At 42.4% G+C, this 108,846-nt stretch overlaps 3 protein-coding genes and 2 long non-coding RNA genes across 7 annotated transcripts; 3 read left to right on the plus strand and 2 right to left on the minus strand.

The window, feature by feature from the left end:
• Positions 1-39,215: 39,215 nt before the first annotated feature.
• Positions 39,216-57,914, minus strand: LOC139530585 (zinc finger protein Rlf-like). Its single transcript, XM_071327122.1, has 8 exons — positions 57,673-57,914; positions 45,908-46,062; positions 45,585-45,666; positions 45,228-45,363; positions 44,889-45,091; positions 44,494-44,630; positions 44,161-44,302; positions 39,216-44,012 (listed from the first exon to the last, which is right to left on the minus strand). Exons 1-8 carry the CDS (start codon positions 57,850-57,852, stop codon positions 39,387-39,389), a joined length of 5,661 nt encoding a protein of 1,886 aa, XP_071183223.1. The 5' UTR covers positions 57,853-57,914; the 3' UTR covers positions 39,216-39,386.
• A 718-nt stretch (positions 57,915-58,632) lies between these two features.
• LOC139530587 (uncharacterized) lies at positions 58,633-60,552 on the plus strand. 3 transcript variants are annotated; one of them, XR_011666072.1, is made up of 3 exons: positions 58,633-58,774; positions 59,082-59,255; positions 59,932-60,552. It is a non-coding gene; the product is annotated as an uncharacterized lncRNA (long non-coding RNA). The 3 variants fall into 3 exon arrangements; XR_011666073.1 differs by having other exon boundaries at positions 58,649-58,774; positions 59,991-60,261; XR_011666071.1 differs by having other exon boundaries at positions 58,649-58,774; positions 59,823-59,933.
• A 3,384-nt stretch (positions 60,553-63,936) lies between these two features.
• On the plus strand, positions 63,937-72,476 carry LOC139530588 (uncharacterized). Its single transcript, XR_011666074.1, has 3 exons — positions 63,937-64,055; positions 71,333-71,395; positions 71,893-72,476. It is a non-coding gene; the product is annotated as an uncharacterized lncRNA (long non-coding RNA).
• An 8,338-nt stretch (positions 72,477-80,814) lies between these two features.
• On the minus strand, positions 80,815-103,750 carry LOC139530586 (oxidation resistance protein 1-like). The gene is made up of 16 exons (XM_071327124.1): positions 103,478-103,750; positions 95,113-95,329; positions 94,364-94,554; positions 93,552-93,631; positions 90,902-91,018; positions 87,606-87,785; positions 87,096-87,227; positions 86,800-86,984; positions 86,011-86,417; positions 85,636-85,792; positions 85,222-85,393; positions 84,869-84,985; positions 83,228-83,380; positions 82,785-82,880; positions 82,040-82,113; positions 80,815-81,867 (listed from the first exon to the last, which is right to left on the minus strand). Exons 2-16 carry the CDS (start codon positions 95,175-95,177, stop codon positions 81,732-81,734), a joined length of 2,262 nt encoding a protein of 753 aa, XP_071183225.1. The 5' UTR covers positions 95,178-95,329; positions 103,478-103,750; the 3' UTR covers positions 80,815-81,731.
• A 1,451-nt stretch (positions 103,751-105,201) lies between these two features.
• On the plus strand, positions 105,202-107,137 carry LOC139530589 (mitochondrial fission regulator 1-like). Its single transcript, XM_071327125.1, has 3 exons — positions 105,202-105,333; positions 106,684-106,791; positions 106,929-107,137. Exons 1-3 carry the CDS (start codon positions 105,319-105,321, stop codon positions 107,043-107,045), a joined length of 240 nt encoding a protein of 79 aa, XP_071183226.1. The 5' UTR covers positions 105,202-105,318; the 3' UTR covers positions 107,046-107,137.
• The last annotated feature ends 1,709 nt before the right edge of the window (positions 107,138-108,846 follow it).

The following is a 108,846-nucleotide window of genomic DNA, read 5'->3' on the forward strand; positions in this document are numbered from 1 at the left end:
CCCATATTGTTATTTTCTATTTTTTGCTCCTTTGCACATTCATCTTCTGCACATCTATCACTCCAGTGTTTAATTGCTAAATTGTAATTACTTCGCCACTACAGCCTATATATTGCCTTACCTCCCTAATCTTACCTCATTTGCACACATTGTATATAGATTTTTGCTATTGTGTTATTGACTGCATGTTTGTTTATTCCATGTGTAACTCTGTGTTGTTGTATGTGTCGAACTGCTTTGCTTTATTTGGCCAGGTCGCAGTTGTAAATGAGAACTTGTTCTCAACTGGCCTACCTGGTTAAATAAAGGTGAAATAAAAATTGTAAAAATGAAAATGAGTCATAGTAGGCAGAGTCAAGCACAAGCTAGCAGATCCTATTGGCTCATTCTAGAATATATTTGCAAATTTCCGTTAGGGAACGCCTACTCTGTAAAGTGCGCGTGTGCAATAACTAAATTTAGCCTTGCACTCCTTCTAAACAACGCAATTTAAAAAAAACTTTGGCAAAGTGTAAAATCTACAAAACTTAGTCCACTCTGTTCCACTCATTCTAGTTTTGGGAACGGAAAACTGAATTGAGATCAAATTTCATTGATGACATTTGCATAATGTTGGCCAAAATCCATCTCACTCCACCTCCTCCCACTGTCGGACACTGGGCTTCCTCTCATCGCCATATTTGGTAGTGAGTGGAATAGCTAAACGGATGCTTCACACTTATATACATGAAATATCTGGCACATTGTTCTATCTGTGCTACAAGTATAGATAGATGTGTACCGGACCAAGAATGTCTTGGAGTAGTGGGTGTGTCGAAAGGAGCGGGTGTGTCAAAAGCACTCTGCTATAGGTTAGACGCTCTTGATTGAACAATGTTGTCTATGCAATTAAAAGTGTTCCCATTTGTCAATTCCTGACCGTTCTCTACCTTACGTTGCAGAGACTTCTGACAAGAAGGGTAGTTGCAGCTCAATATGGCTGCTAGAGTGCAGTATATGGGTGAGTAGGTGTGTCGAAAGAAAAGGAATGGGCGTGTGGAAAGGAGTGGGTGTGTCGAAAGCACTCTGCTATAGGTTAGGTGGTTTTGATTGAGCTGTTTTTTTCCTTCCATTTCTTACCAGGCAACTACCCTACCACAAGCGTTAGGATTTCTGTTTTGAAGACAGAGGATGAGCCTGAGTCATATTTCATTGTTAGTTTTACACAAATAATTGTAAATTTTCAGTTATAAAACTGACAATTGTTTATTATTATTTTTTTTAATTATTATTATTTTACAAATTTATCCCATTTTCTCCCCAATTTTCGTGGTATCCAATCGCTAGTAATTACTATCTTGTCTCATCGCTACAACTCCCGTACGGGCTCGGGAGAGACGAAGGTCGAAAGCCATGCGTCCTCCGAAGCACAACCCAACCAAGCCGCACTGCTTCTTTTAACACAGCGCGCCTCCAACCCGGAAGCCAGCCGCACCAATGTGTCGGAGGAAACACCGTGTACCTGGCCCCCTTGGTTAGCGCGCACTGCGCCCGGCCCGCCACAGGAGTCGCTGGAGCGCGATGAGACAAGGATATCCCTACCGGCCAAACCCTCCCTAACCCGGACGACGCTATGCTAATTGTGCGTCGCCCCACGGACCTCCCGGTCGCGGCCGGCTGCGACAGAGCCTGGGCGCGAACCCAGAGACTCTGGTGGCGCAGCTAGCACTGCGATGCAGTGCCCTAGACCACTGCGCCACCCGGGAGGCCCAATTGTTTATTTTTTGACTAAAAAGTAATCATGATGGGTGGGTGTTGCATCCGTGTGCTTATTGTGACTGTCACCCTGACACCAGGGAGCTACTTCCCACACTGTTTCTGGACATTAGTACTTGTCAAGTGGGAGCGAAGGGCACTGTGTCCCGGTGTTGTTTGCATTCATACCATATCCTTTGAGTAAACTGTTTCAAATCAAATCAAATTGTATTTGTCACATGCACCAAATACAACAGGTGTAGGTAGACCTTACAGTGACATGCTTACTTACAAGCCCTTAACCAACAATGCAGTTTAAAGAAAATTCACCCCAAAAAAAGATAAGAATAACAAATAGTTAAAGTGCAGCAGTAAATAACATACAGGGGTACCAGTACAGAGTCAATGTGGGGGGCCACCGGTGTCGAGGTAATTGACACCGGTGGGGGGGGCAATGCAAATAGTCTGGGTAGCCATTTGATTAGATGTTCAGGAGTCTTATGGCTTGTGGGTAGAAGCTGTTAAGAAGCCTCTTGGACCTAGCTCCGGTATCGCTTGCCGTCTGGTAGCAGAGAGAACAGTCTATGACTAGGGCGGCTGGAGTTTTTGACAATTTTTAGGGCCTTCCTCTGATACCGCCTGGTATAGAGGTCCTGGATGGAAGGAAGCTTGGCCCCGGTGATGTACCGGGCCGTTCGCACTACCCTCTGTATTGCCTTGCGGTCGGAGGCCGAGCAGTTGCCATACCAGGCAGTGTTGCAACCCGTCAGGATCCTCGATGGTGCAGCTGTAAAACCTTTTGAGGATCTGAGGACCCATGCCAAATATTTTCAGCCTCCTGAGGGGGAATAGGTTTTGTCGTGCCCTCTTCACAACTGTCATGGTGTGATTGGACCATGTTAGTTTGTTGGTGATGTGGACACAAGGAACTTGTAGATCTCAACCTGCTCCACTACAGCCCCGTCAATGAGAATGGTCGTGCTCGGTCCTTCTTTTCATGTGGTCCGTGATCATCTCCTTTGAATGACCACATTGAGGGAGAGGTTGTTATCCTTAAACCACACTGTCAGGTCTTTGACATCCTCCCTATAGGCTCATCATTGTCAGTGATCAGGCCTACCACTGTTGTGTCATCAGCAAACTTAATGATGGTATTGGAGTCGTGCCTGGCCGTGCAGTCATGAGTGAACAGGGAGTACAGGAGGGGACTGAGCACGCACTCCTGAGGGGCCCCCGTGTTGAGGATCAGCGTGGCTTATGTATTGTTACCAACCCTTAGCACCTGGGGGCGGCCCGTCAGAAAGTCCAGGATCCAGTTGCAGAGGGAGGTGTTTAGTCCCAGGGTCCTTAGCTTAGTGATGAGCTTTTAGGGCGCTATGGTGTTGAACGCTGAGCTGTAGTTAATGAATCCATCTGGCCCAGCGGCCTTGTGAATGTTGACCTGTTTAAAGGTCTTACTCACATCGGCTGCGGAGAGCGTGATCACACTGTCGTCCGGAACAGCTGATGCTCTCATGCACATTTCAGTGTTACTTGCCTTGAAGTGAGCATAGAAGTTATTTAGCTTGTCTGATAGGTTCGTGTCACTGGGCAGCTCTCGGCTGTGCTTCCCTTTGTAGTCTGTAATAGTTTGCAAACCCTGCCACATCCGACGAGTATCGGTACCGGTGTAGTACGATTCGATCTTAGTTCTGTATTGACGCTTTGCCTGTTTGATGATTCGTTGGAGGGCATAGAGGGATTTCTTATAAGCTTCTGGGTTAGAGTCCTGCTCCTTGATATGGCTGGTCTACCCTTTAGCTCAGTGTGAATGCTGCCTGTAATCCATGGCTTCTGGTTGGGGTATGTACGCACAGTCACTGTGGGGACAACATCCTCGATGCACTTATTGATAAAGCCACTGACTGATGTGGTGTACTCCTCAATGCCATCACAAGAGTCCCGGAACATATTCCAGTCTGTGCTAGCAAAACAGTCCTGTAGTTTAGCATCTACTTTATCTGACCACTTTTTTATACACTGAGTCACTGGTGCTTCCTGCTTTAATTTTTGCTTGTGCGCAGGAATCAGGAAGATAGAGTTATGATCAGATTTGCCAAATGGAGGGTGAGGGTGAGCTTTGTACAGGGCTCTGTGTTTGGAGTAAAGATGGTCTAGAATTTTCCCTCTGGTTGCACATTTAACATGCTGATAGAAATGAGGTAAAAGTGATTTAAGTTTCCTCGCATTAATGTTGCTGGCCACTAGGAGCACCGCCTCTGGATGAGAGTTTTCCTGTTTGCTTATGGTGGAGTACAGCTCATTGAGTGCGGTTTTAGTGCCAGCCTCGGTCTGTGGTGGTATGTAGACAGCTACGAAAAATACAGATGAAAACTCTCTAGGTAGATAGTGCGGTCTACAGCATATCATGAGATACTCTACCTCAGGAGAGCAAAACTCTGAGACTTCCTTAGATATCGTGCACCAGCTATTGTTTACAAATATGCATAGGCCCCCGCCCGTGTCTTACCAGAGGCTGCTGTTCTGTTCTGCCGATGGAGTGTTTAACCCGCCAGCTGTATATTCTTAATGTCGTCGTTCAGCCACGACTCGGTGAAACATAAGATATTACAGTTTTTAATGTCCCGTTGCTAGGATATACGTGCTTTCAGTTCGTCCCATTTTTTTCCAGTGATTGAATGTTAGTTAGCAGAATGGAAGGCAAGGGCAGATTAGCCACTCATCGCCTGATCCTCACAAGGCATCCTGATCTCTTTTCGCGAAACCTACGTTTCCTTTCCAATCACGGGGATCTGGGCCTGGTCGGGTGTCCGTAGTATATCCCTCGCGTCCGACTCGTTGAAGAAGAACTCCTCGTGCAATTTGTGAGTAATCCCAGTTTTTGGTCATAAGAGACGGTAGCAGCAACATTATGTACAAAACAAGTTACGAACAACGCGAAAAAACAAACAAAATAGCATGTTTGGTTAAGAGCCGATAAGACGGCAGCCCTACCCTCCGGCGCCATCTTTCCATGACTGGAAGTGAGTTTGTGTTTATACTGGACCTCCCACCGCCACCTACCGTCAACCAATCATGTCACTTCAGAGTTATACATAGCCCTCCGCATTGTTACAAAATTTGAGAAGCGCACGGCAATGCAGTATGGAGCATGATTTGGCCTCTGCATGTCTCTGGGGGCTCCGTAAATGCGTCACACCCTCCATAAGAAGCTTCCGACCACATTTTCGGATCAAGCATAGATTGGCTTTTATCGACTCGTCATGCAGGCCAATCAGCCACGCAAAACGGTCTTGAGGGGCAACAAATATCCCCAATTAGCTGATTCTCTTTCCATACGCCCACTCCTTTCGACACAAGCACTCGCCCATACTCTGGTCGCCATATTAGGCTGCAGCTACCCATACTTGCTTCTGACATTCTGCGTTGTTTTGTTGCTAACATGTCCTTTGTCTGCTTTTGCCTATTTCAAAGTCACTTACTATCCAGATAAACTGCATCACCAGATTAGTGTAAACAGTAGGTCGCACTGTAATGATAGCTTTTTCCATGTACTATCCAATGTACCGGTAGTTATAGCAAATAAAATAAAATTTTATCGGTCACATACACATGGTTAGCAGATGTTAATGCGAGTGTGGCAAAATGCTTGTGCTTCTAGTTCCGACAGTGCAGTAATATCTAACGATTCCCCAACAACTACCTAATAAACACAAATTTAAAAGGATGGAATAAGAATATGTACATATAAATATATGGATGAGCGATGGCCGAGCGGAGTAGGCAAGATGCAATAGATGGTATAAGATACAGTATATACATATGAGATGAGTAATGTAAGATATGTAAACATTATTAAAGTGGCATTGTTTAAAGTGACTAGTGAGTCTCTATGTAGGCAGCAGCCTCTCTGAGTTAGTGATTGCTGTTTAGCAGTCTGATGGCCTTGAGATAGAAGCTGTTTTTCAGTCTCTCGTTCCCAGCTTTGATACACCTGTACTGACCTTGCCTTCTGGATGGTAGCGGGGTGAACAGTGGCTCGGGTGGTTGTTGTCCTTGATGATTTGGCCTTCCTTTGACATCGGGTGCTGTTGGTTTCCTGGAGGGCAGGTAGTTTTCCCCTGGTGATAGGTTGTGCAGACCGCACCACCCTCTGGAGAGCCTTCCGGTTGAGGGCAGTGCAGTTGCCGTACCAGGCGGTGATACAGCCCGACAGGATGCTTTCAATTGTGCATCTGTAAAAGATTGTCACGGTTTTAGGTGACAAGCCAAATTTCTTCAGCCTCCTTAGGTATACTTCTTCTTGTACCATTTCAGTTTGTTTGTGATGTGTATGCCGAGGAGCTTGAAGCTTTCCATCTTCTCCACTACTGTCCCTTCAATTTGGTTTGTGGTGTGCTCCCTTTGCTGTTTCCTGAAGTCCACGATCATCTCCTTTGTTTTGTTGACGTTGAGTGAAAGGTTGTTTTCCTGACACCACAGTCCAAGTGCCCTCACCTACTCCCTGTAGGCTGTCTTGTCGTTGTTGGTAATCAAGCCCACTACTGTTGTGTCATCTTGATGACAACTTGATGATTGAATTGGAGGCGTGCATTGCCAGTCATGGGTGAACAGGGAATAAAGGAGGGGCTGAGTACGCACCCTTGTTGAGCCCCAGTGTTGAGGGTCAGTGAAATGGAGATGTTGTTTTCTACCTTCACCACCTGGGGTCGACCCGTCAGAAAGTCCAGGACCCAATTGGACAGGGTGGGGTTGAGACCCAGGGCCTCCAGCTTAATGATGAGCTTGGATGGTACTATATTGTTGAATGCTGAGCTGTAGTCAATGAACAGCATTCTTACATAGGTATTCTTCTTGTCCAGATGGGATAGGGCAGTGTGCAGTGTGATGGCGATTGCATCGTCTGTGGACCTGTTGGGGCGGTATGCAAACTGAAGTGGGTCTAGGGTGGCAGGTATGGTGGAGGTAATATGATCCTTGACTAGTCTCTCAAAGCACTTCATGATGACAGAAGTGAGTGCTACGGGGCGATATTACACTGTTTATATTCGGCCATATTCCCAGTCTTCTTTCCATGGTTAATGCCGCCATCCATCCATGGTTTTTGGTTAGGGTAGGTTTTAATAGTCACAGTGGGTACAACATCTCCAATGCACTTCCTTATAAACTCACTCACTGAGTCAGCGTATAGATCAATGTTGTTCTCTGAGGCTGCCCGGAACATTTCCCAGTACGCGTGATCAAAATAATCTTGAAGCGTGGATTCCGATTGGTCAGACCAGCATTAAATTATTCTAGTTACGGGTACATCCAGTTTGAGTTAATAATGCAAAAACAAAGTGTTGGAGAAGAACGTAAAAGTGCAATATGTGCCATGTAAGAAAACTAACGTTTAAGTTCCTTGCTCAGAACATGAGAACATATGAAAGCTGGTGGTTCCTTTTAACATGAGTCTTCAATATTCCCAGGTAAGAAGTTTTAGGTTGTCGTTATTATAGGAATTATAGGAGTATTTCTCTCTATACGATTTGTATTTCATATACCTTTGACTATTGGATGTTCTTATAGGCACTTTAGTATTGCCAGTGTAACAGTATAGCTTCCATCCCTCTCTTCGCCGCTACCTGGGCTCGAACCAGGAACACATCGACAACAGCCACCCTCGAAGCAGCGTTACTGTCACGCCCTGACCTTAGTGTTCTTTTTTTATGTCTCTATTTTGGTTTGGTCAGGGCGTGAGTTGGGGTGGGCATTCTATGTTTTGTGTTCTATGTTTTCTATTTCTGTGTGTTTGGCCGGGTGTGGTTCTCAATCAGAGGCAGCTGTCTATCGTTGTCTCTGATTGAGAACCATACTTAGGTAGCCTTTTCCCACCTGTGTTTTGTGGGTAGTTATTTTCTGTTTAGCTGTTTTGTTTGCCTGACAGAACTGTTCGCTTTCGTTCTCCTGTTTGTTGTTTTTGTTAGATTGGGTTTTTGGATTAAATCATGAACACTTTAAACGCTGCACCTTGGTCCACTCTTCCTTCAGCCTACGACGAACGTTACAGTTACACATGCAGAGCAAGGGGAACAACTACTCCAAGTCTCAGAGCGAGTGACGTTTGAAATGCTATTAGCGCGCACCCCGCTAACCAGCTACCCATTTAACATCGGTTACACCAGCCTAATCTCGGGAGTTGATAGGCTTGAAGTCATAAACAGTGCAATGCTTGAAGCATTGCGAAGAGCTGCTGGCAAAACGCACGAAAGTGCAGTTTGAATAAATTCTTACGAGCCTGCTGGTGCCTACCATCGCTCAGTCAGACTGCTCTATCAAATCATAGACTTAATTATAACATAATAATACACAGAAATACGAGCCTTAGGTCATTAATATGGTCGAATCCGGAAACTATCATCTCGAAAACAAAATGTTTCTTCTTTCAGTGAAATACGGAACCGTTCCGTATTTTATCTAACGGGTGGCATCCATAAGTCTAAATACTCCTGTTACATTTCACAACCTTCAATGTTATGTCATAATTACGTACAATTCTGGCAAATTAGTTCGCAATGAGCCAGGCGGCCCAAACTGTTGCATATACCCTGACTCTGCGTGCAATGAACGCAAGAGAAGTGACACAATTTCACCTGGTTAATATTGCCTGCTAACCTGGATTTCTTTTAGCTAAATATGCAGGTTTAAAAATATATACTTCTGTGTATTGATTTTAAGAAAGGCATTGATGTTTATGGTTAGGTACACGTTGGAGCAACGACAGTCCTTTTTCGCGAATGCGCACCTCATCGATTATATGCAACGCAGGACCTGCTAGATAAACGAGTAATATCATCAACCATGTGTAGTTAACTAGTGATTATGATTGATTGATTGATTGTTTTTTATAAGATAAGTTTAATGCTAGCTAGCAACTTACCTTGGCTTCTTACTGCATTCGCGTAACAGGCATGCTCCTCGTGAGGCAGGTGGTTAGAGCGTTGGACTAGTTAACCGTAAGGTTGCAAGATTGAATCCCTGAGCTGACAAGGTAAAAATCTGTCGTTCTGCCCCTGAACAAGGCAGTTAACCCACCGTTCCTAGGCCGTCATTGAAAATAAGAATGTGTTCTTAACTGACTTGCATAGTTAAATAAAGGTGTAAAAAAAAAAATATATATAATAATAATAATAATCGGCAAAATCGGCGTCCAAAAATACCGATTTCCGATTGTTATGAAAACCTGAAATCGGCCCTAATTAATCGGCCATTACGATTAATCGGTCGACCTCTAACCTCAACTAACCGCACATTGACTCTGTACTGGCACACCCCTGTATATATTGTTATTTTTTACTGCTGCTCTTTAATTACTTGTTACTTTTATCTCTTATTCTTATTTTTTTTAACTGCACTGTTGGTTAGGGGCTCGTAAGTAAGCACTTCACTGTAAGGTCCACATCAAATAAAATTTGATTTCCTAAGGTCTCAAAGCGAGACGACCATCTCTGTCGGCACCATCTTGCTGATAGCACACTAATATTGTAGTTATAACTAGTGATTATGATTGATTGATTTATTGTTTTTTATAAGATAAGTTTAATGCTAGCTAGCAACTTACCTTGGCTTCTTACTGCATTCGCGTAACAGGCATGCTATGTAACAGATTCAGAAATATATCTTGTTTTATTTGTGAATTTCGCCAAAATGTGTTTTATAATCATTGAATTAATGCTCTAAAGTTCTGTGCTCTATTGCCAGGTTTCATTCATGGATACTTGACTGACATTGTGTGGTTGGTTGACAGTATTGCACCCTAGCTGCTGTATTATTTTTGCGCACCATTTTCCCTCAGACTGTTTCATGCCGATGGAATTAATGGCAGAAGGAAATGCTTCTCCGCTCCTTTTCCAGTTAAAGGTACTTTCATTTGATATAATTGCATCCAAATGGTCACAGAATATGTGAACTAATGTACAATGTAATGACATGTAGTATGTCATAATGTGAAGTGTATTTTGGTTGTTTTTACCAAGTTTCCATGCTAACATGTTAGCTATGCTAGCTCTTTTCCTGTTAGCCATGTACCGTAACTCGTACATCGCCTTGGTCCGTACAATTGCCCTTATTTTAGCGCCCCCAAAAACGTAATACTTCCAGATCAACTGTAATGTCAATACCATTGTAAAGCACAATTTCTCCCCTTTCCAACAGAATCAATTACATGACCTAAACACTGCCCGTTTCTGCATAATTCAAGTAGGCAATGAGCCCCGTCGGGTCTTTTTAAAAATGGCGGGTGGGGAAGCGAAACTAATGCGTGATAGTGAGGTCCAACTTATCACCTTATCACCTCTAAAATGTAAATGAAACACTATAAAGAGTTTATATAATGTGTGATTACATACCTATTTGAAGGTTTGTGTCGAATTTGAATCGGGTTTTTAGGGCGGTGCTAAAGTGATCTTAGAAGTAAACAGCGGCTTTGAGAATGATGATGGCATGCAATGATGAGCAAAAAATGACTAGGTATCCCCCTTTACCCCCGTCACTGTCCATTTCTTGTTTTTAAACGATGAGAGAAGTGCTACACCTGGTGGAGAGAGATTGTAAGACAGAAATAGTTGCTTTATGTGTGCTGTACGTTACAACATGACACGCCACGATGTAACGGAGGGTCCGTTTTTTCAACTTTTCTCCAATACTATAGAGCCATTACCATGTCGATCAACGCTTGAATAGAAACCTAGTTCACACCCCCGATTTTGAAGTCAACACAGTCGCTACAGTCCCATTCGTTTTCTTTGTAGCCTCGTTTGAATGTTGCGGTTTAGCACATTTGTATGGTAAGGGGTGAGTTTACGTTACTAGCTTGTTTTCAAAATGTGCGCCCGTCCAAACCTAGGTAGAAGGTTCAAACTTTTGTTGAGTTTAAAAAAATCCTTTTATGTTGTAGGAGTGTGAGAGGAGCCATAAGTCAACGAACACTGTGGTGTATGTTATTGTCTGTCTCAGGTATGTGAATGAATTTGCTGTCTGGGTATTTGATCTATGTAATTGTTATTCTACATTTTTATATGGAGCTCATATGCATTAAGAAAAAAAGTTAAAATACTATAGATCAAAACAAGAATAATATGACTGTTTCATGCTGATGGAATTAATGGAGTGTGACAGAAGCCATAAGTAAACTAACACTGCATTGTTTGTTATTGTCTGTCCCAGAAATAGCAAATAAAGATTGCATGAGCTCCAGTACCATTGTGTCCGTGCCTGCTGATTTGTTGCCTCAGAAAGGAGTTAGAACCGGAAGGTTACACCTACAGCTGATGATGCAAACACACCTTACAGATAGTTTTGTTATAAGAGACACACAAAGAGTATGAATAGATAGACAGAATAACATAATTATATATAGGTAATACTGAACACAGAAATTCTAAGATGGTAAAGGTAGCGAACATATGAGTCTGAAATTGCTTTGTCTGCTGTAAAGTGATGAAGTCCATTGGTATCATCAGAAAGATTAGTGGTTTGGTTCACCAGGCTTGCTTTGTAATTATATACGACAGTTTCATTTACCTATCTCATTTACTGCAATATTATGTGGGCCAGTACATATGCTTCCTACCTACACAAATTAACAAGAAAGCCGCCTCTAACTACTTGGCTCGATCTGCTCTTCTGTTTCAGAAACTCAATATCATGTCAATCTACACCATGAATATACTCCAATTATGCACCATCATCTACAAGTACACACACTGTACCTCCCAGACATCCTGCACAAACCCTTCAATGGATTATTCCAGGTTAATTCCCAAATCCATGCATACAACACAAAACACTGTGATACACTTTTACACTCACCACTGCTGCACCTCACTATCATCTTCAATTGTAATTTGTATGCTTTGTTTAATTGCTTGAACAAACTGTTTTGTATGTATATATTGTTTAGTGGGGGGTTGATGAAAATAATTGGCATGGTGGGTAGTGAGGAAAGAGAGAGCAGGGTTATTGTCTGTGCTATCCGGGATCCTTGTGAGGTCATTACCCTAACCCTTACCTAACCTTAACCATTTGAAATTTCAACTTCAATGGGGTAGGGACGTCCCAAGGTACGTAATAGCATGTACGATCCCCCTGCTCTTTCCTTCCCCAGGACCCACCATGCCCCTTCTTCTCTTCAAGGATGATCAATGGAAACAGGATGCACCTGAGCTCAGTCTAGTCTCATAGCAAAGGGTCTGAATACTTATGTAAATGTTATATTTCAGTTTTTATTTTCGATAAATTTGCCAAAATTGAAAGAAAAAAAAGTTTTTTGCTTTGTCATTATGGGTATTGTGTTTAAATTGATGAGGGTAAAAAACAATTTCAATACAATTTTTGAATAAGGTTGTAATGTAACAAAATGTGGAAAAAGTCAAGAGGTCTGAATACTTTCCGAATGCACTGTATAACCAGAGACTTTGATACAGATGTAACCCCCTCAACCTTCCTACCCCATCCACCCTCAGTTCACCCACTTGGAGTCTTATAGTGCAACAGATACAGTATATTGATTTATTTATTTGCACACACTTTATTTATTGATTGATAGTGTAACATACAGAACCCCACCTCTCTCTTTCAATAGTACCCACCCTGCCTCTCCCCCTAAGTACCCACCGTGCCCCATGACCTATATGTAACAGATACACTATATATACAAAAGTATGTGGACACCCCTTCAAATTTGTGGATTTGGCTATTTCAGCCACACCCGTTACTGACAGGTATATAACATCGAGTACACAGCCATGCAATCTCATTAGACAAACATTGGCAGTAGAATGACCTTACTGAAGAGCTCAGTGACTTTCAACGTGGCACCATCATAGGATGCCACCTTTCCAACAAGACAGTTTTCCCTGCTAGAGCTTCCCCGGTCAACTGTAAGTGATGTTATTGTGAAGTGGAAATGTCTAGGAGCAACAACAGCTCATCCGTGAAGTGGTAGGCCACACAAGCTTACAGAACGGGACCGCCAAGTGTTAAAGCACGTACCACGTAGAAATTGTCTGTCCCCGGTTGCAACACTCACTACCGAGTTCCAAACTATCTCTGGAAGCAATGTCAGCACAACAACTGTTCGTCAGGAGCTTCATGAAATGGGTTTCCATGGCCGAGCAGCCACATACAAGCCTAAGATCACCATGTGCAATGCCAAGCATCGGCTGGAGTGGTGTAAAGCTCGCCGCCATTGGACTCTGGAGCAGTGGAAATGCGTTCTCTGGAGTGATGAATTACCCATCACCATCTGGCAGTCCGATGGACGAATCTTGGTTTGGTGGATGCCAGGAGAATGCTACCTGGCTGAATGCCAAGTTTGGTGGAAGAGGAATAATGTTCTGGGGCTGTTTTTCATGGGCTAGGCCCCTTAGTTCCAGTGAAGGGAAATCTTAACGCTACAGCATACAATGACATTCTAGACGATTCTGTGCTCCAACTTTGTGGCAACAGTTTGGGGAAGGCCTTTTCCTGTTTCAGCATGACAATGCCCCCATGCACAAAGCAAGATCCATAGAGAAATGGTTTGTCAAGATCAGTGTGGAAGAACTTGATGAATTGGTGAATTGGAACGCCGACTGCGAGCCAGGCCTAATCGGCCAACATCAGTGCTCAACCTCACTAAAGGGGTAACCAATTCCATATTAATGGACATGGTTTTGGAATGAGATGTATGACGAGCAAGTGTCCACATACTTTTGGTCATGTAGTGTATATCCCCCTCTCCTCTTCCAACCCTCTGTCACAGATATGACAGACCCCCATCCCCATGCTCTCACCTTCCTCTCCATGATCACCACGCCCGTATCAAGAAACAGAGGGAGAATCAGGGAGAACATAACATTATTAAAATGAATATGCTTATAATTAGAATACTGCTAAAGTCGACATGATATATGAAACGGGTGAAACACTAAGAGTTGATGATATATTCAATTCTTGAATCGATCAATTGTGCTGTAACATTTTCATGCCACTGTTGCTCTGCTGCCAGAGACACAAGTAAAGGTTTCATAAAAACAGACCTTGTTTCTGTTCTCAATTTTCTTACTATGTCTAAAACATTGAATAATACTTACTTAACAATATTGCAAGAGATATGTTGGTTGGTACCTATATATGTCTGGTGGCTTTTGGGAGAGATACAAATTATTTAAAAAATAATGTTCAATGGCCTACATACAGTACATTTACAGTATTAGTGCATGCACAGGGTTGTGTAGGTTGCTTTCTAAATGCAATCCATTACAGTTACAAGTTACCTGTCCAAAATTGTAATTAGTAACATCACTTTTGGATTACCCAAACCCAGTAATGTACATCTGATTCCCCTTAAGAGGCATTAGAAGAAGACAAAAATGTATCTTACCAATTGAACGACATCTATTGCAGGATAAAACAATGTTAAAGTTTACATAGTTGGTCATACATGGATGTTAAATGTTACTTTATGGGTTGGTTATATAGGCTTCTTCTAACCCATCGCTTTCTACTACACATAAAAATATGATTCAATTATATATTTACATTAATATAGAATTTATAAGTCTAAAAATGGATGTAGCAACTACAGATTGTCCTTTAAATATATCAAAAGTGTGCTCGTTTGAGCATGTGTCCATTAGACCTATGGATGTATTGTTTTTATCAGCATGAATTAGGTTGAGTAATAAAAGCCCTACTTGTATTCCATAGGCTGGGATCCGCACTATGCATCTGTTGCAAGAGCTCATTTTTCATTGGCTGTTCACTGGTTTCAAAAACAATGATTAGGCAACTTAAACTTCTTGAATTCAACCATTATTGGGTTCAAATATACATTTAGATTTGTGAACAGCCATCCACAACAACCACAATCCGTAAGACGCAAATAGCTAAATGAGAGAGCAGCAGTGTGATTCACTTCACATCAATGTGCTATGTAGATATCAATAATACGTGATATCCGTATCGCCATAGACTACACCACTGCTGTCATCCTTACCTCCAAGCGTTTATTCAAGTTGGATCATCTTTGGATGCCGACAGCAAACGCACCATTGGAAGACATAGCTTGGACTGTAGCCTACAAAAGCCCATTCCTGCTCTTTTCCCGCGATCCATCAAACACAATTGGTGTGTCATCATAGTGGTCTCTGACTTGTGGTCAGACTCGCTCAGGTGGAACAAACTTACTCCCCAACCCTGGGCATGCATACACAGCTACTCTGTAGTGGCCAGTGAGAATATGAGAGAGAGAGCGAGAGAGAGAGAGAGTGTCTGTCGTGTATGCTCCTACATGTGGTGACTTTGTGAAGATTTACCATGGACACTAAACCAACACCCTCTGGGCTCTTCTTGGCATATGCATGGTCCTCAGATATATTTGATGCTGTCTGTAAAAATCAGACCACCATTTAACTCATAGTTATAACATACTCTAGTCTAAAACCTTTAACAAGTACATTTGGGACCATGACATAATGTCATATTTTCATTATAATAAATGACCAACTTGCTTCCTCATGTCTCCTTTTCCGTGAAATTCATAATTCAAGTTGGAGAGCCCCCCCCTCACCATAGCCTTGCCTTGGTCTGTCCAGTGGGAAAACTTTCTGCCATGCCTGCACATTTTCAGAAAAAACGTTCCAACACTTCAAAATGTAATATCACTCTTTATAATCTTAGTTACATTGTCTTTTATTCAAATAACAGATTGTACCCTTCCAGGACCAGGTTCTCCAGAAGGACCACACACCACCATCTCCTCAGACCAGGCACGTCGAGCTGAAGGAAGTGCACAGTCAGAACGTATTTTCAATTGCTAATTTTGAGCATCTGTAAATACAAAACAAATACCTATTCTGCATTTGAAATAATACCACTTATGATCGAAAAATAAAAACGGAGTGTCCATAACAAAATACCATGGGTACTGGAAAGTAATACAATGCTATTGTTTGAGGAGAGTGCACTGTTATGTACGTGAACATGTATTCATAAACCAATTAGGCACATTTGGGCAGACTTGATACAACATTCTGAACAGTAATGTAATGGTTCATTGGGTCAGTCTAAAACTCTGCACATACACTGCGGCCATCTGGTGGACAAAATCTAAATTGCACCTGAACTGCAATAATACATTGTGGCCTTTCTCTTGCATTTTCAAAGATGATGAAAAAAACACATGTTCTTTTCTTTGTATTATCTTTTACCAGATCTAATGTGTTATATTCTCCTACATTAATTTCACCTTTCTACAACCTTCAAAGTGTTTCCTTTCAAATACTATCAAGAATATTTATATCCTTGCCTCAGGTCCTCAGCTACAGGCAGTTAAGATTTGGGAATGTCATTTTAGGTGAAAATTGAAAAAATGGGTCCAATCCTTAAGAGGTTTTAAACTTTATATGCCGGTCATGGGAACGTGACCGCCAAAGAACATGTAAACCTCAGGTGATCTTAAAACACTCAGAGAGCCTTCATGTCCAAACCCTTGTGCTCTCTCTATATACTTGGAGTCCAGAAAAATATTTATTTCTGTTGTGGCCTCATAACCTTTTAGGGAACATGCAGTCAGGATGATAAGCAAACAGCAATGCCACAGAACGAGACAGCAGAGTAACAGCTGTAATAGACAGGACCGTAACAGAAGAACAAAAAAATGACATTATTCATAACTTCCGTGAACACACACATCAATTGCCCATCCCATGCTGTTATTGGATCTACAACTGGGCTTTAATCAATCCAAATCCATCCAAATAATGATGGCTAGTAATAAACATTGGCACAAAAGGTCTCAATTTACACAGAGCAGAAAGTGCACATGGTTCCACAGTGGGATGATCAAGGTGTCTTCCATGTGAGCGTTCTCGTAATACAAGGGAGGTAATGCACAATAAACTGACTGTCATGTTTTAAAAGGTGGCCATTTATGTGTTTCACCAGAAAGTTTAGCTTACCGTGAAGGTGCTAATTGGTGGGTGCTAGTCATGTCGGAGGGACATAGAGATCTGCAATGAAGGTGTATTTTCCTTACAGGATGGGGTATAACACTTTTTTGGTTACTACATGATTCCATATGTGTTATTTCATAGTTTTGAAGTCTTCACTGTTATTCTACAATGTAGAAATTAGTAAAAATAAAGGAAAAACCCTTGACTGAGTAGGTGTGTCCAAACTTTTGACTGGTACTGTACATTGGGAGATACAGTTTATAAATGTTCAATATAAATATATTTCATAAATGGTTTCAACAAGGATCTAACTATGATTACATTAGTCACTTGCACTTGTAGTTATTTTCAGTCAATCTAGGAACCTTTGCTTTAGCAGTGGTGGTTAACCAAGTGGCACATACCCAAGCATTCTCTGCAAAAGATCTCTGGCACTAGTTCTTTGGGGACTTCTATTTCCCTAAGATGGTCAAAAGTGTCTTCTGACAGCACAGATGGATGGTAATTTCTTATGTTCATAAATATAGTGTACCATCCTTGTCAGACCTTCATTCCTGGGTGTGTATTCAGTGCTTGTTTGTTCAAGATTGTCTTCGCAAATGTTTTCTGGACATACATCACATGGCAAGTGCTGTTTAACATTCTCAATGCTGGTCACTGTGTGAAAGAGGCCTCTATTAATTTGGAATAGATACCATTTTCCAATGCATTTATAGACACAGGAAACTCTGGCCTTGGAGCAAGGGCAGTGCCACGTGTTTTCCTTTGAATTAAACCACCATTACTTTGCCTAATCAGCTCTTATAAGACACTTTTCCTTCAGAGATGTGCAGTAATCAATTGAGCATGTATGGGAAAATTGATTTAACTTAAACCCACTTCTTCAACATCAATTCACAGGCAATCTTTTGTGTTTGACCCCAATGTTCTTTTCATCACATGTATTGGGACACATGTCCCCTGTAAAGATTTTGAAACTGCAGAAATCCCTTTTTGCTGGTCTATGCATTGGCTCTTCAGATTGGATTGTGCTGTGATGTCCTTCACAACAGGTGAATGCTTTCTAAAGTTATGTCTATTTAGATCATTTTTGTTTAGCCATGAACTGCATTTAGGACATTTGGTCTTTGGCTTGCCTAGAGGTGCCGCTGTTGAATGAGCTAGTCCCGGGGGTTCCGTGGCGGGACGGGCCGGTCCAAGTGATTCTGTGGCAGGAAGGGCTGGTGCCATGGCGGGAAGGGCTGGTTCCAAGGTCCCATGACGGGAAGAGCTGGTTCCGGGGTTCCGGTGGCGGGAAGGGCTGGTTCTAGGGGTCCCGGTGGGGAGGGCTGGTTCTGGGAGTTCCATGGTGGTAAGGGCTGGTTCTGGGAGTTCCATGGTGGGAAGACCTGGTCCCAAAGGTCCCTTGACATTAATGGCTGGTCCCGTGGTATGAAGGGCTGGTCCCGTGGCGTGAAGGACTGGTCCCGTGGCAGGAAGAGCTGGTCCCGTGGTGTGAAGGGCTGGTCACGGGGTCCTGTGGGGGGGGCAGGCTGGTCCCGGGGGTCTCGTGGAGGGAAGGACTGGTCCCAAATGTCTCGCGGCAGGTGCATTGTAAAGGCAGTAGTTCGTTCGACATGGTGGGATCTTTTTGTGTCTGTTTGATTGTGCAGTGATGAATGAACATATAACTCTTAGAAAAGGGATTCAGTAGCCTGTACTTCAGTAGCCTACACTACTTCGGACAGAGTATCATCTCTGAGTCTGAGCTTGCAGAGAGGGTTAGGCAGAAGGAGTAATATCTGACCAATTACCTGCTTGCTTTCGAAATGCCCACTCCTTTTCACACTCCCATACTCCGGCAGCTACCGGGCATTCGGTGTCAGAGGAGTAGCGTTTTGAGTGTTTTTCACAACGTTTTGTTCTATAAAATAATCTTCATCAGCTAAAGTCACTTTTTGTGAATTTTGAAGCATTTAAGTCATCAAAACAAGCACATAAAGGCTTCATAATTAATAAAGGCCATGTTAACTGACTGATATTATCTCTTAGAACAAAAAGTATAAGATCTCCTAAACCTGTGTTAATCCCAGACCTTATTTTCGGCGTTTATCCCAAAACCCCTATTCTTTCCCCATTCATCATTTCGCCCATAGGAGTGGATGAACGAACCAGAGATAACTAATTTAAAAATTTTAGGACTACAAGCTGGCAAGCTCTGTTTTTCCCTGATATTGGCCCTGAAGCTAGATATACGTATGCGTTGTCATTCATAAAAATACCATGAATGTGAGTGTAAATTGCTTTAAAAGTAGTCTCCTTTTTAAAACAATTTATAAAGATCCTCCTGATATGTACCCTAAAGGTCAAAGGTCAGAGTTATGTTGACCTGAACATACCCAAAAATGTGTCGGATGGATAGCTGTGAATCTAAACTTTCCAATCATACATGATTAAAGGGTATATGTGAGCAATCCGTATGTGAAAAATGAATTGGAATGGAGGGATGAAAATAAGTGACAACACAGAGAAACATACCATTGCTGCACTGCTATCATACATTTTCCAACTCTAGGGACATAGACCTAAAAGAAAATCGCAATGAATCATCATCACCCCAGGTGAGCCTGACCGATCCTCCTGTCTCATAGACTATGTGGGGAAGGCATTGTGAGATTTAGCAGATGTATTACGTATGGCTGTGTGACTGTTTACTTAACCTTTTTAAGTGGTTCCTATCATTGTGTTATTCCAATAATTAAAGACAGACACCAGAGATATTATTGAAAGAAAATATATATTTAGACAACAAGTGTTTTCTCATGCCAATGAAATTCAGTATCAACATAGGTGATCTACAGTCTAAACAACAGGGTCAATAAATAAATAATTTAAATGTCTCCATTGGAGTGCAGTCCATTTGATTTTCTAAGACTATGGCCTATGCAGCACTCTCCCAGTCTTGAGTAGCTGCTGCCCTTGGTCTGGAGAACGTGCTGAGAGCAGTGTGGGGAGGAACAAGATGGGGAGGTTCGATGTGAACCATGATTCTCCAAGGCTCTCTTTATAGCAGTCAGTTTCAATTCCAGCCGCTTGACTTTGATCAGCCGAGGGCTTAGTCGCCTTTTTCTGGACCTTCGCCGCTCCACTTTCTCCGTTAAGTTTTTCCAACTGGCTGGACATTTTGTCACCCAACTCCAGGCAGCCTTAATGAAAAAGAGAGATTGTATATAAAATGCTAATTACTACATTTTTAATTAACACAATCAATGGTCAAAACAGGGACATGCAATTATGGAGGCTGAAGCAAAGATATTTGGTTATAGAAAATGGGTTTATGGCCTCTTTATGATCATTTGAAAGCTATCATTCACTAATGGTATTATTTTAAATTAAACGTGGCAGGCAACAAGCTGCCTAGTCTACTGCCACTCTGATTGTGATTGTGGGGATGATAGAAAAGACAGGAATCAGGACCAAACTTACTTGTGAAGCAAGCTCTATTCTGTCCCAGTAGATGTAGCACAGGTAAGCGAGAGCAGCCATAAATAAAGCTGTGAAGCATTTCCATCCTTCAAAGACAGTCTGGGGCGAAGGGACAACTGTATTGAAAGTTGCATGTCTGACTCTGTTGCTGCCAGTAAAGCCGCTGTTGCTGCCTTTAAAACCAGTCAATAATGCAGAACGCATTCTTGCCCATTCGGATTGGGGTTCAGCTCCTGGAATCAAATCCATTTCAATCAATGTTTTCGTATATTTTAATTGGTTATATGGATGTAATGTGCTGCTAAAATGTGTCTGCCACAATTTCCCACAAATTGGTCAACATTCTAGAATCTAAATTTGGATTTAGATTCTAATCGTTCTACATGGATGTCACAAACAATGCAGATAGTTATGACAAGGCCTAAAATAGGTGGCTTTTCCGACAACATTCCAACTATCCCACCGCATTTTCGAACGCTTTTAAAACACAGAAGCCAAACGCAGAAACTATGGATACAACTTCGTCGGCGCAATATCATGATTAATAATTCACATGAATTATTCAAAGGACATATACACTGCAGTTTACAGCATAGGCTAAAGTGGCCTGCTAATTTAGTACCTTTCTGGACCTAAACTTTGGAGAATAGACCCAAACTGATCCAAATGGTTGCATAATCATACCTAGGCTGTAGGCCAGTTATTTTGTCAGGAAACAAAACAGGATGCCTACATCACTGCAGTTTACAGCCTATGGACAATAATTGTGCACTCATTTAATAACAATAATACATTCCTAATTGCACTGTGTTGTTGTTGCCCAGGTATAATCATTTTCGTGTCCAAAAACTTAGCCCTAGGCCCAGCAGCGGTGCGTGGGTAAAATCACTGGGGAAGCCAGAAAGATAAGCCATATTACAACCTATGTGTTGTGATAATTGCGTTGTTTCCTCTATAACCTGTTAGTTCATATGTCTTACGACGGTGATATATAGGCCTAAAGGCAAAGACAATAAGAAGACACAGTGGCAGAATAGAGTCAACCAAACCTTTGTTTCATCACAAAACCGGAGAGCAACCTCTGTCCGGTGAAGTCCACAAAACATATTGCATGTAACAAACAGTTACATGACCTACAGCAGTGGTTCCCAAACTTTTATAGTTCCGTACCCCTTCAAACATTCAACCTCCAGCTGCGTACCCCCTCTAGCACTAGGGTCAGCGCACTCTCAAATTTAGTTTTTTGCCATCATTGTAAGCCTGCCACACACACACTATACAATACATTTGATAAACATAAGAATGAGTGTGCGCTTTTGTCACAACCAGGCTCGTGGGAAGTGACAAAGGGCTCTTATAGAATCAAGGCACAAATAATAATGTAATCATAATCAATAATATAGCTCTTTATTTAGCCATCTTACATATAAAACCTTATTTGTTTATCAAAAATGGTGAATAACTCACCACAGGTTAATGAGATGGGTGTGCTTGAAAGGATGCACATAACTCTGCAATGTTGGGTTGTATTGGAGAGAGTCTCAGTCTTATATCATTTTCCACACACAGTCTGTGCCTGTATTTAGTTTTTATGCTAGTAAGTACCGAGAATCCACTCTCACATAGGTACGTGGTTGCAAAGGGCATCAGTGTCTTAACAGCGCGATTTGCCAAGGCAAGAAACTGAGCGCAGCCCTATCACAGAACCGCTTGTTGCAATTTCGATGAGGCTCTCTTGTTCAGATATCGGTAAGTGGACTGGAGGCAGGGCATTAAAGGGATAACAAATCCAGATAGGCCTGTCATGTGAGAAACTCGTCATCATGCAAGCGGTCAGACAAGTGAAAATTATGGTCAGTAAAGAAAACTTGTCTCTCAATTCAAAAAAACGTGTCAATACTTTGCCCCTTGATAACCAGCGCACCTCTGTATGTTGTAAAAGCGTTACATGGTCGCTGCCCATATCATTGAATAATGCAGAAAATACACGAGAGTTCAGGGGCCTTGCTTTAACAAAGTTAACCATTTTTACTGTAGTGTCCAAAACGTCAGCTGCACGTAATGATGATTGCCAGGTGTGCGTAATGATGAATCCCAGGACCGGTGGTTAGAACTCTGGCGATGTCGTATGCCATAGGGGAGGAGCAGGAGCAGACGTGACAGCCCCGTTGGAAAATATAAATGTACTGTTTGAAAATGTGAAGAATTTAAAAAAATTGATATAGACATACAGTTGAAGTCAGAAGTTTACATACACTTAGGTTGGAGTCATTGAAACTCATTTGTCAACCACTCCACAAATTTCTTGTTAACAAACTATAGTTTTGGAAAGTCGGTTAGGACATCTACTTTGTGCGTGACACATTTTTGCAACAATTGTTAACAGACAGATTATTTCACTTATAATTCACTGTATCACAATTCCAGTGGGTCAGAAGTTTACATACACTAAGTTGACTGTGCCTTTAAACAGCTTGGAAAATTCCAGAAAATGATGTCATGGCTTTTTTCAAACAATTTCCAAACGCCTGAAGGTACCACGTTCATTGGTACAAACAATAGTACTCAAGTATAAACACCATGGGACCACGTAGCCATCATACCGCTCAGGAAGGAGACGCGTATGCCCCAAATATTCAACATTTTGTTGGTGGCAAGAATTCTGTACAATAATTTTAGCTGAAAAGCAAGAAGTCTTGAATCTTGCGTCGTTTTATATATCAATATATTACATTGGGCAAACATACCAGATCCCTACCTCCTCCCGCTGCCACCTGCCTCCTCCCTTTTTGGGGTAATGCTGTAATCAATTGGTTGTAATCTTGGATTGAGCAGACCTTCCCATACAATTCTGATAACTCCATGAAAGACATAACTCTACCATTCCAATTTACAATATCATTTAAAAACAAAATACCCTTTTCAAACATATTTTCCATAAATGTAGCCAGCTCTGCAATGCTTGTTTGAAAAAGAGAGATACTTCAATTCATCGAAAATGAGACATGGCAATGTGCACAAAGGCTATTTTTAAACAATGGATGAGCTTTTCTTAGTAATCTACTTGAGAACCATTTAGGTTTCAAGTAAAACTTTTGTATAAGTGAAGCTTTTAGAGAGAGGTTTAGTGCTTTTATATTTAATAATCTCAACCCACCCAGTTGATATTCATTATAGACAGTACCAGTCAAAACACCTACTCATTCAAGGAATTTTCTTTATTTTACTATTTTCTACATTGTAGAATAATAGTAAAGACATCAATACTATGAAATAACACATATGGAATCATGTAGTAAGCAATTTTTTTTTTTAAACAAATCAAAATATACAGTGCTCAAAAAAATAAAGGGAACACTTAAACAACACAATGTAACTCCAAGTCAATCGCACTTCTGTGAAATCAAACTGTCCACTTAGGAAGCAACACTGATTGACAATAAATTTCACATGCTGTTGTGCAAATGGAATAGACAAAAGGTGGAAATTATAGGCAATTAGCAAGACACCCCCAATAAAGGAATGGTTCTGCAGGTGGTGACCACAGACCACTTCTCAGTTCCTATGCTTCCTGGCTGATGTTTTGGTCACTTTTGAATGCTGGCGGTGCTTTCACTCTAGTGGTAGCATGAGACGGAGTCTACAAACCACACAAGTGGCTCAGGTAGTGCAGTTCATCCAGGATTGCACATCAATGCGAGCTGTGGCAAAAGCGCTGTGTCTGTCAGCGTAGTGTCCAGAGCATGGAGGCGCTACTAGGAGACAGGCCAGTACATCAGGAGACGTGGAGGAGGCCGTAGGAGGGCAACAACCCAGCAGCAGGACCGCTACCTCCGCCTTTGTGCAAGGAGGAGCACTACCAGAGCCCAGCAAAATGACCTCCAGCAGGCCACAAATGTGCATTTTGTGGCCAATCAGTTGTGTTGTGACAAGGTATGGGTGGAAGATAGCCCTATCTGGTAAAAGACCAAGTCCATATTATGTCAAGAACAGCTCAAATAAGCAAAGAGAAACAACAGTCCATCATTACTTTAAGACATGAAGGTCAGTCAATACGGAAAATTCAAGAACTTTTAAAGTTTCTTCAAGTGCTGTTGCAAAAACCATCAAGCGCTATGATGACACTGGCTCTCATGAGGACCGCCACAGGAAAGGAAGACACAGAGTTACCTCTGCTGCAGAGGATACGTTCATTAGAGTTAACAGCCTCAGAAATTGCAGCCCAAATAAAAGCTTTACAGAGTTCAAGTAACAGACACATCTCAACATCAACTGTTCAGCGGAGACTGCGTGAATCAGGCCTTCATGGTCGAATTGCTGCAAAGAAACCACTACTAAGGGACACCAATAATAAGAAGAGACAAACTTGGGCCAAGAAACACGAGCAAATAACATTAGACCAGTGGAAATCTGTCCTTTGGTCTGAGGAGTCCAAATGTTACATTTTTGGTTCCAACTGACATGTTTTTGTGAGACGCATAGTAGGTGAACGGATGATCTCCGCATGTATGGTTCCCACCATGAAGCATGGAGGAGGAGGTGTGATGGTGCTTTGCTGGTGACACTGTCAGTGATTTATTTAGAATACAAGGCACACTTAACTAGCATGGCTACCACAGCATCCTGCAGCGATACGCCATCCCATCTGGTTTGCGCTTAGTATCATGTTTTTCAACAGGACAATAACCCAAAACACACCTCCAGGCTGTGTAAGGGCTATTTGATCAAGGAGAGTGATGGAGTGCTGCATCAGATGACCCAACCTCAACCCAATTGAGATGGTTTGGGATGAGTTGGACCGCAGAGTGAAGGAAAAGCAGCCAACAAGTGCTCAGCTTATGTGGGAACTCCTTCAAGACTGTTAGAAAAGCATTCCAGGTGAAGCTGGTTGAGAAAATGTCAAGAGTGTGCAAAGCTGTCATCAAGGCAAAGGGTGGCTACTGTTGTGGAAATTCTTACACAGGGACACTCGAAGTCAATTTGAAATGAATCATTGTTTATTGTCAGCGCGCTGGAGAGGTTCCCAACCAACTTGTGTGCTATGGTGCATTATGTAAATCAGGAGCTCTCCCTGGGCAGTCCCAGCAGTTGTCTTATATACGGCTATACACAGACAAGTTATATTTGCATTATTCATTAATATCATCCATGTGACAGACCAATACTGGTTCATAACATGTGACAGACCAATACCTCACAATGCTTCTTCCTCTCTAAGCTGAGTTATTTTGTTCGTTGTCAAAACAAGGTCTGGGTGTACTGCCAAATTGCAGCTACTGATAAGTGAGGATTTGTACAGTCAGCCACTTGCATGAACACAGACATTGGTTATTAGAACAGCACATGAATAGAAGACAGAAATGAGTTAAAAGAAAAGCGCATACATAGAAATTCCCTTACACTAATTTGAAGAATCCCAAATATACAATATATTTAGATTTGTTAAACACTTTTTTGGTTACTACATGATTCCATATGTGTTATTTCATAGTTGATGTCTTCACTATTATTCTACAATGTAGAAAATAGTAAAAATAAAGAAACTCCCTTGAATGAGTAGGTGTGTCCAATCTTTTGACTGGTACTGTAGATAGGAACAATTTATCTTGTCTGATTTAGCATCCCAGATAAAGCGAGTAGGAGTCAGGAGTAGGCAGCACCATAAGTAAGTGAGTAAACTGAGATATGACTAAGGAGTTAATCAGTGTAATATTTCCAGAAATAGACAGGCATTTACCTCTCCATTTACCTCTCCATTTACCTCTCCATTTACCTCTCCATTTACCTCTCCATTTGCAGGATCTTGTCTATTTTTACTAGTTGTCTATTGAAATTCATTGTGGAAAGCTCATTTATATATTTTGTGATATAAACACCAAGTATGTCTACTTCACAGTCAGCCCATGTTATAGGTAAACTGCAGGGTATTTAATTTTTTTTAAACTAATTTTACATGGCCAAGATAAAGCAAAGCAGTTTGACACATACAACAACACAGAGTTCTACATGGAATAAACAAACATACAGTCAATAATACAGTAGAAAAAGTCTATATACAGTGTGTGCAAATGAGGTAGGATAAGGGAGGTAAGGCAATAAATAGGCCATGGTAGCGAAGTAATTATAATATACTAATTAAACACTGGAGTGATAGATGTGCAGAAGATGAATGTGCAAGTAGAGATACTGGGGTGCAAAGGAGCAAGATAAATAAATACAGTATGGGGATGAGGTAGTTGGATGGGCTATTTACAGATGAGCTATGTACAGGTGCAGTGATCTGTGATCTGCTCTGACAGCTGGTGCTGAAAGCTAGTGAGGGAGATATGAGTCTCCAGCTTCAGTGATTTTTGCAGTTCGTTCCAGTCATTGGCAGCAAAGAACTGGAAGGAAAGGCGGCCAATGGAGGAATTGGCTTTGGGGGTGACCAGTGAGATATACCTGCTGGAGCGCGTGCTAAGGGTGGGTGCTGCTATGGTGACCAGTGAGCTGAGATAAGGCGGGGCTTTAACATTTAACATTTTAACATTTAAGTCATTTAGCAGACGCTCTTATCCAGAGCGACTTACAAATTGGTGCATTCACCTTATGACATCCAGTGGAACGGCCACTTTACAATAGTGCATCTAAATCTTTTAAGGGGGGGGGGAGTGAGAAGGATTACTTTATCCTATCCTAGGTATTCCTTAAAGAGGTGGGGTTTCAGGCCAAGTCTTTACCTAGCAAAGACTTGTAGATGACCTGGAGCCAGTGGGTTTGGCAACGAGTATGAAGCGAGGGCCAGCCAACGAGAGCGTACAGGTCGCAGTGGTGGGTAGTATATGGGGCTTTGGTGACAAAACGGATGGCACTGTGATAGACTGCATCCAATTTGTTGAGTAGAGTGTTGGAGGCTATTTTGTAAATGACATCGCCGAAGTTGAGGATTGGTAGGATGGTCAGTTTTACGAGGGTATGTTTGGCAGCATGAGTGAAGGACGCGTTGTTGCAAAATAGGAAGCCAATTTTAGATTTAATTTTGGATTGGAGATGCTTAATGTGAGTCTGGAAGGAGAGTTTACAGTCTAGCCAGACACCTAGATATTTGTAGTTGTCCACATATTCTAAGTCTAACCGTCCAGGTTAGTTATGCTGTACGGGCAGGCAGGTGCGTGGCAGCGATCGGTTGAAGAGCATGCATTTAGTTTTACTTGCATTTAAGAGCAGTTGGAGGCCACGGAAGGAGAGTTGTATGGCATTGAAGCTCATCTGGAGGTTAGTTAACACAGTGTCCAAAGAAGGGCCAGAGGTATACAGAATGGTGTCGTCTGCGTAGAGGAGAATCACCAGCAGCAAGAGCGACATCATTGATGTATACAGAGAAGAGAGTCGGCCCGAGAATTGAACCCTGTGGCACCCCCATAGAGACTGCCAGAGGTCCGGACAACAGGCCCTCCGATTTGACACACTGAACTCTATCAGAGAAGTAGTTGGTGAACCAGGCGAGGCAGTCATTTGAGAAACCAAGGCTGTTGAGTCTGCCGATAAGAATGTGGTGATTGACAGAGTCGAAAGCCTTGGCCAGGTCGATGAATACAGCTGCACAGTAATGTCTCTTATCGATGGCGGTTATGATATCGTTTAGGACCTTGAGCGTGGCTGAGGTGCACCCATGACCAGCTCTGAAACCAGATTGCATAGCAGTGGGATTCGAAATGGTCGGTAATCTGTTTGTTAACTTGGCTTTCGAAGACCTTAGAAAGGCAGGGTAGGATAGATATAGGTCTGTAGCAGTTTGGGTATAGAGTGTCTCCCCCTTTGAAGAGGGGGATGATCGCGATTTAACAGGCTAGTAATAGGGGTTGCAACAATTTCGGCAGATAATTTTAGAAAGAGAGGGTCCAGATTGTCTAGCCCGGCTGATTTGTAGGGTCCAGATTTTGCAGCTCTTTCAGAACATCAGCTATCTGGATTTGGGTGAAGGAGAAATGGGGAGGCTTGGGCGAGTTGCTGTGGGGGGTGCAGGGCAGTTGAGCGGGGTACGGGTAGCCAGGTGGAAAGCATGGCCAGCCGTAGAAAAATGCTTATTGAAATTCTCAATTATAGTGGATTTATCAGTGGTGACAGTGTTTCCTAGCCTCAGTGCAGTGGGCAGCTGGGAGAAGGTGCTCTTATTCTCCATGGACTTTACAGTGTCCCAGAACTTTTTTGAGTTTGTGCTACAGGATGCAAATTTCTGCTTGAAAAAGCTACCCTTAGCTTTCCTAACTGCCTGTGTATATTGGTTCCTAACTTCCCTGAAAAGTTGCATATCGTGGGGGTTATTCGATGCTAATGCAGTAGGCCACATGATGTTTTTGTGCTGGTCAAGGGCAGTCAGGTCTGGAGTGAACCAAGGGCTATATCTGTTCCTGGTTCTACATTTTTTGAATGGAGTATGCTTATTTAAAATGGTGAGGAAGGCACTTTTAAAGAATAACCAGGCATCCTCTACTGACGGGATGAGGTCAATATCCTTCCAGGATACCCGGGCCAGGTCGATTAGAAAGGCCTGCTCGCTGAAGTGTTTTAGGGAGCGTTTGATCGCAGACCCATTACGGATGCAGGCAATGAGGCAGTGATCGCTGAGATCTTGGTTGAAAACAGCAGAGGTGTATTTGGAGGGCAAGTTGGTTAGGATGATATCTATGAGGGTGCCCGTGTTTACGGATATGGGGTTGTACCTGGTAGGTTCATTGATAATTTGTGTGAGATTGAGGGCATCAAGCTTAGATTGTAGGATGGCTGGAGTGTTAAGCATGTCCCAGTTGAGGTCACCTAGCAGCACGAGCTCTGGGTAATGTAAAAGTTGTATTTTTTTCAGAGCCAATATGTAATAGTGTACACTTAACATAATTAGGTTTTAGTGCAGAGTCCAGAAAAGTTATCTAGATCTTCAATGAGACATTGCAGGGATCTAGCTTGCAGTCTTAATATAAAACTTACATGGATACATGGACACTGTTTTTAAGCCTTGGATTTCTAATAATCTAATCTTGTTATTTCATCTGATTTTAATATCTAGCATTTCGATGGCCATAACAAATAGATATGGTGACAGCGGACACGCTTGATTAACTCCTCTTGGTAATTCAAAAATCTCTGAGAAGTAGCCGCTATTTACTATTTTACACCTGGTGTTGATATACATTATTTTTACCCATTTTCTAAGACTCCCCGAAATAGAAAAACTCCAGGCATTTAGAAATAAAATCCAGTCTTACTTTATCAAATGCCTTTTCAAAATCCGCTATAAATACCAGGCCTGGCTTCTTAGATGTTTCATGTCGTTCTATTATTTCTAGAAGTTGTCGTATATTATCTCCAATGTATCGTCCATGTAAAAAACCTGTCTGATCAGGATGAACAATACCTGGTAAAACCTTTTTAATTCTGAGTGCTATGCATTTCGGTAGTATTTTTGCATCCCAACATTGAAGTGTACGAGGCCTCCAGTTTTTTAGATGGACTGGATCTTTATATTTTCCATCTGGGTCTTGTTTCAATAATAGTTAAATCAGACCTTCCTGCTGAGTAGCTGACAGAATACAATTTTTATAGGAGTAGTTAAAACAAGCTAATAATGGAGCTTTGAGTATATAAAAAAAGGATATACCTCTACCGGTATGCCATCAAGCCCTGGGGTTTTTCCAGACTGAAAGGATTTAATAGCCTCAAAAAGTTTCCTCTGTAATTTGGCCATCACACTGATCTTGTTGTACATTTTGTTAACAAAAAAAAAAATATATATATTTGGAGAGAATTCCTCACAGTAATCGTCATTCAGAGGATGAGACGGAAAAGAAAACATCTGCTTAAAATATTTAGCTTCCTCTTTTAAAATATAATTTGGAGAATCATAAGATGACTCCATCTTTAGTTAACAGTTTCTCAAATTATTTTTGGTAGCGTTCCTGTGTTTGAGATTCAGGAAGAATTTGGTGCATTTTTCTCCATATTCCACCCAGTTTGCTTTCTTTTTGTAATATATTGCATTGGATTGTTCTTGAATAAGTTCCTCTAGTTCTTTTTGTTTTTCCTCTAACTTATTTTGTATCTCTTTAGTACTGTTTTTATTGCTATATACCAGTACTATTAGTTCATGCATTTCCCCTGTTAGTCTTGTCTCTCACCGAAATTGTCTTTATTTCATCGGCTAGAAGGCACCTGGGAAAATCTTTTTAAAGAATTCTAAGACTGTTCATCCAAGAACTAGAACACACCTGCACATCGTCACTAAGTGAGTATGTTCAAAATGGAGTTATCCCATGCGGACTACGTTGGCAAAAAGAGCCTTCACTTGGACAACGCACTGAACAGTTTTGCTATACTTAACAAATGTTCACTGGACCTGATGACTTTGATCATTGAACAACTCAAAAAAGATATTACAGACATACACACACACGTTAACATACACGTGCACATGGATTTAGTATTATAGATATGTGGTAGTGGTGGAGTAGGGGCCTGAGGGCAGACAATGTGATGTGAAATCTGTGAATGTATTGTAATGTTTTTAAAATTGTATAGCTGCCTTAATTTAGCTGGATCCCAGGAAGAGTAGCTGCTGCCTAGGGGATCCATAATAAATACAAATACAGAGATTGAAACCTTCATTGGCAATTCACAGCAAGCTCTGCGATACGAGCTTAATGATCCTATCAAACTGGATGATCTCATTAAGAGTAACACTGACCTTCAGACCAAGATTACGACTGAACTGAGGGAGAGGAAAATTAAGTATAAACACAATTTGGAAGAAAAGAACAACAAACTAATATATCTCTGGCGAGATCCTGAGCACAAGAAACCACAAAACAGGAAGAGACAAGCCGTTGTCGTGTCTTTGCAATGCCGGATTAAGTGATATGACATGCTTTTCTATAAAATAGTTTCTCTGCAATTAGTATTACCTGATTAAGCTAATCAGGTAAATGTAATTAACTAGAAAGTCGGGGGAAGACTGAGTAACAAAGGGAGAAGCTATGCTATCGTAAATACAGAATCTTCTGCATTCTAAATAACCGCCCACTTGGAAAAAGGAAAATGCAATACATATTTACTCTGAGCTGCGCTTCAATAGGTTGGTCATAGATGAAAGGCCGAGTTGCCCAGCAGGGATCTCTTGTCCTCTGAAGAATGTCTCTGGTGGTAAACTGGATACGTTGTAGTATCGTTGTGTGTGTTAGACTGGGTACGTCGTCCGTCCTTTCCTAGCCCACGTTTACAGCGGCTGCTGCTAACTCAACGGCTAGGAGGTATCACTTCTGGAGTGAATAAGAGTTCAAAGTTCATACCAAGTTGCCATACTTTTAAGCTCGTGCTATATTCTGGCTGGTATAGTCGAAATTCATCCTTTCGCTGTGTCGATAGTCACCTTCACATTGAACACAATGCTAATTTCGTTAGGTTATTATCTGAGCCCTTTTAATATAGGACCGTCGTCCTCACGTCCTCAGAACAGGAAGTTGAATTTTCGTCAACGGGTTTATATATAGTGGTGAAAGAAGGGCGTGTTTCATAGTTTACAACCAGTGTCTGTTCACTTGGGCGGGGCCTCTGAGTGAGCAGAGTTTCTCTATGACAAACCGTTCTTTCATTTAAAAAGCTAAAATTACATTAATCTTTTCACAAATAGTTTCATATTTAAAAATGTAAATTTCACAACAATTCCATGTGAGAATCTGAATGTGAATGTGTAGACTTTCCAAGATACAGTTTATATGTCGTCCTATCATCAGTAATAATGTCTCAGACGCCAACTGATCTGACATCATATTCATTAAGTACCAACGCAAATTTTCAACTGGTGTATTCCCGAAATATGGTTCAGTTTCCCACCTTTTGATGTTACCAGACTCTCTATGTTAACAAAGGGATTTTCAATAGTCACATCGGTAGAGTAGAGAGAGGAAAAAGGGGAAAGGTATTTATGGGGGTCATAAACCTCCCCCAAAAGGCCAACGTCATGACACCGTTGACAGACGCAGAGTCCCTCTGTCAGACCAACTATCCACAGAGAGCGATACCTCTGGCTCCTCTACCAACAGTGAGCGTTTTTTTTACAAAAAAGGGTGGGGAACACCGGGGACAAGGTCAAGGACAACACCACCAGTACGTATGAGCATTTGTGTTCATTGTCCGTAGCTTATGCCTGCCAATACCATAACCTCACTGCCACCATGGGGCACTCTGTTCACACCAGCAAACCGCTCGACCACACGATGCCATCTGCCCGGTACAGTTGAAACTGGGATCATCTGAGACCAGTCACACGGACAGTTGATGAAACTGTGGGTTTGCACAATCGAAGAATTTCTACACAAACTGTCAGAAACCGTCTCAGAGATGCTCATCTGCGTGCTCGTCGTCCTCACCAGGGTCTTGACCTGACTGCAGTTCGGCATCGTAACCGACTTCAGTGGGCAAATGCTCACCTTCGATGGCCACTGACACGCTGGAGAAGTGTGCTCTTCATAGATGAATCCCGGTTTGAACTGTACTGGGCAGATGGCAGACAGCGTGTACGGCGTCATGTGGTCGAGTGGTTTGCTGATGTCAATGTTGTGAACAGAGTGTCCCATGGTGGCGGTGGGGTTATGGTATTGGCAGGCATAAGCTACGGACATCGAACACAATTGCATTTTATTGTTGATAATTTAAATGCACAGACATACCGTGAAGCGATTCTGAGGCCGATTGTCATGTCATTCATCCGCCGCCTCAGGCCCCATGTCGCAAGAATCTGTACACAATTCCTGGAAGCTGAAAATGTCCCAGTTCTTCCATGGCCTGCATACCCACCAGACATGTTACCCATTGAGCATGTTCGGGATGCTCTGGATCGATGTGCACAACAGCATGTTCCAGTTCTCGCCAAAAACCAGCAACTTCGCACAGCCATTGAAGAGTGGGACAACATTCCACAGGCCACAATCAACAGCCTGATCAACTCTAGGCAAATAGTGGTCACACCAGATACTGACTGGTTTTCTGATCCACGCCCCTACATTTTTTAAGGTATCTGTGACCAACAGTCATGTGAAATCTAGCCCGAACCATGAAAAACAGCCCTAGACCATTATTCCTCCTCCACCAAACTTTACAGTTGGCACTACAGCCTGCATTCGGGCAGGTATTGTTCTACTGGCATTCGCCAAATCCAGATTCGTCCATCGGACTGCCAGATGGTGAAGCGCGTTTCATCACTCCAGAGAACGTGTTTCCACTGCTCCAGAGTCCAATGGCGGCGAGCTTTACACCACTCCAGGCAACGCTTGGCGTTGTGCATGGTGATCTTAGGCTTGTGTGCGGCTGCTCGGCCAATGAAACCCATTTCATGAAGCTCCCGACGAACAGTTCTTGTGCTGACGTTGCTTTCAGAGGCAGTTTGGAACTCGGTAGTGAGTGTTGCACCCGAGGACAGACAATTTTTACGCGCTACACGCTTCAGCGGTCCAGTTTTGTGAGCTTGTGTGACCTACCACTTCGCAGCTGAGCTGTTGTTGCTCCTATATGTTTCCACTTCACAATAACAGCACTTACAGTTGACCAGGGAAGCTCTAGCAAAGCAGACATTTTATGAAGTGACTTGTTGGAAAGTTGGCATCCTATGACGGTGTAACTTTTAATGTACAGTGCCTTCGGAAAGTATTCGGACCCCTTGACTTTTCCCACATTTTGTTACGTTACAGCCTTATTCTGAAATGAATAAAACAAATCCTGGGTTCGATCCCAGGCTGTGTCACAGCCGGCCGTGACCGGGAAACCCATGAGGCAGTGCACAGTTGGCCCAGAGTCATCCGGGTTAGGGTAGGGTTTGGCCGGCCGTGATTTCCTTGTCCCATCGGGCACTAGCAACTCCTTGTGGCGGGCCGGGCGCCTGCAAGCTGACTTTGGTCGCCAGCTGTTTCAAGAAGCAATGCGGCTTGTCAGGGTCGTGTTTCGGAGGATGCATGGCTCTCGACCTTCGCCTCTCCCAGGTCTGTAGGGGAGTTGCAACAATGGGACAAGACTAACTACCAATTGGATATCAGAGCAAAAACCAAGCCATGAGTTTGAAGGAGTTGTTAGTAGAGCTCCGAGACAGGATTGTTTTGAGGCACAGGTATGGGGAAGTGTACCAAAAAAAATCTGCAGGATTGAAGGTCCCCAAGAACACAGTTGCCTCCATCATTCTTAAATGGAAGATATTTGGAACCACCAAGACTCTTCCTTGAGCTGGCCGCCCAGCCAAACTGAGCAATCGGGGGAGAAGGGCCTTGGTCAGGGAGATGACAAGGAACCTGATGGTCACTCTGACAGAGCTCTAGAGTTCCTCTGTGGATATGGGAGAACCTTCTAGAAGGACAACCATCTCTGCAGCACTCCACCAATCAGGCCTTTATGGTAGAGTGGACAGACTCTACCGTCTGTCCACTCTACCATAAAGGCCTGATTGGTGGAGTGCTGCAGAGATGGTTGTCCTTCTAGAAGGTTCTCCCATATCCACAGAGGAACTCTAGAGCTCCTTAGTAAAAGGCACATGACAGCCCTCTTGGAGTTTGCCAAAAGGCTCAGACCATGAGGAACAAGATTATCTAGTCTTTTGAAACCAAGACTCTTTGCCCTGAATGCCAAGCGTCACGTCTGGAGGAAACCTGGCACCAACCCTACGGTGAAGCATGGTGGTGGCAGCATCATGCTGTGGGGATGTTTTTCAGCCGCAGGGAGACTAGTCAGGATTGAGGCAAAGATGAACGGAGCAAAGTACAGAGAGATCCTTGATGAAAACCTGCTCCAGAGCGCTCAGGACCTCAGACTGGGGCAAAGGTTCACCTTCCAACAGGACACCGACCCTAAGCACACAGCCAAGACAACACAGGAGTGGCTTTGGGACAAGTCTCTGAATGTCCTTGAGGAGCCCAGCTAGAACCCGGACTTGAACCAGATCGAACATCTCGGGAGACACCTGAAAATAGCTGTGCAGCAATGCTCTCCATCCAACCTGACAGAGTTTGAGAGGATCTGCAGAGAAGAATGGGAGAAACTCCCCAAATACAGGTGTGCCAAGCTTGTAGCGTCATACCCAAGAAGACTTGATGCTGTAATCACTGCCAAAGGTTCTTCAACAGAGTACTGAGTAAAGGGTCTGAATATTTATATAAATGTGATTATTATTTATTTATTTCGCAAAAAATGATTTATTTAAAAAAATACATTTTAGAATAGAGCTGTAACGTAACAAAATGTGGGAAAAGTAAATGGGTCTGAATACTTTCCGAAGGCACTGTATGTAGCCGTCAAACATTGGACTTTGCTAGCTACCTTTAGTTTAGTTATATTGCTGGCTGTCGTGAGAGAAACTAATCTATCTAGCTAGTGTTGATGATTCGTTACTAGAGAAATGAGACCAAGTTGAGACGCTGGACGAGGTGGATAAGGTATAATAAGACAGTTTATTCGGATGTAAAGATATCTGAGCAAAGCGTGCACGGACTCGTTCATTTAGCTCAGAAGGAACTAGCAGAAGCGAGTCCCGTAACATATTGTGCAGTACATTTTATACAGTGAATGACGTAGGTAGATTCTGGTAGTTCGTGCTCCTGATTGGTCGTTGTAAGTGGAGGCCCGTTCCCTCCATGCTGGTGTCAATGCCTCATTGGTTCTTGGCACTGTTCTTTGTTCTTGGAAACCCAGCCTGAAACAAGGGTGTGTGTGTGTGTGTGAGTGTGCATGTGCGTGTGCGTGCTCGTATAGTAACATGCCTGTCTTATCAGTGGTCATAAAAGGTCTGAGTCAGCCATCCTCCCCTGCGTGTGGGAGTGAGGTTAGTATCTGTTACGGGCAGAACATGTTTAACTGTGGGGTGTAGCCAGATATTTGCAACAAAGTCTGCTTTAATAAGGAAGGCATTATAACAGTACTTTAGCTATGTGTTAAGGTCAAATAAAAACAGCATTCATTACACTAGTAACAAGGTAAACTGATCTTTCTCTAACAGTATGGACGAATTTCAATCTCTGAGGAGGTAGGTTAAAATAATAAATCCTACATCAAATTATCTTGTGGAAACAATCATGCTTTTTCTCCATCAGCTGCATGGTGAATGCATCAGTCAATTGTTACACGCTACATTAGCTACAATGTTGCTGTGACGTTACTAATGTCTGTTATTTGAGCGGGTCAAGATCCGCTGTCCTCAATAGATGGAATTAATAAAACCAGGCATAAACATGCCACAATGTCATTTTGGTCGGTCACTTCACCCCCTTCTCTCTTTTTTCAGACTGCATTTTGTCATTGATGATATTACTACACTCATAAAATATGTTAGTATTTGGGCAACTGGTGATATCACTACAATCAATGACAAAATATATTTGTAATTGGTGGTGATTGACATGTCGGTGTTAACTCAAATAATACTTAGACTGTGACAACAACTATTGGAAGCAGTGCCTATTAACAAAATCCAATTAATTAATGGACATCCAGTGTGGAGTAGACAAGTCAGAACCAACTACCCAAACTGGAAAAACCCTTTAAATATATAGGTAACCCCTCGTTATGTTGTGTACAGTATATATTTAAAAAAACATGGCAATGAAAGCGCTTTCTTCTGGGACACTATGGACGGTAAGCAATATAATCACGTTTTACAGAGACCGTGTCACTATCTACAATGCCAACAGCAGAGGCTGGCAACGGTTTTTCAGAAGTTGTAGAATGTGAACTATTACCATCTGTGTTTCTGTTTTTCTACCAGGAAGCTGTACGGTGAGATTGGAAAACAAAACCATGTACTGTATTGTCAGTGTCTTTGGGTTGACTGTCTGACTAGTACAACAACCACCATGTTCCATCTTCCCCATTTTGCAAATCAGACATTTTCCCAACCCTAGTGAAACCAGTCTATGACTTTCCGTATAATCAACTAATAAATGTATCCATCGCTTTTGAAGAATGTAACTTATCAATATTTTTATACACCGGTCTTACTCCTTATATTAAGCAATTTATAAGTTTCAAATGTATAAATCTGAAATAAACAGTTAGACATTGTTGGAAAATGTGATATAATTTGGCAAGAAAGTATGACTGCACTAACGTTATTGCCTTTGCATAAAGCACAACAAACTATTAGAATAATTAACAGTTTATATAGTATTTATGCCTCTATAAAACATTTTTTATATACTTTCAATGTAAAGTGTTAGCAGGCTAAATAAATAGGTCATACTTTTTAAATAAGAATCATCCATTGATATTTGACTGGTATCTTCCTGTATACAATGGCAATACTGTGTTACTGTAGTGCACACTACAACTAATTCTGAATGTGAGGTTTTATGGACATTTAGAAAATGGGAACATGACATTCTGACATCCTGGGGGGTGGAGCAAACAAGAGCTAAAGTAAAATGGCTATATTTTCACCATCTATGTCACTTTCATAAGAAATACAGATTAGTTTCCTGAAGAGATTACAGGCTAATCAATGTAAGGAATAATAAGGTAAAGATACACAATTCAATTTCATATTTTTGAAAGGGCCTATTCAAACATTTTTTATTCTTAGAAAGCATTACATGTCTGCCTACTGTATTGAAGAAATGGTGTCTTGATACTCAGAGGGAACAAAAATGGCAAATAAGATGATTCTGTCCCATGAAAGCTATATTCAGACAAATTCATAGCATTAGAATATGGGCAAATGAGCTACATTGTTCTTCTGAATATTTGAAAGTGTTTTATAAAAGTTAATAATGTAGTGAGAAGATACATACAGTGGCAAGAAAAAGTATGTGAACCCTTTGGAAATACCTGGACTTCTGCATAAATTGGTCATAAAATTTGATCTGATCTTCAGCTAGGTCACAACAATAGACAAAGTCTGCTTAAACTAATAACACACTAACAATTATACGTTTTCATGTCTTTATTGAACACACCGTGTAAACATTCACAGTGCAGGGTGGGAAAAGTATGTGAACCCTTAGATTTAATAACTGGTTGACCATCCTTTGGCAGCAATAACCTCAACCAAACGGTCTTTGTAGTTGCGGATCAGACCTACAAAACAGTCAGGAGGAATTTTGGACCATCCCATTCGTGGGATGTCTGGTGTGAACTGCTCTCTTGAGGTCATGCCACAGAATCTCAATCGGGTTGAGGTCAGGACTCTGACGTTGATGTTGGTGTTCTGTGCCTTTTTTTCTCCACACAGTGTTGTGTGTTCCTTCCAAACAACTCAACTGTAGTTTCATCCGTCCAAGGAATATTTTGCCAGTAGAGATGTGGAACATCCAGGTGCACTTTTGCGAACTTCAGACGTGCAGCAACATTTTTTTTGGACAGCAGTGGCTCCTTCTGTGGTGTCCTCCCATGAACACCATTCTTGTTTAGTGTTTAACATATCTTAGACTCATCAACAGAGATGTTAGCATGTTCCAGAGATTTCTGTAAGTCTTTAGCTGACACTCTAGGATTCTTCTTAACCTAGGGAGAGTAGCAACAGTGCTGAACTTTTTCCATTTATAGACAATTTGTCTTACCATGGACTGATGAACATCAAGGCTTTAAGAGATACTTTGGTAACCCTTTCAAGCTTTATGCAAGTCAACAATTCTTAATCTTGGGTCTTCTGAGATCTCTTCTGTTAGAGGCATGGTTTACATCAGGCAATGCTTCTTGTGAATAGCAAACTCAAATTTTGTGAGTGTTTTTTATAGGGCAAGGCAGCTCTAACCAAAATCCATAATCTCGTCTCATTGATTGAACTCCAGGTTAGCTGACTCCTGACTCCAATTAGCTTTTGGATAAGTCATTAGCCTAGGGGTTCACATACTTTTTCCAACCTACGCTGTGAATGTTTAAATGAAGTATTCAATATAGACAAGAAAAATACAATATTGTGTGTTATTCGTTTAAACAATTTTAAATTCAGGTAATTCCAAAGGGTTCACATACTTTTTCTTGCCACTGTATCTACATTGAAATGTTCATCATCTGACAGAAATGTAATACAAAGACTGAAGAGGGTTTTTTTTAATTCAGGGGGCCATTTTGCACAGGTTGAAACATGTAGGTAAATTAAGAAACTTGAGCTGCTCAGTTTGGCAACTTAAAAGATACTGATAATATCAGAGTAGTAATAACATTAGAAAAAAACACTGAGAGTCTTTATATTGGACACAAAAGTGCTCAGTTCTACAAACCTTCGAGAAGTAGCTTATCATTCGTTTTTGTGGGGAAGAGGTCAAGCAAGGAAGTGAAAAACCTTGGTCTCTCAAGAACCACTACAGGCCTTAGGTGCTGCAGCTGCTTAATGGCTAGGTCACCACAACCTGTAAGAGCCTTTTCTAAGATGACGTGTAAGTTCTGGACTGATGTGTATTCCCCTGTCCTGGGAAGAGGCTTAAGTGGGGAAGAATGAGCCCGCCTGCTACAGGTAGTAGTGATTCCCACCTGGCTGTTCTCCTTCACAGAACAGCTACGTCTGTAGGAATCCCACCACCGAGCTGACACCACAGGTGGATCAGGCCTGGGGTTGTTGCAGTGTGAAGCCCGGGGCCTCTCAGCATCCTTATCCTTGGAGTTCTCCTGTATGAACTTCAGGAAAGATGACTCGAATCCCATAGGTTTGTAAGTAGCCAGGTCAAATGTGCGAGGGGGGGGGCTTTGAGGCAAGGGGTCCTTTGAAATGGGAGGGTGCTCAGGGAGCTCGTTCTTACGTTTAAGTGGCTGGCGGGCTTGAGGGGAGGGCAAGGGCACAGAAATGTTTGTTGGTTTGCCACCATCTTTCCCTGAACTGTCCAAGAAGCTCTCATCAACACTGAATCTGAGGGAGGATGGGGGAGAGAGATCAAGAGCGGGTGGGTTTGAGGATCTTCGCCTTGGCCTCGCCTCTTGGCTGTGGCTGTTCTGAGTAGCAGAGTCCTCCGTGTGCCCACAAGGTTCTCCATAAAGCAAGTCATCTGCACCGACCAAAACATTCCTCTCAGCGGGTGGCTCCTCTTTGAACCCCAGTGGGTCATAGTCATCAAGTGTTTCTGCTTTGATGGAGTGCAGACTCATAGGCACAGATGGACCACCAGGGTTCTCTGGCTCTGCTTGATACTCCATCTTCAGAACTCCGTTAGGTGCCCTCGTCATATCAGGCCACACAGATAATACAGTATTCCTCTGTATCAGCTCCTCCAGTTGCTCTGCACTAAACACAAGCTTATCCTCATTCAATTTAAAAGCCCGATTGGTCAATTTGTGGCAATTCAAATAGTGACGTCGCATACTACGTATCAATTTGACTACAGAATCACAACCCTGCACCATGCATGGATACGCTTCACGTTGACAGCGATCTTGGCACATCTGCAAGGCCTCCTCATGGGAACGGAAGACCATATCTTCAAACTTGTGTTTTGATTTGGACTCTACAATACTTTGGTCAACATTCAACATCTCACCATCATCTTCATCATGCTCTTCACTAGTTTCTTCAGCCTTAACATCTTCGGGAGACTTTGGGCAGCGTCTCAGAGATTGCCTGAGAGGTAGTTTGGTTGCATCTTTTTGTGGCGTAGAGGATGGGAAGATAAACTTTTTTTGGCAACCAGTGACTGAAGTGTCGTGAGTATTCTGGAGACGCAATACAAGTGAATCATAGTAATTGAGGTGGCTAGAGAGTACATGTTTTTTCAGACTACTGCTTTGGGTGAACACTTGTGTACAGCCCTCATACTTGCAGTACATGGTCGCCTGGTAAGGATAACTCTTTCTGTGATGCTTTAGGCTACGGTTCACCTGGTAAGGATGCTCACTCTCCAAGTGACGCACCAAGCTACTGTTCAGGAGGTAAGAGGCATTACAGTTGGCGTAGCTGCACCTAAACTTCTGTAAAGCTGGGTCTTCTGAAAGCATGGAAGGATGTCCCATCACCTGTGAATGATGCTTCTTCTTGTGGCGATAAAGACTGTAGGTGTGACAGAAAAGCATCCCACAGTCCTTGTGCTTGCACATATAAATGCTGCCCCTGCCCCTTTGCATATCTCCATCCTCACTTTCCTCTTCAAAGTGATCCTGCACAGAAGATGGAGCGTGACTCCATTTCTTACTCTTGTCTCCAGACTTAGCAAATTGTACAATGTTTTGTCGCCTCCACATTATTTTCTTTTTTTGGTACTTCTGCTGCCAGTAAGGGTGTTGCCAGGTGAGGGTCTGAGACTTTTGTATGAGGGAGACTGTGGGCTTGGTGGGTTCTGGGGGTTTACCCTGAACCCACTTTTTAGACCAGCTCATTTTCTCCACAACTGCCTCGCTAAGTCTATGAGTCTGAAGATAATGAACCCTCAAGTCTGTCTTCTCTCTATGGCATTTGAAGCAGAGGTGGCACTTAAATGTCAGTGACTTGAGGATCTTCATTCCTTTCACCTTCTCCTCTGAGAAATGATGCTTGTTCATGTAGTGGCGCCTTAGGGTAGTGCTAATCACACATCTAAAATTGCAGCCATTATGCTCACATAAGTATGGTTTAGTAGAAGCTTGCAAAACATAAGGGCTGATCTGGTCTGACTCTAAGTGTTGCTCTGAGGGTAGACTGTGGGCTACTGATGGTTCAACGTTTGATGTCAATTTCCTCCTCTCACCAACAGCGGGTGGATCTCTCTTTTGCAATAACACAACTGGGGACCTGGTGCCAACACCCTGATGGCAGGATATATTTAATGTGGTGGACCCTGACATTGGGTGGAAGGGCTCACTAAATCCATTTGTAGAGTTGGAGGGAGTCAGACTAAGCTGGCTAAGCCCAATCAAAATCTCTCTCAAATGGTCATTATCATTGGCAAGGCATGATGGAGATGTTGTGGTGTTCTTAATAAGGGAAGGGCAAGCATTTCCCTGGCTTGATCCCTTCATTAGCAGACAAGCTGCATGTTCATTCTGGTCATCATTGTCCTGCTCTGTTTTGACCTTTAGACCTTTAGATTTCAAGTCCTTTCCTTTGTCAAGATTGAGTTCCTTATTCTCTGCCTTGAAATGCTCTCGATGAATACACCTCAGGTGCTTGCGAACATCTCTGGCTTTGGAGAAGGTCAATCCACACCTCTCAAAACCACAAGTGAACTTTTTTCCATCAAAGCACACAGCAACCGATGTCATTGTGCCTTTGGGCTCCTTGCAGCTCGACACATGTGACGCACTGCATGTATAGGAAGTAGCATCGTTTCCCCCACTGACTACCTCCTCCAGTACAGCCTTTGTTTCACAATACTTTTTGGGGCTGGCTATGTCCTCAGTTATGGAATCAAGATGTTTTATTTTGGCCTTCCTCTGTGCCTCAAAGTCTTCCTCGGAGAAGGTAATGCCGTGTGTGGCTAAATGCCTGCTGAATTCTTTTTTAGAAAAGTAGAACTTTTTGCATTCAAGGCTTGTGCAGCTGTATGCAGCATCACGAAAGTGCTGTGCTTCATGGTGGTATACCTGCCCCAAGTCAGAGAAAGAAAGACTACAGCCTTTGAGCTCACACTGGTAGCTAAGTTGATTGCCATGGCTATGCTTATGTGCAACAAGCTTATTGGAGGTGCTGAAACGAGCACCACAACCTGTGACCATACAAATGTAAGGCAAGTCACCGTAGTGCAAACGCTGATGTCTTCGGTGGTGATAGGCAGACATGAAGTGGCGCCGGCAGTAAGTGCACTTTTCCCTACGGTCTTTCATTTCAAAATAATGTTTCACGTTCTGGTCCCCGACGTGGTGTTCTGATTTTAAATGCACACCCAAGTACTTGGAATGCTTAAAAGTCTTTGTACAGTGAGTGGCAGGGCATGTATATATGTCATGATTCCGCAATTCAAAATGAAAGTTAATGTAATCAAATGTGACGTTATCTTCATGTCCAGGGTTCCTGGGGGCAGATGAAGCTCGTTCTAAAATGTGCTCCAAAACATCAGGATCACGTGTGGATTGGTAGTACAGCATTAAGGATGGATCAAGAGCAATCTCAACAGTCTCCAAGTCATCCTCCTCCATTTCTTTATCCCAATCAATCCTCTTTTTGTCCTTTTTCTTTTGCCGAGTGCTTCTGGGTAGCATTCGAATGTGTAGTTTAGTATGTGGGATAAAATATTTTCTGCTCTTAAACGTCTTCAGGCAGACAGGGCAGGTGAAAACACCGTTTTTTTCATGCCTCTTAGAGTGAAGAAGGATTCGCGTTTCAGTAACACTTTTCTTACAAATCTTGCAGAAGAACTTGTATTTCTTCTGAAGTGAGCCCTGTTCAGCATCTGGCTTCAAAAGTGGTTTACTGTCCCTCTCATTTCCCTCATCTTTATTATGACCATCAATGCCAACAATTGTCCCATTTAAGTATTCTCTTGGCATATCAACAAACCCCCTCTCCACCTCCTCCTTTACATCCTGCCCAAGACTAATCTCCTGCCCCCCCTCATCCTCATCTTCCTCTGGCTCAAGCCCCAGCAGCCTGATGCACTGATGCTTGAGTGTTTTCCAGTCCCAGAACTCAGGGTCGAAAGGCCAGTGGGCTTTAAGTGCCAGGAGCAGTTCACACCGCAGAGAGTTGGGGATGATGGCATTTTCCTGGTCATACTTCTGATCGGTCCGCAGAGAGAGCTCTTCAAGGGAGCTGAAGGCCACATGAGAGAGGCCTAAAAGAAACTCTGTCAGCTGGCAAGCACGCAACACCTCAAGATCGTCTGGTAGAAGGCAGGCTACAGTCTTGCACACAGAAATCCTTGTCTCTGTGTCCTCTTGGTCTGGGAGCTGTAGTGCTTTAACACATAACTCCACAGACGAAGCTAGACCTAGCACCTCTGCCTGTAGAAGAAATGGGGGAAATCAGTGGCCTACAAATGTAGATTTCTTTTTAAAACGAATATTTCACTAAAATAACTATTCAAAACTGCTTAACAATTTATTGCAATTTATTGCAAAATCAGAGGGAGAAAAAGCGGTATTTTTCTACCTCTGTCCGAATGACGTGCACAAGGAAGAGCAGATGGTAAACGGTCTTAGCAATGGCACCTAGCTGCAGGCAACGCTCCAGCAGTGATTCCAAAGATGGGTCAATCCTTCTCTGCAGCTTACTCCACAACAGTGTGAGCTCCCTAAAAATGAACCGCATAGAGAAATATACATGAGAAAGACCCCAAAACTACATATCAGCCCAGAACTAAAATTGGAATAAAAGATTATTCAGGGTCCCTCTGCAAATAAGATCATTCATGTGCATAACATACATTCACTTCAATTTATCCATATGCTTCCCAAGATTTGACATTGACTACTAAAAACACACCAGGAGCAGTACAGGCTTTGTTGCTGCAGCTGTTGAGTTAGGAAGGTGGTACACAGGATGAAGGCTGTGTTTTCCTCCCCCTCTGTCTCCAAACTGCATGTAATATCCAGCACATCCTTACAGTCCAGTCTGGATATCTGTGGGATAAATAATAAAGGCCAAATCATGCAAAGAACTACAGTTTTGTGGACCATATCACTTACATCTCAAGGGCGAATGAGTTCATACTCTACTTGTGAAGATTGCCCAACACACAACTGTCAGATTCACTATGCCATCACATTTTCTTTCATAACAGCTTTCTCTGAACGCTATTTAAATAGCAGTATAAATAACAGAACTGAGCTGAGCTAAAAGACAAATGATGCTGTTCTCACAACAACACACTGACAGACCTCCATGATGGCCTCCTCCCCGGGCAGCAGGTGGCAGAGGAGAGAGACGTAGGTCTGCCGGAAGGTGGTTTGGTTGGAGACAAGGTGGCATTCGGCACAGGACTTAGCCAGCACAACAGCCTTCGCCACCTCCCCCACTTTCTCCAGGTGTTTGACCCGCATCTCCATGAAGCCCTCCCCCTCCAAGGCGATGTACGCCTCAACTGAAGGAGAAGGACAGAGCAGCAGTAGCTGGATGACTAATACCAATACTTCAAAATCACAAGATTCGCCTTATTAGTCACTGCTGCTTCTTTGTGCATCATTACCATGTCAATGCAGTAAGGTGGTGATACTGACCTTCCTCTATGTTTGTGGGGCGACCGGTGAGAAGGGCGCTTAGGACAGGGTTACTCCACGCTCCCCCCTCTCCTGTGATCTGGAGCAAGGCTTGCAGGTCTGTGCTCCCATACTCCAACAAGGCATCATGGGCCACCTGCAAAACCCGTGAGAACACACACAAAGAAAGGGTTTGGGCCACAAATGTCCCTTAAGGTAAGAGATGGCATGGTAAAGTTGTTAATGAGGGACAGCCCTCATATCAAGAATTGGATTGGATATAAAATCACTTCCTCCACTTCTCTCAATTCCCCTGCTAATGTGCTCTCATGCTTTCTCAACACATTTACTTTTTATCAAACAGACCCCATCCTTTACCTGAACAGAACGGTAAAATTGAACCCAGGCCTCATAAGGGATTTCATTTTCAGGCACAGATAGCAACAGTTCAAAACAGCTCCTGAAAGCAAAATAACAAAGACACAATGAGGGACAAGTGACAACTTGTGAAACTTCATGACACAATGTTATCGATTTCTAACATTCAGCACAAAAAAATTAAGAAGACATGTCTAAAAAAAGGCGATGTATTGCAGCACACAGCAGAAAGTGTGGTGGTACTGCTCAGGTTTTCAAAAAAAAATTATGTTGGTACAACCATAACAGTTTCAAACACATTATTACTCTTTGAGTTGACTCACAATGCTAGTCTCTTTAACACGAGGGCCACATTATCAGAGTCTGCGGTGAGGTGTGGCCTTGCAGCAGCAAAGCAGTTGATGGACAGGCAGTAGACCTCCAGAAGGGGAAGACCATGCTCCACAGAATTCCTGCTCCCAGCATAGTGCATCAGTGCCTGCAAAGACAGTCATGGAGGAAAGAGGTAAAAAATAAATAAAACACTTCCAATGACAAACAGGCAGCTGGGTTAGTTATAAGAAAATCAACATAACGACTTAGCCAACAGCAACAGCTAGCTTTAACACCCAATTACCTTCCAATTAATGGTTCAGCAGCCATACTGAACCCAGTTTATGGTTATCTTTTTTGTTACAATGGTCTCACAATCTTGCCAAAATAGAGGAAACAGCATAGCAAACTCTGATACTACAATTTATGTAGAAAACAAAAAACAGTCTTAATTTCCGAATTATGTCAGAGAGGAAGAGGCGAGGCAAAGAGGATTAACCAAAATCGCGACAATACAGCGATAAGCATTTTGGGTGAACACTTGTGGAAAAACTAACAGGTCTGTGAGAGCCGGAATTCTTACTGGTTGGTAGGTGATCAAATACTTATGTCATGCAATAAAATGCAAATTAATTACTTAAAAATCATATAATGTGATTTTCTGGATTTTTGTTTTAGATTCCTTCTCTCACAGTTGAAGTGTACCTATGACAAAAATGACAGACCTCTACATGCTTTGTAAGTAGGAAAACCTGCAAAATCGGCAGTGTATCAAATACTTGTTCTCCCCACTGTATATCTTTTTTTCACCTTTATTTAACCAGGTAGGCCAGTTGAGAACAAGTTCTCATTTACAACTGCGACCTGGCCAAGATAAAGCAAAGCAGTGCGACACAAACAACACAAGAGTTACACATGGGATAAACAAATGTACAGTCAATAACACAATAGGAAAATCTATATAGTGTGTATAAATGTAGATCTATAACAGATCATCTATATACAGTGTGTGCAAATGTAAATCTATATAATAGATCATCTTTGATTATGTATACTTGCGTATGGCATTTAACACAAATGTACACATCAACTTTGCTTTATTATGTTAGTGTTAAAAAAATGTGGTTGAACCACATCAACTAGCTAGAAGGCATGTTTTTGTAGAGTGTGATAGGGTCAAATTAGCTTGTTACAGCAACTCGATTTTGAAACAAGACCGGCTGTAGCTAGCGAGTTGTAATAAATAACGTTTAGCTAATAAATGCACTAGCTGTGGCCAAGGTAGCTGCTTTTAGCAATGCTAGCATTTACACACTAGCGTTGCTAGGAATTAGGCCTAGCCTGCAAAAAAACAGAATTGTCCACCGGAAGCCATACTTAGATATTTACTCTGCCGATTGTCCATAGGGTTGGTCGTTATGCAGGGAGGAAATTGAGAAAAAGGGTGGGTGTGTTGTAGACCCAGTTCCTCTCCACTTACCTCATGTCAAAATAAAAGTCCAGCATGGGTGCCATTCCTGTACAAAAAAAGCTAGAAATTGTGGGAGACCTCTATTTTCACATGAGGTAAGCAGAGAGGAACTGACCTAGTCTACAGACCGACATTTGGAAATTCTGTTTAATTATACGTTCTGTATTTTTTCTCAAATTCCCCCCTGCATAAGGACTAAGTCTACAGACAATCGACAGAGTAAGTTAAAAATGTACGTTTTTTTTGCAAGCTAATTCCCGGCAAGGCTAGTGTGTAAATACTAGCATTGCGAAAAGCAGCTATGCCTAGGGTGTAGTGATGTGCGGGTTGACTCATAACGCAAATATTGTGTGGATGAAGGGCGGGTGGGTGGCGGGTAGAATAAAGAGAAAACAGTACCTTAAAAAAAGGTATAATTATTGTGCAATTTATATCTAAAGGCTGCAGTTATTATTATTATTTTATTTTTTAAAGCTATGTGGCATTAGTGTGCAAGCCTAAGCTTTAGGGATTAACTGTACGCGTGCCAAATTGCCTACACGGTAATCGGCAATTGCTTTTGGGAGCGGGCATATAAGGTTTGTCATCCATAGAGCCAAAAAGCTGCGAAATGGAGAGATGAAGATAAAGAGAAGGACATAAAAGTAATGTTTGGGAAAGATTTGGTGAAGTGGTAAAAGAGGATAGTACCAGTGTCGGCTATGTTGTGTGTGATGATTGTGAGGTGCTATACATATTAGAGGTCGACCGATTATGATTTTTCAACGCCGATACCGATTATTGAAGGACCAAAAAAAGCCGATACCGATTAATCGGCCGATTTTTGAAATGTGTTTGTAATAATTACAATTACAACAATACTGAATGAACACTTATTTTAACTTAATATAATACATCAATAAAATCAATTTAGCCTCAAATAAATAATGAAACATGTTCAATTTGGTTTAAATAATGCAAAAACAAAGTGTTGGAGAAGAAAGTAAAAGTGCAATATGTGCCATGTAAGAAAGCTAACGTTTAAGTTCCTTGCTTAGAACATGAGAACATATGAAAGCTGGTGGTTCCTTTTAACATGAGTCTTCAATATTCCCAGATAAGAAGTTTTAGGTTGTAGTTATTATAGGAATTACAGGACTATTTCTCTCTATACGATTTGTATTTCATATACCTTTGACTATTGGATGTTCTTATAGGCACTTTAGTATTGCCAGTGTAACAGTATAGCTTCCGTCCCTCTCCTCGCTCCTACCTGGGCTCGAACCAGGAACACATCGACAACAGCCACCCTCGAAGCAGCGTTACCCATGCAGAGCAAGGGGAACAACTACTCCCAAGTCTCAGAGCGAGTGATGTTTGAAACGCTATTAGCGCGCACCCCGCTAACTAGCTAGCCATTTCACATCGGTTACACCAGCCTAATCTCGGGAGTTGATAGGCTTGAAGTCATAAACAGCGCAACGCTTGAAGCATTGCGAAGAGCTGCTGGCAAAACGCACGAAAGTGCTGTTTGAATGAATGCTTACGAGCCTGCTGCTGCCTACCACCGCTCAGTCAGACTGCTCTATCAAATCATAGACTTAATTATAACATAATAACACACAGAAATACGAGCCTTAGGTCATTAATACGGTCGAATCCGGAAACTATCATCTCGAAAAGAAAACATTTATTCTTTCAGTGAAATACGGAACCGTTCCGTATTTTATCTAACGGGTGGCATCCATAAGTCTAAATATTCCTGTTACATTACACAACCTTCAATGTTATGTCATAATTACGTAAAATTCTGGCAAATTAGTTCGCAACGAGCCAGGCGGCCCAAACTGTTGCATATACCCTGACTTTGCGTGCAATGAACGCAAGAGAAGTGACACAATTTCACCTGGTTAATATTGCCTGCTAACCTGGATTTATTTTAGCTAAATATGCAGGTAAAAAAAAATATACTTCTGTGTATTGATTTTAAGAAAGGCATTGATGTTTATGGTTAGGTACAGTTGTGCAACGTTTGTGCTTGTTTCGCAAATGCGCTTTTGTTAAATCATCCCCCGTTTGGCGAAGTTGGCTGTCTTTGTTAGGAAGAAATAGTCTTCACACAGTTCGCAACGAGCCAGGCGGCCCAAACTGCTGCATATACCCTGACTCTGTTGCAAGAGAAGTGACAAAGAAATTCATGTTAGCAGGCAATATTAACGAAATATGCAGGTTTAAAAATATATACTTGTGTATTGATTTTAAGAAAGGCATTGATGTTTATGGTTAGGTACACGTTGGAGCAACTATAGTCCTGTTTCGCGAATGCGCACCGCATCGATTATATGCAACGCAGGACACGTTAGATAAACTAGTAATATCATCAACCATGTGTAGTTAACTAGTGATTATGATTGATTTGATTGATTGTTTTTTATAAGATAAGTTTAATGCTAGCTAGCAACTTACCTTGGCTTCTTACTGCATTCGCATAACAGGCAGGCTCCTCGTGGAGTGCAATGTAAAGCAGGTGGTTAGAGCGTTGTACTAGTTAACCGTAAGGTTGCAAGATTGAATCCCCGAGCTGACAAGGTAAAAATCTGTCTTTCTGCCCCTGAACAAGGCAGTTAACCCACCGTTCCTAGGCCGTCATTGAAAATAAGAATGTGTTCTTAACTGACTTGCCAAGTTAAATAAAGGTGTAAAAAAAAATATATATATAATAATAATAATCGTCTAAATCGGTGTCCAAAAATACCTATTTCCGATTGTTATGAAAACTTGACATCGGCCATTCCGATTAATCGGTCGACCTCTAATACAAATTTGACAGTCACAAGACGGGGACTTAAAATAAGCCTATGGCACGTCAGAGGAACTATTCAGATGGGTTTAATGGAAACTGAACAGTGACTGTAGGTCAATAACCTCTCACATAGCCTTAATATTAACTACTGCAGAATTTAGCATTTCTTGCAGTAAAATGATACACCAAATGTAAGCTGAATTTTGACTTGGGAACAGGAGTGGAGTTATATGACGCATGCGCAGTTAGATACCATCTGTAGAGGTGCTATCTTTATTAGCATCATAAAAATTGATAGTATTTCAACCACATAAAATATGCATCCAAGCTGAACTGAAATCTTATCATAAACGTTGGGTCGTTTTCACAGCTGTCGTGGAAGAATGAGAGAAGGTGATACTCGCGACTGGTGACTTGCAGGCGCCGAGGCCCAGCGTGATGACTCAATCACGATTTATGACATTGTTTGGATGGCTGACCATCTGTGGACTATCACAGGGGTCAAACACACCTTATCCGTGTCTTTCTCCGGGGAGGCACGTTCCCACAAAATCCTGTGAGCGCAAACACCGTTGGAGGAGTGAAATCCTGGCCTCCACAATCCCCCAACCTCAACCAAATTGAGATGGTTTGGGATGAGTCAGACTGCAGAGTGAAGGAAAAGCAGCCAACAAGTGCTCAGCATATGTGGGAACTCCTTCAATACTGTTGGAAAAGCATTCCAGGTGAAGCTGGTTGAGAGAATGCCGAGTGTGCAAAGCTGTCATCAAGGCAAAGGGTGGCTATTTGAAGAATCTCAAATATATTTAGATTTGTTTCACTTTTTGGTTACTACATTATTCCATGTGTTATTTCATAGTTTTGATGTCTTCACTATTATTCTACAATGTAGAAAATAGTAAAAATAAAGAAAAACCCTGGAATGAGTAGGTGTTCTAAAACTTTTGACCGGTAGTGTATGTGCATATCATTGTGTGAGCAGATGATGGAGTGAGTGTTAGTATGCGTGTTGGAGTATCAGAGTTCCACTCCAGCCATTACCACGAGCCCGTCTTCCCCAATTAAGGTACCACCAACCTCCTGTGGTGCATAGTGTGCAATAAGAATAAAATACAGAGGCCAACTCAGTCTGTGTAGGCATTTCGTTAGCTATTTAGCAGTCTTATGACATGGGGATAGAAGCTGTTCAGGAGCCTGTTGGTGTCAGACTTGATGCACCGGTAGCGCTTGCTGTGCGGAAGCAGAAAGAACAGTCTATGGCTTGGGTGGTTAGAGTCTAACAATTTTCCAGGCCTTCCTTTCACACCGCATGATAGGTCCTGGATGGCAGGGAGCTCGGCATCAGTGATGTATTGGGCTGTGCGCTCCACCCTCTGTAGCGCCATAAGATTGAGGGCGGTGCTATTTCCATACCGAGCGGTGACGCAACCAGCCAATATGCTCTCAATGGTACAGCTGTAGAACTGAGGATTTGAGGGCCTATGCCAAACCTTTTCAACCTCCTGAGGGGGAAAAGGTGCTGTCGTGTCTTCTTTATGACTGTGGAGCATTTTAAGTTCTTAGTGATTTGGACACCGAGGAACTTGAAGCTCTCGACCCGCTCCACTGCAGCCCCATTGATGTGGATGGGGGTGTGATCACTCCCCCTTTCCTGTAGTTTACAATCAGCTCCTTGGTCTTACTGACGTTGAGGGAGAGGTTGTTGTTCAGGCCCCACACTCTCAAGTCACTGACCTCCTCCCTGTAGGCTGTCTCATCGTCGCCGGTGATCAAGCCTAGCACCGGCGTGTCGTCTGCAAACTTGATGATGGCGTTTGAGTCGTGCGTGGCCACGGAGTCGTGGGTAAACAGGGAGTCACAGGAGCAGACTAAGCACACACCCCTGTGGGGCCCCGTGTTGAAGTTCAGCGTGTTGGAGGTGATGTTGCCTACCATCACCACCTGGGGTTGGCCCGTCAGGAAGTCTAGGATCCAGTTGCAGATGGAGGTGTTCAGTCCCAGGGTCATAAGCTTGGTGACGAGCTTGGAGGGACAATAGTGTTGAACGCTGAGCTGTAGTCAAAGAACAACATTCTCACATAGGTATTCCTCTTATCTAGGTTGGTGAGGACAGTGTGGAGTGCAATTGAGATTGCGCTATCTATATCTATATCTATATGTGACGATGGAATTCATGTGTGCCATAACCAGCCTCTCAAAGCACTACATGCTACAGGGCGGTAGTCATTGTGGCATGAAGTCAGAGTTCTTGGGAACAGGAATGAATGTGGTTATCTTAACACATGTGGGGATTACAGACTGGGACAAGGAGAGGTTGAAAATTACAATGAATAAATCTGCCAGCATTATTTTGGTGGATTTTGTGGTTTCAAGCTAGTGAGTTGAACATTCTTCATCAAGAACATGGGGCAACATTTTATTATTGACAATGAAAGAGGTGGGAATGTTGTTCCCTTGTCATATACAGTGGCAAGAAAAAGTATGTGAACCCTTTGGAATTACCTGGACTTCTGCATAAATTGGTCATAAAACTTGACCTGATCTTCATCTAAGTCACAACAATAGACAAACACAGTCTGCTTAAATTAATAACACACAAAGAATTATACGTTTTCATGTCTTTATTGAACACACTGTGTAAACATTCACAGTGCAGGGTGGAAAAAGTATGTGAACCCTTGTTTTAATAACTGGTTGACCCTCCTTTGGCAGCAATAACCTCAACCAAACGTTTTCTGTAGTTGCGGATCAGACCTACTCAACAGTCAGGAGTCATTTTGGACCATTCCTCTTTCCAAAACTGTTTCAGTTCAGCAATATTCTTGGGATGCCTGGTGTGAATCGCTCTCTTGTGATCATCGGGTTGAGGTCAGGACTCTGACTGGGCCACTCCAGAAGACATATTTTCTTCTGTTGAAGCCATTCTGTTGTTGATTTACTTCTGTGTTTTGGGTCATTGTCCTGTTGCATCACCCAACTTCTGTTGAGCTTCAATTGGCGGACAGATATCCTTACATTCTCCTGCAAAGTGTCTTGATAAACTTGGGAATTCATTTTTCCATTGATGATAGCAAGCTGTCCAGGCCCTGAGGCAGAAAAGCAGCTCCAAAGCATGATGCTCCCTCCACCATACTTTACAGTTGGGAGGTTTTGATGTTGGTGTGTTGTGCCTTTTTTTCTCCACACAGTGTTGTGTGTTCCTTCCAAACATCTCAACTGTAGTTTCATCTGTCCAAGGAATATTTTGCCAGTAGCGCTGTGGAACATGCAGATGCTCTTTTGCGAACTTTGGACAGCAATGGCTTCTTCCGTGGTGTCCTCCCATGAACACCATTCTTGTTTCGTGTTTTACGTATAGTAGACTAGTCAACAGAGATGTTAGCATGTTCCAGAGATTTCTGTAAGTCTTTAGCTGACACTCTAGGATTATTTTAACCTAGGGAGAGTAGCAACTGTGCTGAACTTTCTCCATGTATAGACAAGTTGTCTTACCATGGACTGATGAACATCAAGGCTTTAAGAGATACTTTTGTAACCCTTTCCAGCTTTATGCAAGTCAACAATTCTTAATCTTGGGTCTTCTGAGATCTCTTCTGTTAGAGGCATGGTTTACATCAGGCAATGCTTCTTGTGAATAGCAAACTCAAGTTTTGTGAGTGTTTTTTATAGGGCAGGGCAGCTCTAACCAACATCTCCAATCTCGTCTCAATGACTGTACTCCAGATTAGCTGACTCCAATTAGCTTTTGGAGAAATCATTAGCCTAGGGGTTCACATACTTTTTCCAACCTACACTGTGAATGTTTAAATTATGTATTCAATATAGACAAGAAAAATACATTAATTTGTGTGTTATTAGTTTAAGCAGACTGGGTTTGTCTGTTGTTGTGACTTAGATGAAGATCAGCTCTAATTATATGACCAATTTATGCAGAAATCCAGATAATTCCAAAGGGTTCACATACTTTTTCTTGCCACTGTAATTGCTACATTTACTATCAATAGATCATTAAAAATAGTTTTCCAGATTGTATTTTGGCAAGTATTTTTTGCGATGTGAATATTGGGTCGCTACTGAGACAACCTGGTTCAGTTTGGGTCCCAAGGCAAAACCAGTTGAGAACAACTGGTCTACGGCACACTTGCATGCAGTGTCTCAATAGGATCGAATCCGACCTACTGCCGGCCCCTTCTTTCTCCACTGTCATCCCCGCTCTCGATCTGTTCAATAAAGTCTGAAAATATATATTTTTTTAAATAACGATAAATGCACTAGCTAGGAAAGCTATTTATTTCCTGGCTACCCGTACACATCGCTCCGGCCAACTGACGTTTCTTCTCCACAATGAGTCTGGATTTGCCTCCCTCCCCAACGTTTTCTAGAATGCGAACACATTCTGACCGTTCTGATTGGTCAGAGAAACTGATGGGTTGGGCCAGAGCCGGCCTACAAGATATCGTTATCAATTTTGATACTCTGATTGGTTAAAGACTAGTCAATTGCTGATTCATATGTTTTGTACAACGCTCCTTATTTTGAAGTCACACAAACAACATCTAGGGTAGTGTTGTCACAATACCAAATTGTTGACTTTGATACCGATACGAGGTTTAGTATCACAATACTCGAAAAAAGGCATATTAGCCAAAGTGACAGAATGGCACTTGATCCAGACAGATCTTTTATTATTATACAACCATACAATCAATTTGACAGATTTTTTTAACCACTAACTACATATCATAATGGTAAATCTCTCATCTACTGATAAACTGGGTAAATCAAGATGTTGCTTAGGCCTATTCCCAATAGGTAAATGCAGTGTGTGCACGGATTGAGTTTTTGAGCTTGTTTAGGCTGATTTCATAGGGCTACAGATTTTAAAAAATTATCCGTTTCCCTTCCATTTTGGGACTTATTTTATTGTACTGATCAACACTATTGCATAGAAGAAGCAATCTCCTCTTTTATAAAAGTGTGCTGTCTCTTTAAGACTAATGATATCACTCACACACACATTCAGTACAGGATGGAGCAAATATGATCTTGACTGGGAGAGATGTGAGGTGGGGGAGACGAAGTCAATTAATAAAGCTTTTGGTGACAATCAGCTCTGAAATCACCAATATCTTGTGTTACGTTTTACATAAACAATGTAATAGGGTAGTGAATTGATGTTAGCTGTAAACTAGCAAGGAAAGTTAACCCACAAAGCAGGAAGCTACTGGTATCTTCTTTGCATTGTACAACGTGTTCTAGTCTGTATAGGACATTGTTTTGCGAACAGTAATGAACAGTTTCAACATTTCTACATGCCGCGTTGCATTATTCAAGTGTGTTAACTGCTGTGCAGCATAAGTGGTGATGCAGCCCAGACTCTCAGTGATTGCAGTGGTTTCTCAGGATAGGCTAGAGCTAGCAATGAGTAAGTGGAGCAGGCACGGTGCTCTTGTGCTATAAGGGGACATCGGCTTCGCTGAGAGAGACTTGATCCTCTCTCAATCAGTAGACGACATGAGACATTTGAAAGTAGTACCAAAAGTAATACATATGAATCAAAAAAGTACCTAAGTTTCAGTATACCATGCAATACTAATGTAGGGTGGCATTTTCAGACAATGTATGTAGCGATCGATAGAGCAGCAGAATTACATTCAGGGTGAGTCGTCAGACAAAGCTAATTGATAAGTAATGAAGAACTCTTGCCCTGAAGGCCGGTCATAATTATGCTAAACCCTGCCTATTTCTACCATTTATATCTTCCTAAAATCTGATTTTAAACCTAACCACACCAATAACCTTAAACTAAGACTAACAATCAAATGGTTGTTTTCATGAATTTTTACAATAGACAATTTTGACTGACTGTTGTAGTAACTAGTGACAACCCTGCAGGCCTATTCACATGCATGCCAGCAAGTGCCTGATTTCCAGCTAGCCCTGATAAACAAAACGTGATGCCATCCAGCCCAGTTCAGCTTTTACTGTAAACATTTAAAATGTTGCAAAGAGCACCAAGATAAACTAGCTACTAGTTTGTATGTACTGGATTTAGCAACTAAAATATTTTTGCAAGCCTTATTGTCATCCTGGAGCACTGACTGTCTCCCTCTCTGACTAGCCCTTGATCATGACTAAGTTCCAATGCATTACACATAATAGGCTGACCACACGTTGCAAAATCATTTTAGAAATCTATGTTATTCAATAATTGCGCCAACGAGCGTCTGCGTTGCCACGGGCTAAAATATAAGTAATTCCTATTTCTGAAGCAGATCGCGCTGCAAGTCCTGCCTCTCCCATTCCTCATTGGTTTATAGAAGCAGGTACCCACGTGCCATCTCCTCATTGGTTATACCCACATGGGTGATTGAAAGACGAACTGTTGCCGTGGTAATACTATGAAAGTGTAGATGCCAATCACCATATAAGTTAAACATAAAAAAGCCTGGAAGGAGGAGAGATGACTAGAAACGATTCGGTTGACCGTTTTTATGTGTGGATTAATTGTCAGAGTAGAGGACCTTGTGCATTTCAGGTAAAATAACAACCTAATGTTTATATACCAGGGCAAATTAGCTAGCAACAGCAAGCTAGCTAAATTGCCATACATGTTTAATACTTTTCGACCTGTCCCCAAATTAATGTCATTGGTTCAGAGTTTGTTTAGATATTTTAACCTGCGTGTTGTGATCACGTTTGGTGTGGGGGGGGGCAAATGTATGCACGATGGCGCACGCGCGTAGCCGGTTTGGGTTCCGTGTAAGTCATTGTTCAGAGCGCAACTCTCTGCCTGAACATTAACACGCATCGCTTGCCGTATGGTTTTGGAAACATTAAGGACCTTATCTTTCATATGTAAACAAAAGGTTAAATTGATACAGACCTTTATCGGGTTAGGGTTCCCAAATGGCCATATTTCAATGTAACAGCGGTTGTTTGTTTCCGAAAACAAATTTAGATAGTTAATTAGCACAGGTATGTAAACGGAAGACAGAAATAACAAACGTGTTCACTGAAAAATACTGTAGGCTGCAACTGTATCAAAACAGTGTACAGTAAGTGTCTTTTGCCTTTGTGAAATACTTTTGATGTGATATGAAAGTAGAGGGATTTATGTTTATAGAACTGTACTGGAATTGATAACCGTTTCACGTTTAGATGGAGCATTTATTTAGTTGTTTTGGCTTCCAGAACATAAGGTCCTTGGACTAAGGTGTAACGTTAGGCTCCTTTAGTCCAACACTGGGCTACTGTACCTCAAGCTTGTAGAACAACCATGTCAACGTGTTAACTAGCTGGCTAGAGTTAGAACCACTGACGATAGCATGTTGTCTTTTGCACATTAGAGGCATGTAATACAGCTGTGTTATACTTTGCGTTGATTGCTTATAGTCGTGCATTAATGTAGATTGTTCGCTTATCCTGGTAAATTGTCTAGCTAGTTAGCAGCTAAAGGCCATATTGGCGCATACAGCCAACATCGTTCCTTTTCCTTTCAGTTTTGCGTGCACTCTAGCTACCTGGCAGAAGTTGTCGCAATATTCGGTGGAAGATATTTCCGAAATGTCTTGTTGCCAGAGCGTTGCTTCCAGCGCTCTCAAGGTAGTCAGCAAGCCTTCCATGGCGACGAAAGCGTCCTCGGCAGTGTTAGACAGCCGATTACTCCAGTCGGGTGCTGGTTCAACATAACTATCCGCCATCCTCACTCCCCGCCACCGCGCGTATGCAGCCTGTCATGTGATCGGCGTGCACTCACCACTGCTCCAGGTAGTGAAATTTGGTTGCGCCAAAGATTATGGTAACTATACCTTTCATCTGTTGTTCCACCATATTTTTTTTGCATAGGAATTTAATTTATTGTAAACGACTATATATTCTAGACAGGTTCAATCACATACTGCTGAAAAAAATAACCCCAAATAGTCCACTCCCAGAGACGCTGCAATTCTACACAATTAGAATATATTCGTGTCAAAGCCTGCTGTACTACAGGTAGATAACATAAATCTATATTTCAACCTTTATTTAACTAGGCAAGTCGGTTAAGAATAAATTCTTATTTTCAATGACGGCCAAACTCGGACGACGCTGGGCCAATTGTGCGCCGCCTTATGGGACTCCCAATCATGGCCGGATGTGATACAGCCTGGATTCGAACTTGGGACTGTAGTAACGCCTCTTGCCCTGAGATGCAGTGCCCTAGACCGCTGCGCCACTCGGGAGCCCAGAAATAAACTATTTATCCTTCAAATCAAATTTTATTGGTCACATACACGTGATTAGCAGATGTTATTACGGGTGTAGCGAAATGCTTGTTCTTTTAGCTCCGGCAGTGCAGTAATACACAAAAATCTAGGTAGGAATGAATTAAGACTATATACATAAAACTATGTACATATGAACTATATACATAATTGTAACTAGTTATTTATTATTCATCAAGGTCCATAATAACTTTTGCACAGATGAACTCATATTATGTTGGTCTGTGCTTTGGCTCCCTCTAGTGGAGTGTTTCTAAATTATTAACCCGGAAATGATTCTGTCAAATGTGTGAAAGAAGCTAGTTCGTTGGCAAGCTAAAAACGAACAACAAGATTTGGAGGGAAAATAAGCGACAGGGTGCGTTTAATTCTGTGTTATGACTTCAGAAATGCCTTGCAATCGTTTTGTAACTAGAAGTGTGTTGTAAAAGGTGTTATTTCTCACATAGATTTGTATGTTTGATCAGAAACTGGTCTTGTCGCAATAACTGCTGTAACGTTAGTTGGCTACTACTGACTAACGTTAACTAGCAACAGTTAGCCAAAGGTGGTGAATACATGGAGTTAGCTAGTTCACTCATGCAGTTTACCATTGAAAAATTAAATTCCGGTCCACTTAACTGGGTGTGTCTCTCATATAATCACTCATTTTATTATTCCAATAGGTAACGTTAATAGAAGGCTCTCTGTACCACCATGGGTACATCCAAACAGATCGGGAACCACAACGGTACCAGGAAGAAGAGTATTAGCAAGACATGGAAGACAAAGCGATATATGACCAAATCCATGCAGACATGAAGACCTTCAACAAAAACCAAGTTGCTCAAAAAAATAAGGTGGACTATGTCACTGGTTGTGCCCAGCATTACTGTCTACAGTCGTGGCCAAAAGTTTTGAGAATGACACAAATATACATTTCCACAAAATTTGCTGCTTCAATGTCTTTAGATATATTTGTCAGATGTTACTATGGAATACTGAAGTATAATTACAAGCATTTCATAAGTGTCAAAGGCTTTTATTGAGTGAGCTCCAGCCTTGTACTCGTCAACACTCATACCTGTGTTAATGAGAGAATCACTGACATGATGTCAGCTGGTCCTTTTGTGGCAGGGCTGAAATGCAGTGTGTAAATGTTTTTGGGGGATTCAGTTCATTTGCATGGCAAAGAGGGACTTTGCAATTCATCTGATCACTCTATATAACATTCTGGAGTATATGCAAATTGCCATCATACAAACTGAGGCAGCAGACTTTGTGAAAATGAATATTTGTGTCATTCTCAACTTTTGGCCACGACTGTACGTTGCGCTTTCTTGCAGCTATTCAAATTGTTAACTGGAAACATTTCGGCAACTGGAAACTAAAAGCCGTAGTTGAATGTGCATTTGTTTTGATTGCAGATTATATTTTGTTGATCTGAAATGGTAAGATCCCGACTATTTTTGTTTGAAGCAGTCCATTGTTCCTGTGACGAGCCTTCCTCCACAGCACCCGAGTATTACAACTTAGATTTTTATTTTGATGACTGAGCATCTGCATTTCTTCCATCTCTCCCACACTCTGTTCAGGATTAAGCTGTTGAAGGAGGAACCTTGCACTCAGGCAGAAGCAGAGAGAGCTGCAGGTATGGGTTCTTACATACCCCACAAAACTGTAGAGGTGGAAGAGAAGGTGGACTGCCTTTCTTTGACCATTACTTTCACCCAGGTTCCAGAACACCTTTTTCGTGGCTCTGAGCTACGGACATTGCTTTGCATTACATATGTATAGATGTTTTTATACATTCAATGTAAATGTCACATGTGGAGCAAACAATTAAAAGGAAATGTGGTGATTGGCTGGATGCCAGTTTCTATTTTAGCCAGATTTATAATTTTGTCATGCTTGCAGCAGGCTGGCATCTCTATCTAATGGCAAATTATGAAATATTGTTAGAATCGGATTTCAATGCCTGTGCAACCAAACAACATTGAATATAGTGCTGAATTCACAATTAAATATATAGGATAGATAGAGCTACTCATATTACTTGAGATTGTAACTTGAGCTGAAATGCAATTGTAAAGCACAGTTTGTGCTCCTACAATTCACTGTTGATCTTAAATGCAATTAAAGTACCAGTCAGCATCGCGTTGGTGTTTGTGAAATATTTTTGTTAAAGCTGCAATATGTAACTTTTTGGGCGGTCTGACCAAATTCGCATAGAAATGTGAGTTATAGATCTGTTATTCTCATTGAAAGGAAGTCTTAAGACGTATGTGCACTATTTCTATGCTTCCCGTTAAGTTTAGTTTTTGCGTCTGTTACTTTCGGTTTTGTACACCGGCTGAAAACAATATTTTGGGTTGTTGAAAAGATATTTCCCAGCATTTTAGATGGTACAATTCTCTACACAAGCGATTGCTTGTTTTGTCACAAACTGAAATTAGGCAACCTATTATCGTTTTAGCAACCAGGAAAAGGCGGAGCCATTTAATTGTTATAAGGTCAAAATCGAAGTAAGCATACACCGATTAAAACACCTAGTTTTCTGAGCAATCTTTCTAGTTATTAGGACATGTAAACACCTTAATCAGCATTCCAGTGGTGTATTTCATCTGCCCATGTGCTAGCACCAGCCAAACAAGCCTCCCTCTTCAGTGTTCGGAAATAAATTAATGCATGCGTCTGTCTTACAAGTATAGTAGTTTTTGATACAGCTGAAGTCGGAAGTTTACATACACCTTAGCCAAATACATTTAAACTCAGTTTTTCACAATTCCTGACATTTAATCCTAGTAAAAATTCCCTGTCTTAGGTCAGTTAGGATCACCACTTTATTTTAAGAATGTGAAATGTCAATGATTTTTCAGCTTTTATTTCTTTCATCACATTCCCAGTGGGTCAGAAGTTTACATGCACTCAATTAGTATTTGGTAGCATTGCCTTTAAATTGTTTAACTTGGGTCAAACGTTTCAGGTAGCCTTTCACAACTTCCCACAATAAGTTGGGTGAATTTTGACCCATTCTTCCTGACAGAGCTGGTGTAACTGAGTCCGGTTTGTAGGCTTCCTTGATCGCACACGCTTTTTCAGTTCTGCCCACATATTTTCTATAGGATTGAGGTTAGGGCTTTGTGATGGCCACTCCAATACCTTCACTTTGTTGTCCTTAAGCCATTTTGCCACAACTTTGGAATTATGCTTGGGGTCGTTGTCCATTTGGAAGACTCATTTGCGACCAAGCTTTAACTTCCTGACTGATGTCTTGAGATGTTGCTTCAATATATGCACATAATTTTCCTGCCTCACGATGCCATCTATTGTGTGAAGTGCACCAGTCCCTCCTGCAGCAAAGCACTCCCACAACATGATGCTGCCACCCCTGTGCTTCACGGTTGGGATGGTGTTCTTCGCCTTGCAAGCATCCCCCTTTTTCCTCCAAACATAACAATGGTCATTATGGCCAAACAGTTATATTTTTGTTTCATCAGACCAGAGGACATTTCTCCAAAAAGTACGATCTTTGTCCCCGTGTGCAGTTGCAAACTATACTCTGGCTTTTTTATGGCGGTTTTGGAGCAGTGGCTTCTTCCTTGCTGAGCAGCCTTTCAGGTTATGTCGATATAGGACTCGTTTTACTGTGGATATAGATACTTTTGTACCTGTTTCCTCCAGCATCTCCACAAGGTCCTTTGCTGCTCTTCTGGGATTGATTTGCACTTTTCGCACCAAAGTACGTTCATCTCTAGGAGACAGAACGCGTCTCTTTCATGAGCGGTATGACGGATGCGTGGTCCCATGGTGTTTATACTTGCATACTATTGTTTGTACAGATGAATGTGGTACCTTCAGGCATTTGGAAATTGCTCCCAAGGATGAAGCAGACTTGTGGTCTACAATTTCTTCTGCGGTCTTGGCTGATTTCTTTTGATTTTCCCATGATGTCAAGCAAGGAGGCACTGAGTTTGAAGGCAGGCCTTGAAATACATCCACAGGTACACCCCCAATAGACTAATTGACATCATTTGAGTCAATCAGAAGCTTCTAAAGCCATGACATCGTTTTCTGGAATTTCCCAAGCTGTTTAAAGGCACAGTCAACTTAGTGTATGTAAACTTCTGACCCACTGGAATTGTGATACCTATCTTGGTTTCATCAGACTAGAGAATCTTGTTTCTTATGGTCAGAGTCCTTTAGGTCCCTTTTGGCTAACTCCAAGCGGGCTGTCATGTACTTTTTATTGAGGAATGGCTTCCGTCTGACCACCCTACAATAAAGGCCTGATTGGTGGAGTGCTGCAGAGATGGTTTTCCTTCTGGAAGGTTCTCCCATCTCCACAGAGGAACTCTGGAGCTCTGTCAGAGTGACCATCAGGTTCTTGGTCACCTCCCTGACAAAGGCCCTTCTCCCGATTGCTCAGTTTGGCCGGGCGGCCAGCTCTAGGAAGAGTCTTGATGGTTCCAAATGGCTTCCATTTAAGAATGATGGAAGCCACTGTGTTCTTGGGGACCTTCAATGCTGCATAAATGTTTTGGTACCCTTCCCCAGATCTGTGCCTCGACACAATCCTGTCTCAGAGCTCTACGGACAATTCCTTAAACCTCATGGCTTGGTTTTTGCTCTGACATGCACTGTCAACTGTGGGACCTTATGTTGACCGGTGTGCCTTTCAAATCATGTCCAATCAATTTAAATTTACCACAGATGGACTCCCAAGTTGTGGAAAGATCTCAAGGATCAATGGAAACAGGATTCACCTCAGCTCAATTTCGAGTTTCATAGCGAAGGGTCTGAATACTTATTTACATACGGTATTTCTGTTTTTTATTTTGAATGCATTTGTTTTTGCTATGTCGTAATTGGGGTATTGTGTGTAGATTTGAGGGGGGGGGGAAACTATTTAATCCATTTTAGAACATGGCTGTAACATAATGTAGAAAAAGTCAAGGGGTCTGAATACTTTCCAAATGCACTGTACATCTCCTTGCATTGTCAACTAAACACAATTCAATATTCATTTTGTAATATAGTAAATAGCCTAAAGGCTATCTTACAAACTAATGTAACATTCAACCTTAAAATGAGTAACACTTCCATGTCCACATTTTGAGGTTACTGTTAATGTCTTATGTAATGATATTAAGCGTGCATGTTCAAGATAGCATGCATAGATCATCGCAGGTCTGTGGAGATTTTCACAGTTGCTCTAATAATCTGTGCAGAATCTCGAACGACAGCGAACGTTCATGGACGTTGAAAAGTAGTTGAAATTTAGACATCTATTTTTACAAGTTTGAACAGTACAGGGCGTGACCCGAAAAAATGGTCCCGAAAAAATTATTCGAACATTTTAGGTAATTTTTTTTGTTGTATTTAAAATGTACTCAAAACTAACGGTTTCATTTTCTTTTCTTGTTTTTGGCAAAAAAGTAAACATCCAGAGAGCCTCTGTATTGCTCAACCTTCCCCCCTCTATTTACATGAAATGGTTCGGTCCTGCCCCCAAACCAGGCACGAACTGTACTTGCTAGCAGTGAATTGCCAGTGAGGAGTGCCGGTGGAGCATCATGTCTCAGTTTCCTAAAGAAAAATCTGGCTTCCAAAAACGAAAAGACAGGAGAAAAAATGGCGACAGCTTGTCACAGAGAAAGGTGGGTGTAGTCCGTGAATGGTGGAAATTAACCTGTTAGCTTAACGTTAGTCCATAGTGAAATAGGCTCTTTTTGCTCCCCCAACATTAACGTTAAGTTCTTAATATATTGACAGAAAATTCGGAGGGTTTACATTTCGCTCCTCCTTTAGCCGACTTTTAATCAATGCAGGCAAACTTTTAGCAAGCTATTTGTTTCAATATGCTTTGTGTTGTAGTCACGACAGACAAAGATATATAGTTAAGCAAACTTTACTAGGCATGTTGTCAACCAGCACATTAATAAAGTAACAACTGGTTTCCGTTTCCTGTGTAACATCAATATTGCTACATGTTCTCTTTTTAATTAAATTTTTTTTTTTTTACAACAAAGGCAGACCACCTAACTTTGGCTTGTAGTCCATGTCTGCAATAAATTGGAATGTGAACTGCATGTTTGTTAACTGTCTGACTGTCCATTTAATTATATATTTTTTACCTTCACACATTCTTTCAGGTGTATAGGTCTTCGGATGTCCCTACCAGACCTTATGTGGGCAGTGTTGATTACATCAGGAGGTGCTTGACCTGAGATGTTTGGATCTTCTTGTTGAGGTGCAGCATTCACCTCTAGGTTGTGTTCAGCACCCTGCTGGGCGTCAGCTGGTGCTCTGTTTACTGGCTCTGTGCCAGGCTTCTCAACATTGGGGAAATCCTCTTTTTCTGCTCTTCCTCAGGTGTCGCCTGTACCTCCTGATGACTTGGCCCTGTTCTGTCTTCACCTCGTAGGACCTTTGCTCCACAGGTCTGACTACTGTGGCCCTCTGCCACCACTGTTTCTGTCCTGTGAGTGGCTGAACTCTCACCCTGTCATCTCGTTGCAGCTCTGAGATCCTGAGCGGAGGTGTCGTAATACTTTGCCTGTTTCTGTTGTCTTTCTTTGAACTTCTCCAGCTGACAGTTTGCCATCCCCAGTCTCAGAAGATTTTCACTCATTGTAAGTACTGTCTTTGTACGTCTTCCCATGAGCACCATTGCAGGGCTGCTGTCTGTTCCTTGTGACGGGGTATTTCTATGATCCAGCATGGCCAGGTATGGGTCAGCACCTGCTCTCTCTGCTTTTGCCATCAGTCTTTTGGCTGTTTTCACTGCCGATTCCACTTTCCCATTTCTTTGCGAGTATCCTGGAGACAATGTTTTGTGTGTAAAGTCCCAAGCCTTGCTGAAACTTCGGAACTCGTCTGAAGAGCACTGGGGTCATTGTCTGAGTAAAGGATGTCAGGTATCCCATGACGTGCAAAGTGTGTCTTCAGTTTTCGAATGACTGTTTTTGACTGTGTGTTCTCCAAATGGTCCACTTCCCAGAAGTTGAAGAGATAATCAACTGTGACCATGCAGTCTCTGTCGTTTAACTAGAACAGGTCAGTCCTTATTTCTTTCCCAGGGACGCTTTGGTGCTTCGTGTGGCCTCAACGTTTCTTTCTGCTGCTTCATACCCCATGCAGTGCAGGTGCTACATTGTGCCATGTATGTTCTCAGCTGTGCATTCATGCCTGGCCAGTAGACACACTCGCGTGCTCTTCTCAGACATCCCTCTGTTCTTATGTGTGAGGAATGGATTCTTTGCATTATCTCTGACCTGAGGGCAGTAGGCACAACGACTCGCTCACCTCTGAAGATAACTCCATTTTGCGCACTCCGCTCATCTCTGTTGTGAAAATACATGGCTACTTGTCCTTTCACTTCAGGCCACCCCTGCAGGATCACATTTTTCAATGTCTGGAGCTCCTGGTTCAGCTCAGTGGCTCTCTGGATGTGCTTTAGTCTCTCGCTTGACACAGGGAGGTAGTGTATCATATTGATTGATTCCACTTCGACCACCATAAGGCCTCTGTTGTCTTGTTCTGTGAGGTACGCCCTGCTCAGGGTGTCGGCCAGCACCACATGTTTTCCCGGGAACATATCGGAGACTGACCTCGTAGTTTTGGAGTCTCATGTACATGCGTTGTAGTCTTTTTGGTGTGCTGTGGAGAGGCTTTGTCATGATGCTCTCTAGAGGCTTGTGATCTGACTGCACTTCCACAGTTCGTCCATATGTGAGCTGATGGAACCTCTCCATGCCAAACACCACTGCAAGCAGCTCCTTCTCTATCTGTGCATACCCTTTTTCAGTCTCTGTCAGGGCTCTGCTAGCTTATGCTATTGGTTGTCCTCCCTGCATCAAGACTGCTCCTAACCCACTCTCTGAAGCATCACACTGTAGTACGAGCTGCTCTGTTGGGTTGTAGTATTTCAGCACAGGGGTCTGTGCAATGGTATCCCTGATTTTATTGAAAGCCTGCTCATGTCTCTGACCACTCCCACAGTGAGTCCTTGTGTGTTAGCTGTCGCAATGGCTTGCAGAGCTCCGCGGCGTGGCTGCTGAACTTGGCTAGGTAGTTTACCATGCCCAGGAAGCGCTGCACCCCCTGCACATCTGTAGGCCTAGGCATCTGTTTGATGGCTGTCACTTTTCCTGGGTCCACTTTCAACCCCTCTGATGTTAGCAGGTGGCCAATGTAGGGCACTTCCTTCAGCCTGAGCTGCAGCTTCTCCGGATTCAGCTTGATATTGAGCTTCCTGCATCTGTCCAGGAGCATTTTCAGGTTTTTGTCATGGTCCAGAGTCGCCGCTTCATCATTGTCTCCTCCTCCCACAATCAGGATGTCATCTGCAATGATTTTGACTCCTGGAAGGCCTTCCATTGCCTGGTTCAACTTCCTCTGAAAGATCTCTGGGGCTGGACTGATTCCCGTTGGCATGCGCTGCCACCTGTAGCGTCCCATGGGAGTAGAGAGCGTGGTGAGATAGCTGGATTCCTCCTCCAGTTCCACATGCCAAAATCTGTTTTTAAATCACAAACAGAACACGCGTGCTCTGTTCAGATCTGGCAGCACGTCTTCAATAGTGGGAAGTGAGTAATGGCTCCTCTTGAGCGTCTTGAGAGGTTTCGGATCAATACACACTCTTAGCTTTTCAGACGGTTTCTTCACTAATCCAATCTGTGCTTTTTTTCAACTGCTTTTATCATCCTTTTCTCTAGACCACTGAGCTCCTCTTTGAGTGGTTTATATAGCGCTACTGGCACTCTTCTCTTTGGCAGCTGGACGGGCTCCACTCGCTCATCCACTTTCAGCTTGCCGGGTAGGCATCCATCTCCCTGGAATACAGCAGAGTACTCCTGTTTAATTTGCTCTTTAGTCCAGGATCCTGTTGTTTTCTCAATGGCCAGGATGTTGTGATGCTGCACAGTAATCAACTCCATTGCCTGGATAGCCTTACTGCCTAGAATGGGCCTGTGCACATTCAACTCGGTAGGTTTTCTTATTGCGTGGATTGAGCACTTTAAGTGTGCACTTCCCCAGTGGCGTCAGAGTGCTCTTGTTATACATCACCAATACCTGACTGCAGGGCTCTAGGTGACTGGCTTTTATGAGGTTTGCAGGGATAACATTACAACTAGCACCACAATCTAGCTGAAATCTGACTTGACTTTTTGTTGACCAGCATGGTTGCAAAGAGAGCTGCATTGGGGTCTGTGGTTTTCTCCTGCACCACGTTAATGCTCTCTGACTTTGGCCCTAGTGTGATGCACAGAACATCCTCACCGCTCTCTGAGTCAGATGACGCATTTTCCATTGCCAGACCTCTGTTTCTCTTGCTGGTCCCTGCACTTTTGCAAACTGTAGAGAAGTGATTGTTTTTTTCCACAGGATTTACATTTTTGTCCATATGCAGGGCACTTTTCCTTTTCTCTCATGTGTCCGTCCACAGTATCTGCATTGTATTATGCTCTGTGCCTTTGTAGGGTCTCCTCTCCCTCTCGGTTTCTCTTTCGGTGTTACTGCATGCACTGCTACAGGGCCCTGCACATTTATGACTTTAGCTCTTTGGACAGCTCTTCCAATCTATATGCATTTCTCTAAACTGAGATCAGTCTCTCTGAGTAAGCGCTCTCTTAAGTGTGGGTCACACGTGCCACACGCAATCCTGTCTGTGATTACTCCAAAGTTGCAGGTGGCCACGAGTCCTCAATTCAGTGAGATATGTCTAAACTCTCATCTTGGCCCTGACTTCGCATTAAAAAATTCTCTCAATTGTTACATTTTTCTTGGTATCACAAAATGTTCTGTGTGCTGCAAAATGTGTCCAGTGCTGCAATTACTTCAACAGCGAGATTGTCTTTTGTGCCGCCTGGGATGTATTCTTCATTTACATCTATGAGATCCAGGTTATTTTGAGTACCGCTGCCACCATGTTTCAATATGCTTTGTGTTGCAGTCAAGACAGACAAAGATATATAGTTAAGCAAACTTTACTAGACATGTTGTCAACCAGCACATTAATAAAGTAACAACTGGTTTCCATTTCCTGTGTAACAATATTGCTACACTATTCATACTAAATCAGTTGTCCCTGCCTGACCGAGGTAAAGACAGTTTCAGGTAGGATATTTGCGCTTTCAAACCACTTGAGCCACAGACTCCAACTAAGTTTCATGATGTTGGAAAAAATTGCGCACAACATTGCACAGGTCTTATTTTCACGATTTGGACATTAATTCGCTTTGCAAAGCTTATAAACATGTGGAAATGTGAGCATCTTTTTGTATACCTAGTAATGTCTCCTTGATTATGTGACATACTGACCTCAAACAAGGTTCAGAATGTACACTGTGGGCCTACACATTGCACACCATTTAGTTTGTCCCCTTTCATCTCTCACAATTTTACATACATTTTTCCAACTTTCTAATTTCAATAGCGCCTTGGTCATGACTGACCTCAAACTTCCCTTACCTACATTGTTATAACATGCCAGAGGCTGTTCACCTTGGAGACCTGCTGCGGATATGGGTACGGCCCGGCGTGAGATTTACACCCTCTCCCCCGGATTTTCAAGGGCCAGGGAGAGCTCACCGGACGCCGCCGAAACGCAACGCTTTCCAGGGCTTGGGCCCCTCCTGGGGCGAACCCATTCCAGGGCGCCCTGCCCTTCACAAAGAAAAGTGAACTCTCCCTGGGGCTCCCGCCAGCTTCTCCGGGATGGGTCACTTTACCACACTGGATGCCTTGTGGCGCCTGTCTCCGCCAGTCCGTGGAGATATTAAAAGTAGTTTGAGGTCAGTAGGTCTCATTACCAAGGAGCTATTGAAAATAGAAACATTGACAAATATTGAAAATTCATGTAAAATTGCGTGAGATAAATGGACAAACTAAAGGGTGTGCAGTGTGTAGGCCCACTGAGTGTACATTCTGAACATTGTTTAAAGTCCCATGACCAAGGAGCTATTGACATTTGAATGTGTGAGATAAATGGACAAACTAAATGGTGTGCAATATAGAAGGGTAGTCAGTGGACATTCTGAACCTTGTTTGAAGTCTGTAGGTTACATGACCAAGGAGCTATTGAAATTTGGAAAAATTTGTGTGAGAAATTGACAAACTAAAGGGTGTGCAACAAACTCAGCAAAAAAAGATACGTCCTCACTGTCAACTGTGTTTATTCTCAGCAAACGTAACGTGTAAATATTAGTATGAACATAACAAGAGTCAACAACAGACAAACTGAACAAGTTCCACAGACATGTGACTAACAGAAATGTAATGTGTCCCTGAACAAAGGGGGGTCAAAAGTAAGTCAGTATCTGGTGTGGCCACCATGGACTACACCAGATTTGCCAGTTCTTGCTGTGAGATGTTACTCCACTCTTCCACCAAGGCACCTGCAAGTTCCTGGACATTTTCTGGGGGGAATGGCCCTAGCCCTCACCCTCTAATCCAACAGGTCCCAGACGTGCTCAATGGGATTGAGATCCGGGCTCTTCGCTGGCCATTGCAGAACACTGACATTCCTGTCTTGCAAGAAATCACGTACAGAACGAGCAGTATAGCTGGTGGCATTGTCATGCTGGAGGGTGATGTCAGGATGAGCCTACAGGAAGGGTACCACATGAGGGAGGAGGATGTATTCCTTGTAATACACAGCGTTGAGATTGCCTGCAATGACAACAAGCTCAGTCCGATGATGCTGTGACACACCGTCCCAGACCATAACGGACCCTCCACCTCCAAATCGATCCCGCTCCAGAGTACAGGCCTCGGTGTAACGCTCATTCCTTCGACGATAAATGCGAATCTGACCATCACCCCTGGCGAGACAAAACCGCAACTCGTCAGTGAAGAGCACTTTTTGCCAGTCCTGTCTGGTCCAGCGACGGTGGATGTGCCCGTAGGCGACCGCTGTTGCCGGTGATGTCTGGTGAAGCCCTGCCTTACAACAGGCCTACAAGCCCTCAGTCTCTCTCAGCCTTTTGCGGACAGTCTGAGCACTGATGGAGGAATTGTGCGTTCCTGGTGTAACTCGGGCAGTTGTTGCCATCCTGTACCTGTCCCACAGGTGTGATGTACCGATCCTGTGCAGGTGTTGTTACATGTGGTCTGCCACTGCGAGGACGATCAGCTGTCCGTCCTGTCTCCCTGTAGCGCTGTCTTTAGGCGTCTCACAGTACGCACATTGCAATTTATTGCCCTGGCCACATCTGCAGTCGCAAGGCACGTTCACACAGATGAGCAGGGACCCTGGGCATCTTTCTTTTGGTGTTTTTCAGAGTCAGTAGAAAGGCCTCTCTAGTGTCCTAAGTTTTCATAACTGTGACCATAATTGCCTACCGTCTGTCTTAACGACCGTTCCACAGGTGCATGTTCATTAATTGTTTATGGTTCATTGAACAAGCATGGGAAACAGTGTTTAAACCCTTTACGATGAAGATCTGTGAAGTTATTTGTAGTTTAGAAGGGTAGTCAGTGGACATTCTGTGCCTTGAGGTCAGTAGGTCACATGGCAAAGGAGCTATTGAAATTTGAAATATTGAAAATTCACAGAATTGCGTGACATGAAAATGGACAAACAAAAGTGTGTGCATTGTGTAGGCCAACTGAGTGTACATTCTGAACCTTGATTGAAGTCAGTAGGTCACATGACCAGGGACCTATTGAAATTCAAAAATTGTAATAAATAGTGCGAGATGTAAAATCGACAAAAGAAGTATACAATGTGTGTCTGCCATCGGGTTAGCTAGAACCAGTTGAGGAGTAATGATTAAAGAGCTATGATAATTTGAAAGATTTGGTTTGTCACTATGTTGACGGTCCCTAACTGCTGTTGGTGGATGTAAGGAAAACTACAGGCGAATATTCGTTGAATATCCAACCTGAATCTGTCTTTACCTCGGTCCCTGTCTGGTGCCATCCACAACAGATGCAGCTTCAGCAGCCCTGTCTCCCCATCCCCCTGAACCAGCACTACTCCCAACTGAAGGGGGTGAGCAGCATTGTGTTGAATGTCAGTTGGCATAATTGCAGGGGGTCTGTGGGAATTTCTTTTATTATTATGAAAAAAAAGTAAAATGATTAAATCCTTTTCAATGATAAGATTTCAAACTAATTATTTTTCCACATAATTTGATCATTATATGAAACAAAAAAAGCCTATAGTCTGTATTGGATGCTGGACAGTTTGACGCATTGAGTGACTGACTAAAGTTACAGCCAATGTTAAAATAACACCTTCAAGTCATATGACCAAGGTATGTCTCCATGGCTTTGATGCAGACTGAAACATGGTCTAGTGGTGGTGATACGCAACTGCAGGTAGTTTGGGTCAATATTCTGCAGGATTCAGTGCCGTTTAATTTTTTCTGTGGTGCATGCAGCTAATTTAAGTCAACAAAATAGTAGTAACTGAAATGTTGGTGATGTTATTACAAATGGTATTATGTTATAGGATATATTATCATATGCATAATTTACTCTCTACAGAGCCAGGACCCTCTTCAGGTGATAGTTTTGTCAGGGAGGAGTGTGGAAGAAGTGAAAGACAGTGCCGGCAGTACCAATGCAGATGATGAGAAGGTGCACAGAAAGAGACAGACACAGTGAGGATGTTGAAAAACAAGCTGATCAGTGACTTTGCTATCAAGAAGACTCGGCGCTGGGCTCTTGGTGAGTAAGGCTGAGCAAGGGCCAGTGATAACTTAAATGGCATGGCTATGGATATTGGATCACTACACACATGATGCCCACAGGCTGAGAACAAGACTGAAAACAGACAGAACAAGATATAGAATTTGTTGTGCACAATCAAGACCCCCAAGTGGAAGAAACCTATTGATTTGGTGACCACTTGACCTTTCCTCTAGCGCCACCATCAGGCCTTTTCATTTTTCCACTTTTACAGCTGCTTATTTTTTAGTTGGTATGTATACTTATAATAAAATCAGCAGCAGATTTTTTAACTATCATTCTATAGATAATGTTAATTTATTTTAATTGAAGAGGTTAATGTATAAGTTATTTATTAATGTTAAGAGAATTTTCCCATTAAAATTACATTTAGACTGTAAAAGCACATTTCTTATAGAGGGTATCAGTCTTGCATCAAATAGTGAATTCCACTATGCAGAATGTTGCATGCATGTCTCCACAGTGTAATATTTTCACAGCTCACTGTCAGTAAATATTGCACAGTAAATTTTGGATTACAAGAGAGTTGCAAGCATGCAAAGGTAGTTATTTTAAGCTTTGAGTAGGTCAATTAGGTTCTGGAGGTGTGTGGTTACAGCAATTGCGCAGGGTTGGTGTGGCCTGTGGTGGTGGGGCCCAAAATCCCAGGCCGCGCCCCTGAGTACAGTAAAGAAAATTTGATTTCTGTGTAGTACAGATCAGGAACCCATGATTTAATTATGTTACCGTCATTCTGTTAGGTATTAATCCCCTTCACTTACTGTAGTTCAATAATCAAAATAGATTTTTTTCAAACTCAAGGGGCTATATTGTCAGCTGCCATTAAGCAAGTGCAATTGTCAAACGCACTCTCGTTTGCAATTTCGACCTGTGAAGGCCGGCGCTCTTCTGTTTTCAAACTCTAGCGCCAGGATTGGTAAATTACCTGTTTTATATGAGCTTGCTTGCGCTGAAGTGAGAGGGGTGCAAAATATCTGAGGTGTGTCCTTTAAAATGTGTGCTAAATTCAGGCAGCTCTGTTGCGGTTATTTAAGACCAACCAAAAGCTGGTCTTGGTGGTAAAGCAGTTGGTTATGGCATGGATTTTGACAGTGGAAGCACAGCCTATCCAGCCGTGACACACAGTGCCCATATGCACATGGAACAAGACAGCAGCACCTAGATCTTCTGCATAGATTCTGCCAGACCTGGGCCCTGACAGTAAATCTCAGTAAGACAAAAAATAATGGTGTTCCAAAAAATGTCCAGTTGCCAGGACCACAAATACAAATTCCATCTAGACACTGTTGCCGTTGAGCACACAAAGAACTATACATACCTCGGCCTAAACATCAGCGCCACAGGTAACTTCGACAAAGCTGTGAACGAGCTGAGAGACAAGGCAAGAAGGGCCTTCTATGCCATCAAAAGGAACATAAAATTCAACATACCAATTAGGATCTGGCAAAAAATACTTGAATCAGTTAGAACCCATTGACCGTTATGGATGTGAGGTCTGGGGTCCGCTCACCAACCAAGAATTCACAAAATGGGACAAACACCAAATAATGCATGCAGAGCAGAATTAGGCCGATACCCGCTAATAATCAAAATCCAGAAAAGAGCAGTTAAATTCTACAACCACCTAAAAGGAAGCGATTCCCAAACCTTCCATAACAAAGCCATCACCTACAGAGAGATGAACCTGGAGAAGAGTCCCCTAAGCAAGCTGGTCCTGGGGCACTGTTCACAAACAGACCCCACAGAGCCCCAGGACAGCAACACAATTATACCCAAGAAGTCATGAGAAAACAAAAAGATAATTACTTGACACTAGAATGCTATTTGGCCCTAAACAGAGAATACACAGTGACAGAATACCTGACCACTGTGACTGACCAAAACTTAAGGAACACTGACTATGTACAGACTCAGTGAGCATAGCCTTGCTATTGAGAAAGGCCGCAGTAGGCAGACTTGGCTCTCAAGAGAAGATAGGATATGTACACACTGCCCACAAAATGAGGTGGAAACTGAGCTGTACTTCCTAACCTCCTGCCAAATGTATGACCATATAAGAGAGACATATTTCCCTCCGATTACACAGATCCACAAAGAATTAGAAAACAAACCCGATTTTGATAAACTCAAAGATATTTTATATATATATATATATATATATTATATATATATATATATATATACACACTGGGTGGAATACCACAGTGTGCCATCTCAGCAGCAAGATTTGTGACCTGTTGCCACAAGAAAAGGGCAACCAGTGAAGAACAATCACCTTCATAAATACAACCCATATTTCTATTTACATATTTATTTTCCTTTTTGTACTTTAACTATTTAATCGTTACATCACTGTATATAGACATATGCCATTTGAAATGTTTTTATTCTTTTGGAACTTCTGTGAGTGTAATGTTTACTGTTCATTTGTATTGTTTATTTCACTTTTGTTTATCTACTTCACTTGCTTTGGCAATGTTAACATATGTTTCCCATGCTAATAAAGCCCTTGAATTTAATTTGTGCTTTTTTTTGCCCGTAAACCTCGTATTTAGAAACAAAATGTCCCATTTCCTTGCAGGCTGTTTTTTTTGGTCCTGCCAAATGCATTCGCCAAGTAGTTAAGACTATCATAAAGGGTTTCGCTCCTTAGACCGCTTTGAAATAAATCTTAAATCACCAAAGCTTTATTAAAAAAATCAAGTTGGGAGCATCACCTTTTTTATCTACGTATGCTATTGTACAGTGTTTTAGATGTGCATAAAAACCCCTCAATGGAGGCTATATGACCATCATGGAACAATGATCTGGTGACTTTTTTTACTTGTTACTGTAGCCTATGCTATTTAATAAACTGTATCAATCTACAACAGACTAGGAAGAGAATATTCCGTGTCCCCAGACGAATTTAAGTTGATGACAAAGCAAAGATAGTCAACCTACAGATTTTGAGACAATTACATGCAGTATTAAGCCATGAAGGTGGCCAAGCTGTTGTCACACCTATAATTCATTTATTCATCAAAATCTAGCCATTTCACGCCACCTCCAGCTCTTGTCCTCATAATTTCCGCAAACATATTTCTGACACACACCCAGATTTTCCAATGTATTATTAGGTTTGTTAAAATAGAGCCCAAGGTGTCATATCATAGCTGACACTTCATTCTTTCTGCAGCCAGTTTTGGAAAACTTTGTCACAAACTGAAGGAGATTTTACTGTCATTCTGTCACAACTTTACATGTGCACTGTTCTTCAATTGCATGCGTTTTTGTAAAATTGTAAGTGGAAATAGTCCTTGGGCATAGAGTTGTGTGATTTGTTTAACATTGCAATCAATGGTTTTTGTTGGCATACATTTTGAGGTGAAAAATCAGAGGCTCAGCATCATTCTGTATTTAACCTGGCAAGTCAGTTAAGAACAAATTCTTATTTACAATGACGGCCTACATAACGCAATTGTGCACCACCTATGGGTCTCCCAATCACAGCCGGTTGTGATACAGCCTGGATTCAAACCAGGGTGTCTGTAGTGACGTCTCTAGCACTGAGATACAGTGCCTTAGACCGCTGCGCCACTCGGGAGCTCAAATCGACAGAAACTAATCCCCTCACTTCCTTGCCATGTTTACTTTCAACTCCCAGTACACTACTTTGGTACATTTTGATAAACTGATACATTGTAGCTGCTTGAGTGCCATATTTATTTATCCAAAACAATGTTTTCATAATTGTAGAGCTCTTAGAAGTTGGGGTTACAAAAATGCACTATGATCTGTCCCAGACATATTGTGTGGGGCATCAAATTCAATGTCACTGGAGTGTGAGAAATGACACGACAAAATAAGGAGCTCTCATTGTGTGTTCCTCCAACAGGAAGTGGCAGAGAAAGCACTGGGCGCAGAGGGCCTCTTTCTCTTCCTTGGACAAAGACCATGACCTTTTCCTCAGTTCAAACCATCGCAGAGAAACTCACTGGTTCACCACCAGCCTTCCCATGCATCCTAACACGTTCAAATTCAATATAATTCATCTTTCTGGTTCTCTGTAGCTCAGCTAGTAGAGCATGGCACTTGCAATGCCAGGATAGTGAGTTCAATTCCTGGTACCGGGAATGGGACCTCTGCGCAATGAGAGCTCCTTATTTTGTCTTGTGTCATTTCTCACGCTCCAGTGACATTGAATTTGATGCCCCACACAATATGTCTGGGACAGATCATAGTGCATTTTTGTAACCCCAACTTCTAAGAGCATTGGCATTTATTATTATTAAACCCAACACACACACAATCATTTGTTGGTGACCTCTTGCGCACCTTCCCGCAGGGATCACACATCCAGTGGATTTCGAGGAGCAAGTGACCGATGACCCTAATGGAGAGACCCTAACCTCTGCAGCTTGACACAATGGCGAAGAGTAGACCCAGCAAAACACTCACATTATAATTACTGGGTGTTGCCTTACCGTGATTTAAGATGAAGTTATTTGTAATCCAGCTCAAGAATAGATTACATCCTACCTTGTAAACTTTTTACTGCTGTGTCTATGAGTGGGTTTTAAAAGTATAAAATTACTTATGGTGATAAATGACAAAAAAGAATAAGGTTTAAATAGGCATTCCAACACTTATTAGGGTCTGACAACAGGCTTTCTCTGCTTTGTTTCACCGGTCTCTGTGATTGTCTCTTCTCCCCCCCTTTTGGACTCTGATCTGGCTTACTGACCTCTGCCTGCCCTTGACCTGTTGTTTTGCCTGCCCCCCGTTCTAGTAATAAACTTTTGTTACTTCGACACTGTCTGCATCTGGGTCTTCCCTATAACGTGATCCAGATTTCACAATTAAGTCTCAGTCTCACCAGGTTACCCATAGTTCCCTGAGTGGGCTGAGATCCTGGCAGAGTGCCAGCCAGTTCAGGGACTTCCTGCCCCCCCCAAAACAAAGGGGAGGTGGGATACACCTGGTTGGTCATTCAGAGTGAGCTCAACATTTTCACTGGGTAACCTGCCAATCGCTACCACGCTCCAGCACAACGAGGAAAAGAGATAGTCTCTGGAAGTGACTGTATCTGATCTTTCATTTTGATAAAAAAAAAAAATCATCTTCACTTATACCCTTGGCAAAGACTAAGTGTTACTTTGACTATGATATGTTTACATTATTATTACCTCAGCATAGTCTGTCTAGTGTTATCAGCAGCAAATTGTATCAAATGTCCTATAACTTGTTTGAATGAAATACATGATCATAGCAGTGACTGTTTGTTTCCCCACAGGTTCTCATTCACTCCCTGCTGAGTATGTTCCACCCACGGCCCTTCAAGTCACGCTTCGCCCCTCCGTGTTCTGCATTTGAGCCGCCAGAGACTTCTATCTGGACGTAGTCTTCAGGCGAGGGAACTCTGGGATTCCTCATCAAGCCTAATCCAGTGAGTTTACAACTCGTTTCAACTTTGTTACCATGTTATTACCCCTATAACAGCTGCAGATCCCAGCCTATGGAATAAAAGTTTGAGTTCCTACCTTCTAAACTCCTCTGTGGTAATGTGCTCCATCCTGTCAAAATGAGTTTCATTTAAGAACACGAGTAGGGCTTTTAATATTAAATCTAATTTGTGCTGACAAAAAAATTATCCATAGGCCTAACGGACACATGCTCAAACTCGAGCAGTTTTGATGGACACAAAGGGGAAATTTGTAGATCCATATTTTTTGTACTTAACATTTTCGTGATATCCAATTGGTAGTTAGTCTTGGCCCATCGCTGCAACTCCCGTACGGACTCGGGAGAGGCGAAGGTCGAGAGACATGCATCCTCCAAAACGTCAAGCCGCACTGCTTCTTGACACACTGCTCGCTTAACCTGGAAGCCAGCCGCACTAATGTGTTGGTGGAAACACCGTACAGCTGGCAACCGAAGTCAGCGTGCATGTGCCCGTCTGTCACAAGGAGTCGCTAGAGCACGATCGGACAAGGTCATCCCAGCCAGCCAAACCTTCCCCAAACTCGGACGACCCTGTGCCAATTGTGCGCTGCCTCATGGGTCTCCCGGTCGCGACACAGCCCTGGATCAAACCTGGATCTGTACTGACACCTCTAGCACTGCGATGCAGTGCCTTAGACCGCTGCGCCACTCGCGAGGACACTAGATCCATTTTTTTAAACTTATAAATTAATGATATATACACCTATTGATTATTGAAGAATATAACCTATAAATAGCTCATGAGCTTAGTTCAACTAAAAAAAACATATATAAGCTTGTTTTTCTCCAATGTTTGTAAACATTGTAAATGTTATAACATGGTTAAAACAATAATTGTGATATCATGGATGGTCAGTCCTTGCATCCATAGCTGTCTTAATCTGAGAGTGGATACATTTCTCCAGGCCCATCCCTCAGCATTTTACCAAAAGACGCAGCTTTGTTATTGTTTCAACTGTGGATTCGCCCTTTAAAACAGCTGCAAATGATCAAGATATCAAAGTGTCACCAACAAAAACAAAATGCAGCTTATGGTATACATTTTTCAGTAGTGCTCAAAGCATTCCATTCCATGAGAGCAGCATTTATTTTTCAACTTGAAGCAATGAGCCCAATCAGTCCTCCATGACAACAAAATCATAAACAACAGAGTAGGGCAGGCTAATAAGTCCATAATTTTTGGGTTATGCTCAGGTGTAACAATTAGGCTAATCTATACTTCCATATTTCCAAGTCATATTCTTGAAGATCAAGGGGTATTAAATTAATTGGAATGACTGGAAATCTGACAGACTTTGGTTATCAATGTAAAGATAATAATACAATTTAGATTATCTGTAGTAGAAAGCAATGGGATAGAAGCCTACAAAACCAACCCAAAGTGCAATGCAACATTCATTTATGACCAGCTATGTAAACTAACATGGATTTATCCTGCAGTAGATGTCATTCAATTTGTAAATAATGTGTCTAATGCCTCAAGGGGAAATTAAACTAAAAGTAACAAAGTAATCAGATTAAATTTGACTAACGGTTTACAATTAGAAAGTAACCTACCCAACCCTGCCTGCAAATCTGTATGTGCGACCAATACAATTTGATTTGGATACTTAACAAATTTAACTGGTTTGGAGGAAACGACAATAGCCTAGGGAAGTTGAAAATAAGCTAAAACTTATAAATAAAACTGAACCATCACTTTAAGGGAATGTAATTGGTGCCTGTGCCAGACCCAAGTAAAATAAAAAACGCCAATGAGGTTGTGTGAAAATGACTTAATTTTTTCCTAATGACTACGTCCACCACGTCGATGCTAATTACTTCCTGGACGAGACGTCCATGAAGCCTGAGGAAAACGCCACATTTAGCTTCTCTGGGGGAGTTCGAGGACCCCTCCACTGCGACGTACATCAATTTTCTCAAAGAGGGGCTGGAGAAAGCCAAGGAATACCTAGCACAGTAAAGGCTGGCAGCGGCAGTCAATTTTGTGTTTGTGTCTGTAAATTAGGGTAATTCCTCTGAAGGATAATGATAAAAGAAAACGCTAAACGTCTAACTTCTGTGTAGGGATCTGATTCCTTCGGCGCTGGCAACATTAGCATCCAACATGATCAGTATTACAAGAACCTCTTCAAATGACATTGGCAGCTATACCAGTTGAGCCCTTCTGAAGACATACGCTTTTAAACATGTTTTTTTTTTTATAACTAAACTCAATAGCTAGACGTTCAAGTAGACATACTTCTCATCAGTCAGAAAAGTAGCCAGCTTTTAAACGTCACTTTGGTCTTCGCTACTATTGACTAATTCATATTTAATTGTTGTAATAGTGAGCTAATTTGTTTTACTCGCTTAAAACGTTTTCACACCAAAACAAGCAGACTGCACCATAATGCATTGTACTAATTATTGTTTTTCTTAATAAGCACTGTTTTGCAATATGTAAAGCACCATAGATTTCTGTAATACTTTGTCATTGATGGAGTGGCAGAGCAGGCCAAGTCGAACGTTCCCTCTGGAGTTTTAGCAGTTTGTGACGGCCTTGCCCGAAAGTCCAAAGTTGGCTGGCCAAGGCCTGATGCCATTGCTAAAACCTCTGCAGGCAAGTTCCCGAGGTCGCCAACAGCTGTCATGGAAACACAAAAAGTTGGATGCTGGCACAATTGTAATGTAATTGCATTTTGTTTGATCTTTCCTATGAAGCCAAACATTGTTGATGTAGATCTCATGTTATGGAACTACAGGTTAATTAACACCTTGCCCATGAGATCAGAATTTAAAGTGACTACACCAAAGATTATCTAACAAAATCAACAGTTAAGAGCAAGACGAAATGGACTTAGTGATATTCTTTGCGGATTCTACCACGTGTACATTGACACTTGAAACAGGTCATATCTTAACAAAATGTTATTTCTCCATCCTCTAAAAGGAAAGATTCACCCATTTTGAATGTTATCGTATGTGCATCACTGCTCTATCAATTCCGAAGTGCATTGCATGTGTATCTGAGCTATTCGCTGTTCAAGCAGGCTGTATTTTTGCCTGCTTGAACAGCGAATAGCTCAGATAAACATGAAAGGACCCTAGGAATTGATAGAACATCGCTCAGAGATGCACAAATACGATACAACATTCAAAATGGTTGAATCTTTCCTTTTAAGCACTGCAATGTAGGCACATGTTAGCATTGCAGAGGTAGTCATCCCCTTGAAATAACCTTTGTTTGTGCAATTTTTTTTTTTTAATAGATTGGGTCTTTGCTAAAAGGAGTCTTGATTGTTATTTTCGTTCCGTAAGCTTGCAATGACCACTGGATGAAATCGATGTTTCTCAAAAAGTATCAGATAAAGACATGTTATAATAACATTAGCCCTATTTTTCACATTTTGTTGATTTTGTCTACTTGTTATATTGTGGGAACATAGATCTAACTTCTGATCAGTGACAGCAACTTTCAGGTATTGTTTGATTGAGTGGGTAACAAACATTTCTAAAGATATTTAGGTTAGACCATGTCCCTCAAGTCCTTTTTTTGTTCACGTTGACTAAATTTGTACATCAGTTCATATAATTTGGTCTATATGCAAAAAGGGGCATAGTGAGCCCCTAGTTCTTTGAATTTCAGTTCCTCCATTTTACAAAAGAGACAGCCACCTTCAGGTTAGCAATTCACAGGCAGCAAAAAGATGGTGCCAGAATAACAGTGCCAATTGTGCTGGGGTGGAAATGCAGGCTTACACATGCAGGTAGGCCTTCAGATGGAGATCCATTGTTAGAAGATGTGAATTCCACCACTGAACTACAGTATCCACAATGCAGAGTCAGTTGAACATGAGGACCATACCAAGCTGCGAAAGGAGTGGGGGGCTGCAACAGGGCAAGTCTTCCAATGCAGTGAGGCTACAACCTCAGTCCCAAACCACCAACACCCCTCCTCCACCTAATGGTTTGGTCCACATTCAGAGATAGGGTTCAGAATAATCACAGTTCAGTTCGCAGCCCAAAACCACAGAATTAAGTCAAAATAGTGAGGTACATCCAACTCATTGTTCTAGAAGAGATGGGTTCTAGAGTCTTGGTTAAAGCAGTCATTGGACAGCCAGACATTGTGAGTGGGTGTTGCTAGGCAAGTTGAAGAGGGCAGGCCTTCACCAGAACGTCCACACCTCCAGCTCTATGACGTGGAAGTCGTCTCTTTCCGAGAGGCAGCAGTTGTTGAAGGTGTAACATGGGCTACTCCTGCCCAGGTACAGCGTCTCATCCAGCCACAGGCCAAAGTGACCACTGCGGAAGAGAGAAAGAAACGCAGTTCATTGTTTTAGAGTAAAGTAATGTGTTCTCCTAAACATATTGGCACATACTGTACCACAAAGCAATGGACAGTAAGTGTCACAGAAATAGAAACAGCATCAAGAAAACCATAATGTAACATTTCTATAGCTGGGAGTGGCTCTACCTTCCTCCTCCGATAGCAAAAGAGTCCAGGTCTCCCTTTATGAAGAAGGAGTTCTCTCTTGTCCATCTGAAACACTGGGAGGTGACAAGGGCAGAGTCAGTCAGGGACACCGACACAAGAGTACCTTAGGGTCCTATCTGATTAATGCTTTACTTCTCTGACAGCCCTTTCCGCATTGCAGACCAGGTGAACTTGGCCTTTATATGCAGAGCATTACACAGTACACTATTTATAGCACAGGAGGCTGCTGAGGGGAGGACGGCTCATAATAATGGCTGGAACGGAGCTAATGGAATGGCATCAACATGGAAACCGTGTGCTTGGTACCATTCCCCCTATTCCTCTCCAGCCATTATCACAAGCACGTCCTCCCCAATTAAGGTGCCACCAACCTCATGTGATTGATAGCAATGAGTTCCTAACTTCTTAAATGTTGTTTGTGCTTAAAAAGACAAAACGTGACCTTTCATAATCCAGTCATGCATTAAATTGATCATGTGACGTTGGTAGAGACCTTGATGTGAATAGTAATTTGGCTGCTATGAAAACTCATGCAATGTTACATTAGCAAGATTAGCAACAAACAGTATTGTCTTCACTTAGGTTGACAAAACAATCCTGCAGCAATACCTTAAGACACATTTCGGATTAGAAAATGTGGGAGAGTATTGTTTGGCAATGGTTGTGTAAGTGTAGTGTATGCATCATAGTGTGTGTGTCAGCATGTGTGTGTGTCTTGTCTGACCTTGAATCGAGGATGCAGCATGAAGAGGAATGTCTCTCCTGTGCCATAGAAGGTCTCGCTCGGCCTCAGTGGGTGAGAGAGAAAGCTCCCAAACACCTGGGGCACAGAAACATACCTACCATTAACAAAAACACAACCCTCTGGTAACCAAACAAGACCGAGCTCATACAATGGGGGTCTTCATAGGTGACCACAAGTCCACAATGAACTCGTGACTCCTGGCAAATCATATGTTATTCAAACCAACCCCACCATAGTTTCTGGAGCAGTTGTGAGTGTCTGAAGTCAATAGTGCAAATGCCATGAAAAGCAAGTGCTCTATGGTACGTGTTTGTGTTGAATCTCTGAAGCGGATAGATATTAAAAATGTTGAGGGTGGTGCATGGAACATTGGAGAGTTTGTGACTATTACATTTCAAATCTGAGTACATAAAAAAGGGCACCTGATTGAGCGAGTCCTTGATGACCATGAGTACAGGCGAGTCGCTGCCGTTCAGCTTCCGGTAGAGGGACTTGAGGCTGGAGCCGTGAAGAGACGTGCTGTAGGCCAGATGCCACATGTGGCCCACTGTCCTGGGAGGCAACTCGGCTGAGAGCTGGAGAGAGGGAAGGATTGAGAAGGAGAAAGAGTTGTGCGAGAGGGTTGGAGAGCAGGGGCACAAGTGGGCTCCCGAGTGGCACAGCGGTCTAAGGCACTGCATCTCAGTGCTTGAGGCGTCACTACAGACACCCTGGTTTGATTCCAGGCTGTATCACAACCCATAGGGCGGCGCACAATTGGCCCAGCGTCGTCCGGGTTTGGCTGGTGTAGGCCGTCATTGTAAATAAGAATTTGTTCTTGACTGACTTGCCTAGTTAAATAAAAAAAACTAAGCGTTTTCCTCTGTTGAGCTAAAGAAAAAGGGAGAAAACGGTAATCATTGATATCCAATTATATTACCCTTTTCTTTAGCTACGCTTTTCCTCTGTTGAGCTAATGATCTATCCAACAAGTGAATGAGCCTGGACATGAGAAGATCTGACCTGCAGGTGCCATAGCTAATGTATTGGTTCAAAGTGCTCACAGCAGCAGGTGGAAAGGAACATGCCAGCAGCATACCACCCTGCATACCACTGCTGGCTTGCTTCTGAAGCTAAGCAGGGTTGGTCCTGGTCAGTCCCTGGATGGGAGACCAGGTGCTGCTGGAAGTGGTGTTGGAGGGCCAGTAGGAGGCACTCTTTCCTCTGGTCTAAACAAAGATCCCAATGCCCCAGGGCAGTGATTGGGGACACTGCTCTGTGTAGGGTGCCGTCTTTCGGATGGGACGTTAAACGGGTGTCCTGACTCTCTGAGGTCATTAAAGATCCCATGGCACTTATCGTAAGAGTAGGGGTGTTAACCCCGGTGTCCTGGCTAAATTCCCAATCTGGCCCTCAACCATCACGGTCACCTAATAATCCCCAGTTTACAATTGGCTCATTCGTCCCCCTCCTCTCCCCTGTAACTATTCCCCAGGTCGTTGCTGCAAATGAGAACGTGTTCTCAGTCAACTTACCTGGTAAAATAACGGTAAAATAAATAAATAAAATAAACAGCACTGCTCTGCTTAAATCTCTCCACAGGAGTTCACTACCAGCATTCTACCTTATGCATAACCCCCTTTGTGAGACATGGCCACAGTAGGGGTTGAGTATTTTCAGTACTCCACTCAGCACGAAGGTTCAGTCATGAATGGCTCTGTGTGTATGACTGAAGGCCAATGCTGCTTGAGGGAGACCGAGGCAGAAAAGTCAGGTTTTGTCTCAGACTCTGGATTTATCTTTAAACCCAGACCAGTCTGGGAATGCTGAACTTGTAATGCATTTGTGGAACTAGAGGCAAGAAGAGGAATGTGTGCAATTTCTTCTATATGTGTGGTGCTGACCAGTGACATGTCATGAGAAGCTTTACATTTAATTTCCCCTTGGGGATTAATGAGGTCATTATCTCTTTCTTATCCAATAATGGATGAGAATAATCTTCCATTGTGAATTTGTGCATTTGTGATTAGATCAGACAGTGTTTTGTGAAGATCCGACATACATGTTTATGGTTGGGTGCTTACCTCTCTGACAAGCTTTGCGTCCAAGATGCGACTCTGCTCCACGATCTCACACAGTCCCTCTGGATCTTTGTCCATGACCAGAGGTAGTCTCCCGCCACCCTCCTCCACTGACACCATCTGCAAGACAAGACACAACCTAGTTATAAACCCATTAACCTCGCACTCAAACGTGACACCTGTCACACTCAAACAACAACTCCGGACCCCACCTAAAACACTGCTCAAACTTCCCCAGGGCAAGATGTGCAAAAGATGCATCGTCACCACTGAAGCTCTAGTCAAAGTTAATGGAAATAGCCATTTTTGTTGAAAGCCACTACAGACTTTAGGACTTTAATAATATACAGACTTACCTCCCAGTCCTCCCCAGTCCGTCCGTGGTTCTTGGACACTTCTTCCTCCTCCTCCTCTCCGTTGTCGACCAGTACAAACTCGTCTTTGTCGCCCTCCCCTTCCTCCGACCCTCCCTCCAGTATGCATAGGTCAGGCCTCCAGTGGCTCAGATAGGCGTAGAGCTCGTCTGAGCTACAGACAACAAGACATGAGAGCAGAAAGATTTAGTGTTAAAGACCTTTGACTTACTTCTAGTGAGAATTGTAAAAGTCTATATATTCCTCAGCAAGGGAGGGCATTAAAATTGCTGAACAAGACATGTAAACATTATGTTAATGTTAGACATGGTCAGTGTGAGGTGCTAATGCTCACAGAATGTAAGTGGAGTGTTAATGCTATACTAAAACAGTCTTTCTGTGGCTACAGACTGTTACCTCTCCTGGGAAAAGGCGAACCAGGCATCCCTCCGGGGTAAGGTTTTTGTTGTCCCCAGCTGCAAGCCTGCAGCCACACCCTTCTTCCCAGCGGAACCCTGGAGCCGCAGCCTGACAAACATGAGACACCCAAAAGTTCCTGAAGGTCTAGAGAGGCCTGGAGAAGGAGAGAAGTAGGGGGAGGGGGGGAAGAGAGCGAGAGAGAAAAAGGGGAGAGGAGAAAGTGAGGGGGTTGCAAAACAAAGAAAAAGAGACTGAGTTCGAACCATTTGTTATGATACCATCTTCCTACAAACTTATCAAGCAGACTTCAACCACACAGTGCTGCTTGGGATAAAACAATGACAAAACTATTGACTTGATTCCTTTCCTTACCTGACGTCCGATTCCTCACAGACTGCTCCTTCTCCGTCCCCCCTCTGTCCACCTGCTCCATTCTCACTAGATTTCCCGTCCCTGCTGCCTCTTGTCCTCCACAACAGAAGGTGGCAGCACTGCTCAGCACAGCCCCGGATGACTGCACAACCTGCTCTTCCAGTGGGCTTCCCTTCCCCTCCAGCTGCTTCTCTGCCTTAGTCATGTCACTGCTACTCTCCTCCTCAGCGAACCCTTGGACCAGGCTGAGAGCCAGGGCAGACCTCAGCTCCGACGTAGCAGCAGAGACCAGCACTGGGACAGTCTCCCCCTTGTGCTGTGCGCTACTGCTGCTTCGCCTCCCACACTGCTGGAGCGTCTTGCCAGTTTTGGAGCCAGTTTTCTGGGTCTTTTTAGTTCCTTTCCACCTAGTAACAGAAAAAACACCTATGTATGTTGCATGTTCTGCAATGTGACCCAGCAAGCGCTCCTTGATACCATAGAAATCCATGGACCAATTTCAGTGGCTATACTCCCATTTGCACTGCTAGATATCACAGAGAACATACAGCATATTAAGGTCACTGTTGCTACCTGTGGATTTGTCAGAGACTCACCCACACTGATCCAGTCAGTGCGTATTTGCAATCTACCGATTTGACAGGTCTGCCCAGAATATAGGATTATTTTAGTGACCTCCTATAGGTTAAAACGCCTTTCCAGGCAATGTGAAGACACAGTATGTTGATCTGTGAAGAGCTGCACCAAATATGTGTGTCTCAATCATGCACATAGTCATTTAATGCTGACCTGTGTGTGGAGGTGTTGAAGTGTACGTGGGAAATGTCCGTGTAGAACGAGACAGAGTCCAGGCTGTCCACTGAGCAAGACAGCAGGTACTCCTCACAGCCGTGCTCCATCACCAACGGGTGGGTCTTACACGGGTCAAAGAAGATCTTATTGGACGTCACTAGCAAGATACCAGAAACCACACCCTGGTGAAAGAGAGAGGTGAGAAAGGTAAGCGGGTGGTGAGAGGGGTGAGCAAGAATTGCGAGAGCGAGGTGCGTGAGAGTTGAGTGAGAATGGCGCTAGTCTCCACTCACCTTGCGGTCAGTGATGTAGCGGCAGAACAATTTGAGATATGGCATGGCGGCTTGCCCTTCCCTTTGGGAGCACTCGGGAGGGAGGGCCAGTAGGCAGAGCTGTCCGTCAGGCATTGGCACCGCCTCCACATCCTGGGAGAATCAAAACAAGCACGGAGCAAAAACACAACCGTAGCCACTCGTTAGACAGTGCTTTATATACACAGAGCTGAATTAGCTGGTTTTAAAAAGAACAGTTCTCACATAAATCAATCATTGCCATGAGCCAGTTAGCCAAGTTTTTCCAGTCCTGCATTGGCTCTTATTCTATTGAACAATTTCAGCTTAATTTAAAAACTGTTAGCCTCTCCTGACAAGAACATTCAATTTTACCATCAGAAAAGCAAGAACACACTCCATTAAAGGCCTGATAGGTGCCAGATAATCAGGGTTAAATAATTTAAAAACATTGTCAAATGTACCTCCTCTTCTGTATGATTTGTGGAATAAATTAATTCACATTATCCTTACCAGTAGTTTGTCATACTCTGCATCTGGTGACGGGGAGTGAGGGCTGGCAGATGGGGCCGGAAAAAGCCCAAGCCCTGGGTTAGTGTCAAACTCTGGCTCCAGCCTGAGGTTGGGGTCAAGGTGCATCACTGCGGGAGATGAGCCTTGGCCAGAGCCTTTACTCTTGGGAACGCGGAGGTTCTTCAGGATGAAAGCACAGTAACATCACAACACACATTCGTGCACTGCTGTAAATACAACTCTGCCCAGACTAAGACCTTCCTCTTTCCATTGTACTGTGAACTTTAAATCTGCTTTACTGTGGTCTTATCTGTAGCCTACTGGAGTGGAGGGGGTGGATGCTTGATTTGGTAACCATGCAAATACAGGTAACTGCCAAAATGAAGGAAATGCAAGTAAATAAGGGATACAAAGTATATTGAAAGCAGGTGCGGTCCCAGAGTTAAGCAAATAACATCATCATGCTTAGGGTCATGTATAAAAATGCAGAGTTGCCCATTATTTTGGCTAACATGGCTAGAGGAGATCTGTGACTTTGAAAGAGTGGTCTCAAAGGAGCATAGGGGGAGAGTGTCAGTCACCAGACAACCCAATTGAACACTTATGGAAGATTTGAGCGGCGCCTGAGACAGCATTTTCCACCACCATTAACTAAACACCAAATTATGGAATTTCTTGTGGAAAAATTGTTACATCCCTCCAATAGTTACAGACAATTGTAGAATATATTCCAAGGTGCATTGAAGCTGTTCTGGCAGTTCATGGTTGCTCAACACCCTATTAAGACATTTTATGTTGGTGTTTATTTTATTTTGCCAGTTACCTGTGGGTTCTCTGAAGGCTATGTGGTGAAGGCTACGTAGTCTTTCCCTCACTTTGCATGTCAAATCATAGTGGAAGGTACAAGTAAAACATACTATATACACACACAAAAAAAAGTATGTGGACACCTTTTCAAATTAGTGGATTCGGCTATTTCAGACAATTTGCTGACAGGTGTAGAAAATTGAGCAGTCATGAAATCGCCATAGACAAATCTTGGCAGTAGAATGGCCTTACTGAAGAGCTCAGTGACTTTCAACTTGGCACCGTCATAGGATGCCACCTTTCCCACAAGTCAACTGTAAGTGCTGTTATTGTGAAGTGGAAATGTCTAGGAGCAACAAAGGCTCAGCCGCGAAGTGGTAGACCACACAAAAATCACAGAACGGGACCGCTGAAGTGCGTAAAAATCAGTTGCAACCGTCACTATGTTCCAAACTGTCTCTGGAAGCAACGTCAGCACAAGAACTGTTCGTCCGGAGCTTCCTGAAATGGTGGAGCTGCACACAAGCCTAAGATCAATATGCGCAATGCCAAGCGTCAGCTGGAGTGGTGTAAAGCTCGCCGCCATTGGACTCTGGAGCAGTGGAAACGCGTTCTCTGGAGTGATGAATCACGCTTCACCATCTGGCAGTCCGACAGACAAATCTGGGTTTGCCGGATCACAGGAGAATGCTACCTACCCAAATGCATAGTGCCAACTGTAAAGTTTGGTGGAGAAGGAATAATGTTCTGGGGCTGTTTTTCATGGTTCGGGCTAGGCCCCTTAGTTCCAGCGAAGGGAAATCTTAATGCTAGAGCATACAATGACATTCTAGAATATTCTGTGTTTCTAACTTTGTGGCAACAGTTTGGGGAAGGCCCTTTCCTGTTTCAGCATGACATTGCCCCCATGCACAAAGCGAGGTCCATACAGAAATCCTTTGTTGAGATCGGTGTGGAAAAACTTGACACAGAGCCCTGACCTCAATCCCAACAAACACCTTTGGGATAAATTGGAATGCTGACTACGAGCCAGGCCTAAATCGCCCATCAGTGCCCGACCTCACTAATGCTCGTGGCTGAACGGAAGCAAGTCCCCGCAGCAATGTTCCAACATCTAGAGGAAAGCCTTCCCAGGAGAGTGGAGGCTGTTATAGCAGCAAAGGGGGAACCAACTCCATATTATTGCCCGTGATTTTGGAATGAGATGGTCAACAAGCAAGTGTTCACATCATTTTGGTCATTTAGTCTATTATGTCACTACCCTGAAACTTCATACTGGGAAAAACATATGCAGATATAAAAGATGATGTACATCTTGTCAGTGTCTGCTCAAATGATGAGGTTGATCATACCCATAGGCCTGTAATTAACGTTTTTTCCCCCCCTGTGACATTTCAAGGTGTCACATGTTGAGTGAGGAGAAGTTACAGAAGATGTCATATATACAGTGGGGAGAATGATGTTTCCACCTCCATGCTTCACGGTTGGGATGGTGTTCTTGGGGTTGTACTCATCCTTCTTCCTCCAAACACGGCGAGTGGAGTTGAGACAAAAATAGAGCCTTTTGGTCTAATCAGACCACATGACCTTCTCCCATTCCTCCTCTGGATCATCCAGATGGTCATTGGCAAACTTCAGACGGGCCTGGACATGCGCTGGCTTGAGCAGGGGGACCTTGCGTGCGCTGCAGGATTTTAATCCATGACGGCGTAGTGTGTTACTAATGGTTTTCTTTGAGACTGTGGTCCCAGCTCTCTTCAGGTCATTGACCAGGTCCTGCCGTGTAGTTCTGGGCTGATCCCTCACCTTCCTCATGATCATTGATGCCCCACGAGGTGAGATCTTGCATGGAGCCCCAGACCGAGGGTGATTGACCATCATCTTGAACTTCTTCCATTTTCGAATAATTGCGCCAACAGTTTTTACCTTCTCACCAAGCTGCTTGCCTATTGTCCTGTAGCCCATCCCAGCCTTGTGCAGGTCTACAATTTTATCCCTGATGTCCTTACACAGCTCTCTGGTCTTGGCCATTGTGGAGAGGTTGGAGTCTGTTTGATTGAGTGTGTGGACAGGTGTCTTTTATACAGGTAGCGAGTTCAAACAGGTGCAGTTAATACAGGTAATGAGTGGAGAACAGGAGGGCTTCTTAAAGAAAAACTAACAGGTCTGTGAGAGCTGGAATTCTTACTGGTTGGTAGGTGATCAAATATTTATGTCACGCATTAAAATGCAAATGAACTACTTAAATATCATACAATGTGATTTTCTGGATTTTTGTTTTAGATTCCGTCTCTCACAGTTGAAGTGTACCTATGACAAATTACAGACCTCTACATGCTTTGTAAGTAGGAAAACCTGCAAAATCGTCAGTGTATCAAATACTTGTTCTCCCCACTGTATATATATATATAAAGTGTAAATGTTGGCTCTGGAAGATACTGTATAGGATGTAGCATTTGATAAAGGGTGGGAACCATGGTGACTCTTACCTGCCGGGAGATGAGGGAGGAAGAGATGGAGGTGGAGAGCTGCCTGTTCAGCTTAGTCTGATCTGCCAAGCTACTGCACTTGGAGATGACACTGAACACCGTGTCTTCATGGTGAGCCTGTGTGTATGCAGTGCAGAAATCCATTTTAGGTAGTACTCCAATATTTTAAGAAATCAGACCAAATAAATGCCAATCTGTTCCCTTAATTTGAGGCCCCACAGTCCTCTGACAAGCCCAATATCATGTGAACCTTCCATCCGCTCCCACACAACACAGGATTTAGCTTTTGACAGATGGTCCATTGACCTAAATTACATTCCCATGGAACTCATTGATATTTTCATAACACAGAAGTTTATAGACCATGTACTAAACTGCAAAGAATACAAAGAGTATAAAATAGGCATACATTCTGACTACTCCATATGTTGCATAAATCAATATACAAACACGTCACCCCTATCCCCCTATACCAGACTCAAAGCAATATTGGTCCTTGAAAGCGTCTTGATATGCTGTAGATCGTTTCAATGTATATTTTCTAGACAGAAATGCATTGCAAAGGGACTTTCTAGACAGAAAAAAACAAAAAGTTATTGAATACATGTTTTTGCCTTGATTAAGTTATGTTTAGGCTACAGTAGGATTTACAGTAGTTCCACATACAGTTGAAGTCGGAAGTTTACATACACCTTAGCCAAATACATTTAAACTCAGTTTCACAATTCCTGACATTTAATCCTGGTAAAATTTCCCTGTTTTAGGTCAGTTAGGATCACCACTTTATTTTAAGAATGTGAAATGTCAGAATAATAGTAGAGAGAATGATTTATTTCAGCTTTTATTTCTTTCATCACATTCCCAGTGGATCAGAAGTTTACATACACTCAATTAGTATTTGGTAACATTGCCTTTAAAATTGTTTAACGTCAGTCAAACGTTTCAGGTAGCCTTCCACAAGCTTCCCACAATAAGTTGGGTGAATTGTGGCCCATTCCTCCTGACAGAGCTGGTGTAACTGAGTCAGGTTTGTAGGCCTCCTTGCGCACACATGCTTTTTCAGTTCTGCCCGCACATTTTCTATAGGATTGAGGTCAGGGCTTTGTGATGGCCACTCCAATACCTTCACTTTGTTGTCCTTAAGCCATTTTGCCACAACTTTGGAAGTATGCTTGGGGTCGCTGTCCATTTAAAAGACCCATTTGTGACTAAGCTTTAACTTCCTGACTGATGTCTTGAGATATTGTGCCTATATTGAAGCAACTTTCCTGCCTCATGATGCCATCTATTTTGTGAAGTGCACCAGGCCCTCCTGCAGCAAAGTACCCCCACAACATGATGCTGCCACCCCCGTGATTCACAGTTGGGATGGTGTTCTTCGGCTTGCAAGCCTCCCCCTTTTTCCTACAAACATAACTATGGTCATTATGGCCAAACAGTTATATTTTTGTTTCATCACACCAGAGGACATTTCTCCAAAAAGTAAGATCTTTGTCCCCATGTGCAGTTGCAAACCGTAGTCTGGCTTTTTTATGGCGGTTTAGGAGCAGTGGCTTCTTCCTTGCTGAGCAGCCTTTCAGGTTATGTCGATATAGGACTCGTTGTACTGTGGATATAGATGCTTTTGTACCTGTTTCCTCCAACATCTTCACAAGGTCCTTTGCTGTTGTTCTGGGATTGATTTGCACTTTTCGCACCAAAGTACGCTCATCTCTAGGAGTCAAAACGTGTCTCCTTCCTGAGCGGTATTATGGCTGTGTGTGGTGTTTATACTTGAGTACTATTGTTTGTACAGATGAACGTGGTACCTTCAGCCGTTTGGAAATTGCTCCCAAGAATGAACCAGAAGTGTGGAGGTCTACCATTTTTTTCTGAGGTCTTGGCTGATTTCTTTTGATTTTCCAATGATGTCATGCAAAGAGGCACTGAGTTTGAAGGTAGGCCTTGAAATACATCCACAGGTACACCTCCAATTGACTCAAATGATATCAATTAGCCTATCAGAAGCTTCTAAAGACATGACATCATTTTCTGGAATTTTCCAAGCTGTTTAAAGGCAGTGTCAACTTTAGTGTATGTAAACTTCTGACCCACTGGAATTGTGATACAGTGAAATTATCTGCCTGTAAACAATTGTTGGAAAAATTACTTGTGTCATGCACAAAGTAGATGTCCTAACCGACTTGCCAAAACTATAGTTTGTTAACAAGAAATTTGTGGAGTGGTTGGAAAATAAATTTTAATGACTCCAACCTAAGTGTATGTAAACTTCCGACTTCAACGGTATCAATTTCCCCTTTACGAAATCTGATAACGTTTGAAAGCTGCAGTGATAGAAGCTTCTTCATCTGCACGTGATATAATTACAAACATTTATTTTCAACACATATCTTGCAATACACTGTCCTTCCATTATAACGGTTGTAGAGCCTCAGAATATACCCTTGCATACCCATTGAAATAAGGAAGATCTGTGACTGATCTGTGACCACTGTTTCACTGAAATACAGCTGGTCTGACCTTTGAACCCTCATTATCAGAATCTATCTATACCATATATTATGCACTGTATTGGTTATCAAATGTGAGGGTGCAGCAGGTCTTTAAGATCATTGACATAGGAGTAGGTCTACATGAGATTGTGACTCACCATAGTGTCTACCTTGTCATCTGACTGTTGATCTCTGCCCATGGACTTGGCCATGGTTCCCTCCGTTCCCCATCTAGGTTCTATGAAGGCAAGATTTAAAAACATGTTGAGAAGCGATAATGCTTTCCACCAGTACTCTTCTTTCTGCTGCTGACTTACAACTTGTTTGTGGTACTGTATATAGTTTAATTCATGCAAAACAACCCCCCACTCTCTCTGGCCCTGTGTGGGCTCCTTTGAAATTATATACATTTGAGGTTTATTAGGGTACTGGGGTTTCTCTTTGAGAACCTCAGGTGTGCAACAAGGCAGCACTGTTGGCCTTGACACACCGACATAGAAATGTCAGATCTCTGGCTCAATGTCATGTGTCAGCAAACTAGATCAAATTGAAAGCCCGCGGGAGGAGTGATCACTTTGATCCAATAAGTCCTTCTATGAAAATGTCAACATTAACAGGGGCAGATCTGTGGTTCTGGGTACAGTGCTTTCAGAAAGTATTCATACCCCTTGACTTACTCCACATTTTGTTGTGTTAGAGTCAACAGGTAATTTATCTGTCAGAAGTTCAAGCCTTCCTTGCTGCAGTGTTGCAATTCCTCAAAAGTTAAATAACGCTACATCTAGAGAGGAGTTCTCCTTAACAACCTCCCTTTGTGTGTGTTCTGTCAGGCTCTAGAATGGTTTGCTACGAAAATACACAACATAAATGCCATACAAATAATTGGCTATGGATCTACTGCAGTTACCAAGCACCTACTAAAGCAAACAAACCAAAGATATCGCTATAACCTTGTTGAGAGATACCTCACCTTGGAGGTAATACTGTCTCAGTCGGGGGTTCCGGATGTGGGGGACGTGGTCAAGGGGACGCCCCACGGCACGGTGGCCCTGACCGCTGGCCCTGGCCTCCTTGGTTGGGCCGGTCTGAGGTCCTGTCTCCAAGGGTCCGGAAATTAACCTGGGGGACTGGGTGTCCCCAACAGGGAGCTTGGACCCCAGTCTGGAGGGGAGAAAGAACAGAGGGATACTGGTGGTAGGGAAAACTACTGGGATGTTTATTAGTTCACCAGTTATTATGGTCATTAAAGCCTTCTGACCCCATCTACAGTATATGAGCATGTAAGGGTAAAAATAGTTGATAACCCATCCGAGGCAATCAGCTATGATTCTTTATAATTTTGTCTTGACATTAAAAAAAGACTGCTCGATATTGGCAATCACATTTGTGATTCATAGGATAGTGGGAGTTAGGGATATGGGTTGTTACTGTTTCTGGCAACACCTGCACTCCTCTTGCCCACGCAATGCCCATGACTGTGTTCCTTTATTCAAATGAGAAGTAAATTCAAAAGAGTGACTATATCAAAGAAGGTGTTGAAGTTCTACTTTGAGCTACTATGCTCCATTCATTGCAACATGTAGGGAGAGCAACACAACACGTAGGGAGAGCAACCCAAAAAAGGATAGGACGCATTCTGGGATTAACTAAACGTGTCACAATTCTAAGCAGTGCGTTTCCTCATTTTTTTGCCAATAATCAGTTAATCGCAGGCCTGACCTGGTCTTGACGTTGCCAAAGTAGCTGGGCCTGTTTTTGTCCCGCTGTTGTATTTTGTGTTCCATGGCTCCAAGGGTTTGCAAGAAGGCCTTCTCAGGGGCCTAGCTGAGAATTCTGGGATATTGACAATAGCGATGGTCTGGTGAGTTGAGGGGCTCAGCTGGCATCCGTCCTCCTATGTTGGGTCCCCATGCTTATTAGGCCCCCATAATCATACCTACAGGAGAGTGTAGGTTAGTGCACATATAGGAGAATGAAAGAGTGCATATACTAAGTAATGGAGTCAGGTCTTTCAGGAGAATCAATGATGCAATCTGAGCATTTTAGCAGGCATATAACCTTGCGCTGGAAATATTGTCACAAAAAAAGGTCAAATAAGCAATAAAAAAAATAACATTTTGTATTGAGAAAATGCTCTCAAAGACTATCTAGACAAGAGAAATGCCAGGGGAGAGAAGAGAGGAAGTAAATGCATGTACACCATATATACAAAAGTATGGACACCCCTTCAAAAGAGTGGATTCGGCTATTTCAGCCACACCCATTGCTGAAAGGTGTATAAAAATCAAGCACACAGCCATGCAATCTCCAAAGACAAACATTGGCAGTAGAATGGCCTTACTTAAGAGCTCGGTGACTTTCAACATGGCTACAGAGTTCCAAACTGCCTCTGGAAGCAATGTCAGCACAAAACGTTCCTTAGTTCCAGTGAAGGGAAATCTTTTTGCTACAGCATACAATGACATTCTAGACAATTCTGTGCTTCCAACTTTGTTGCAACAGTTTGGGGAAGGCCCTTTCCTGTTTCACCATGACAATGCGCCCGTCCACAAAGTGAGGTCCATGGTTTGTCGAGATCGGTGTGGAAGAACTTGACTGGCCTGCACAGAGCCCTAACCTCAACCCCATCGAACAGCTTTGGGATGAACTGGAACGCTGACTGCGAGCCAGGCCTAATCGTCCAACATCAGTGCCCAACCTCACTAATGCTCTTGTGGCTGAATGGAAGCAGCAATGTTCCAACATCTAGTGGAAAGCCTTCCCATAAGAATGGAGGCTGTTATAGCAGAAAGGGGGGGGACCAACTCGATATTACTGCCCGTGATTGTGTAATGAGATGTTCGATGAGCCGGTGTCCACATACTTTTGGTCAGGTAGTGTATATTGAATGGCATTTTGGTGCATTCAATGTCATCTATTTTCCTTTTTCTTTCTAGCACATTGTCAGAAGAGACCGGTTTCTCCACTTAGCTCAAGTTCATAATGAATAGGGGTTCTACGTGCAATACTGTATGAAGCATGCCGACAAATCATTATGCCGTGGAGAAGATTGCATTTACTGTAGTCTTCCTACACATGAATGATCCCACTTCCACATCGAAAATCCGGGGGATGCGGAAATAAAACGTAGTAGTGGGGTACCCTGAATTCAGCAACATATTACAAGCATATGGGGACTGACCTGTCACAAAGACTGCCCGGAATGTTGATGGAGAGCGGGTGATTTCGGCAGACTTCATATTGCGGTGTGACTGTAGACTGTGATAGCACTGCAGAGTATAGCTCAGTACCGCAACGCCAACAGAAACACCTTGAGCATGTATGCTCCGCCTATTTCCCTCATCCTCCATCCTTTTTAAAGGGCCCGTGATTGAGCAGAATCATTACATGGCTGGAATAACGGTTAACTCACTGTAATAATCAATCCAACCCCCATGTTTTTAAATTCCCCATACAAACGCCTTAAAATAGCATAGATTACAATGGTAACTTTTCAAAATGACTTTGGTTTGTTGCACTAATTAATTGCAGATAGAAAAAGCCTATACATAACTTTCGCAGAAAATAACATGGCCTTTCTTAGAATAGAAAACTGGAGTGGCTTATACCTTTGGGAAATATATATAGCTTATAAATAAGTTCCGCAAAAGGCCTCGCACCTGCCTTCTGCCACTCGAAGCGCTTTCATTGCGTCGCTTCGCTTGTTGATGCTCAAATTCTGGAGAAAAATACGGTTCTGACTAGAGTGAGTACAGCTAAAACCAAACGTAACTTTTTCATAGCAGGTTAAAGGCGCTCCGTGGTCAATCTGCCATCAGCATTGGCCGTGCAGCTGATACGGCCTCTGCAGAAGTCAGGGCATTCATACTTCTTCCGCTTCGCCGAGTTGATGTAAAATAAATTGTCAAGGACGTGAGTTTGTTTTACAGGACCTCCCATATAGCTCTGCGAAGCCGAAGTATGAATGCACTCCCTGACTTCTGCAGAGGCAATATCATGTAAATGCTGCAAGGCCAATGCAGACCTCAGATTGAACATGCAGTGCATTTAAGAGACAATTTATGCTTGATCCGAAATGTGGTCGGCGGTGCCATATGGATGGTGTGACTCAGTAGCGGATCCTACAGAGGCATGAGCTCAGTACCGCATCGCCGTGAGCCTCTCAAATGTTGTAACAATATGGACGGCTCCATATAGCTACGCATTGACATGATTGATGACGGTAGGTGAATGCGGGAGGTCCTGTGTAAACACAAACGCACTTCCTTGACAACTCTGCGCAAGAAGTATGAATGCCCTGACTCCTGCTGAGGCTGTATCACGGTAAATGCTGCACGGCCAATGCAGACATCTGATTGCCCATGGAGCGCCTTTAAGGGTGAATTTAGGCAGCAGGTTAGGAAAAGGGTTAGCTAAAATACTCTAACCTGCTAGGAAAAGCAACGCCAATCTGTATTTTGTGTTAAGATACCATGTATTGTAGCTAATGTCGGTTATCATTCGATGTCTAAACTGAGGGTCAATAAACCAGGAAGACCGGTTGAAGGGCTAGTTAACGTTAACTGACAAGCCTCGTCAGCTAACAGTAGAGCGCAACTAACGTTAAACACAACTAAATAGCTAGCGGTGCTTTAGCTTTCTCAAACTCTAGGCGGCATTCTGCATTCTCCATACAGTTCACAGCCATAGCTTCGCCCACGACTTCCTCATGTGAACTCGAATCCCCTACGCTGTGGTTAACGTTTAGAAACGTCAGTAATCATCGCTTTCGAAACATATGGCCCTTATCTTTCATCAGCGAGAAATAATCCTTCAAATAAAAAATGCTTAATGTTGCAGTTTTGATCCATAGCGCTATGGGTGCTTCCATCCAGCGAAGCTAACCAAGGTACAGTTTGTTTTATAGTCACACATTCAGACATTCGACAGACATTCGCCAAAAGCGATTTAAATTTGTAAAAATCAGTAACTAATTCATCGTCACAGAAACATAAAAATAGATTTGGTTTGTTCTATAAATGTCTAGCATACTTTTACAACCTTTGTTTTGAATACAAAATTCAGTTTTAATTTGATGGAAATAGATAAAATCTTTAAAATGCAATTTAAAGCTGTACAAATCAATAACTAATTCACCGTTTGTCACAATCAAACTAGATATGATTTATTCTACAAATGTCAAGCATACTTTTACAGCCTTTGTTTAGATTTTTTTTTAAATCCAGTTGACTTGATAGAAATACACAACATCTATAAAATGCAATTTAAAGCTGTATAAATCAACGTTTTCACTGATTGACAGAATCAAACTAGGTATGATTTATTATATAAATGTGTAGTATACTTTTACAACCTTTACTTTGAGTAGAAATTCCAGTTGATTTGATAGAAATACACATTTGATAGACTGCATGCCCTCTATCAAATCAAAACTGGAATTTTTCCTCAAAACAAAGGTTGTAAAAGTTAGAATTAGAAGGATCTCAATTTAAAAGCCAGTCAATGTGACCATATGATCACCTTCCTTTTTAGGGAGCATTGCATTGGGCTAGCTACCAACTAGTAACCTAACCATAGCTGCAGGAAGTAGGGTTGCTGAGGGTGCTGCAGCAACACTATAAAAAAAGTGGACAAAAGTAGTGCACTGGACCTTTACTAGTACTATATTAGCGGACCGATAGCAGTCTGTAGGGCTGGGCGATATGACGATATATATCATGTGACGATTGAAAAACGTCTATTGTTTCATATTACGCTCTATCGTTTATTTCGTTGTCGCAAATCACACTCTTTTGGGCAATATGTTTTGTAAATTGGACAACGGTTTGCATGTGGAAGGAAATTTGCAACAAACAAACATGGAGCGTGAACGTGACAGAGCAAGGAGACACGGAGCTCGTACCTAAAAACGGGTCTACTTCGGTCGCATGGACGGGGTTTGGGTATAAAAGTCTGACACGGACCAGAAAACCGTCCTCTGCAAAATATGCCGCAGGCCGGACCCAACAACAGGCTCAAACACCACTAACCTCTTACCACCTACGCAAGAATTATGTGAAACAGTACAGAGAGTCTACGGATGAGACCCAAAAAAGTAAAGTTGAGTGCTCAAATCAAACCCCCCGACTCAGACGTTGCAAGAGGCTTTTGCACGCGGCACACCATATAGCAAAGAATCACAAAGATGGAAGGAGATAACAGCTGCCTTTACAATTTACAGTTGAAGTCGGAAGTTTACATACACTTAGGTTGGAGTCATTAAAACTCGTTTTTCAACCACTCCACACATTTCATGTTAACTAACTATAGTTTTGGCAAGTCGGTTAGGACATCTACTTTGTGCATGACAAGTAATTTTTCCAACAATTGTTTACAGACAGATTATTTCACTGTATCACAATTCCAGTGGGTCAGAAGTTTACATACACTAAAGTTGACTGTGCCTTTAAACAGCTTGGAAAATTCCAGAAAATGATGTCATGGCTTTAGAAGCTTCTGATAGGCTAATTGACATAATTTGAGTCAATTGGAGGTGTACCTGTGGATGTATTTCAAGGCCTACCTTCAAACTCAGTGCCTCTTTGCTTGACATCATGGGAAAATCTAAAGAAATCAGCCAAGACCTCAGAAAAAATATTGAAGACCTCCACAAGTCTGGTTCATCCTTAGGAGCAATTTCCAAATGCCTGAAGGTACCACGTTCATCTGTACAAACAATATTACACAAGTATAAACACCATGGGACCACGCAGCCATCATACCGCTCAGGAAGGAGACGCTTTCTGTCTCCTAGAGATGAGCGTACTTTGGTGTGAAAAGTGCAAATAAATCCCAGAACAACAGCAAAGGACCTTGTGAAGATGCTGGAGGAAACAGGTACAAAAGTATCTATAACCACAGTAAAACGAGTTCTATGTCGACATAACCTGAAAGGCCGCTCAGCAAGGAAGACACTGCTTCAAAACCGCCATAAAAAAGCCAGACTACGGTTTGCAACTGCACATGGGGACAAAGATTGTACTTTTTGGAGAAATGTCCTCTGGTCTGATGAAACAAAAATATAACTGTTTGATCATAATGACCATAGTTATGTTTGGAGGAAAAAGGGGGATGCTCGCAAGCCGAAGAACACCATCCCAACTGTGAATCACGGAGATGGTAGCATCATGTTGTGGGGGTTCTTTGCTGCAGGAGGGACTGGTGCACTTCACATAATAGATGGCATCATGAGGCAGGAACATTGTGGCTATATTGAAGCAACATCTCAAGACATCAGTCATGAAGTTAAAGCTTGGTCGCCAAATGGGTCTTCCAAATGGACAGCGACCCCAAGCATACTTCCAAAGTTGTGGCAAAATGGCTTAAGGACAACAAAGTGAAGGTATTGGAGTGGCCATCACAAGGCCCTGACCTCAATCCTATAGAAAATTTGTGGGCAGAACTGAAAAAGCGTGTGCGAGCAAGGAGGCCTACAAACCTGACTCAGTTACACCAGCTCTGTCAGGAGGAATGGGACAATTCACCCAACTTATTGTGGGAAGCTTGTGGAAGGCTACCTGAAACATTTGACCCAAGTTAAACAATTTAAAGGCAATGTTACCAAATACTAATTCAGTGTACGTAAACTTATGACCCACTGGGAATGTGATGAAAGAAATAAAAGCTGAAATAAATCATTCTCTCTACTATTATTCTGACATTTCACATTCTTAAAATAGTGGTTATCCTAACTGACCTAAGACAGGGACTTTTTACTAGGATTAAATATCAGGAAAAACTGAGTTTAAATGTATTTAGCTAAGGTGTATGTAAACTTCCGACTTCAACTGTACATCTGCAAAGACATGGCCCCAATTTACACGGTCGAGAAACGACCCAAGGTACCAAATGCAAATTGATATGTTGCATGTATTAATGTCAAAATAACATGCAAAACAGGCAAGCCCCCAAAATATACAGTGCTCTTATTTTTTTGCACATTTATCACACTTAAATGTTTCAGATCAAACAAATTTTAATATTACACAAAGATAACCCAAGTAAACACAAAATGCAGTTAAGTGATAACTTTTTCCCCCTTAATAAATAAATGTATCTGAATCTTCATGGCCCTATATGACAAAGTAATTGCCCCCCCCCCCTTGTTAAACATGAATTTACTGTGGTTAATCATATTTTTTGGAAAGCTGAGTTCAATTTCACTAGCCACACCCAGGCCTGATTACTGCCAGACCTGTTGAATCAAGAAATCACTTAAATAGAACCTGTGAAAAGTGAAGTAGGCCAAAAGATCTCAAAAAGCAAGACATCATGCCGCGATCCAAAGAAATTCAGGAACAGATGAGAAACAAAGTAATTGACATCTATCAGTCTGGAAAGGGTTACAAAGCCAGTTCTAAAGCTTTGGGACTCCAGCGAACCACGGTGAGAGCCATTATCCACAAATGGAGAAAATTTGGAACAGTGGTGAACCTTCCCAGGAGTGGCCGGCCTACCAAAATTACCCCAAGAGTGCAGCGACGACTCACCCAAAAGGTCACAAAAGAACCCACAACCACATCTAAAGAACTGCAGGCCTCACTTGCCTCAGTTAAGGTCAGTGTTCATGACTCAACCATAAGAAAGAGACTGGGCAAAAATGGCATCCATGGCAGAGTTCCAAGGCGAAAACCACTGCTGACCAAAAACAACAAAAGGCTCGTCTCACTTTTGGCAAAAAACATCTTGATGATCCCCAAGACTTTTGGGGAAATATTCTGTGGATTGACGAGATAAAAGTTGAACTTTTTGGAAGGTGTGCATCCTGTTACATCTGGCATAAAAGTAACAAAGCATTTCAGAAAAAGAACATCATACCAACAGTCAAATATGGTGGTGGTAGTGTGATGGTCTGGGGCTGCTTTAGGACCTGGACGACTTGCTGTGATTGATGAAACCATGAATTCTGCTCTCTACCAAAGAATCCTGAAGGAGAATGTCCGGTCATCAGTTCGTGACCTCAAGCTGAAGTGCACTTGGGTTCTGCAGCAGGACAATGATCCAAAACACAGCAGCAAGTCCACCTCCTGAATTGCTTAAAAAAACCTAAATGAAGGTTTTGGAGTGGCCTAGTCAAAGTCCGGACTTGAATCCGATTGAGATGATGTGGCGTAACCTTAAAAAGGAAGTTCTAGTTCAAATCCTCCAATGTGGCTGAATTAAAACAATTCTGCAAAGAAGAGTGGGCCAAAATTCCTCCACAACGATGTGAAAGACTCATTGCCAGTTATCGCAAACGCTTGATTGCAGTTGTTGCTGCGGAGGGTGGCACAACCAGTTATTAGGTTTAGGGGGCAATTACTTTTTCACGTAGGGCCATGAAGGTTCGGATAGCTTTTTTCCCTTAATAAATAAAATCATCACTTAAAAACCAGAGTAAATAAAATGCAGTTATCTTTGTGTCATAAAATTTGTTTGATCTGAAATGTTTAAGTGTGACAAATGTGCAAAAAAATAAGAAGTCAGGAAGGGGCAAATCATTTCACAGCACTGTATATATTTTAGGCCTATAATTATTTTGTTCGCAACTATAGTTGGTGTTTTCTATTTACCTTTTTAGATTTTATACATTAATATTTTTTTTACATGCTTAATTGAACATTTGCACAAAGGTTCGAAATAAAAGGAGAAATAATCTAATGAGTAAGTACCTCTTTGTTGAGTGTAATTCGAAATGTAAAGGCCTATTTCTTATTATATGTGGTCATTTTATATAAACTATTTATTAATTGAATTTACAGAAAATGTGCTATATATTGATATGTATCGTTATCGGGATATGATATTTTGGCCATATCGCCCAGCCCTAGCAGTCTGTAGTACAGGTCCCCAAAAATGTACAGTGCCGTAATACATCTGTTTATTGCATAAATCGTGCATACATTAGATTGCAATGTTGGTGCAGTAAAATAATCCAAATGTAGCCTATGACACAATGTAAATGGAGAAGGCTAAAACTTGGTCAGCGGCAGATCAAAATAGCGACACGAAGTCTCCGGGTGAAAGGAGTTGTCCATGGTGCTGTCATTAAAGGTATTTTACTTACCCTGTTCGTAATGAGAACGTGACGGTTGCATTTTGGCTTCTGCGCAGATGGATGAAGCCAGCGGGGAACACATGCGGCATACAGACACCACCGGCTACAGGCCTACCACAGATCTTACTTGTAGTGCTTTTTTTTTAGGTAAGGGAGCGGAAAAAATATGTAAATGATGTCACAATTTCCTCAGTCTGTACGTACAGATGTAGCCTATTACTACAGGGTTCTTCAACCCTGTTCCTGGAGCGCTACCATCCTGTAGGGTTTCATTCCAAACCCAGTTGTAACTCACCCGATTCATCTTGTAAAACAGCTAATTATTAGAATCCGGTGTGCTAGATTAGGGTTGGAATGAAAACGATGGTAGCGCTCCAGCAACAGGGTTGGAGAGCCCTGTTATAAAATCTGCATAAAATGCATCCTCCAATTGCAACGTCTGCCTATGCCCACACACAGGCCTATTGTCTCAAGAAAAATTTATATTTTTAATACCCTCAAACACCAAGTTAGGAATACCTCATTTAAAAATAGGCCGTCATCACAGTCAATCGTGAATGATAATTATTTAAGTTTTACCGGTGAAACCGCATCTGCATGCCAATCATTTGATTGATCTCAATCAGTTTCATGGGAATGGCCTATGCATTTCGATCTTCTTGAATTACTGTTTTGTGAGCGTGTTAGAGCAGATGATAAACTATTAGCCTTTCTTGTATCAAATCAATTGACCAAGTAGTGAACATAAATAATTACTACGTAGAATTGCAGGAAATTTGTTTTAAAACAGCCATAAAATCAAGCTTTTGGTGTGGTACATTCATGCACTTCAATAAACCATCACCTAAATGCATCATTACCTCCAACTTGGCCCAAATCACATTTCCAATTTCCCACTCCGACATAGCCTACCAAGCTAGAGCGGGCCTTGATTCTCAACCAATAGCCAATATAGGCTAAATATCCCAAGCAGGCCTACAGCAACTTCCAGAGAGGGTCAGGCTCTTGGGCTTTGCGGTGGCCACACTGGTTTAGGTGTCCTCGGCAGAACGTTGTTGCTGTAACCAAGTGGTCACATATCGTTCTGGGTTCAACTGCGCAAGAGCAGGTCGGTGGAGTTTTATGAATATCAAGGCAGACGTTCTGAAGTTGTCAAGCCTCCAACAGGCCTCTACAGTGAAGACAGGGAAGAAACTACCATTATTTGGTTGTCGTTCTATTGTTTTTCATGGATTTTGTGTGTTTAATTAAATATAATTTATTTATAATTGATAAAAATACATTTTCTGTGTATTCTCACATTGAAAGCACTACACACCTACTGACTTGTGAAGCGAAGACAGACTGCACTATTACATCAATAAAAACAACATTTGGGGGGGGGAAATGTTTTTGTCACAGAAGTAGTGCACTGGGCCTTTAATAGTCCTGTATTAGCATACATATATAGCCTTCTGTAGTGCGAAATAATTGCAGCACCCACACCCCCAAACTACTTCCAGCGGCTATGAAGCAAAAAAATAATTTTATAACTTCCAGATGTTTGTGTGTGGCCTGGGGTGTAATCATTAGTGCACGCTGTAGCATACAGTTGCAAAACGTTTCGCATCGAACAAATTCAGGTAGAATTGTTTGTTTTCGTTTAGTTGCTAGTAAATACCACCATCCATTCTGTTGATAATCTATAGCTCATCAATGCTCACTGTCAACATGTGTGTTTGTCTCCTTTACAGATGTTGGAAGACCTAACTATCAGCATCTGAAGACTGCTTACTAAACACACAAGTAGCCAACTGAGCCCAGCACCGATTTGGTGTCCTCTGCACAGTGTATAAGCAAGATCAATCACCATGGAAACCGAAGCAGTAAGTTAGATAGCTAGATACACTACATGACCAAAAGTATGTGGACACCTGCTCGTCAAACATGTAATTCCAAAATCACAGGCATTAATAATGGAGTTGTTCCCCCCTTTGCTGCTATAGCAGCCTCCACTCTTCTGGGAAGGCTTTTCATAGATGTTGGATCATTGCTGTGCCACAAGAGCATTAGTGAGGTCGGGCACTGATGTTGCGCGATTAGGCATGGCTCGCAGTTGGCGTTCCATTTCATCCCAAAGGTGTTCGATGGGGTTAAGGTCAGGGCTCTATGCAGGCCAGTCAAGTTCTTCCACACCAATCTCGACAAACCATTTCTGTATGGACCTCGACTTTTGCACGGGGGCATTGCCATGCTGAAACAGGAAAGGGCCTTCCACAAACTGTTGCCACAAAGTTGGGAGTACAGAATTGTCTAGAATGTCATTGTATACTATAGTGTTAAGATTTCCCTTCACTGGAACTAAGGGGCCTAGCCCGAACCATGAAAAACAGCCCCAGACCATTATTCCTCCTCCACCAAACTTTACAGTTGGCACTATGCATTGGGGCAGGTAGCATTTTCCTGGCAACCGCCAAACCCAGATTCTTCCATCAGACTTCCATCAGACTGCTTTACACCACTCCAGCCGACACTTCTCATTGCGCATGGGGATCTTAGGCTTGTGTGCCTGCAGCTGCTCGGCCATTTAAACCCATTTAATGAAGCTCCCGACAAACAGTTCTTGTGCTGACGTTTCTTCGAGAGGCAGGTTGTCACTCGGTAGTGAGTGTTGAAACAGAGGAATGACTATTTCTACGCATTTCAGCACTTGACGGTCACGGTGTGTGAGCTTGTGTGGCCTACCACTTTGTGGCTGAGCCGTTGTTGCCCATAGATGTTTCCACTTCACAAATTTGTCAAACTGACTTTTTGGAAAGGTGGCATCCTATGACGGTGCCATGTTGAGTCACTGAGCTCTTCAGTAAGGCCATTCTACTGCCAATGTTTGTCTATGGAGATTGCATGGCTGTGTGCTCGATTTTATACACCTGTCAGCAACAGGTGTGGCTGAAATAGCCGAATCCACATACTTTTGTATATACACTGTAGCTATTATCTAGCTATTTCTAAAGATTAAAAGCATGCATTCTGTAGAGTAAGGTTACTAACAAGAGTTTGTGGTGGCCTGGGCCCTGGGTGCCAGTTGTTTTCTACTCTCCTGCCAACTCCTGACGGAATTGTCTTGTGTGGCTTGACAATAACAACAAAGCTGGCAAGAACACAAACAGATCTGGGACCATGCTAAGTTTGTGGATGTTTGAAAAAGTAACATCACATTTCTTACCACTATTCAGGAGGTTATTCCTATTTGGCAGAACAAGCCTCATGGATCGACTCGCAGTGTGGTGAGGAGAATAGGCTCCCTTGTGCCCATGAAACTCCATCCCAGGGCATGTTTCCAGGTAAATATGGTATTTTCCAAATTCAACACATGCCATAATAGTACACATAGTACAGACATTGACTTTGTCAGAAGGCAGACCTTGTTGCCAAATTCCATTGAAGGTGCTAACCAAGAGCACTTGCATCTGTTTACCAGGAACTTCTAGGCCTCCCTCCGCTGCGGCCCATGGATGGCCCCATGGTGCCCACACTGGCAGACATTGCCTGGATTGCAGCAGATGAGGAGTCTGAGACCTATGCCAGAGTGCGGTAAGAACGTGCTTCTCTCACCCACAGTGCCAAATAACGGTCTGCTAATCTCGAGGATAGTCCTTTAGTGGGGCAGCAAAAATTGTCGGCAGCTATCGTGGGGTCGAAATGATTGGCTTGTAAATGTTTTTTTTAACCTTTATTTAACTAGGCAAGTCAGTTAAGAACAAATTCTTATTTACAATCTCTGGCAAAGTTAGCTATATTAGACCTATTCATGGGTTGCACCTCCATCACTCTGTTGCGTAGTTGCATTTATTATGAACATTCAACAGACGCCGTGGCCATATTGTTGCCCAAACGTCCTGTGAATCACAGTATTCTGAAAGGGGGCTAATGACTGTTTAGTCTAAAATACACGGTAGTGATCTGGAAATACGATGGCATTGCTAAAATAGGCAACTATTTAGTAGGAATCAGCTTTGCCATTATCATGTTGTCAAATTTGCTTTAAACAGATGACAATGCTGTCATTAGCTAGCAAAGTTTGTCCAAAATAGCTAGCAATGTTAATGCCCTCAATCCTAGCTAGCTAGCTAATGTTATACTGCTTCTAAAGTCAATCTGGAGACATCAAATTTTATTTGTCACATGCGTCGAATACAACAGGTGTAGACCTTACCGTGAAATGCTTACTTACAAGCCCTTAACCAACAATGCAGTTCAAGAAAGAGTTAAGAAAATGTTTACTAAATAAACTAAAGTAAAAATGAAATACAAATAAAAAGTAACACGATAAAATAACAATAACGAGGCTATATACAGGGGGTACTGGTACCGAATCATTGTGCAGGGGTACAGGTTAGTTGAGGTAATTTGTACATGTACACTGCCGTTCAAAAGTTTGGGGTCACTAAGACATTTCCTTGTTTTTGAAAGAAAAGCATTTTTCCCCCATTTAAAATAACATCAAATTGATCAGAAATACATTTTAGACATTGTTAATGTTGTAAGTGACTATTGTAGCTAGAAACGGCAGATTTTTAAATGGAATATCTACATAGGCGTACAAAGGCCCATTATCAGCAACCATCGCTCCTGTGTTCCAATGGCATGTTGTGTTAGCTAATCCAAGTTTATCATTTTAGAAGGCTAATTGATCATTAGAAAACCCTTTTGCAATTATGTTAGCACAGCTGTAAACTGTAGTACTGATTAAAGAAGCAATAAAACTGGCCTTCTTCAAACTAGTTGAGTATCTGGAGCATCAGCATTTGTGGGATCGATTACAGGCTCAAAATGGCCAGAAACAAAGACTTTCTTCTGAAACTCGTCAGTCTATTCTTGTTCTGAGAAATGAAGGCTGTTCCATGTGAGAAATTGCCAAGAAACTGAAGATCTCGTACAACGCTGTTTTCTACTCCCTTCACAGAACAGAGCAAACTGGCTCAAACCAGAATACAAAGGAGTGGGAGGCCCCAGTGCACAACTGAGCAAGAGGACAAGTACATTAGAATGTCTAGTTTGAGAAACAGATGCCTCACAAGCCCTCCACTGGCAGCTTCATTAAATAGTCCCCGCAAAACACCAGTCTCAACGTCAACAGTGAAGAGGTGACTACGGGATGCTGGCCTTCTAGGCAGAGTTCCTCTGTCCAGTGTCTGTGTTCTTTTGTCCATATTAATCTTTTATTTTTATTGGCCAGTCTGAGATATGGCTTTTTCTTTGCAACTCTGCCTAGAAGGCCAGCATCCCGGAGTCGCCTGTTCACTCTTGACATTGAGACTGGTGTTTGACCACCTAGCTAGGTAGCATTATCATCTACAAACCAAACACACTAACGTTATGTCAGCAATTTGCATAAC

The sequence above is a fragment of the Salvelinus alpinus genome, chromosome 9 (genome assembly GCF_045679555.1).
Source record: "Salvelinus alpinus chromosome 9, SLU_Salpinus.1, whole genome shotgun sequence".
NCBI lineage: Eukaryota > Metazoa > Chordata > Actinopteri > Salmoniformes > Salmonidae > Salvelinus > Salvelinus alpinus.

Bases quoted from the DNA above. Each gene is read 5' to 3' on its own strand.
- LOC139530585 (XM_071327122.1), bottom strand. From the start codon at position 57,852: ATGGCGGATAGTTATGTTGAACCAGCACCCGACTGGAGTAATCGGCTG. The intron at 45,667-45,907 runs GTGAGTCAACTC...TTTTGCTTTCAG, and splicing joins GTGTTAAAGAGACTAGCATT to GAGCTGTTTTGAACTGTTGC. The intron at 44,013-44,160 runs GTAGAAAAATAC...TTTCTTCTACAG, and splicing joins TGCACGTCATTCGGACAGAG to GCAGAGGTGCTAGGTCTAGC.
- LOC139530586 (XM_071327124.1), bottom strand. From the start codon at position 95,177: ATGGAACACAAAATACAACAGCGGGACAAAAACAGGCCCAGCTACTTT. The intron at 86,418-86,799 runs GTCAGCATTAAA...TTCTGTTACTAG, and splicing joins TTCAACACCTCCACACACAG to GTGGAAAGGAACTAAAAAGA. The intron at 85,793-86,010 runs GTAAGGAAAGGA...CTCCTTCTCCAG, and splicing joins TGTGAGGAATCGGACGTCAG to GCCTCTCTAGACCTTCAGGA.
- LOC139530589 (XM_071327125.1), top strand. The intron at 106,792-106,928 runs GTAAATATGGTA...TCTGTTTACCAG, and splicing joins ATCCCAGGGCATGTTTCCAG to GAACTTCTAGGCCTCCCTCC.